The sequence below is a fragment of the Crinia signifera genome, chromosome 6 (assembly GCF_055691185.1).
Source record: "Crinia signifera chromosome 6, ASM5569118v1, whole genome shotgun sequence".
Lineage (NCBI taxonomy): Eukaryota > Metazoa > Chordata > Amphibia > Anura > Myobatrachidae > Crinia > Crinia signifera.
In genome coordinates this window covers 127,372,133-127,516,311 of record NC_139222.1, presented here as the reverse complement: position 1 = coordinate 127,516,311, position 144,179 = coordinate 127,372,133, and the positions used below count along the sequence as shown (strand labels likewise).

Below are 144,179 nucleotides of genomic sequence, written 5' to 3'. Positions count from 1 at the left end.
GAGCAGGGCGAGTGAGCGCATAGCGCTGGGTGACGGCTGGACCAGGATTAATTCGCTGGTCCAGCAGGGAGCAGACAGCCAATCAGCGCCGCTGTATACAGCGCGCGCTCTGATGAGGACGGAAGGGGCGTGCCAGTGAGTGGTCGCTTTCCAGCTGCGGTCCTCAGCGTCAGACGCCGGTGCCTGCCACGCTGCTGCCCTTGTCTGCTGTGCCTCTACAGTTCTCTAGAACAGGACAGCAGGACGCTTTCTCTCCCTCTTCAGCCTGGATATTATTGAATGCTGCGCTGGGTGAGTGGAGGGGATTTTCTCTTGTGAGACTTCCCCGCTGGAGAGATTTTCAGGTGGGCCTAATTCGTGGAAGGTGCGCTCCTCTCCCCCTATTAGTGTGGTGCTTTTGCTCTTGGTGTGGGGTCCTTGTTGTGGGCTCTCTTTGTCTAGCTTATTTCACCTCCTTCCACCTGTGTGTGTGCAAGAGGGGTGTGTGTGCAGTATGGCAACCAAGTCTCAGTCAAAAGCTTCTCCAAAGTTGTTTGTATGCACTAAGTGTGAGCAACAGTTTACGCAGCATGTAAAGGGTGTATCCTTGTGTAAGGATTGCTTTAAAGGGGATGCTGGGCAGAGTCAGGTCCCTATTCTGAACACTGAGGGAGTTACCAGTGTGTTAGCCACTCTGGCATCAGAGATGGCTGCGTCTCGCAGGGACAGGGAGTCATTGCATGTGCAACTGGCCTCCATGTCTGCTGCGGAGCCCACCTGGGCCAGAGAGCTGATTACATCAGTGAAGGCGTTGGTCCAAGCCACTGCGGTGCCTTCAGGGTCCGCAAGTGCTCCCCCTCCCCCGAGGAAAAGAGGTGTTCCTTTATTGTTACAGGGAGATACTTCAGAGGATGAACCGGGGGACCCTCTGGAAGGGGATATGTTTCAGGAGGATCCTATCGATCCTGTGGAGGACGTTCCTCAGGAGGAGGCCCAGGGTATAGAGGCCCTCATTCAGGCTATTAAATCTACCCTCAATGTTAGCGAGCAGGAGCCGCCGACGCAGGTTTCTATTTTTGGGAGGTCTGCTAAGGCAGTAGTCCCCTTCCCAGAGTCTATGGAATTGGAGAAACCTCTTCTGGATATTTGGAGGTCTCCAGAAAAAAAGTTTCAGTATCTAAGCGGTTTAAGGCTTCTTACCCATTTGCTCCGGAGGCAAGGGCAAAATGGGAGACTCCGCCGTTGGCAGACGCGTCAGTGTCAAAGCTTTCCAAGAAAGCGGCACTTCCCATTCCAGGGGCAGTGGCCCTCAAGGAGGCGCCAGATAGGCGTCTGGAAGCGGGGCTTAAGCAGATTTTTTCAACCGCAGGTGTGTCACTTCGGCCCATTCTTGTGATCTCCTGGGTCAGTAGGGCCATGGAGAAATGGGCGGAGGATTTGTCAAAGGGTCTGAATGATCAGGGTTCTTCTGAGGACTTCATTCAGTTAGCAGAACAGATGCGGGAATCTGCAATGTATATTGGAGAGGCTGCAAGGGATTCTGCGGCTCTGGTGGCAAGGATTTCTGCTCAGTCCATTACGGCCAGGAGGTCATTGTGGCTTAAGTCCTGGCAAGCGGAGGCGGACATTAAAAAGGCGGTAGAGGCTCTTCCGTTTACGGGAGAGGTCTTATTTGGGCCGGAGCTAGACAAGTTGATTTCTCTGGCCACAGGAGGCAAATCAACTTTCTTGCCTTCCGCGGCTCCTCCTCCCAAAAAGCCTTATCAAGGGCCGGCCTTTCGCTCCTTTCGGGGGGCACCTAAGTTCAGAGGTAAGTCCAGGGGATCCTTTACCGCTTCTCGTGGCAGAGGCAGAGGGTTTGGTGGCGCAACCACTTCCTCAGGACCAGCCGCTTGGCGCGCAGATGTCAAGCAAACCGAAAAGCACGCGGCATGACTCCCGGCCCTCCTACCTGGGGGATCCCAGAGTAGGGGCTCGCCTGTTGGATTTCCGGCAGGCCTGGGAGGGGTCTTGCAAGGACAAGTGGGTTCTGTCCGTCATTGCGCAGGGGTACAGACTGGAGTTTTCCGGTACTCCTCCTCACCAGTTTTTTACAATAGGGTTGCCTCACGTGGAATTGAACCGCCAGTTGCTGCTTCAAGCAGTACAGAAGCTGTTGACCGCAGGAGTTATAATGCTGGTTCCTTCCGAACAACGCACAGAGGGGTTTTACTCTCCCCTGTTTCTGGTTCCGAAACCGGACGGATCGGTTCGACCAATATTGAATTTAAAAGCTTTAAACGTATACATCACGTACCACAGATTCAAAATGGAGTCCCTTCGTTCTGTGGTTGCAGGGCTGGAGCCGGGGGAATTTTTAGCATCTTTGGATGTCAAAGATGCTTATTTGCATATTCCTATTTACGTCCCGCATCAGAAGTTCCTTCGCTTCGCGATAAAGGATCTCCATTTTCAGTTTCGGGCTCTGCCTTTTGGCCTTTCATCGGCGCCACGTCTGTTTACCAAGGTAATGGCAGTGATGGTAGAGTTGCTTCATTCTCTGGGAGTAAAGATCGTTCCTTATTTGGACGATTTACTGATCAAGGCCGAATCCAGGAGTCAGTTGACGCAGGCGATTCAGGTAACCTGCCAGACGTTATTGACCCATGGCTGGATTCTTAACTACCAGAAATCTCAACTGAATCCTGCGCGAAGGATTGTATTCCTGGGTTTGATTTTGGACACAGAGGTTCAAAAAGTTTTTCTGCCTCGGGAAAAGATGTTGTCCCTGCAGGAGTTGGTTCGGCAGGTACTTCGACCTCGGAGAGTGTCGGTGCACTTATGTATTCGATTGCTGGGCAAGATGGTGGCCTCGTTCGAGGCTCTTCAGTTCGGCCGTTTCCATTCAAGGACTTTTCAGTTAGATCTGCTCAGGAAGTGGTCGGGCTCCCACTTGCACATGTACAAGATGGTGGTTTTATCGCCTTGCAGCCGGCTCTCTCTCCAGTGGTGGCTACTGTCGGCCAATTTACTGGAGGGCCGACGTTTCGGAATCTGGGATTGGACGATAGTCACGAGCGATGCCAGTCTCCGGGGCTGGGGAGCTGTTGTGTTGGGACAGCACTTCCAGGGTCGTTGGTCGTCTCAGGAGGCGAAGTTATCTATAAACATCTTGGAGCTTCGCGCGATTCGTCTGGCCTTGTCCAATGCGGACAGGACCCTCCGGGGGAGGGCGATTCGCATTCAGTCGGACAATGCCACGGCTGTGGCTTATGTGAACCGGCAGGGCGGAACGCGCAGTCGCGGAGCCATGCAGGAGGTGCGTCCAATTCTGCAATGGGCAGAGCGGCATGCTCTGGCCTTGTCAGCGGTCTTCATTCCCGGGGTGGACAACTGGGAGGCGGACTGAGTCGCCAGGATGTTCACCCTGGGGAGTGGGCCTTGCATCCGGAGGCATTTGCCCAGATCGTCCACCGATGGGGGATGCCTCAAGTGGACATGATGGCCTCCAGGAACAATCGGAAGGTGCCCCTGTATTGTTCCAGATCTCGGGATCCAGAGGCGGTAGCGACGGACGCGCTGACCGCGAGTTGGAACTATTCCCTCATATATCTGTTCCCTCCGTTGCCCTTGATTCAGTTGGTACTCAGAAGAATCAAACGGGAGAGGTCCACGGTCATCCTGGTGGCACCGAATTGGCCTCGTCGTCCTTGGTATGCCGAGCTTCAGGGGCTCCTGATAGATCATCCATGGCAGCTACCTCTAAGGGACGATCTTCTACAGCAGGGGCCGTTCGCCTACCAAGGCTTACGGCAACTTCGTTTGACGGCATGGCTGTTGAGGCCGCACTGCTGAGCAGACGAGGAATTCCTAAGTCAGTGATTCCTACTATGATAAGAGCCAGGAAGGAGGTTACTTCACGGCATTATTATAGTATTTGGAAGGCCTATGTAGCGTGGTGCGAGTGCCGTAACTTGCCCACGGCTGTTTTTTCTTTGTCTCGGTTGTTGCAGTTTTTGCAAGCCGGGTTTAAGGCGGGTTTGCGCCTAGGGTCCCTTAAGGTACAGGTGTCTGCATTGTTAGTTTTCTTTTATCGGCGTCTTGCCGTCATTCCTGAGGTGCAGACGTTTCTGAGCGGGGTTCTCCGCCTTCAGCCCCCGGTGAGGGCTCCGGAGGAACCTTGGGATCTTTCCTTAGTTTTGGATTATCTTAAATCGAGTGTTTTTGAACCCTTGGACTCGATTGATTTGCGTTTGTTAACATGGAAAACGGTGTTACTGCTCGCGTTAGCATCGGCACGCCGGGTGTCCGACCTTAGTGCTCTTTCATGCCGGTCTCCCTACCTGGTGTTTCATCCGGACAGGGCTGAGCTTCGGACCAGGTTAGATTATCTGCCTAAGGTGGTTTCCTCTTATCACCTAAATCAGCCAATCGTGGTGCCAGCTCTTACGGGAGATTCCGCCTCGCTGAACGTGGTCCGAGCCTTGCAGGTGTATGTGAATAGGACCAAGGATCTCAGAAGGTCGGATTCACTGTTTGTCCTTTATTCTTCGGCGAAGCGGGGTTGGCCAGCGTCTAAACAGACTCTGGCTAGGTGGATTTGTCTCACCATTAAGCAGGCTTACCTTCATGCTTCACAGTCACCGCCAGTCAGGATTTCGGCCCATTCCACCCGTTCGGTGGGGCCTTCCTGGGCCGCTGCCAGGGGAGTTTCCCTGTCACAGCTATGTAGGGCAGCCACTTGGTCGGGCCCTAATACTTTCGTTAAGTTTTATAGGTTTGACACCTTTGCGGCCTCTGCCTCCAGTTTCGGCCGTGCGGTGCTTCAGGATGCCCAGTGCCTTCCCACCCGTGGGGATGGCTTTGGGACGTCCCCAGCGTAGACTTCAGTGTCCCCAAGGATGAAGGAGAAAATAGGAATTTGGTACTCACCGTTAATTCCCTTTCTCCGAATCCGTAGGGGACACTGAACACCCTCCCGGCACTGTTCATGCCTAAAGGGGGGGATTTATTTTTAGCGCATGCAGTTATGTTTGGTTATGCATGCGTCTGGGTGTTGTTGATAGCCAAAGCGAAAATAGTCACTCCTGCGCAAACCTTTACCACACAATAATATAAATGAAAACTTCAGACTGTCTGTGTATATATTAAATAAGATGCTTTTATTTATAAAATAAATATAAAACAGGTAAATGGAATTTACATACGTTGTTTAAGGAAAAAAGTTTGGTTTAAAAAGATGATGTAAGAAAAATGGGGTAGAAAAAAGGGGGGGTGATCTAATACCGGTATACGTAATTAATGCAATGACAAACAAACATAAAACATAAATAAAGTCCAGAATGTGGGTAGGCTGTAAAGCTTCTTGCACAAAGTTCAGAGGTTTAAATAGTGGCTGGGGTTGGTGGAAGAGTTCCACACTATTGCCCGCAGTCTGTATCCTGCAATAGGTATGGGTAACGTTTTTACCGTGTGTGTCCCTTTAAGAGATGGGGGTGGTGTCTGCCGGCAGACTCGTCCTTCTCCTGTGGCTGCGATGAGGTAAGGCAGTGATGCAGGAGGTCTCTGGAGATCAACGCGTTTCACCCGTCAGGCGGGCTTCGTCAGGATTTGCAGAGTGACTGGTAACCATCTCCGTCTCTCTTTTTATGCTGGGCTGGCGTGACGCGCCGTTCGCGTCATTTCCGCCCGGAATACAACTTCCGCCCTCACTCCTGTAGTGAGCTCTGTGTATGTGAGCTCCGTGGCGTGACGCGGGTGCCGCTTGCGTCATTTCCGCCCGGATGTAGCTTCCGCCCTCACTTCTGTATTGGGCTCTGTGTACGTCCGCCCTTATGGTGTTCAGCTTCATTTTGTTACTTCCGCCCTCTTTGGAAATAGCGTCCGTTTTTCACATATGGTTTAAGCGGTTGGTTTTACAAACTACATGTAACTACTAAAACATATAGGACAAGTGACAGTTAAAAAATACTAGTAATGGGTTATAGCTACGTTTTGAAAAAAGAATAAAATAAGAGTAAAAACGGAAAAAAGGAAAATTCATATGGGTGCTATGGTTAGCGCCATCTTGTGGGTAAAAGTTATATCTATATATACACACAGTCTGAAGTATTTCATTGACAGTTTTTAGAAAAAGAGGGGGTAGATTTTTTGTTATGGATACATAAAAATCATATAACATAGCTTGTTTAAATGAGTAGATATAGGGTATGGGGGTTCTATATAATAGGTATAAACAATGGTAAATAAAAAAGGCTTCCAGTATAATGCAACAAGGTGAGAGAAAATGAAATACTGTATAAGAATTATATGTATAAATTAATATAAAGTAGGATATGGGGCGTGGTTTATACAAGGTATATTTTTTAAAAAACATCTATAATAGATAGGACTAATAAAAATTATATAAACATATTCTTCTCAGGAAAGGGGGGTTAGTACATATTTGTGAAAAGGGGGGAGTAGCACGGTGGCGGGGGTTTAAAAATTAATATATATACACTATTTATATATACACATATTTTACTCGGTGAAGGGTTTAATACATTTTTGTAAAAAAAGGGGGGTAACAAGGGGGAGGGGATTTGGCTGAGGCAGTGGTGGTTCTGCTGTTCAAAAAGTTCCACATGGGTAGAGGGGAGCAGTTTCAGCTGCCCATGGTTTAGTATCCTGTTCTGTTGGTGAAATGGGCGAGGGCAGGGTGTATTTTGTTAGTCTTTGAGGAATGCTGCGATCTCGAAGTCGATGTTCAACCCATTCGGTGCAAGGGTACCCATTTTGTAAATCATTTTTGTTTCTTCTTTGGATAGCATTGTCTCGTGGTTGCCTCCTCTCCATGAAGTTTGTACTTTTTTCAGACCTATGAAGGTCAGGTCTTTGGGGTTGGCATTATGCTTTTCCGTGAAATGTACTGGTATGCTGTGGTTCTCTTTTTTATTGCTGATGTTGCACAGGTGTTCTTGGATCCTAGTATGCAGTTTTCTTTTGGTTTTTCCGACATATTGCAGTCCGCATGGGCATTGGAGAAGGTAGAGGACGCCACTGGTGTTGCAGCTTATTCTTTCCTTGATGGTGTGTGTGAAGTCATTGGTTGCGGAGTGGACTTTCTTGATCAGGCTGGTGTTTGTAAATCTGGTCTTCCTGCAAGCTGTGCACATGCCACATCTTGTGAAACCGGATCCTAGATTGGTGGTCTTTTCTTGTGTTTTGATGTGGCTTTTAACCAGAGTAGTCTTGAGTGTGGGGGCCCTTCTGAAGATCACTCGTGGTCTATTGGATATAGCATCTTTGAGGTCACTGTCTGTTCGTAGTATGTGCCAGTGTCGCCGTAGGCTCTTCTCTATCTGCAGACTTTGGGTGGAGAAATCTGTCAGGAAAAGGACTTCTTTTTTGAAGCCGTCTTCTTTTCTCTCCTGTGGTTCTAGTAGTGTCTGGCGTTCAATCTTCTCTATCTTTTTTCTTTCTTCTTCTAATTTTGGTTTATCGTAGTGTTTTTCTACGAAATTTCCCATCATCTCTTTGGATTGAGTTTCGTAGTCAGATAGTTTGGAGCAGTTGCGTCGAATTCTTCTAAACTGACCTCCAGGAATGTTCTTTACCCAAGTTCTGTGGTGGTTGCTTTTGGAGTTGAGGTAGCTGTTGCAATCTGTGGGTTTTGAGAAGGTTTTTGTTTCAATTCCGTCCCCTTCAGTGAAAATGTTTAGGTCTAGAAAGTTAATGTTCTCCTTGCTGATGGTGCTCGTGAATTCGAGGTTTAGATCGTTCTTGTTAATGTATTCGATGAACCTGATTAGGTCTTCCTGGCTTCCCTTCCATATTATAATCACGTCGTCGATATAGCGTGCCCATAACGCTATTTTATCGGAGAATTCTGTATTGGTCCAGATATACTCGTTTTCCCATTGTGCTAGGAACAGGTTAGCGTAAGATGGGGCGAAATTCGTTCCCATAGCGGTCCCCCGTTGTTGCAGGTAGTAGTTGTCTCCAAACCAGAAGTAGTTGTGGGTTAGTATGAACATCATGGAGTCCACAATGAATGTGATTTGTTTTTCATTCAGGTCAGAGTCTTCTTCAAGTCTTTTTTTCACGTTGTGACATCCTTGATGGTGGTTGATGCAAGTGTACAGTGATTTTACATCACATGTTGCTAGTAGGAAATCTTGTTCCCATGTCATGTTGTCCAGGATTCTCAGGATGTGTGTGGTGTCTTTGATGTAGCTTCTTTGTTTTATAACTGTAGGTTGTAGGAGTTCATCAACGTATTTGGACAGGTTGGATGTGAGCGATTGGATGCCTGCCACGATGGGTCTCCCTGGTGGGTTCTGGTGGTTTTTATGTACCTTTGGTAGGTGGTAGAATACTGGAGTTATTGGGTTGTTCTGGTTGAGGAAGCCATATTCTCCTTTGTTCAGGACACCTTCATTTAAGCCTTTCAGGAGGAGAGTTCCCAGTTCTTTTTTGTATTTTGTGGTAGGGTCTACCTTCAGTTCTTTGTAGGTTTCCTCATCACGTAGTTGGGAAAGGGCTTCTTTTTCGTAATTTTCGCGGTCCATTACTACGATTGCGCCGCCTTTATCGGCTGGTTTGATAACCAGCTCCTTATTGTCTTTTAATGATTTCAGTGCTTCTTTCTCTTTTATAGTAATGTTCCATGCTTTTTTATCGACCTTGTCTGTGATCCTTTCGATGTCCTGTTCGACCAGTTTTTGAAAAGTTTTTATTATTGGTCCTTTCAGGTATTGTGGGTAAAAAGAGGATTTCTCTTTTAGTTGCGTGTGTTTGAAGATGTCTGTTGGTTGTGGTTCTTCATCCTTGGATTTATTGCTGGCAAAGAATTTTTTCAGGGTTAATTTTCTTATAAATTTATGGAGGTCTATGAAGGTTTTGAATTTGTCCAGTTTACACGTTGGGGCGAATTTAAGTCCTTTTAGGAGGACCGATCTTTCTGTTTCTGTGAGTTTGTGTTTACTTAGGTTGAGTATCCCCTCTGATGTTTTTTTCTCACTTCTCTCCTCCTCTTGGTGTTTTTTTGTTTTGATACCTCCACGCTTTCCTCGCTTGTAACTGAACTTCTTATTCTTTTTGTTTTTTTGCTCTTTTTCGGGTCCATTGTTTGCGAGTTTTTTGGAATGGCTCCTTGGTTGGCTGCATTGTAGACTAGTTCTAAAAAAGTATCCATATTTTGTTCTGCTCTGTTGCTGTTTTCATTCCCATCGTCTTCTATGTTGTCATCTCTCCTGTTTTCTCTTTCATTAATTCTTCTCATTAGTGTTCTGGCTGAGGTGTTGGATTCTTCTTCTTGGTCTTTTTTACCTTGGTTGAAGCTTCTAATGAGGGTGTTGTTATCTGGGTATGTGTTGTTGTTGTCTTCTTGGTATCTGGTGTGGTTTCTGGGTCTATGGATTCTGTTATGGTCGCCATCTTGTTGGTAGTGTCTTTCTTCTCTTGGATTATTGTCGTTCCTTCTTTCATAACTTTTGAATCTTCCGTTGATGTTTATGTTGTTGGGGTTGTCTGTGTAGTTCTTTCTTTCTCCATATCGATTATTGTAGTTGGTGGGTTCTCTTTGTCTGTAATAGTTCTCCCGTGTGCGGTTCTCTTGGCGCCAGTTTCTGTAGTCTGTTTTGTAATCTTCTATGTCACGTTGGAACTTCTTTTTCTTTTGTTCTATAGTTTCTTCCTCGATTCTTCTGAGTTTGTTCTTGGTCAGTGTGTCGAGTCTTTTGAAGTCCTCATGTTGTTTGAGGGGTTCTATCTTCTTATCAATTTCTTCAATTTCTTTTGTTATTGTTTTCATTGACTGTTCTCTATCCTCTATGATGAGTCTCATGAGGTTGTTTGAGCAGTCGTCTAGGCATTTGTTCCATTGTGATGTGAAATGTTCGTTTTTTGAGAGAAAAGTTGGTTTCTTGATAATTCGGAGTCCTCTCGGGATCATTCCCTGGTCGAGGTATCTACTCATGGTGGTGCTTTCCCACCACTGTTTAATCTCCAAAGTCTCTAGTTTTTCGAGCTGGAGGTACAGGCTGCAGAAGTTGTCTTGATTAATTCTGGTGTCATCTGACCGTGTCGGCCTGCTTGGGCCGGCGAATGATTCTAGTTGTCTGTATCTTTCCTCTCTGTTAAAGGCCATGCTGTGGTTCGGTTTTGAGGTGAAGATGATAGTAGTGATGGTATTATTGTGGTCCCAGCTGCTGTAGTCGGTGTAGTCGAGATAGGAACTGTCAAAAGAGAGGGTTGACTACTGCGCTATGGGAGGGTGGTAGGTGGGAGGGGTAGGTTGCTGCTGGGTGTCTGGGGTAGAGCTACACAAATACCCAAAAGAATATACAGAAGTTAAAGCGAAAATAGTCACTCCTGCGCAAACCTTTACCACACAATAATATAAATGAAAACTTCAGACTGTCTGTGTATATATTAAATAAGATGCTTTTATTTATAAAATAAATATAAAACAGGTAAATGGAATTTACATACGTTGTTTAAGGAAAAAAGTTTGGTTTAAAAAGATGATGTAAGAAAAATGGGGTAGAAAAAAGGGGGGGTGATCTAATACCGGTATACGTAATTAATGCAATGACAAACAAACATAAAACATAAATAAAGTCCAGAATGTGGGTAGGCTGTAAAGCTTCTTGCACAAAGTTCAGAGGTTTAAATAGTGGCTGGGGTTGGTGGAAGAGTTCCACACTATTGCCCGCAGTCTGTATCCTGCAATAGGTATGGGTAACGTTTTTACCGTGTGTGTCCCTTTAAGAGATGGGGGTGGTGTCTGCCGGCAGACTCGTCCTTCTCCTGTGGCTGCGATGAGGTAAGGCAGTGATGCAGGAGGTCTCTGGAGATCAACGCGTTTCACCCGTCAGGCGGGCTTCGTCAGGATTTGCAGAGTGACTGGTAACCATCTCCGTCTCTCTTTTTATGCTGGGCTGGCGTGACGCGCCGTTCGCGTCATTTCCGCCCGGAATACAACTTCCGCCCTCACTCCTGTAGTGAGCTCTGTGTATGTGAGCTCCGTGGCGTGACGCGGGTGCCGCTTGCGTCATTTCCGCCCGGATGTAGCTTCCGCCCTCACTTCTGTATTGGGCTCTGTGTACGTCCGCCCTTATGGTGTTCAGCTTCATTTTGTTACTTCCGCCCTCTTTGGAAATAGCGTCCGTTTTTCACATATGGTTTAAGCGGTTGGTTTTACAAACTACATGTAACTACTAAAACATATAGGACAAGTGACAGTTAAAAAATACTAGTAATGGGTTATAGCTACGTTTTGAAAAAAGAATAAAATAAGAGTAAAAACGGAAAAAAGGAAAATTCATATGGGTGCTATGGTTAGCGCCATCTTGTGGGTAAAAGTTATATCTATATATACACACAGTCTGAAGTATTTCATTGACAGTTTTTAGAAAAAGAGGGGGTAGATTTTTTGTTATGGATACATAAAAATCATATAACATAGCTTGTTTAAATGAGTAGATATAGGGTATGGGGGTTCTATATAATAGGTATAAACAATGGTAAATAAAAAAGGCTTCCAGTATAATGCAACAAGGTGAGAGAAAATGAAATACTGTATAAGAATTATATGTATAAATTAATATAAAGTAGGATATGGGGCGTGGTTTATACAAGGTATATTTTTTAAAAAACATCTATAATAGATAGGACTAATAAAAATTATATAAACATATTCTTCTCAGGAAAGGGGGGTTAGTACATATTTGTGAAAAGGGGGGAGTAGCACGGTGGCGGGGGTTTAAAAATTAATATATATACACTATTTATATATACACATATTTTACTCGGTGAAGGGTTTAAATAAAAGCATCTTATTTAATATATACACAGACAGTCTGAAGTTTTCATTTATATTATTGTGTGGTAAAGGTTTGCGCAGGAGTGACTATTTTCGCTTTAACTTCTGTATATTCTTTTGGGTATTTGTGTAGCTCTACCCCAGACACCCAGCAGCAACCTACCCCTCCCACCTACCACCCTCCCATAGCGCAGTAGTCAACCCTCTCTTTTGTTGTTGATAGCCCACTGAGTAGTATGGTTGTTCGTTTTTTGTTAATGTCTCTCTATTGGGGATTCCCTGGTCTCTTTTCTCCTCTCGGGCACGGTCAACTAAGACTGAGGTCTGAGGGGGGAATAGAGGGGGAGGAGCCATACCACAGTTCAAGTTCTTAAAGTGCCGACTCCTCCGTTACACCACTCTATTCCCCAGCGTAGACTTCAGTGTCCCCTACGGATTCGGAGAAAGGGAATTAACGGTGAGTACCAAATTCCTATTTTTTCTTTGTTTGAATGTGATCATGTTTATCTGGAAAAATTTGGCTCTAGAATGCAATAAAACATTTTTATGTTCACATTGGGATTAGAAATTTGTGAATATCTACAGATCAGTCCAAAGCGCCTATGATTCACCCTCCATAATCTCTTTTTTTTTTTTTTTTTTTTCTTGCCTATATCGATTGCTAGAGGATTGAACTAGCAGGAGGTAGAAAATAGATTGCTGGAAAGGGTGCTTTTGATTTGATTACACATCCATACACATTTTCTGTCAATTGTGCTCGCCCACCGTATTCATGCAGTTCTATCACTCTATTTTGCACATTTGCTTATCAGTGATCAATTCTAAATCTGGCACATAGTTTGGTAACACACCAACTTTCTAATTCCTCAATGTACAATATGGGTGTCCCAGAATATCTCTAGAGCAGGGGAGCTCAATTATGTGGTGTATGCAATTACCCATGATCAAACAGTGGGAGCCTTGTTTTTGGTAATTTTACTTTGTCAAAACAAAATCCCTGATAAACATGTGCAGCACGTATTGCCAACAGATCTTGTTTGTGGATTTCTTGAATCGTGCACAAGCAAGGTATTTTCATTTCCTGGGTCAGTAATTATTACACCTTCCACACACATCCTTAAAACATAACCTGTTTGGAAAACTGGAGGCCAAGACCCATTACTCCTTTCATTCTCTAAGATATTTTGCAGCGCAATGTTAGACATAATGGGGGAAATTTACTAAAGGAAATTTGTAAAAAAAAAAATAGGTGTATTTGTATCCAGAAATACACTTATTTTTGACATTTACTATCCCGAAAATACGGCTATTCGTATCGATGTACTATCAATACGAATTGCTGTTTTTTCGGGATAGTAAATGTCAAAAATAAGTGTATTTCTGGATACAAATACACCTATTTTTTTTACAAATTTCCCCCATTATGCTGAAATGATTACTGATTAATGTTACTTTAATATTTTGTTGTAAACCAACCAAGAGATGGTGGTATACAAGGAGTCAAATTACTTGGTACATTTTACACCTTTTGTCCATTGCCGTTTTCAGTACAACATAACAGAATACTTATTTGAGCAGTGGATGGCACTCCTATGTTACTTTTTTTACACATTTCACCTCTAGCACATGCAGTAGCTGCTCAGATCTCTAGAACACCGTAAAGGAGCATATACACGGAGCCATTTTGTGCTATTTTCTAAGCAATCTGACACAGAATGAGAGATACTGATCACAATCTTTCATTCTGAACCACTACCAGGCCTTTTTTGCTTTAGCAAAATTATTTCGCACAAATCTCTGCATGTGTATGTGCTCCCCATGGAAGATCTGGACACCAGGAAATAGCCTACCCTAAATAGCTTAGCAAAATTGCTTAGAACACATCTCTACGTGTGTATGCCCCGTTACTCTTGTTGCAGTAGTGTGATGCTTTGTATTAAATATTTATCAGAAACCTGGTACTGAAGATATTTATTTATTAACGGTTTCTTATATACGGCAGCATATTCCGTTGCGCTTTACAAAGGTGACAATGATACAATAAACTGGGTATTTACGAACAGTCAAAGGTATGAGGGCCCTGCTCTGGTGTTAAGGTAATGAGCAATGAGGCTTGGAGGACAAATGTATTTGAAATTTTGTTTTCAAAATTCTTACTTCAGTAAGTACCATTTAGAATATTAGCCACATATTTGTACATGTGCTCATTGAAGCACTGAATGTTTTTTATTCTTCGGGAGACGTTGGGCCACAAGGCTAACAATGAATACAGAGCGCGTGAGCAAACCATTCCAGCACCAGAAAGGTTAAACCTCTTTGCTGCTCCCAGGCAGCTAGGCTCCTCTACCCCGCCTTCAGGGCCAAGCTACTTTCTGTTTAGATTGTGCTGACAGGAACCAACAGCCACAGCAGAGATGGGCTGCTGAATGCAGCCTTCTCTATTTTTTTAATTTTCCACTGCAGTGGCAGGGCAGCAGCACTGGGGGTCTTAGATAACTGTGCTGCTGTGCCATCATCCGGGTCCTGCAGCCGCACACCACTCATAGGTGTGTGACCATGGCTGACCCCTGACATCTGGGGGACTCCAGCTGCGACAGGGCACTGGGACCCATGAAGCAATGTAACATGCTCCCCACTGGGAGCACGCACATGTGGTTAGCAGACGGGTGGGCGCCAGGCTGTGCTAGCAAGTGGCTAGACCGGTCTGCCTGCCGCTGGATCCCTGCCATTTTTCTGGCGCCACATGGAGTCATCAGTCCTTGGTGGCCATTTGCTAGAAGTGGGAGTGGGCTCTCACAGGGCCCCTTCCCTGGGCACAGGAGGAAGGTGTTACCCTGCTTGCTGCACGTGCAAGGAGGGACACTGAGAGCACTAAGCCATTCCGGGGGTCCACCTCTTCACTGCTGGCCACTTGGGCAAGTCCCCCATGTACCTACTACAAGGACACAGTCATTTATGCTCCAGCCAGCCATAGCTGCTTTGCGGAGATCAGTGCTAGTTTTTTTTATTTGCAGTGTATGCCTTTGTTTATGTGCTGTGTCTCATACTTATTACTGCCTGTCAAAAGTATATTCTGTGAACTGTACCAGTTTCAGCTGCCTCTTGTACAATGTCAGAGGGCAGCGGTAGTGACAGGGGCTCCTATATTGGTGTCCTGCACATGTTGCAAAGCAGGCCCAGCTTGAGGAGGCTTTATGCCAACAGTATCAGTGTGCAGGCGCAGCCCCTGTAGCAGATTTCGCCCAGGAACCTGCTTGGGTGAAGTCTCTTACTCAAGTGATGTTGCAGTTTGTAGATAAGCTCTCATCTGCAGCCTGTAAGGCCATCCACGTCTCTGGTGTTTGCCCCTCCCCTTGCGTTGGAGCGAACACAGGAACGTGCTTAGAAAGCCTCTGTCCAGGGCATCCAGACATTCTTACAGAGTAAATCTAGAAGTCATACGGCTCCGGTCAGGGGTTGGGCCCTTCCCTCAGACCCCTCCTCCATCAGGACACTTATACAGACAGAGATGATAAGGAGGGACAACTTGTTTACGACAGGGATGATGATGCCCAAAGGGCAAAACCTCGTCCCGCATCGATGTAGAGGCCCTGGTAAACAGCAGTCAAGAGGTCTTAAATTTACAGGACACGGCTGAACCCCATCGGGACCGCCTTTTAAGCATCCCAAAAGGACTCTGCCCGTTTTCCCTAAATGGAAGGAATTAGAGGATACCCTCTCGGAGGCCTATGAGATACCTAATAGGAAGTTTGCACTCCCTAAGAGGTTTGCCACCCTTTATCCCCTCCCTCAGGAGGACAGGGTCTGCTGGGAGACAGCCCCCAGGGTGGAGGCACATGTCGCTAAGATTATGCGCTCTTCTACTCTACCCATTCCAACCGCGCCCCTTAAGAGCTCCGCTGACCGGAAGATGGAAAACTTAAGCTCATTTTATACAACTTCCGGGGTGGTGGCTTTGCCTACCCTGGTGTCTGCCTGGGTGGCTAAAGCCATGGTGGAGTGGATTACTGCCCTCACAAATACTGTTGCAGAGGGGGGTTGTGCAGATGAACTGTTGGCCGCTATTGACATCATGCATCAGATCGCACTATTTAGGGGAGGCTGCACTGGATGCAGCTACCCTAACCTGTCCGCCTTGGCTGTAGCGGTGCGACGGTCCCTGTGGCTCCACTTCTGGAAGGCGGATTCCGATTTAAAGAAAACCTTAGAGGCTCTCCCCTGTGAGGGTTCCCTCTTATTCGGGTCAGAGTTGGACAAAACCGTGGCCACGGTGGCTGCTTCCAAAAAAGCTTTGTCGCCTTCCATTACGCCACGTCCCCGTGCTGCTTAGCAGTCCTTTCGTATTCAGGGTAGGAGACAGTCTTTCAAAATATCCCAGCACACAAAGTTCTGAATCTAAGCCTGAGAACAAGCCCTCCGCATCACAGGGCAGCGCTCCTCCTGGGGGATCCAAGGGTGGGGGGTTGCCTGCTACAGTTTTCAGGCATCTAGCATGGGTTTGGGATGTGGTCTCCCAAGACTACTCCATAACCTTTCGTCCACCAAGCTCGTTCATTTCAACAAGTTCTCCAAAGGAGCTCTGGAGCAAGCCATCCAGAAGCTACAGTACTGTCGTCCGGGGTCTTAGCTCCTGTTCCTGTGTCTCCGTGAGGCACAGGTTTCTATGCCAGCCTCTTCTTGGTTTGGAAACCCAATGGTTCTTTTCGTCCCATCCTAAATGTAAAGCGGCTCAACAAATTTGTCAGGCTCCCAAAGTTCAGGATTATACCTTGTGGTATAATGGTTTGTGGCATTACAAGCGGGAGACTACATGGCATCCCTGGACATCCAGGATGCGTATCTGCATATCCCTATCAAACGTGAGCATCAACGGTTTCTGCGGTTTGCACTGTAGGACCCTAATTTCCAGCTTCAGGCTCTGCCTTTCGGCCTAACCACGGCACCCAGGGTGTTTATGAAGGGTATTTGGATACTTCCGTATCTGAGCAACCTGTTGATCCTGGCACAGTTGCCAGAGGGTTTCCAGGCCCAAGGTGTTAGGGGTCCTGGAACGTCACGGCTAGATCATCAATTGGCCCAAGTCTTCCATGCTTCCATCCCAGTGTATGACTCATCTGGGGACCAGTTGGTCACAGTCCATCAGCGTATCTACTTGTCAGAGGTACACCGCAGGGCTTTGTAGTCCTGTGTGTGGCGTCTCCTCTCCCTCAGGCATGTGTCAATCCATTTGGACGAGAGACTTAATATTGTACCTGCCAGGTAATCCCTGTAAATTGCGGTAGCTAACAAATTCTATATTTAGTATATAGGGAGGTGCTTCCCAAGGATCAAACAAATATGTCAAAAGAAAGAGAAGAAGAAAGGATTCCTACAAGGGGCACTTAAAACTACCTCTTTATACTGTTTGGCATTTATTTATATGGTACATGTGTATTATCACGGCACCCAGTACGCAACTTTCTTAGTGGGCTATTCTGCGTAGTGAAATCACATCGCATGGCACTTTTTCATGGCATGCGATGCGATCTCACTAGTTAATTTATTCACTGCACCCTGTCCACAGATCGCATCGCATTACACTAAAAAATGCATGCGATTTTCTGTTTGTTGCGATCTACCACAAAAACCCGTGTATATGTATATGTGATGCAACAAAACACAGTGTATATGTGATGCAATTGTATTTTTCACACCCCCACTATCCACATCATCCCGAAGCGTGGCGAGCGGATGCGTTACGTGTCCTCCCAACCTTTTCATACTCCCACTATCCACGTTGGCGCAGAGTTGATTTTATATAGTGTGGCGAGCGCAGCGAGCCGACGCGGATTACTATACATGTATTCCGCATCCCCTCGCGGGGCTCGCCACGCTTTTGGCTTGGTGGCTTGCTGCGCTCGCCACACTATATAAAGTCAACTCCATGCAGACGTGGATAGTGGGGGTATGAAAAAGGTCGGGAGGACACAATGCATCCACTCGACAGGCTTCGGGGTGACGTGGATAGTGGGGGTATTTTTAGGAACACATTCACACCTGCAATATCTGACATAGTAATGACGACATGTGTTAACGAATAACTGGAATTTACTTAATAAATAATAATGAAATATCATATTAAATAAATGAATCACATTAATCACAAGAAATAATGACAATAATAGCAATGAATTAAGTATAACAACATTAATGAGTAAAAATCATTTAACAAAAAAAAAAGATCATAAAACTGTCATTTTGCCTTTGGAAGCAGCGAAAGTGTGTGAAGGATGCGCTTGAATGGGTTATCAGCACCCAAAGTCTTACGCCACATGAACTCCTGCAAGTTTGATTGCAAATGGTGACGTTCTGTGCCTCTTTGGTGCTTGTTGCAGCATTTGCATGAGCCCCAAAGGCGCTCAATGTTCTGTGTGTGTACACCCGTGTCTGGGTCCACAAAGTTATACCTGTGGTTAACTCTTGCATGTTGATATCCAGCCTGGTCCAACTGCTCTGTACTGTAGGCCCGCCAGCAATAGGAAAATAAATTGTTGTGCTCGGCTCAATGTTATCATTTATGGCCACCATCAGAGTGGTGGCATCCCATTTTGGCACCACAGTAACTAAGCACTGACAACTTTCACATGAAATGCCTCCAAAGATCCATTGCTGTGGCAAAGTACGTCCGACATCTTCCCAGGGCCACTGATACGCCGCTGGGGCTGCGCCATAAGGTCCATAGTGCAGGCCTCCTGCATCCATCGATTGTAGAGGACCGCAGTTTTAGTTGATAATTGCAACAGTCACTCAAAATAATCAATTGATGTGAGCTCCTCTGCCCAGAAATAGATAAATCTAATCAAGGTGAAGAAGAATAAGCGGCACCCCAGAAACCAATGCGCCACTCTTAGGCTCACCTTCTGACGGCATGCTCAGCTATCTGCGAAATATGTATGCGCTATATAAGAAACTTAATAAATAATGAATAAATAAAATATGGCACTGCCACATGCACTCTTTCACTGTCAAGCGCACAGGGTGCCCGTTAGTACAATTCTGCGTCAGCTGCAGCAAATTATGCTGCTGAAAGAAGAAAACAGCCTCCACCTCCATCTTAGGCAAGCTGAACATATTTGTGACAGGTACAGCCATTTCGGACACTTCTCCTGCAGCTCTGAGTGATGCAGCCATTCCTGTCAGTAATTCACCTCAGAATGAGTCTGACAGGGAGCGGGAATACTACCTCTGACTGACTACGCAATTTACGTTATGTATGCTAATTCTGAAACCACAGTTACGCTAAATGCGCAACACACCAATATAGAAGTACCATAGTAACTACTAAAATTGCATCGCATGGCACTATAACGTGACATGCGATGGGATTTCAGTACTGTAGCGTACGTATGCTAATTGGGCACGTGATAATACACAAGTACCATTTATCATGTTGATTATCAATGTGGTGTTCCAAGAAATGTTTATGATAAAATGTAACTTTTATTAAATATCAAATAAAAAAAACAGCGAAATATGATAAAAAATTATTTTCTGTGAAAAAAGTGCAATGAAGTGTGTATTTAAAAAAAAAAATGAAGTTGTGTGTGTGTGGTCTTTAATGTTATTCAATATCTGTATTTTACAAGGTATAGCAGATACAGTCACCTAGCCTAAATTAATTTCTAATGTTCATATTGATTTGATAAATATATTAAATTAACTAAACATGTAGGATAAAAATACTCAAAATACCAATTTGATAAATCAGAAAATATTTTTATCATAATCTTTTCTTGGAACACCACATTGATAATCAATATGATAAATAAATGCCAAACATTATAAAGAGCCAGTTTCGAGTGCCCCTTGTGTCAATCCATGCCTGCATGAGGGTCCTTGGCTCCATGGTGTCTGCCTTCAACATGGCGGAGTATGCACAATTCCACTCTTGCCCTCGCCAAATGGTCAGTCATACACCAATCTGCGAACACCCCAGCTTGTCATCACTGGCAGTACGGATCTGCCTGTCTTGGTGGCTTCTGGATCAGAACCATTGTGGCGCAGTCACTTGTCAAAAAGTATTCAGTGGCTGTGAAATTCACCGGAATCCCTGCTGTCAATCAATGTCCTCAAACTGAGGGCAGTTCTGCGGGCTCTCCACCAGGCAAAGCCTTGGCTTCGAGGTCACCCTGTGCAAGTCCAGTCGGACAACGCGACAATAGTGGCTTAAATCAACCACCAGGAGGGCACTTGGAGTCGGGAGGCCATGGCGGAGACCTCCTGCATCTTTCGATGGGCGGAGGGCAAGATCCCGGCAATCTTTATTCCATGGGTCCTCAATTGGGAAGCGGACTTTCTCAGCCGTCAGACTCTGGATGCCGGCGAATGGTCCCTTCATCCGGAGGTATTCCAGATTTTGGACACCTCAAGAGCAGACTTGAGGTGCACTTGATGGCCTCATGCCTCAATCACCAGGTCACCCTATACGGGTCCAGGTCTGCATGGTAGATGTTTGCTTTAATATATGCCTTTCACCCATCTCGCTCCTCCTTAGGGTGCTTTGCAAGTTAAAGGCGGAAGGGGGCACGTTGATCCTGGTGGCCCATCATTGGCCCCAGAGGATTTGTTTCTCTGATCTGCAGGCCCTGTCTGTGGCCCCTCTGAACATCTGTCCACCTCTGTGGCCAGACCTGCTTTCTCAAGGTCTGTGCATACATCCGAGTCTGCAGCGGCTAGTTTTGACGGGTTGGCTGTTGAGTGCCAAAGGCTTTAATCCAAGGGTCATATCCACTATGCTCAGGGTTCTTAAGCCTTCGACTGGTTCTTGTCATCGCACCTGGCGGGCTTACTTTCCTGGTGTCGCACTCGTCATTTCAATCCCAGGACCGTTTGTCTAGGATTCTGTCCTTTCTGCAAAAGGGTTTGGAGGCTGGCCTGCACTTATCTTTTTTGAAGGTGCAGGTCTCAGCTCTCTCCATCCAATTCCGCAGGAGGTTGGCTTTGTTGCAGGATCTCCGCACTTTCTTGCAGTGGGTCTTGCAAAGCCAACCTCAGTTTGTTCCCCTGGTTGCTCCGTGGGATCTCTCTCTGGTTCTTTAGGCTCTTCAGGAAGCCCCATTTAAGACCATTGCGGTCTGTGGACCTTTGCTGGCTTACTTAGAAAACCATTTTCCTGTTGGCGATTTCTTCGGCCAGGAGGGTGTCTGACCTGTTGGCTCTGTCCTGTCAGTCTCCTTTCCTGGTCTTCCATCCTGACAGGGCGGTTCTTCGGACCATTCCTTCACACCTCCCTAAGGTGGTGTCTTTCATGTCAACCAGGAGTTTGTGGTCCCTGCCTTTCGGCGGCTGGATGCTTCTCCTGAGCAGCATTCCCTCTATGTGATCCGTGCTTTGCGCATCTATGTGCACCGCACTAAAACTCTTAGGAAATCAGACTCTCGCTTTTTCCTCTATGGATTTCAGAAGAGGGGTTGGCCTGCTACCAAGCAGACTATTGCCCAATGACTGAGGTCTGCTATCATGCAGGCTTACTTGCGAGCCTCCCTCCCGGTTCCTACGGGGGTCCGGGCTCATTCCACGAGGTCTGTGGGTGTCTCTTGGGCTGTTAGGGGCAGTACAACAGCAAGGCGGCGACTTGGTCGTCCTCTAATACTTTCTTACACTTCTATGCAGTTAACATGTTTGCCGCCCAGGAATCAGCATTTGGCCAGAGTGTACTGGCCATGGCAAAGGCGCGTCCCCACCCTTAGCTGGCTGCTGTTGGATGTCCTACTGTTAGCCCTGTGGCCCCTGACGTCTTCTGAAGAAAAAAACGAGATTTATGTATTACCTGTTAAATCTCTTTCTTCGAGGAGGTCAGGGGACACAGGATCCCTCCCTGCCGCGCCTGCTTCATTTGTATTGAATTTCATAGTTTCTCCATTGAATGAACTCAGTTAATAGTTCCTCTGTTGAGTGAACTCACACATTACAGTTATGGTTTTCTCTGTTGAAGGACCTCACTTATGTTTGAATGCGTTTCTGTATGGTGTTTCTCTTGCTTCTCTTGTCTCCTGCCTGGCTTGGCCTGGAGGTGGGGTAGAGGAGGGGAGGTGCCTGGCTTTCTGGGAGCAGCCCAGAACTTTCTGTTGCTGGAATGGTTTGCTTATCCGCTCTCTACCTACTGTTAGCCCTGTGGCCCCTGACGTCCTCGAAGAAAGAGATTTAACAGGTAAGACATAAATCTCAAAATCTGATGCAGTCTCATTCTGAATTATTAGAGGCTTACGTAGTCTTGGGTTTCAATAATATGGCTAACACTGTAGGTGATAGGCTTGCATTTCCTTTATCATCTGTCTGGGGTACATTGCAACCACCGTAGCCCACACTTTAACCCAGATGTAATGGCACAGTGTCCCCCAAATGGATTCCGAGGAAGAGATTTTACGTTAAGTAAACCTATTTTTGTGGAATGTAGATATAGCCTATAGATAGACCACATTTATATGAAGGTTTTAGAATTGCTCATCTATGTACACAATATGGTATGTGCATTTCCTCTCCGTGTGGGTGAATATAATTGTTAATCACCCCCCAATATCCTGTCTAAAGTGACAGGTGATTGCTTGGAAATTCAATTGTTGCTTTTTAGCATGCTGATTTAAGCTCATTTTGGTTGTTAAATATTACCAAGCGACCGTGTGCAATGTAAATGTTTAAATGCTGAAACTGGTCACTTAGCCTACTTCAGCTTACCACTCCCCTAGGAAAAATTTGTATTTATTGCAAATGTCAGCAAAATGTAAGTCAGTGTAGTCAGAGTAATGGCTTTGTATGTAAGGAGAAGTATTTTATATTGAATGCAGTAATATACAGGCAACCAATGGAGGGACTGACAGAGTGGATCAGCAGACGATGAACATCTAGCCATGAAGATCGGCCTCGCAGCTGCATTCAAAATAGATTCTAGTGGTGAGCGTCTTTTCTTAGGAAGACCGGTAAAGAGGCTATTGCAATAGTCAATGCGTGATATAATGAGTGCATGGATTAGAGTTTTTGCAGTGTCTTGTGTAAGGTACGGACAAATTTTGGATGTGTTTTTTTAGATGCATGTAACATGATTTAGAGACAGATTAAATGTGAGGAATAAAGGACAGTTCAGAGTTGAAGATGACCCCTAGGCAGCAAGCTTGTGGAGTAGGATTAATTGTTGTGTTCTCAACAGTGATAGAGATATCAGGTTGGTAACTACTATTGGCTGGTGGGAATATAATTTAATTCTGTTTTGTAAATGTTGAGTTTAAGGTGGTGAGATGACATCCAAGATGAAATGGCAGAAAGGCATTACTATAAAAGAATTGCAAGGTACTGTCCAAAAAACTGTCCATACTAAAAAGTAAATCCAAATTATTCATCAATTGGAAAGCTATTACTGCACAACCTATTTTTCTTTCATACCAGTGGTGGACACTGGGACAATGTGGTGTGGGTGAAGCTTCAGCTACAAGCACCAAGGATGTATGTCCCCCAGCCTGCCCCTCCTTCACTGTATGTCCCCCATTCACTGTATGTTCCCCACTTTGCACCCATTCACTCTGCCCCCAGCCTGCCCCCCTTCTCTTCATGTCCATCAGTGCCTCCATTCATTGTATGTCCCCAAGCCTGACCCTCCTTCACTGTATGGCTCCCATTCACTGTATGACCCCCATTCACTGTATGACCCCCATTCACTATGTACCCCACTCTGCCCCATTTACTGTATGTCCCCCAGCCTGCCCCTGTTCCCCTTCTCTGAATGGCCATCACTGCCTCCATTCACTGTATGTCCCCCAGCCTGACCCTCCTTCAGTGTATGTCCCCCACTCTGCCTCCTCCCTTCGCTGTATGTTTCCCAGCCCCTTGTGTGAGCCAGAGGAAGGAGAGGCAAAGCAGGCCCTGCAAGGACAGGAGATGCTTGGGCTCCCGCTGCTGCCCTCCTCCGCTCTGCATATTATGGGAGCAAGCTTCCCCCTTGCTGCCCCCCTTCCTAAACACTGCTGGCATTGTGATTGTGGAGTAGGGTGATATACGATTGCAGCAGCAGGGGTAGGATGCCAAACACATCTGACTGTGGGGGCCGGCACCTCCTCACTGCAGCAGACAGCAAGGTAAAGGCGCGCTCGTCGGGGCCCTGTCCTGTGCTTCCCACATCTGATGCTCTGCCCACTTCCAGCTGGAGGCTGCAAGCCGCTTGAAATGACAGCACGGGCCGCAATTGGCACCCGGGCCTGACTTTGGACATGCCTGCTGTAGCATAAAGACTTGGCAGTCCCCCAGGTATCTTGGGTGGGCGAATGCCTCCTGCAGTTTGCCACCAAGTGTTAAACCACGACCTCAGACAGGTAGATGACTGCCATAATATCATAAGTTTACTCACTTGTTGCTACTAACTATTCTGCAGGCACTGGAACCGGGAGATTTCATGACATCCAGGACACGTATCTCCACGTTCCAATCCACGGGGACTGTCCGTGTTTTCTTAACTTTGTGGTCTGGGATTGCCACTACCAATTCATGCCTCTGCCTTTTGGACTATCCAGGGCCCAGATAGTCTTTACCAAGTTCATGGCCATCATGGCAGCGACCCTGCGAGCTCAGGCTTTCCGTCTGTTGCCATATCTGGATGACCTCTTAATCCTGGCACAGTCTCCAGAGACTCTTCACATCCATCTTCAGCTGACCATAGACCTGCCTCAGTCACATGGCTGGCTATTAAATTGGAGGAAGTCCTGACCCAGACAATGATCCACATGGGTTCATGTCTGCCTGGACACCAATGCTTAGAGGGTCTACTTGTCAGAGGACAATATTGTAGCTATCCAGACCCTCCTGAGAACTTTTCTCAAACATCGCAGGGTCTCTGTTCACCAGGTTGGGGAGCTGTCCTCGGTACCCACTTATTTCAGGTTCAGTGGTCGAGGGAGGAAGCCCCGTTTCCCATAAAAATTCTGGAGCTCCATGCCATTTATCAAGCTTTGACCAGTGCTCGCCCCCTGTTTCTGTCCAAAGTGGTGAAGGTCCATTTGGACAATGCCTCGGTGGTGGCGTATATCAATCACCATTGTAGGACCAGGAGCGTGGAGGAGGTGCTTCTGATCTTTCACTGGGCAGAGCGACACCTGCTCACTCTATCCGTGGGTCACATCCCTGGAGTCGAAAATTGGCAGGGCAACTTTCTCAGTCGGTAGGACATCCAGTCCACAAGGATATTTCCAGTTGTTAGTGCATCGCTGGGGCCTACTACAAATAGACCTGATGGCCTTGTGTCTCAATCGCAAGCTTCAGTGATACAGGTCTTGTACCAAAGATCCAGGTGTTTCTAGTGGATGCTCTGTATGCCCCTTGGCCGTTCTCTCTGGTGTACGTATTCCCTCCAGTGGCCCTACTCCCTCATCAGAGATTTAAGCAGGACTCGAAAGTGGCCATTCTCCTTGCCTCGGAGGGTTTAGTTCACAGACCTCCTCGCCATGAAGGTGGAGCCGCCTTGGCCACTTCCCTTGCGGCAGGACCTATAATCACAGGGTCCTTGCCTGCACCCAGATCGGCTTTGACGGCGTGGCTCTAGAAACAAATCCTAAGGGCTAAGGGTTTTTCTTCTGCAGTAGTCAAGACCATGATAGCAGCAAGAAAGCCTTCCTCATCCCAAATTTATTATCGGGTGTGGCGCACTTTTTTTTTACCGTTGGTATTTAGATAGGGGCTTTGAGCCTTGAGAATTCAGTTTGGCCAGGGTGTTGGCTTTCTTGCAGTCCTGTCTGGATCTATGTTTAAGACTAGCCACCCTTAAGGTACAGGTGTCGGCCCTTTCCAACCTTTTTCTAAGGTCCCTCACTAAGCAGATGGTGATTTAGACTTTTCTCCAGGGTGTCTTAATGTAAAGCCTCCTTTTGAGCCACCTATCCAACCTTGGGACCTGACATTGGTGTCAGCACTCACCTTTGAACCCCTGGATTCTGTGGATTTTCAATGGCTCACGTGTTTTTTGTTGGCAATAGGTTCCACTCATCGGGTGTCCGACTTGTCTGCCTTATCACATGTTTTTCTTTATCTAGTTTTTCATCCAGATAGGTCGGTTCTCCGTACCCATATGGAGGTCCTACCTAAAGTTGTTTCTCTGTTTCAAATAAATCAGGAAATCATTGTTCCCACTTTTTCCCCTTCAGAGGATTGTACAGAACTTTGTAGGACATGATTTAGAGACAGATTGAATGTGAGGAATAAAGGACAGTTCAGAGTTGAAGATGACCCCTAGGCAGCAAGCTTGTGGAGTAGGATTAATTGTTGTGTTCTCAACAGTGATAGAGATATCAGGTTGGTAACTACTATTGGCTGGTGGGAATATAATTTAATTCTGTTTTGTAAATGTTGAGTTTAAGGTGGTGAGATGACATCCAAGATGAAATGGCAGAAAGGCATTACTATAAAAGAATTGCAAGGTACTGTCCAAAAAACTGTCCATACTAAAAAGTAAATCCAAATTATTCATCAATTGGAAAGCTATTACTGCACAACCTATTTTTCTTTCATACCAGTGGTGGACACTGGGACAATGTGGTGTGGGTGAAGCTTCAGCTACAAGCACCAAGGATGTATGTCCCCCAGCCTGCCCCTCCTTCACTGTATGTCCCCCATTCACTGTATGTTCCCCACTTTGCACCCATTCACTCTGCCCCCAGCCTGCCCCCCTTCTCTTCATGTCCATCAGTGCCTCCATTCATTGTATGTCCCCAAGCCTGACCCTCCTTCACTGTATGGCTCCCATTCACTGTATGACCCCCATTCACTGTATGACCCCCATTCACTATGTACCCCACTCTGCCCCATTTACTGTATGTCCCCCAGCCTGCCCCTGTTCCCCCTTCTCTGAATGGCCATCACTGCCTCCATTCACTGTATGTCCCCCAGCCTGACCCTCCTTCACTGTATGTCCCCCACTCTGCCTCCTCCCTTCGCTGTATGTTTCCCAGCCCCTTGTGTGAGCCAGAGGAAGGAGAGGCAAAGCAGGCCCTGCAAGGACAGGAGATGCTTGGGCTCCCGCTGCTGCCCTCCTCCGCTCTGCATATTACGGGAGCAAGCTTCCCCCTTGCTGCCCCCCTCCCCAAACACTGCTGTCATTGTGATTGTGGAGTACGGTGATATACGATTGCAGCAGCAGGGGTAGGATGCCAAACACATCTGACTGTGGGGGCCGGCACCTCCTCACTGCAGCAGACAGCAAGGTAAAGGCGCGCTCGTCGGGGCCCTGTCCTGTGCTTCCCACATCTGATGCTCTGCCCACTTTCAGCTGGAGGCTGCAAGCCGCTTGAAATGACAGCACGGGCCGCAATTGGCCCCCGGGCCTGACTTTGGACATGCCTGCTGTAGCATAAAGACTTGGCAGCCCCCCAGGTATCTTGGGTGGGCGAATGCCTCCTGCAGTTTGCCACCAAGTGTTAAACCACGACCTCAGACAGGTAGATGACTGCCATAATATCATAAGTTTACTCACTTGTTGCTACTAACTATTCTGCAGGCACTGGAACCGGGAGATTTCATGACATCCAGGACACGTATCTCCACGTTCCAATCCACGGGGACTGTCCGCGTTTTCTTCACTTTGTGGTCTGGGATTGCCACTACCAATTCATGCCTCTGCCTTTTGGACTATCCAGGGCCCAGATAGTCTTTACCAAGTTCATGGCCATCATGGCAGCGACCCTGCGAGCTCAGGCTTTCCGTCTGTTGCCATATCTGGATGACCTCTTAATCCTGGCACAGTCTCCAGAGACTCTTCACATCCATCTTCAGCTGACCATAGACCTGCCTCAGTCACATGGCTGGCTATTAAATTGGAGGAAGTCCTGACCCAGACAATGATCCACATGGGTTCATGTCTGCCTGGACACCAATGCTTAGAGGGTCTACTTGTCAGAGGACAATATTGTAGCTATCCAGACCCTCCTGAGAACTTTTCTCAAACATCGCAGGGTCTCTGTTCACCAGGTTGGGGAGCTGTCCTCGGTACCCACTTATTTCAGGTTCAGTGGTCGAGGGAGGAAGCCCCGTTTCCCATAAAAATTCTGGAGCTCCATGCCATTTATCAAGCTTTGACCAGTGCTCGCCCCCTGTTTCTGTCCAAAGTGGTGAAGGTCCATTCGGACAATGCCTCGGTGGTGGCGTATATCAATCACCATTGTAGGACCAGGAGCGTGGAGGAGGTGCTTCTGATCTTTCACTGGGCAGAGCGACACCTGCTCACTCTATCCGTGGGTCACATCCCTGGAGTCGAAAATTGGCAGGGCAACTTTCTCAGTCGGTAGGACATCCAGTCCACAAGGATATTTCCAGTTGTTAGTGCATCGCTGGGGCCTACTACAAATAGACCTGATGGCCTTGTTTCTCAATCGCAAGCTTCAGTGATACAGGTCTTGTACCAAAGATCCAGGTGTTTCTAGTGGATGCTCTGTATGCCCCTTGGCCGTTCTCTCTGGTGTACGTATTCCCTCCAGTGGCCCTACTCCCTCATCAGAGATTTAAGCAGGACTCGAAAGTGGCCATTCTCCTTGCCTCGGAGGGTTTAGTTCACAGACCTCCTCGCCATGACGGTGGAGCCGCCTTGGCCACTTCCCTTGCGGCAGGACCTATAATCACAGGGTCCTTGCCTGCACCCAGATCGGCTTTGACGGCGTGGCTCTAGAAACAAATCCTAAGGGCTAAGGGTTTTTCTTCTGCAGTAGTCAAGACCATGATTGCAGCAAGAAAGCCTTCCTCATCCCAAATTTATTATCGGGTGTGGCGCACCTTTTTTTTTTACCGTTGGTATTTAGATAGGGGCTTTCAGCCTTGAGAATTCAGTTTGGCCAGGGTGTTGGCTTTCTTGCAGTCCTGTCTGGATCTAGGTTTAAGACTAGCCACCCTTAAGGTACAGGTGTCGGCCCTTTCCAACCTTTTTCTAAGGTCCCTCACTAAGCAGATGGTGATTTAGAATTTTCTCCAGGGTGTCTTAATGTAAAGCCTCCTTTTGAGCCACCTATACAACCTTGGGACCTGACATTGGTGTCAGCACTCACCTTTTAACCCCTGGATTCTGTGGATTTTCAATGGCTCACGTGTTTTTTGTTGGCAATAGGTTCCACTCATCGGGTGTCCGACTTGTCTGCCTTATCACATGTTTTTCTTTATCTAGTTTTTCATCCAGATAGGTCGGTTCTCCGTACCCATATGGAGGTCCTACCTAAAGTTGTTTCTCTGTTTCAAATAAATCAGGAAATCATTGTTCCCACTTTTTCCCCTTCAGAGGATTGTACAGAACTTTGTTCTTTTAGATGTTGTTAGAGCTCTGCGGCTCTGTTAGTCGAACCAGGGACATGCATAAATCGGATGCTTTGTTTGTGCTGTACGATGCGGCCAAACGCGGTGTGCTGGCTGCTCTTAACTATTAAACAGGTGTATTTGTCCTCTAATACACCAGTTCCTTTATCTATTCGGGCCCATTCTACTCACTCTGTAGGACCCAGCTGGGCAGCTTGTTGGGGGCCTCTGGATATCAGCTGTGTTGTGTGGCCTCTTTGTCCTCTTCACATACTTTCCACTGTTTTTACCAATTTGACACATTCACCATGGCAGATTCCGCTTATGGGGGCCGTGTCCTCAGTACAGCCCAGGTGCATTCCGTCCCATAAATTGACAGCTTTGGGACATCCCTGTGTCCACCTTTGGTATGAAAGAAAATCCCTTTTTCTGAATTCGAGGTGGAAACTGGGTGCCCACCCTCACACACTCTGCTGACAATGAGGGGGGATCAGTACCCAGGCCTTTTAAAGATTTGAGCATCTTCATAGCTTGATCTGCTACAAATGTGGTACATTTGTTTACCAGGATATCTGCTTGCGTGGGAGAAATTTGTGGCAAGTGAATGCCTTCCTTAAAGGGTCCTATGCATATCTACCCAAATTGGGGCCTGGTCAGATGGAGATTGGCTATATAGAGATGGAAATAATTGGGTCTAGAGAATATATCATGAGTAGCCAAATTATAAACATAATCTAACTTGGGGTGACATTTAATGGAATGAGAGTTTTTTGCACTTTTTAAAATCGCACCATATCGCCGCAAATCACACTTTTTCCGGCATTTTTCATGTGTAAATCACATATTTAAGGGATGCGAATAAGCGGCTAAAAAGTGCGATATGGGGCGATTTGTGGCGAATTTAAGTCATGGAAATGTGCGCATTTTCAGTCATGAAAATGATCACATTTCAAAACTTGCGATTTCTGGTTAAAGAAAAAACGGCGTGGGGTCCCCCCTCCTGAGCATAACCAGCCCCGGGCTCAAAGAGCCGGTCCTGGTTTCATAAAATCACGGGGCAAAACAAATAGGGTTCCCCTGGATTTTATAAAACCAGCACCAGGCTCAAGGGCCGGTCCTGGTTTCCAAAATACGGGGGGACAAAATGAGTAGGGGTCCCCCGTATTTCACGATCCAGCATCGGGCCCAACCAGCCAGCAGGGTAATGCCACAGCCGGGGGGAGACTTTTTATACAAGTCCCCCCGGCCAAAGCATTCATCCCCCCCTCGGACTTTGAGAGGCGCAGAGATGTTTCATCTTCCGCGTCTCTCATCCGAATGATTCTATTGGCCGCCTAGCGTCCAATCAGGAGCCGAGAAACCGGACCCTGGGACCTACCGACGGGCTCAAGATAGGTAAGTATCAGTATGTATGGGCTTTGGATGTATTAAAGTTTTATTTGTAATGGGTGTCAGTGTGTGTTTAACTATTTCTTTTACTGTGGAACTACAAGTGCCAGCGGGCTCTTTAATATCCCACATGCTGGGACTTGTGGTTCTCCAAGTCCCAGCATGCGGGGGAGGCTTGCTGGGACTCATAGTTCCACGGTATAAGATAATAGTTTATCATCTATTTTTTACACAAAATATCAGCTCGATGCCCACCGCCCAGGGGCATTGAGGACAGCCCCAGACTTCAGCATGGGCAGGTAAGTTCTGGAGGGGGGGGGCCCTTCTTTGGGGGGTCCCCACTCCCCCAGGACCCCTGCCCATGCTGACCGGTCAGGGGATGAATGCTTTGGCCGGGGGGACTTGTATAAAAAGTCTCCCCCCCCCCCCGGCTGTGGCATTTCCCTGCTGGCTGGTTGGGCCCGGTGCTGGCTCTTGAAATACGGGGGACCACTACTCATTTTGTCCCCCGTATTTTGGGAACCAGGACCGGCCCTTGAGCCTGGTGCTGGTTTTATAAAATCCAGGGGAACCCTATTTGTTTTGTACAGTGATTTTATGAAACCAGGACCCACTCTTTGAGCCCGGGGCTGGTTATTCTTAGGAGGTGGGACCTCACGCTGTTTTTTTTACGTTTTTTTTTTAACTCTATTTCTACACCAGAAACATGACCAATTCGCACATCAGACCCTGGTCTGAAAAAAGTGCGATTTATATCGACCAAAAAAGTGTGATTTCCGTTTGCGCATGCCATTAAATAAGCGATTTGTATACTTTTCTGTGCGAAAACATCTGGATGCGAATTAAGTGCGATTTTTTGCGCACTTTTAGAAAATGCGATTTATCGCCAAAAAATTCGAAAAACGGGCCGTTGCGCACCCTATTAAATGTGCGATTTGGCCAAAAAATGCGAAATCGCCAAAAAAACAAACATCGACTCCTATTAAATGTCACCCTTGCTGTCTCACCCTCCATATATCTAACAGACCTAACTGAGAATAATTTAGTAGGGTGCGCGAGAGGGATTTCCGGTCTTAAACCATTGATGCAACTAAACTAAAGTCTCTACCTAACACAATTTGTGTATCTGCCAGAGGGTATAGTTTGGTAAACAAACCTACAGTATAAGAAAGAATTTGTTATAAATTATCTAGTACCATCCAATATAAAATCGTCAATAACCAAATTATCTTGTGCGTCAATAACAGTCAAATAATCTGTGTAGGGGGATGCCTTTATGGATCAATATTGCTACTCCATGTGCTTTAGAGGACTATTGCCGTGTACACACGGGGGCAATTATGTATGAAATTGCTGGCAAAATGGTCGCTCAGCGACCATATTGCCAGTGATTTCATGTAATGGCTGGGTGCGCGCTCCCGCGGCCAGCCCTTCATGGTCGCTGGTCGCAGGAGCTTGCTCCTCCAATTCTTGCTAAAAATCCCTGGTCTCTGGTGCACAAAGCACTGTGCACCAGAGACCAGTGATATCTAGCCTCCAGCGCCGGCCGGGACCCGCCCACCCGCCCTGTCATAGCCTGTCACACGCCCCCCCCCTGCTTCCTGCTTCCTCCTCCGTCCCTGCCCGCGCATACAGCACAGGAGCTGCTGCGCAAATCTCCCCCCCACTGTGCCAGCACCCACACCTCCTGCGCGCCCCACAGCCGTACTAGCCAGTAAGTGCATAGGCTGTATTTAGAGGGCATTGGTGTTGGGCAGCATGATTATGTTCATGCTGCCCATCGATGGTGATTTGCACCATCGGTGGGCAGCATGACTATTACTATGCTGCCCGACACCAATAGCATGTCAAGGCTACATAAAATAAGGGGACATTGGTGTTGGGCAGCATGATTATGTTCATGCTGGCCATCGATGGTGATTTGCACCATCGGTGGGCAGCATGAGCATTACCATGCTGCCCAACACCAATAGCATGTCAAGGCTGCATAAAATAAGGGGACATTGGTGTTGGGCAGCATGATTATGTTCATGCTGGCCATCGATGGTGATTTGCACCATCAGTGGGCAGCATGACCATTACCATGCTGCCTGACACCAATAGCATGTCAAGGCTGCATAAAATAAGGGGACTTTGGTGTTGGGCAGCATGATTATGTTCATGCTGGCCATCGATGGTGATTTGCACCATCAGTGGGCAGCATGACCATTACCATGCTGCCTGACACCAATAGCATGTCAAGGCTGTTAAAAATAAGGGGGCATTGGTGTAGGGCAGCATGATTATGTTCATGCTGCCCATCGATGGTGATTTGCACCATCGGCGGGCAGCATGAGCATTACCATGCTGCCCGACAACAATTTGGCACATCATCCATTTGGAAAAAGTGACCCAGACAGGACAGTGCTGGAATGTATTAGGCAAGTATTATTGGTGTAAAAGGGGTGCTTAATAAAATGATACTTTTCTGGGTGTCCTGTGTCATTATTTGCACATTATTTTTACATGTGAACTACGAGACCAAGCGAGCACATTAATGCCCCCCATGCTGGGTCTTGTAGTTCTCCTGTGAAAAGCAATGTTTCTTTCCATTTTGAAACACATCAGCCCGGCGTCCAACGGCCTGGGATGCCGGGGACAGCCCCGGGCTTCAGCCCTGGAAGGATGAAGCCTGAGTGGGGACCTCTTTATTGGGGGGGGTCCCCACGCCCCCAGGTACCCCGTCCAGGGCTGACCAGCCACGGTGCGCATGTGACGGCTGGGGGACCTTATGTAAAAAGTGTCCCCCTGCTGTGTCATGACACTGGCTGTTGGAGCTCGGTGTTGGTTCCAAAATATGGGGGACACCCAGTTTTAAAATCCCCATGTTTTTGGAACCAGTATCAGCTCAATGAGCGCGGGGCTGGTTATGCTTGGGAGGGGGGGGGGGACCTCACGCCATTTTTTTCATAAAATTAACACTTTTTTATGTTTTGAACCATGCACAGATCTCACTGTTCTGTGCATAGTTCAGTCAAATTCACCAGTGTAAACTTGTGGCGTGTACACACGGTACAATCCAGCATGCAATGTTTAAAATATAGTCAACATTTCATTGGGATCGCATGCAGATCGCACCGGTTTTTTACCTTTTGATCCCGTTGCGCTCTCCCAGGACAGCAGAAATCAAAACCCAGATAAGTGCAGCAATGACTATATAGTGCAGATGTGCACTATATAGTCAAAATCGCATGCATGCCGGGTGCATTGCATTACGATACGATCTATCTATGTGTACACACGGAAGCGATAGGTGCTGTAATCGCTTGCAATATGGTAGCTGGCGACCATATTGGCAGTGATGGGAGTGTCACCCGGCGATAAATTGCCGGGTGCGCGCTCCCCTTTCCAGGCCAATTATAAAATCGCTGGTCGCAGGAGCTTGCTCCTGCGACCAGCTGATTACCTCTGCGGAACCCCCACCAAAGTTTTCTTTTCATTAGCGACCATCTCTGGTCGCCGAGGAAACAGGGGTATTGAGCGATATATCGCTCGGTGATATATCAGCCGGCAATATATTGCTGGGCGATATATCGCACCGTGTGTACGCACCTAGAAGATGCGATCTGATTGCATCGAGATTTAATAGTATGCCGAATAGACCGTGTGTACACACCATTACTGTAATTGTTTTGCGGATATTGGTAACGTTTGCCAAAATTCGCAACCTATTACATATATGAAGAGTATACGGTACATGTTTCCTAGCACGGCACCACCGACTTTTATCTTATGGCATCCGGTCTATCATATCGGGTTGCATCGCATGCCACCCGATCGCATGCAATGCTATACGATCAGACATGATTTTTAATTGTACAGCGACCCTGATGAGTGATAATGCACCCCCATGTTAACGCCACCCCCACTATTAACGCCAACCCGAAGCGTGGCGAGCGGACGCCATGCTTCAGGCTCGGTGGTTCGCTGCGCTCGCCACACTATCTAAAATCCACTTCACGCCGACGTGGATAGTGGGGGTATGAAAAGGTTGGAGGACGCGTAACTCCGTCGCTCGCCACGCTTCGGGTTGGTGTTGATAGTGGCGGTGGCGTTAACAATGGGGGTGCATTTCACATATTAATTACCCATCAGAGTGAGTGTACAATTAAAAATTGGGTCTGGGGGTCCATTTAACATAGTAAAAAGCCATCAGGGTGCCTTTACAATGTAAAATCGGGTCTCATCGCATCGCATGCCATTGTAATGGCATGCGATGCGAGGCGATGTTAAAATTGTACAGCATTGTACAGAAAACTGTTAAAACCCTCATATCGGGTCAGATCAGGTCCCATCGCATAACTTAACTAATGGTTATGCGATGGTCCCGATGAGCTCCGTGCTGGAAACAAGAACCGAGTATACTTTTAGAATGTTAACACATCTGGATGGGAATTGAAGTGTGTACATTTTTTCCATGTGAAAAAGTGTCATGTTTATGGCAAAATGTGCGTATTAAATAGCAACTCACACCCTATTACATGTGCGAATTTCACTGCTCCTGTCTGTTGGAAATCACAGCCGATTACATGTCATTTAGCTGTTTTTTTTTTTCCCCTGAAATGCAAGTACACCAATCAATTTTCTCCAACTTGTGTTTTTATCAGTTATGTCTGATCGTGAATTCTGGGCTGGGTTAATTAATATCTACAGACAGAACGAGTGCCTCTGGAGAACCACCAGCAAGGATTTTTGCAACAGGCAAGTACGAAATCTGGCGTATGAACAAATGGTGGATTATGCCAAGGCCCGAAATAGCAATGCCAACATTGAGACGGTAAAGAGGAAGATCCATAACTACCGAACAGTGTTTTCTGAAAGTACAAGCAGTCGCAGCGTTCAGGAGCCGGGCCAGACGATGTCCACAAGCAAATCTCCCCCCCACTGTGCCAGCACCTACACCTAATATTGTACAATGTCATACAATTTTAAAATTGTATGATATTGTGTATGGCATACAATGCCATACAATGCGATGCGATTAAAAATTGTATAAGCACCCTAATGGGTGCTTACAATGTTAAATGCACCCCCACACCACCCCCCCACTATAAACGTGAACCCGAAGCATGGCGAGCGCAGCGAGCACGCGAGGGGTGGCGATACGCGTCCTCCGACCTTTTCATACCCCCACTATCCACGTCGGCGTGGAGTTGAGAATAGAAAGTGTGGCGAGCGCAGCGAGCCACCTAGCCCGAAGTGTGGCGAGCGCACGCGGCTACCTTCACAGGTATCGGCGTGCCCTCGCGGGCTTCACAGATATCCGGGTCCGCTCGCCATGCTTCGGGCTCGGTGGCTCGCTGCGCTCGCCACACTTTCTATTCTCAACTCCACGTCGACGTGGATAGTGGGGGTATGAAAAGATCGGAGGACGCGTACCGCAGCCCCTCGCCACGCTTCGGGTTCACGTTTATAGTGGGGGGGGGGGTGGCGTGGGGGTGCATTTAACATTGTAAGCACCCATTTGGGTGTTTAAAAGCACCCTTTAGGGTGCTTATACAATGTTTCATCGCATAGGGGGCCAAAGTCGCATCGCATGCCATCGGGTGCATGGCATGCGATGCGATATGCACATCGCGCGATGTACATCGGGGGAGCCACTATAATACACAAGTACCAAAAAATCTATACAGAATTGCTAGCAATTTGAAGGAAAAATCGCTGATCTCTCAGAAAACCTGTACACTGAGCAATATATTGCTGAGATATATTGCTTGCAAGTACACTGAGCAATATATTGCTAGCAATATATCTCCCCTGTGTGTATGTACCTTATGAGCTAGAGGCCAATACTTGGTGATGAGCGACCCCTCCCTGCTGCTGGGGAACATGTGTGTGTGTGTGTGGGGGGAGGTTAGAAGCAGTTAGGGCCTTCTCACTAGACCATACCTCCCAATATGACCCTCTCCAGGACGGACAGAATGCTCTGTTTCTGGACTTCCCTCTTAATCAGGGCAGGGCAACACCGGCCCTCCAGATGTTGATGAACTACACATCCCAGCATGCCTTGCATCAGTTTCAGCATGGCCACATAGCAAAACTGCCCTGCTCTTAATGAATGATTGCCAACACCTGTGTTGAAACTCCTTTCTCAGCAATTCACCTGTTCACCACAGGTGATGGTAATCATACATTAAGGGGGAGGTCCAGGAACAGAGCAATGTGTCCCTCCTGGAGAGGGTCATGTTGGGAGGTATGCTAGACCGCCAGGGCACAACACCAGGGCAGAAGTGCAGGATTCCTGTGGTTAAGCATCTGAGGGGGAGGGGCAGCCTCTCCCCACCCCTAGTACTTACCAGGTTATTGCAGCCTCTCCTCTCTGTTGACCCACCCAGAAAACTCTGGGCAGTCATTTTCAGAGCATATTGTGCAGGAATCCATACAGAAAGAATGGTTTTGGCATGCTGTACCTTATACCTTTCTTGGTATCCGGACTGATCATAGAATTACTCTAGGTCAAAAGGTCAACAGGGTTTAAAGGTCGATAGACAATAGGTCGAAAGTCAAAAGGGTTTACAGAAGGGTTACCACCTAGTCCCTTTAATTCCGGACACATGTTAATTACACAGGTTCTGTGGCAGTTTAAAATCAGGTGAAGTGGAGTCTTGAAGTCAGCCAGCCACAGAACCTGTGTAATTAACATGTGTCCGGAATTAAAGGGACTAGGTGGTAACCCTAGTTTACAGGTCCACAGACAAAAGGTCAACATGCATTTTTTTTTGTACTAAATTATGATCCGACATGTGCCGACAGGCGGCATTTCATGCCCTAACAGAACTAAGGCGTGGAGGGAGAATAAAATCGTGTGCCGAGCCCGAAGCATGGCGAGCGCTGCAGTACACTTAGACATTGTCTATGTTGACAGACACCCTAAAAACATTTAAAAATCATGTCAACCTTTGGACCATGTCGACCTTTAGACCCTGTCAACCTTTTGACTGTCGACCTTTGGTGGTCGACCATATGATTGTAGACCTAGACACTGTAGATGTTTTATACCATAACCACCTTTCTTTTGGTGCCAAGTTCAGCTATTCTCCTGCCTGATTTTAGATGGACGGTTGATACATTTACTTATTATTTATTTGCGCTTTGTGTTTGTGTACTTGTGGATAAGTGGGGAGATTCTGCTTTATACCACCAGTGGAGGTAATTCTCCTGCTAAGGCTCTAAGTAAGGGCTGGGCAATTGCGGCCCTCCAGATGTTGAGGAACTACACATCCCAGGATGCTTTGCATTAGTTTTGCTATGTGGCCATGCTGAAACTGATGCAAGGCATGCTGGGATGTGTAGTTCCTCAACATCTGGAAGGCCGCAATTGCCCAGCCCTGCTCTAAGTGCTCTATACTTACTTTCACTTTGCTTAAGTAAGTTTGTTGTGTGGGATTCCGCCTTACACTAGTGTTTCACTCACTCTGTAGCTATTAGGTGTGTGGTTACGGTATTGATATTATGACACCATGTCCTCCAGAGGTAAGAATGTTGTTGTCTCAAAACCGCTCTTGCTCGGGTTGTCGGGCTGCACTGATTACTTCAGAGGACCCAGAGGATGCCACGCTTTGCAGCAGATGTGCCTCAGTCCCTTCACTAGAGTCCCAGACAGAGGCTTCCTCACCGGAGCCCACATGAGTGTCCACCCTGACAAAGGTAATGGCACAGCTGGTAGATTGCTATGCAGTTTAGCCCCCTGCCCCAAAGGTTATGGTGCCTTTGGCTGCTCCGGAGGGGGCTACAGGCCTGGCAATTAACCCCCTGCCAACACTGGTGGAACCACCATGGATGCAATCTCTAGCGTAGTCAAGCCAGAGACTGACACAAATGTTGAGCTCCATTTAGCAATTTCAGCATAGGGACACCCTCGTATGTCTCTGAGGGGATTCTGCATCAATCTTTTTCTGACAGGGAGGATAGCGAATCTTTTAGATTGTATCTGGAAACTTCCTCTTCCCCTAAAGAGGCTCTTTCCTCAGAGGTAGATGCCTTTGTTAGAGAAGTGCGCTCTGTCCTTAATATTGAGGATGACATCTAGAATCCACTTTCCAAAGAACCGGTCTTTAAAAAGCAGGAGAGGGAATCTACCATTTCCATACTCAACTCAATTAGAGAACATGTTTGAAATAGTTTATCGGGTTTAGCCTACGCTTGTTCTGTAATCCAAATGCTTTGTTTCTTTGTATCATCTCCCTCCTAAGGATAGATCGTTGCTAGTCTAGTACGCTCTTCAGTGCTACTAATCTCAGATACATCTTCCCTGAAAGATCCCACTGACAGGAAATAGGAGATATTTTTTTCAACCTACAAATCTAGCCATGCTCATCTATACTACATATAGTGGTCTGATTAAAAAGCAATCTGTACTGCAGCGCAGTGAAGCATTACGCAACATGACTAGTGTGGCTTGTCGTTGAGTGTAATGCAGGGTGCCCTACTGGTGGAGGACAGCCAGTTCTGTGAGGCAGGGGGGAAGAGGCTGCCGCCGGTATGGGAAAGGGGTGGGATGAGGCGGAGCTACGGAGAAACTACCTGTTTGGGGGCATGGCCAGCACCATCATGTTATCGTGGCCAGTACAGTACAGTAATATAGTCCAAGAACTACTGTACTTTACTGTGTGTTAAATGCACTAATGTACAATATGCTTTACAGATGAGCACTGTGCCTAGGGTTCGGATCCCACTAAGAATAACCTATAGTTTGGAATTCCACTGATTATTTTCTTGGTACTGTCTATGAGGAAACCTGGAAAACAGTAACTGTTGGTAGCTCTGGAGGACTGGAGGTGGCTATTCTATTAACTTGCCTATCCTACGGCAACTACATTGCTTTCTTGGTGGTTGATGTTTAGGGCTGTTGTCCTATAAGGTAAACTACCTGCCCTACATCAGCTGTCTAGCAGAGGGAAATATGTTTTCTCCAAGAATTTGGGTGTGCTTGGCAACATCTTCCTTTAAATTCTGACCAACTGCCCAGTTCCTGCTGAAGAGAAACACCCCCACATTATAACGCTGCCACAACAATACTTTGTATTTACAAAAACATGTATTTTGGAATCGAACACTCGGCAGATTGTAAACCAGTGCCAGCCTGACTAGTAGAAGGTACTGGTTTCTTTATTACTTTGCCTATGTAAAAAAGAGAACCAAATATTTTGTGTTAAAGTGCAAATAACATTTTTTTTTCATTCTCTTAAAAATATGCAAGTAGAATACATTTCTGTTTATTCAGCTATAGGATGAAACATTTAATATAAATACTAAAAGGAGTTAAAAGGCACTCACCAGGCTGCTGGATTGTTGGAGGACAGCTCTGTTAATAGGGGCAAGTTTACTAAACCACAGAGTTTTAGACATTTTCAGCAGCACAAAACCTAGAAAAAACACCAATCCAACAACGGCAGGGCATTCAGACCTGTTAGCAAGGCTGCAAATTTTGCAGATGGACTAACCATGCTGCACTGCAGGTGGGGCAGATGTAACATGTGCAGAATAAGTTAAGCCCCGTGCACACAGGATGACTGAGCATCTGTGCTTAGCAGTGCATTTAAGCACAGACCGCTCAGCACACAGCGATGCACCAGCGAACTTCCCTGGATGAAAGATGTGGTGCATACACACTAAATGATATGGCGAACAACCTAGCTAGACTCTGTAGCTTTTTCTGAAAGATATCTGAAACTGACTTGTCTGCAGTCAACAAACAACCTTGATGAACCTATGGGCATCATATGGGCATCATATGGGCATCATCGGTCGTAGCATATTTACTGAACGATAATTTGACCAATATCTTATAGAAAGGCCAAAATGAATGATATTGATCAAAAAATCAATCATACAGTCTGTATGCACCTTAAGAATAAAGCAGCCAGCAATTTACCCTGCACAGAAACAAAATACCCCCCCCCCCTTAGATCTAATGGTGTGTATAGACTATCTGCATACAATATATACAATTTAGACTATATAGTGCAGATCTGCACTATATAGTCTATGCAGCCAAGACTTTCTGGCTGCGATACAGGAGCGCGCATCAGGATCGCATCGGGATTGTAAGGGTTAAAACCTGTGCGATCTGCATGAGATCCAGATGAGATTTTGATTATATAGTCAAAATCTCATGCACATTGTACAAGTGTGTACACACCATAAATTGGACAAGTGTGTACATACCTACATCTGCCCCACATGCAGTGCAGCATGGTTTGGTCCATCTGCAATTTTTTTTTATTGTTCTACGATGTAAACTGGCCTATTACAGCAGATAATACGGGGTCTACACACATAGGGCCTTATTCTAGTTCACTCTGACAAATTCCTTCTTAGATGGACAAAACCATGTGCACTGCAGGGGGGCAGATGTAACTTGTACAGAAAGATTTAGCTTTCGGTGAGTTGTTTTGTTTCTGTGCAGGGTAAATACTGACTGCTTTATTTTTACACTGCAATATAAAACTCACTTTGAAGTAAAACCCCCGCCCAAATCTAATTCTCTCTGCACATGTTACATCTGCCCCACCTGCAGTGCACATGGTTTTGTCCAGCTAAGAAGGAATTTGCCTCTAAAAGTGAACTAGAATAACCCCCATAGGGCCTTATTCTGGTTTACTCTTAGAGGTAAATTCCTTCTCAAATGGACAAAACCATGTGCACTGCAGGTGGGGCAGATGTAACATGTGCAGATAGAATTAGAATTTTTTCTTCAAAGTGAGATCTATATTGCAGTGTAAAAATAAAGCAGTCAGTATTTTTCCTGCACAGAAACAAAATAACTCCCCCAAATCTAACTCTCTCTGCACTTGTTACATCTGCCCCACCTGCAGTGCACATGGTTTTGTCCATTTGAGAAGGAATTTGCCTCTAAGAGTGAACCAGAATAAGGCGCATAGTGAGCATGCTGGATATTAATCACTGGTGCGATATCGACGCACAGGCCACACATCGCTATGCCCCTACACATGGAGTGATGTAGAGGCAATATTTGGAACTATGTATTGAAAACTGATATGCAACCATGTGCTTGATTTGCAGATGTTTAGTAGCCACTGACACTTGCATACAATACTGTGCAAAAGTTTTAGTCAGGTATGGAAAAGTGACTTGTTCATACTTTTCCATCCCAGTGGGCATAGAGGGAGAATAAAATAGTGCTGAAAGCATGGCAAATGCACACTGTACACTTATACGGTGTCCATGCTGGCATAAGCACCAAAGCAATGAAGAAAACTCATGTAAACCTTTTTCCATGTCGACCTTTTGACCATGTTGACCTTTTTGCTGTGTTGACCTTATGACTGTCAACCAATAGTAGTTGACCTAACATCCCATACCCGTTAAGGACTATCTTCCCCATTAAGGAGAACAAGGAGACCTGAAAGTGATGATATGGCCCTCACAGAGGGGTATGGATAGACAAGCATTAGGTCTACAGTCATTAGGTCAACATACCTGAAGGCTGACAGGGTCATTAGGTTGACATGGGGAAGGTTGACAGTCAAAAGGTTGACATGGGTTTTTTTTTTTACTTTAATGTTGGCACAGTCGACATGGACACAAAAAAATAGGTGTACTTGTTTCCAATGCCAACCCGAAGCGTGGCGAGCCGTGGCGGTACACGTCCTCCGATCTTTTTATACCCCCACTATCCATGCCGGCGTGGAGTTGATTATAGATAGTGTGGCGAGCGCAGCGAGCCACTGAACCCTAAACGCGGCAAGCCCCTCGAGGCAACGCGTACTACGAGCCTGAAGCGTGGCGAGCGGACACTAGGGTTGCCACCTCATCCCTTTAAAACTGGAGACATATTAATTACACAGGTTCTGTGGCTGATTAAAAAAATACAGTTGGAATGAAGTCTGATGGCTGTTTAAAAAAAACAAAAAAAAAACTGTTGAAATGGAGTCTTGAAGTGAGCCAGCCACAGAACCTGTGTAATTAATATGTCTCCAGTTTTAAAGGGATGAGGTGGCAAACCTAGCCGGGACACGGATTACTTTACATGTATTCCGTGTCCCCTCGCGGGGCTCGTATTCCGCTGTGCTCGCCGCGCTTCAGGCTCGCCACACTATCTAAAATCAACTCCATGCCGACGTGGATAGTGGGGGTATGAAAAGGTTGGAGGACGCGTACCGCCGCCGCTCGCCACGCTTCGGGATGGCGTGGATACTGGGGGTTACATCTCATTGTAAGCACCCATCACATCTCATGGCATGGATTCTTGTACAATGAAATATCGCATCGCATCGCATGCCATTTGCTGGAATGCGATCCTATGCAATATTTCATTGTACAAGCACTCCTGTAAATTTATTATGGAGATCGCATTGCATCACATCCTACAGCACTAATAACGGTACGCAATGCCATGCGATGGGTGCGGTGCTAGGAAACAAGTACCAAATATTGTACCACTAGGGCATGAAATACCACTTGTTGGCACAAAAAAGTGAAAAACCCCATGTCGACTTTTTGACTGGCAACCTTATGCTTGTGTTGACATAATGATCCTGTCCACCTAATCCCATGTCAACCTTCATACATGTCGACCTTCAGTGGTCTCACGCTTGTCGACCATCCCCTTGTTAACCTAGTGACCGTATCCCAGCATAACATCCTCTCAGCGAGCTCCCTGTCTCCCAGTGCTGCTGCCTGTCAGAAATCAGGATGTCTGAGCCAGTGATTCAGAGGAACTGATGTCACTGTGTCACGGGGTACTAGACTGAATGGAGAGGGAAAGAGGAGGTCTCTGGGAAGAGGAGGAGGAGGGAGCATGGTGATACAGCAGCAGCAGGACAATACCAGCCAGACCTTTCCATAACCAGAGACATGGACCAGTACGGCTAGACAGCGCAGCTTCCTGGGTACTGGTGGATGTGGAGAGTGTGCATTGCATGCAGGGTGCAGAACAGATTTCCTCCTGCATCTTCCATCTTCTCAGGTCTGCAGCAAGCCCCCCCGGCTTGCACCTTATGCAATAAGGCACCATAGAGGACCTGACCCCCCCGGACTGTCTGGCAGGATAGCTGCAGCTCTCTAGGATATGTTGTGTTGTCTGGTGCATGCAAGGAAGTTGCTGTGAGCGCTCGCATCTGCTCCATCCAAAACCCCTGAGCACCACTGTCCCTAACTTCCTGCTACGGTGGACATCCCTTATTTGTGGGATACGTCCAGAGGAACCCTGCCATCCTCACAGGGCGCCGAGTGCGGAGGGATCCACGCCACTTGGCTCCTCCCACTGCACCTGGCAATGGACTCGGTGTTTGGTGATGACATCAGCATCATTGCACAGGAGACATTGGCACAAGAGGAGGAAGAGGAGGAGGAGGACTGGGTGGACAGTCCCAACACTGACCAGTCAGGAGACATGTGCTCAGCATCACATTTTGCCTTGATAACAGCCTATGGGGATATCAAGGAGCGCCTTAGTGCCCTGGAGAGGGAGAACGCAACGCTGCGCAGGAAGCTCAAAGTCTATGAGATCAAGGTGGGCACATATATACTATATGCAGCAACCAATAACAATAGCTGCCAACCTAGAACACCCATGTAGAAAGTCCAGTTTCAAGCTAGGCTAGTTATGAGTTGCAGGCCATGCAATGTACACAGCAGGCATTTGTAGAATTAAGAGTGCCATGCAATAAAACAGATTAAAAAAAAACTAGTTATATTGTAATTTTTAAGAGTCCCGATTTTTTATTGCCGTATAAAAGAAACATGAGATACAGAGCAAACAAAAGCAGGGGTTATATAATCAGATATACAGTGTAAATCGGGCAAAGAAAGATTCAAAACTGTTCTACAATGTGTCTAAATAAAGTCAAAAAGTTCAGTGAGAGAAACAGGATGCCATACAAGCGAAAATGTAATACAGGGGTCTGAAAGGTGTTAAATGATGATGTGGATGTATACAGAAGACAGTGATTAGGGACAAGTTATGTAGATAAGTAGTGACAAAAATAATATAACAGATGCATGGCAGTAATAGGGTTTTAGGACATGTCTAAGAGCAGGTATTGCTAAGTGTCAGTTATAAGATGACACTTCATGTAATAGAGAACAGGTACAGTAGATACAAGATGATAAAACAATTAGCAATGACAAATACAGGTCAGTCATAGTATGGATGGTTTTGTAATAAGAAAAATCTGTCAGATACTGGACAATTATAGGATGTAGTGTGATGTTTATAGAACACTGGGAAATACAGATCCATCATAGCATGAAAGGTCATGTAATATAAAACTGGTAGATGCAAGTCAGTGAAATGATATGCAACGGAGCACTGGGAAATGCAGTTCAGTTAGATGATGATTTTAAGATCTCACATGTTTGGCCCTCAACTACCTTATGTCTCATGTCTGCCCCCTCTTTGTCTACCCCACTTATGCTGCAGTTTTATGTAACAGAGTGTTATATTGCTACATTCAATGTCTACCCATAGAATCTGGGTTTTATCTATACCGCAGGTCTTACTAGCGATGATTAATTTGTACTCGTTTATATATTGACTGACACAGCAGCATTTGTGATGTTATACAAATAAACAGTGGCAAGGGCACTGTTACATACAGTTCATGTCAGGCATAGAATTAAGGGTCATGTAATAGGGCACTGGTAAATACAGAGGTTTATGATAGGATGAAGGGTCCTATAATTAAACATTGGCTGATATGGATTAGTAAAAACATGTAGGGTTATATAATAGAGAAGTGGTAAATACTGACCATGGATAGTATTGACTAGTCATGTGGTGGATGTATAAAGGACAGTTACTTATTGCACATAAACGGCCGTATTCAATACGGCCGGCGAGGGGGTTAAATGGCGGGGATCGCCGAATACAAGCAAACCTCGCTGTTTAACCCCCACACCGGCCGCTCACACTATTCTATGTTCAGGGGGTATTCCTCGCTGTCACAGGATGGCAAGGATTTCTGCTAACAGCGAGGATCATGGCTAATGCAGAGAGACCACTGCGTGTAGCTGCAAGCCTCGCCGTTTTAGCGGCCGCATACGCCATTTCCCCCTCACTACAAAAATCTAGCGAGGGGGAAACGGCATGTGCAGGGGGTCAGTTGAATACTGATCCTGCTCGCTGTGACCGCAACCAGTCAGCACTGCTCACTGTCACAACCATTGAATTCACCACATAGTAGAGGTGGATAGCTACAAGTTACTGGGTCATGAAGGCAAGTAGTGATAGGTACATGGCTATTAGGATACAATGTACAAGACCAGTTACTGCTAAATGACTGTTATAAGATGAGAATCTAATAGAGCATTTGCAGATAGAAGTCAGTGATAGGGTAAAGGGTCATGTAAAATAACTGATTACTGGCTACTGATAGGCTGAAGGGTATTGTAATGGAACACTGGGGCAGATGTATCATAGCAGCGCTTATCGCGCCGCTATGATACTTCCTGCTTCGCCTCAATAGCGAGGCGAAGCAGGAAGGGACATCGACAAGATGTATTAACATCTTGTCTGCCGAAGCGGGGGAGCGTTAACTCCCCCCTTCAGCGATGTCCCTTTCTGGAGATAGCGCATCAGTTAATACTGATGCGCTATCTCCTGTCCCCCGGCCGGCCGCACTGGGCATGCGCGGGATCTCGCTGTTCACGCGAGATCCCCAGCGCAGCCCAGACCTAACAGCAGGGACAGGGCTGTCCCTGCTGTTTAGATAGGGCTTTGCCAGACTGATGCTGGCGAAGCCAAACCCGGCTTCGTGCGGAACGGTCAGCGATGCTGACCGTTCATACATTCGGCCTGCTATCATTTTGATAGCAGCGCCGATATGGACAGGGGCGCATAGCGCCTCTGTCCTGTACCGCACGCTGGCTGCTTCATACATGGGGGAGAAGCGGTATCAGCGCACATAACGTGCGCTAATACCCCTTCTCCCCCATAACGACTGTTCATACATCTGCCCCACTGGTAGTTGCAGGTTAGGGATAGGATGAAGGTGTATACAGTGGTAAATACAGGTAACAAATATGATGAAGGACCATGTACTATAGCACTGGTAAATAAAGATTAGTTATGGCAGAGGTTCCAAAACTTTTTTGAATCATGGCACCCTAGTTTGTTAGCAAGAATAAAAAATATTTTTTTTTTATGAAATAAGTTGTGCTTAAATGTCATCCTTAGGTCCAGTTATGTGGTGAGGAACACGATTCACTTCTGTTTCCCCACATATTTTATAATTGGAAGCCCCAAGCACTGATTTTGCCTTTTTCATTGGCCATAAATAACTTGAATTGGTTCTGGACCACCAACCTGAGGCACCCCTGCAAGTGCTCCAAGGCACCCCAGGGAGCCTAGGCGCACAGTTTGGGAACCACTGAGTTATGGGATGAAGAGTCATGTAATAGAGCACTAGTACATAAAAGACTAGATTTGGGGCAGCCAACCCTAGTCCTCTCGAGAGCTACCAACAGTGCATGTTTTGCAGGTCTCCTCACAGAATCACAAGTGAGCTAATTAGCTCCATCTGGGTATCTTTTAAAATGTGTCAGTGATTAATGAGTGCAGCTGTGCAGCAGCTAGGTTGTCTGGAAAATGTGAACTGTTGGTAGCTCTCGAGGGCAAGGGTTGGCTACCACTGGACTAGAATAATGGGTCATGTAATAAAGTAATGGCAGATAAAGGTCAGTGATACAATGGAGGGCAATGTTATGGTGCAGTAGCATGCATACATCATTGGTATAATGACTGGTAATGTAATAAAGTACTGTTTGATAGAGGTTAGCAATAGGATAGGGTAGTATAATAACTGAATAGTGAGTCATGTAATAGAGCAGCCCTGTTATGGTGCTGTAGTATACAATGATTGCTAGAGCTATGGGTAATGTAACAGAGCACTGATAAACAGGTCAGTTATATGATGTGTTAGAGCTGTGGTTCTCAAACTGTGGGTCCTGATCCCAAAGTGGGTTGTGACCATCTCAGCTTGGGGTCGTGAATGCACGTTGCTGATGACTTCTCTTATCTCTCAGTCAGTGATCCAAGGAGTCTAACTAGTCATTTCAATTGTGTGTTACTTCAGAATCCTGATATTGGGGGTTATTTTGGTTCACTCCTTCTGGAAAATTCCTTCTTAAATGGAAAAAAACCATGTGCACTGCAGGGGGGCAGATGTAAAATGTGCAGAGAGAATTAGATTTGGGTGAGTTATTTTTTTTCTGTGCAGGGAAAATACTGACTGCTTTATTTTTACACTGCAACATAGATCTCACTTTGAAATAAAACCCCCTGGTATAACCAGCAGATGAACGTCTTTTCCAGCGATGTTGCGGGAGCGTGCAGCAGCGCTCATCACTCATCAACAGGCCATACACACTGGGCGGCTTTGAGCTGAAAGCCACTCAAACCTGCTGTTTTGAGCAACTTTCAGCTCAAAGTTGCCCAGTGTGTATGGGCCTTAACTCTCTCTGCACAAGTAACATCTACCCCACCTGCAGTGCACATGGTTTTATCCATCTAAAGCAGCCCATGGTCCGTTTAACGGATCCGTTTGGGACTTAAATAGTACACATCGGATCGGATCGTATCCCTAGTGCATGCAGTGTGCATGCACTGCGATCCGATACGATGTGTACCTAGTACAAAAAGTATGTGCAGCACATACTTTTTGTACCGTACTATGTGATGCGCGGGAGCGCGCATCGCATAGTACAGAACAGAGCCGTACACAACGGACCATGTATGGGCTCCATTAGAAGGAATTTGCCAGAAGGAGTGAACCAAAATAACCTCCATTATTTGGTGTCTGCACAATGCTGACATGTATGTGCGGTCTGCTGATCAAACATGTGTGGCAACCGATATGTGATTACTAACTGGAGTCCTGTAACCCTTTTCATTGTCTAAAGGGGTACCAGAGCAGAATAGTTTAAGAACCCCTGTCCTAGAGCACTGGTAAATTTCTCCTGCTAGCGCTGCTGTAAAGACAGTAGCATATGGAGAGTGTCTTCTAAGGAAATGCATAGTTCTAAGTGATAGTTTGAGGGCAGAGTTGGGCATGGTATCCAAAGTACCAGAGGCCACTAGCTAGGGTCCTGGAAATGCAGGATGTAAGAATTGCTAGAGGAGAAGTCTGCACAATACAGAGATGCATCCCAGGATTTGAACCATTAGGCTTTATCGCCTTCTTGCTAAGCTGCAGGCTGATATTTATTCTCTGTAAAAATGTTGACATAGTTAAAAATATTCTTTTTACAAATATTTTAGAGGAATCTGAAACTGAAGAAGTTATTGTGTATCAAATACAGACTCACTTCATTATAAACCAATCCTCTATCACATACAATAGGAACGTTTAACAATAACTTTAACTATGGAAACACAAATAAAAATCTATATTAAAACTTCTAGTACATGATTCAGTAATGAGAATGGCTAATTTAGTTAATTTAGACGTAGGTTGCGTGGATGCACATACACGCAATTGGCTGTGTAAGTGACTGTGCACTATTATTGACCATCGGCTGCTCTGCCAATGATGGACAATAGTTCCTAACATCGGTAATAGGCAGTTGATTGTTATGGGGCCTACACACATGACGATTTTTAGCTATTTTCAAAGAGATCTGACTAGATAGCTTAGAAAATGACCCTGCATTGGTGTGTGTGTGTGTGTGTAGGGGCCAGCGATAGCGGTGCACAGCCCCGCACAGAGCTATCGCTGGTAGAATGAAGAATGAGCAGGGACCATAAATATCATGATCGCCAATGTTCTCTCACTGGAGAACACTGGCACTGACAGCTCGATCAGCACTATACATCGCTCTGCGTGTGTGCTGAGCAGTGTTGTGTGCTAAGCGATCTGAGCGATCTAGCATAGCTCTGATCACTCAGCACACTTGCTATGTGTGTAGGCCCCATTAGGCTATACACATATGCAGTCTGCGCCTGTGTATGTGCATATCTGGGCCAGGGCTCACCATCGGCTATCAGCCATTTTGTTTTTATCCTTTTATGGTACTCTATCATTGGTCAACACTCCACTTGCCATTAGACCACCATTGGTTGCTTACCATAAATTGTCAATGGGCACCTCTACCAGATGCTGCCTCTGCAATGCTACGGGCAGTTTGCTGTTCGAAATGCATTGCAAATTATATTGGATTTTTTTTTTTTTTTAATCGGTACATTTTTCATTATTATTTGGCCACTTCACTTCACATCATTTGGACTTACCTGAATATTTTTGTTCTTAAAAGGTAAAGTAAGGGTGTGTCTATGTGTAGGGTGGGACAAATCCAGTTTTTGACACACTCGGCCTGATTCGGATATGGTTGGCATATGCATTGCTGTTGCTTTCTTGGAGGCAGCAGTGATGCGCAGGTGTAGTAAAGCCCTCCTGCATGCATTTGTGGTCCGGTGACGCAGCTTTGGATCATTTGCAACACCATGGGGTCATATAAGGAGGTCACAGCAGCTTCTACCAAGATACCATGAAGTCTCTGGCTTCTGACAGAAATTCTGCAAACTGCTGAGATCGCTGCCCCCAAACAGCTGCATCCTGACAGTCTCCTGACACTTGCAGCTGTAGTATGTCTAACAAAATGTGCAGTTGTCAGTACTTTGTCTCTGCTGCCACAGATCCTTTGGAATTTGAATCAGGGCCTCTGAGCTTAAAAACATGAGCACATATAATCGTTTGTGTGGTATTAGTTTAAGTAGACTGTGTTTGTCTATTATTGTGAAGATCAGAACACATTTTATGACCAATTTATGCAGAAATCCAGGTAATTCCAAATGGTTCAAATACCTTTTCTTGCAACTGTATAAAGTAGCATGGAGAAGCATGACCTATCAGGGGGATTGTCTCTGCATGCATACCGGCATCTAGAAATGCTGTATGCATGAAAAAAATTGTCAATTTGCGGAAAGACCCGTCTTTTGTAGTTATAGGACTTCTGGGTTTTAGACTCAAAGTTGTATCTGTGCATGCATCCGGTTATACTTGCGCCGCCGGGGAGGCTGAGAGGGGTCCGATTGGATTCCGAACAGCAGGGAGCTGTTATAGAAGCCCTCCGGGTTCTACTTATCGGGGTCGGGGTGCCACTGTTATTCTTCTGCACAAAAGAAAAATAGAGTCAGACCAAACGGTCCCACAATCATATAAAGTGTTAAACTTCGTCTTACATGAAACAATCTCTGTAATGCAGGCATGTCCAAAGTCAGGCCCGGGGGCCAATTGCGTCCCGTGCTGTCATTTCAAGCGGCCCGCAGCCTCCAGCTGGAAGCGGGCAGAGCATCAGATGTGGGAAGCACAGCACAGGACACTAAAGGTGGGGGCTCGGCGAGCGCGCCTTTACCTTGCTGTCTGCTGCAGTGAGGAGGTGCCGGCCGCCACAGTCAGATGTGTTTGGCATCCTGCTGCTGCAATTGTATATCACCCTACTCCACAATCACAGTGACAGCAGTGTTTGGGGAGGGGGGCAGCAAGGGGGAAGCTTGCTCCTGTAACATGCAGAGCGGAGGAGGGCAGCAGTGAGAGCCCAAGCATCTCCTGTCCTTGCAGTTCCTGCTTTGCCTCTCCGTCCTCTGACTCACACAAGGGGCTGGGAAACATAGAGAGAAGGGAGGGGGCATAGTGGGGGACATACAGTGAAGGAGGGTCAGACTGGGGGACATACAGTGAATGGAGGCAGTGATGGCCATTCAGAGAAGGGGGAGCAGGGGCAGGCTGGGGGACATACAGTGAATGGGGGTAGAGTGGGGTACATAGTTTATGGGGGTCATACAGTGAACGCGAGTCATACAGTGAAGGAGGGTCAGGCTTGGGGACATACAATGAATGGAGGCACTGATGGACATTAAGAGAAGGGGGGCAGGCTGGGGGACAGAGTGAATGGGTGCAGAGTGGGGGACATACAGTGAAGGAGGGACATGCTAGGGTACATAGAGTGAATGGGAGCAGGCTGGGGGAAATACAGTGAAGGCGCAGGCTGGGGGACATAGAGTGAATGGGGGCAGAGTGGGGGACCATTCTGATGTGATTAATGATTCAAAGAATGTCAGGCTGAATGGTCGGCCGCCACACATTTACACTTCACCAAATCTGGCCCTCGTCGCAAAAAGTTTGGACACCCCTGCTGTAATGTAAAGAGTCCGGTCTAATCCCAAAGGAGTTTTCTGAAACAACTCAGAAAGAGAAAACATAGTGCAGATGGTGTGACACCAAATAGATTTAATTGTAGTATTACACTCGCATGCTGAATGGTATTAAAATGGCAGACAACAGACACTGAGGTCCTGCATGGATCACTCTGATCAGGTACTGTTACGACAAATCCAGTTGTACCTAAAACTATCGATTGCTTTAATCCGTTTTTTTTGTTGGGGCGGAGCTATGGTCGGGTCACCAGGCACCTGTAATGGCATTAAGTGCTGTTTTTTGCCTTGGTGCGGGCATCTGGTTTGACCTGTGTCACTGGAAACTATTGGTGAGATTACAGTCTGTTAGACCCGTCTTCCCTTCTTGCTACAGTAAAATGTTCATGCTCTTCAAACACTGTAATTTGGATGTAAAAATGTCATCCTGCGCAGGCTTCACCAGGTTTGTGCCTGTGTCTATATCAGCCACTCAGTCCTACTGCCAATACTGCTGCTTCTGGCTGCCTGAGTTAGGAGTCAAATGTAGTTCAGATGGAGAGGAGATTCTTCTGACTGACCGCATAGCGACCACTGGTCTCCTATATGTATTCCCATCACTGGCTGAAAGGCATACGATATATTGCAAAAATAAAAAAAATGTGTCTGTCTGTTAAAACACCGGCTCGCCATTCTCCTTTCCTGTGGTTGATAAAACCCTTCTACCTCAGGAGAAATTGAATAGAGTAGCTTTCTGAAAATGAACAAACAGCGGCAAATTTTGAGCACACTGTATTGTGAGCGGTTACAGTATTGTTTCAGGGCTCGCATGCTCTCTTGTCATAGACAAAAAGTTTTATATTTTATTTATTATTTTATTATATGTATGTTTTAAACCTGATTTCTTCAATAGGATAACTAGATAATATAATTTATTAGTACATACATCATATTCATTTAAAAGATTCATGATACATTAGTCCGACTTGCCCTAAGGAGGGACACACGATTAGGCACTTGATTAGCCAAGTTTTGGATATGATAAATCGCATGCGATTTATCATATGCAACTCTTGGGGAGCTGCAGGTGGAGGGAGCAGGAGGGTGGCGGACATAGAGGTGGCGGGCGGGGGACGAGGGTGAGCCGTGGCAGGGGGAGCAGTCAGTTCTGCAAGAAAAAAAAAAAAAGCCCATACAAATGAATGGGCAGCCAGTGAAGAGTGTTCCAGGTTTAATTTCTAGAGAGTTTCTTAAGGCACCCTTAAACCTATTTTAGACATCAGACCTTGGAAACTGGTAGGTCTAGCACACTGGCAAATTCACAGGTGTCAGCTCTAGTCACATGTTCTAGTGCATGACCTAACTGGTTGCATGTTCATACACAAAAATCCAGAATTTTCAAAAGGCAAAACAGTTCAGTTTTTAGTGATATCAATGCTTGCGCACAGGTGACATAATTAGTATTTTTTTATGTTCATTTCCTATCCGTGCTGAAGCCCGGTTATCCCTAAAACCTGCACTGTTAAAGTGGCCATCCACTAGTGCGATATGGCCACTTTTAATGCGATTCTGATGCATTGCTTCGAGGGATCACATGAAAAGTGACACATTGCATGTCATTTTCCTGTGTTTACGATATGAGGTGCGTTCCCGTGTGCCTCGCATCACAGACGCAGATCCTAGGGGCTGCCAAGAATATTCATGGCAGCCCATAGGCCTTGCTAGGTTTGCATAAGATACATTGTATGCAAAAGGACCACATACAATGTATCATATGCGATCCTGCCATTGGCGGGGTGATGCTTGCGAGGTACTGCATGCCCTAGTGGATGGGGGCCTTAAGTGTGTCTTGAGAATCGAGGTTACAAATGCTTGGTGTAATTGTAAGCAGCCCGAATGCTGGCAATTGTTACTTTTGGGAGCAGGAATCGCTGGTAATAATTTCTCCATAAAAAGCAGAGCATGGGGCATACTATCTAAAAGGGATTTCCTCTCTCTTTGGGCTCAGTCATACAGTGCAAATCTTCAGTCTTCCACCTGTGTATAATTTTGAAGGTTTAGAATTTGTTTCGAATGAGCATGATACCATTATAACTAAAACCTATTCTTATTTCTGAATTTGGGCTGGGTACAGTATCCAAACAATGACGTCCTAACAGATCTTGGAAAGCAATTTAATCCTAACCCACCTCTCAGACAGCCAACTCAACCAAATCTAATTCTCTCTGCACAAGTAACATCTGCCCCCCTGGCGTGCACATGGTTTTGTCCATCTAAGAAGGATTTTTTTTCAGAAAGAGTGAACTAGAATCAGGCCCTTCGTTCCAACGGACAGTGTGAGGGTTCTTCAGACAATCTATGGTGTTCTTGAGCATAAGCAACGGAATAGAGACCCTGCAGTGGGTGTTTCTGTGCAATTCCCCATAGTAGATTGCAGTCAATCAGGACCATAGTACTTCACAGCAGCAGTGTACATTTTAAAAGAAGTGACAGGACCATTATATCATATCATTACAGTATATTATCAAGCATGGATAGAGGCAACAACAAAAAAATACCCTTTGTATACTTTTAATGAAAGGTTACAAAAATATAATTCACATTACAAAAGGCAAATTGGATTTTCCAATAATATATTATTTGCAGGTACTTGTTTCGCGCCCAGATTTTCTACATACGCAAACGTAGGGAAATCGCATAGCATCGCATGGCCCATTTTTGTGCCGTGCGATGCGATTTTTTTAATGTAATTTAGTCACTGCTCTGTGTGCCCCAGGGGATCGCAACGTATCGCATCGCACCTCCCGCGAAATCGTATGCGATCGCAGGGTGTGCCATTGTATAGCCATTACATTAGCTATACAATGATATCATTTACGCACCCCCCCCCCCCCCACTATCCACGGCAGCCCCCGAAGCGTAGCAAGCGGCGGCAGAACCCGTCCTCCGACGTTTTCATACCCCCACTATCCATGTCGGCGTGAAGTTGATTGTATATAGTGTGTGTGGAGCACAGCTGCCCACCGAACCTGAAGCGTGGCGAGCAGCCTCAGATTACATTACATGTATTCCGCGTCCCCATGCCGACGTGGATAGTGGGATTATGAAAAAGTCGACGGACGCGTTCCGCTGCCCCTCGAGGGGCTAGCTGCGCTCGCTACCCTTCAGGGTGGCGTGGATAGAGAGGGGGGGTGTGCGTAAAACCTCATTTTATGACATACAATCATATTATTGTATACCTAATATTACATGAAAAAATCGCATTGCATTGCACGGCACTAAAAATGGCCCATGCGATGCGATTTACCTACGCAGAATAGCTCACTAAGCAAATAGCTTAGTGGGCGCCGTTCTAGGAAACAAGTACCTATTTGCACTTTTAACATTCAACTATTATACATTAACTTAAACATTAATAATAATAATAATAATAATAATAATCAAAATATAAAGTGGAAGTTGAATTCAGTAGACTGACTACCTGTAAAAGGATCAATAAAAACAATCACCCTAAAGTTTTCCCTCCTAGTTATAAAGAAATTGGTTGGCAAATGTGCTTGATTGTATATAACTGTGTGTTAATCCATTTATGTGGTTTTTATTTTATAGAACTGTAATGCAATTTACATACCTGACTTTTTTTCTGTTCTTGTTTGTTTTGTTTTATTTCATGATCTGTGTAACAATAACAAACAAAGATTGTTTTGTAATTGTAGAGGTTTCACTTTCACGGAGTACTTAGTGGATATATAAAGCTGCATGTGCTTACTGGAATTGCAAGTTTTAGTGATCAAAAGGCTGAAATCAAGATACATCTAGAGTCAAACCCTTTTTCACCTTTATTGTGACCTAGCAACCAATTTAATTCAAGTGAACCCCCCCCCCCCCCCAAAAAAAAGAAAACAGTAGGAAAAGTGGTGAAATACAAACGCTACAATGCCCTGGATGAATAATGCACATATACTGATCATAATGGGGATGCAGCCAATCGGGCAGGTATTCACTCACATTCAGGCAGGTATTCGAATCCTGTTTTGGATTCACCATGCGCTCGCCGTGATTCTCCGCTGTTCACGATTCGCCACCAGCCCGCCCTATTCAACTCGTCAGGGGCTCACTGCCCCTAACGGCGAAACTTATCCAATACGGCGCACACAGTCAGCCGGGGGAATGGCGGCAGGCAGGATGGCGGATGGCAGGGAGGTGGCCGTCTCCGTCATATTGTTGTCATCCCCCCTTCATTGAAATTAAAATGCGATTGGGGGGGGGGGTCATTCACAGTTTAAGTGTTCATATGTGCAGATTTCTGAAAATTGTGTAATTTATTTCATAAGTAATCTGTGCTCAAGCATGGATATCCTTAAAAACGTAAACCATAACGAATGTGTTAAACAAACTCTGTCTTATGTGTTAAACAAACTCTGTCTTATGTCCCACTGATGCCAGAGTTGATGTTTGTTGCACTTATTCTAAAAGAAACAGTTGGTGCAAATGCAATACCACTCATTACCTAAGAGTAAAACACCCATTGTGTGCCATTATGAGGGCAGCATCAATGTTTGTGGCTGCTTTTCCATCAGCTGGGACAGGAGGGAGGACATAATGAATAGTTCCCTATATGAAGATATTTTGGCACAGAGAGATGAATTTTGCCTTCACCATGATGAAGCACACATCTAGGTCACCTGAACATTGGTCTTCAGAAAAGGAAGAACAAAGTCTTGGAATTGAGCAATAAGTGCCCAGACCACCGTACCTTCCCCTTTAAAACCTGTGGAATGACTGTTCACAGAAGATATCCTTACTGTACATTATGATGGAATTGCAATTGATATAGACTTATTCAAATGGACTCACTGCTATAATAAAAATCTAAGGAACTTCCACAAAAATATTTGTCTATAGGTGAGGACACTTGTGTAAGCCAGGATGTTATTGTACTTTTGGTTTCAGGAATCTCGTCACTAAATGTAGTATGCATGAAAAAAAGTTGCCTGTACTTGCCTAAAGTTGCAAGTTGATCGATTTTGTACTCCTAATAAGAAAAAGACAGAGTGAACTCCATAAATTAGTCTGTATGAAATAAATACCTATAATTAGGTCTAAAGGTCTCCCAAATTTGACGTGGAAATCCCACATCTTGCCCACTTCCTACGCGAGTATAAGAATTGCATCATTTTGGACCCATCCCCTCTTCCTGAACCCACAGTTTGCAGTATTCCACACTCTGTTCCGCCACCATCAGTAGTCAGCGACATCTCCCTTGCAGGCCTCGGATAAGAGAAATCATTCATGGGTGAGTATGGCATAGATCATGCTTATCTACTCTCCTGGATTGCCCAAGGGACTCTTTGGATAACTCTCCCAAATCGAACTCGCTTCCTAGTGAAATAAAGAGAATGGAAAACATAATGCCGCAATTTGTGTGGCCATGAGGAGGGGTGGGTACCATATGTAGCAATTGTATGAGAATGACATCACAGTCCCATACACACTAGACACGACAGCAAAAGATGTTGCTCGGGAAGGGCCCTTCTGAGAGGAATATCTTTTATTATCTCGTCGTGTGTGCACTCAATATAGCTAACGATGCGCCTTCCGGTACATCATTAATGATCCCCTCCCTCATTTGAAAAGATCAGACATGAGGTCCTACCCCGTCGCTCCTTTCATGCTGGCTCCAGCAATTGTGTATGCACTTGTCGATGCCTGCACCTCACTGGGTTTCCACTGACACCGATCATGCATTTTACCACTGAGCCTCTTTTTAAACCACACTCCTGAAGCCACAAGCAGCAGGGCCTAATGATGATCATAGGCGAATCTAGAATTATGGTAATGGGTGGTCCCAGAACTAGACATAACAGCAGGGGGACCTTTGCGCGGCGTAGCCGCGTGGCAAAAAGGGGGCGTGGCCCATGGAAAGGAGGCGTGGCATCACAAAAAGGGGTGTGGTATTACACTTTAGACCATACACGGTAATGCCCATTACACATTTTAGCAAACTCCGTAATACCCATTACACATAATGCCACACGCCGTAATGCCAATTACACATTAGGCCACATACCATAATGCCCATTACACCTTGTGCCACACATCATGATGCCCATTACATACTATATAACAAACCGTAATGCCCATTACATATTTGCCACATAAGTGCTGCTTACCTACGTGCTCATTGCTAGGGGGTTCTTGCTTGATGGCACCATAGTACCCATTACACATGATGCCGCACACCATAGTACCCATTACACATGATGCCGCACACCATAGTACCCATTACACATGATGCCGCGCACCATAGTACCCATTACACATGATGCCACACACCATAGAACCCATTACACATGATTCCGCGCACCATAGTATCCATTACACATGATGCTGCACACACAATGTCCATTACACATGATGCTGCACACATAATGCCGCTTACACATGATGCTGCACACCGTAATGCCCCTTACACATTAAGCCACACATTATGCGTAATGCCCCCACACACTGCCGCTTGTAGCGTCCCTTAAGCAATGCCCCTAAAAGTGCCACTTACTGTAAATTTTTATATGAGCCTTCACTGCTGCTGCTGCAGGGAGAGTTGGAGAGCGGTGCAGCTGCTTCTATGGGGAGAGGAGCAGAGCGCAGCGCAGAGCACGCTCCCACTCCCCTCCTAGTGTCCCCTCTAGCTGAGTGGACATTTGAAATATTATGTACGCTGTTGTGCGTGACGTCGGGGGAGCACACCGGGCGCCGGCACCACATGATTAAAGGGGGGCGGGCTAAGGTGAAAGCGGGGAGAAGAATTGGAGCTGAAGCTGCAGGGGTGACAGTCATTGACAGCTGGGCAGAGAGCAGGGGGCTGCCCGGCTGTATTCAGAGCACTGCAGGTCACGGCTGTTTGAAATAATACCCCTTTTACAACAGAAAATGCAGGGATTTACCCGGGAATGTGGTACCAGGATCATGCAGGGACATTCCCAGGCTGACCCCTTATACACCAACCTGCATTTTCTGGTGTGAGGGGGAGAGACAAACACTCCCCTCTCCCTACCCCTTTAACCAACAAGCTATATCTTTGGAACCAACTGACCCATTTACATGAGACCAGTATCATATTGAAGAACTTTTGAGTTGGCTTCAAATGATTTTTGGTCCCGTGAAACTGGGCTGTTTAGTTCCAGAGAAATCTGCCCTCAAAGACCATAAACAGTCATGAAATGACATTTAAGAAATGAAAAAAAATAAATAAAACGGTTTAACCTCAATATCCCTGGAACCAATTAACCCATATGGATCCAGCCTGGTATCAGACTGAAGGCCCAGCGATTTGGGTTTGACTGACATCAACCTTGAGCTTCAGTGATGCAGAAGGGGGAACTGGCAGCTGTTGAACTGAGTGCGGGTCGGAATTAGCGGGTCCCATGTTATCCTATAGGGAAAACGTTCCAGCTTTGCCTGGCAGTATCTCCGGTTCCCAGGGGGCTAGAGACACGGGGCTGGGCTCGTTGGAAAGCCCCATCCCTCAGCTATAAAATGGGCTAATGGGTGGTCCTGTGCACCCCCGGACCACCCCCTAGATTCGCCTATGATGATGATGCCCCTGTCCCCATCAGCTGTATACCTGCCCCAGTCTTCTCCTGGAGGGAAGGAATCAAGGGCCTTATTCTAGTTCACTCTTTCTGAAAAAATCCTTCTTAGATGGACAAAACCATGTGCACTGCAGATGTTACTTGTGAAGAGAGAATTAGATTTGGGTGGGGTTTTACTTCAAAGTGAAATCTATATTGCAGTGTAAAAATAAAGCAGTCAGTATTTACCCTGCACAGAAACTAAATAACTCACCCAAATCTAATTCTCTCTGCACATTTTACATCTGCCCACCTGCAGTGCACATCGTTTTGTCCATCTAAAAAGGATTTTGTCAGAAAGAGTGAACTAGAATAAGGCCCCAAATGTAGGCAAGTATGGCCAAGATGCCAAGATTTTAAAAAAGTTTTATTTAAGCATTATTTATTGAGTCTCTTATATAACGCAGCAAATTATTGCATGTTATTTGTAAAATATAAGAGTAACCATGCACTTTTTTTAACCACATTGTAGCAGGGATGCAGTCAAAATCCCGACGGTCAAAATCCCGACATTTAAAATCCCGACAGGGTCAAAATCCCGACATACAGAATGTACAAGTGAAACAGTCTACATGCCTTTCGGTCGATAGGTGCGAGGTCGATATGGGTTTTTTCACTGTTTTTTTGAACCGACATGTGCCGACAGGCGGTATTTCATGCCCTACCATCCACTACGGCGTGGTGGGAGAATAAAATAGTGTGCCGAGCGCAGCAAGGCTCTGTGCCCGAAGCATCACGAGCGAAGCGAGCGTTGCGAGGGGCTGCGGTTCACTTGCAACTGTGTCCATGTCGACTGTGTCTACATACGGGTCAAAAAACAGTGAAAAAAACCATGTCGACCTCGCACCTGTCGACTGAAAGGCATGTAGCATGACAAGCGGAGCGAGCCATGCAAGGGGTTGCAGTGAACTTTTGTGGTGTCAACTGTGTTGACATTTTGGGGGGAAAAACGTGAAAATCCTGTGTCACCCTTTTGACTGTCGGCATTCCGAATGTCAATCTAATGCCTGTTTCGACCTAATTACCCTGACTACCTAAAACCATGTGGACCTAAGGACTGCCGTCCTTATTTTGGTTGACCTAATGACCCATACCCCACTAAATATGTGCAAAAAATGATTGCTTGGCATTCATATTCAGTGCCTGAGATAGGACACACACTTTTTCTGGCACAAATATAAAATATTTCTGTGTGTATTTCATGTGTGATGTGTTTATAGAACATAAATGCGTTTTATGTTCACACATGGGTCCAAAACTTTTATTATAGTTTATTAAGACCCAAAATATAGATATAATAAAGTAAATGTGCTATGTCTGCTGCAGACTAGATGAGATCAATAGGGCAGGTTTCCAGTTGGACACACATGGGTTTATGGATGAACCTCTTATATTTCAGCATATTGCTCATGTCCTGCAGAAATCCGCATTTGTACCATATGATAGCGTGGTGTGGGTGCGTAAGCCAACTTTAATAGAATTTGGATGCTGTTTGAGACCATCATTTGCACCCTGAATTCATTCTTGCCTACCTGACCCTCTCCATCATGAGGGAGAAAATGCTCTGTTCCTGGACTTCCCTGTGGTCAAACACCTTTCTTATCAATTACCTAGCTCCCCACAGGTGATGGCAATCCTACATTACCAGGGAAGGACAGGAACAGAGCATTTTCTCCCTCATGGAGAGGGTCAGGTAGGCAAGGATGCCTGAATGGAGTGGGTCCATGTCCAGTTACTAATGATGATAGACAAAGAGTGAGTGGGATAGCATTCCATGAGGTTTCAGCATACACAGGCATACTCTTTTATCAGTATAAGCTAAAATGGGGGGTTAGGGTTGGCTGCGGGGGATTGTTATGGTGTGGGACAGGAATGTCCGGCTTCAGGGGGGCTGAGGGTTAGGCTGTGGGAAATGGCAGGGAGAAGGTAAGCATGCATTTACCGGGCCTAGGTCAGCGTTCTCTCCATGGGGATGCCGCTATCGGTTTTCTGACTGCCAGCATCCCGTCCGCCGCTCGGGTATGGTATAATTTACTTACGTTTGGGATTCTGACTGTCGTTTCTCATCAGAATCCCGACTGTCAGAACCTGTCAGGGCTCGCTGCACTTGCCATCTATTCTATTCTCCCTCTATGGGGCGTTGTGGACCCCACAAAAATTGCCTGTGTATGTCGGGCTCCTGAAAGTCAGGATTCTGATGTCGGAGAAACGTCCATCAGAATCCCAACCGTCGTGAGTCATCCGGCACTCGTGCTGACATCTGTATGTCTCAGGGATCTGTGTCCGGGATCTTTTTATTTGATGTCTGTCTACCTCTTCCCTTTAGATTGTAAATTCTGATGAGCAGGGCCCTTTTCTCTCATTGGTTTGTCTACCCTGAATTCTACCCTCATCTCTTGCCCAATGCCAATAGCGGCACCAAAGGTTTGGATTTAGCTGTCGCTGCTTTTGTAGGTATTGTATACTAGGGTCTTTCACTGTAACACTAGGTACACGCTACAATGAAATCTTGACTATTTGCCATACTGTAACAACAAATTGGGAAGATTATATATAGTACCCGCAATTGCGCACTTCTGTGCATTGCACGCAACATCTGCTGAATGGCCAATCAGACAATATTGTGTGTGGCACTATGCAGTTTAATGAGGGTTCAAACGATATTATTCTATTGTTAATTACATTGTACATTGTGTAAATGAATTGTGTAATTCATTTAGACTCTGACTATTTATCCAGGAGTTATTGGGTCCCGAGACCCTGCTAATGCTGGAATCTGTTGTATGTTCTGTTTAAGGTGCTGCAGACCTTTTGCAGCATCTTATAAATAAATAATGATAATGATTATACTATACCAAAAAAATTCTCCTTTTTTTCCCTTGTTAAATCACATTTCTCTTTCAATGGTCCTGGTGACACAGCTCAACACTGGGATGTAGGAGGGTCCGAAGGAGCCAGGCACCTATCCTAAAGCTTTAGAGGGTAGGCTCCTCCCCTACTGCATCCCTGGACTCTTCAGTTCGTGTTAGGTGCCCACTGGAGTGGGTGCTATTCTAAAGGGCTGCGGGAGCAGCCGAAGAAATAGAGTAGTTAGGGAATTTTTATTGTTTTATTAACTTTCACCCTAGCTAGGTAGGCACAGTGTGAGGATTCTCATAGTGAATCCTCACACTGCTAGCGCAGCAGGAGCTGACAGAATCGCGTCCTGTGAGCTCACTGTGCACAGGGGAGACGCTGTCTGGCCTCCCTGTGCAGCGCTTTTAGCCTCTTTTAGGAGGCTGCCTGGGCTCCGGAGCATCCTGAAACCGGCTCCACGTTTAGGTGGGGATCATGGGGGACAGGCGCTCCGTGATGGCGGCGGCCATTTTATGCGGAGCTTACACGCTGAGCTCCTGATTGAGAGGACAGCAGCGCTGTGACAGGCATGTTCCAAGTGGTCCCCATTCGAGGGGGAGACACTGGAACTAGGAAATCCTACCTAAGGAGCGGCTGGCTGGGGGTGGTTGGTGCCAAAGGGTCACGGACCCCGCAGCAGCAGGGACTTTTGGTCTCTTCCTTCACTCTGACTTTGGCGCCTTTCAGAACGCTTGCAGCGGAGCTGAGCTGGCTAATTGATCCTGGCAGAGTGACTTGGATTTCCTGGGCATCGCTTCCCCGCAGTTGAAACCAACAGACAGCTAAGTGACTGGGTGCATTGCCTCTGTATAAACGCTTGTACATTGTTTGCACTGTGTATACTGATAGTTATACATTTATCGCTTACATCATGTCTGAGCATCAGGCTGTGGTTTTGGGGGAGGGAGCCCTTAGTGCACTGAGCGCATGCAATGTTTGCACACAAAAGTTTGTCCCTGAGCAGATGGCCAAGGGGGGCTTATGTATTACTTGCGCTGATGTGAGACCCATGGGCAGTGAACCCCATAGGGCTGAGCAGAGTGAACCTGCGTGGGCTAGTGCCCTAGGCAGGTCAGTAAACGCTTGGGTGCAGCTTCTAGACAGGCAGAGTGATGTGTTGGTAGAATCACAGAGACCTATGCCATCATCTCAGCAGTCTTCTGGCTCCTTGCCTCTTACCCAGGCAGATCCTGCGCTTATTCAGGTGATGCAGGATACTGCAAAGGGGATCAACAGGTTCAGTGAAATACTGGACAAAATGGATGATGTGGCAGGGACCCCTAAAAGGTCTTATGCTATGCCTACTGTGGTAGATGAGGAGGAGGGAGCGTATACTGACACCCCCTGGGATCAGGGTGATGATTTTGAAGAGACCTCTGCTGCTGGTATAGAGGATCTTATTGTAGCTGTGAAACAGGCTTTAAAACTGTCTGTGGAGGATAAGACTCCTGTTAAAGGTGTTTTCAAGCGACAGCGGAAGGAGGCTGTTACTTTTCCTTCAGATGAGGGGTTGCAGGAATTATTGGAAGGGGCTTGGAAAACCCTGGATAAGAGGCTACAGATGCCTAAGAGATTCCTTAGTCTGTACCCCATGCCAAAGTCTCATGCTGAACTCTGGGAAAAGGTGCCTGTTGTGGATGCTTCAGTGGCACGTTTATCCAAAGCTACGGTATTGCCTGTACAGGGCGGTGCAGCTTTTAAAGATTCTGTGGATAAAAAGCTGGAGGGTAACCTCAAGGCTATTTTTGAAGGGGTGGGGTTTACCCTACGCCCCCTTATTGCTTCAGCCTGGGTCTCTAAGGCCATGATAGAGTGGGCTGGTGAATTATGCACCATGCTGCAAGCTGACCCTGGTGCTTTGCTTATAGCAGAGAAGATTAAGGCTGCTGCAGAATATGCGGTGGAAGCAGAGGAGGAAGCTCTTAAAATGGCGACCAGAGTGTCCACAGTCTCTATTAATGCCAGGAGAGTGCTCTGGCTTAAGGCCTGGGAAGCGGACAATGAGTCCAAGAAGGCCCTAGAAATGTTAGCTTTCAAGGGAAAGTTGCTTTTTGGTTCTGAGCTAGAGGAAATTATAAAGCAAGCCACGGGCGGCAAGAGTACATTTCTGCCGGCCCCCTCAGCAAAGCAGACATCCAGATTCGCTGCTTTTAGGCCGTCCTTTCGGCCCTCCCCTAGAGGTGGTGCGTCCTTTCGAGGACAGTCTTTCAGGGGAAAGTTTCAGGCCTCTAGGGGCAAAACTCAAAGGTCCAAGTTTGGCTCCTTCCATAAGAAGCCTGCCTCCAAAGGAGAGGACAAACCCTCCGCATGACTGTCAGGGGATAGGCCCGACAGTGATAAAGGTGGGGGGGCGTCTCACACATTTCAGGGACGCATGGGCTTCTCTAGACCAGGATTCCTGGGTCTTAGAGATTATTACCCAGGGTTACAAAATCCCTTTCAGAGGGTTGCCTCCGAAGAGGTTCATCCCCACACCCGTGCCGAAACAGGCGCTCCTTCGCACAGCTCTTATGAGAGCGGCTCATTCCCTTTTGGAAAAAGGGGTGGTTATTCCGGTTCCCAGGGCAGAGTGGAAGAAAGGCTTTTACTCCACGCTGTTCCTGGTGCCCAAACCAGACGGGTCTTTCAGACCAATACTAAACTTGAAATCCTTAAATGTCCATCTATGGGTAGACCATTTCAAAATGGAGTCTTTAAGGTCAGTACTCCTGAGTCTGGACCAGGGAGAATTTTTGGCGTCCATGGATGTCCAGGACGCATATCTGCACGTTCCCATTCACCCGGAACATCAGACCCTGTTGAGGTTTGCTATAGGAGACCTGCATTTACAATTCCGGGCGTTACCCTTTGGGCTAGCGACCGCGCCAAGGGTATTCACAAAGATAATGTCAGTGATGGCGGCGGTGCTGAGGCTCAGAGGAATCACAGTAATACCCTATTTGGACGATCTCCTGTTCAAAGCAGGGTCAGCAGCCATGCTTCAAAGTCACTTGGCAGAGGCCATCAGTTTTTTGCAGGCTCACGGCTGGATTTTAAATTTACAAAAATCTCAGTTGGTACCATCACAGAGGCTTCAATTCTTGGGAGTCATACTGGATACCCATCTCCATCGGGTTTTTCTCCTGGAGGTAAAGGCCAGGGATCTGGTCACTCTAGTGCAGGAGATTCTCAGAGCTCAGAGCTTGACAGTATGGAGGTGCCTCAAGCTCCTGGGGAAAATGGTGGCGTCATTCGAGACGCTTCAATTTGCCAGGTTCCACTCTCGGGTGTTCCAATGGAACATTTTGTCAGCCTGGTCAGGAAACACTCTGACCATGAAGGCGGAGATGATAGTGCTGTCTTCGGACACTCGAGACTCCTTGAAATGGTGGACAGAAGTAGATTCCCTTCAGTGGGGTCGGTCATTACAGACCTGGGACTGGTTGGTAGTAACTACCGACGCCAGTCTCAGGGGCTGGGGGGCAGTAGTCCTGGATCTCAGGCTGCAGGGCCTGTGGACGGCAGAGGAATCAGTGTTACCAATCAACATCTTGGAGCTGAGAGCTGTCTGGAAAGTGATTTCCTTGGCGGGAGACAGGTTATGGAACCTCCCTTTGAGGATTCAGACCGACAATGCCACGCAGGTACACGCAGCAGATTGGCCATGTGGGAGGTGTCCAGAATCTTCCTATGGGCGGAACAGAATGTTCCTGCTGTATCGGCTATATTCATTCCAGGAGTGGAGAATATAGAAGCAGACTTCCTGAGCAGGGAGGAGCTCAAGGAAGGAGAATGGAGCTTACACCCTCAGGTGTTTCACCAGATCACTTTGATGTGGGGAACTCCGGATGTGGACCTGATGGCATCCAGGTTCAACCATCAGGTGCCCAGGTTTTATGCCAGAATGAGAGATCCGCTAGCAGAGGCAGTGGATGCCATGACTACTCAGTGGCAGGGAGATCTTCTTTATGTATTCCCTCCAGTTCCAATGTTAGCGAGACTTTTGAAGAGGATACAGGACCAGAAGGTTATGGTGATCCTTGTGGCCCCGGATTGGCCAAGGAGGTCCTGGTACTCGAGGCTTCAGAGGTTGTCTGTGGACTCATGGCGTCTACCTCTGAGACCAGATCTGCTAAGACAAGGCCCATTCAATCACCTGGATTCGGATCGATTGATTTTGACGGCCTGGCTATTGAAGCCGCCATTTTGAAAAGGAAAGGGTTTTCTGACGCAGTAGTGCAGACTATGATAAAAGCCAGGAAAGCTGTTTCGTCGGCAAATTATTATAGAGTCTGGAAGACTTACATTAGATGGTGTGAGAGGCGAAAAGCTCACACATCTCACTTCAAGTTATCAAGAATGTTGGAATTCTTACAAGATGGGTTTTCATCGGGCCTAAGCCTTCAATCATTGAAGGTGCAGATTTCGGCCTTATCCATCTATTTCCAAAAAAGAGTAGCCATTTTGCCGGAGATTCAAACTTTTTTACAAGGGGTATCCAGACTGAAACCCCCTTACAAGCAACCAGTAGCGCCTTGGGATCTGTCACTGGTTTTGGATTGCCTTCAGAAGGCACCTTTTGAACCTTTAAGGTCGGCTGACTTTAAGTTTCTCACGTGGAAGCTAGTGTTTTTGTTAGCAGTAGCATCTGCTAAAAGAGTGTCAGAGTTGGGAGCCTTGTCATGCAAATCTCCCTTCTTAATTTTTCATGATGACAGGGCTGTTCTGAGAACAGTGCCTCAATTTTTAACGAAGGTAGTCTCTGCCTTCCATTTAAATCAGGAGATAGTTCTACCTGTGTTTCAACCCCCAGAGGGTTCCAAGAAAAGGGACAAGTTGAAGACTTTGGATGTTGTGCGTGCCTTACGCATATATGTGGACAGAGTGAAGAGTGTCAGAAAGACTGACACATTATTGGTACTGTATGACGTACACAAAATTGGTTGGCCTGCTTCTAAGCAGACTATTGCTAGGTGGTTGCGATCTGTGATAGCTTTTGCATACACCAAAGTGGGTAGGCCTGTACCGGCCAGAATTAATGCGCATACCACCAGGTCAGTTGCCACCTCTTGGGCGGTTCGACATGGGGCCACAGCTGAGCAGGTTAGCAGAGCTGCCACTTGGTCATCTGTTCACACATTTGCCAAATTCTATAGGTTCCATGAGTTCGCGTCGGAGGACGCATCATTCGGGCGAGCAGTGCTGAGAGCTGCAGACCTGAGCGTACCCTCCCAAAGGACCGGCTCTGGAACGTCCCAGTGTTGAGCTGTGTCACCAGGACCATTGAAAGAGAAAAAGGGATTTTTGTAAGAACTTACCGTTCGAATCCCTTTCTCTGATATGGTCCTGGTGACACAGCGATCCCTCCCTTACGCTCAGTAAGTATGCCAGAAGTTTCATGATGTTCATGTTAAAATGGTTAAAAGTTAACAGTTTCTGTTATAAAATGTGCATATAATATGTGCAGGCGTTTGTACTGAGTTAATGTATTCCAGTGGCTTTGAAAGATTGAACTGAAGAGTCCAGGGATGCAGTAGGGGAGGAGCCTACCCTCTAAAGCTTTAGGATAGGTGCCTGGCTCCTTCGGACCCTCCTACATCCCAGTGTTGAGCTGTGTCACCAGGACCATATCAGAGAAAGGGATTCGAACGGTAAGTTCTTACAAAAATCCCTTTTATGTAAATGTGACCGTTTCTCTGCAGCGCTATTTGTCTAGTTTGACAACCTACGTGTGTTGCCAAATTGAATTCCGACAACATACGTCAGGACTTGGTGTGTCAGGAAGACTGATAAGTTTGCAGGTTTTTCAGCTTCAGCAGAAAAACATCTGTACACATGGATTCAGATCGTTGTTGTACAAACAGGGTAATATAATTCGAAAAAAACGAATAATCTGGATACTAGTACTTATTCTATTTGTATATTATATTTGTAGAAAATAAATAAGATGGTCAGTATGGTTGATTTTCATACACTCTTCTTAACTTTTTTTTTTTTGCCACTTCTTTGCAGTATCCAATTATCTCTGAATTTGAGGATGAACAAAACTTTTTACCATACGACTTGAAAGAAGACTCTCTGCTGCAGACGGAGGACCCCCAACATGATGTGAGTGGGTAACACTATTCAACAGCGCCTGGCCTAGCTCCCACCCATCCTCAAACTGTGTATATAATGTATGTATTTCTGCTGGAAGCACTACCCCGATGATTCATGTGTATATATAAAATGACATTCCACCCCCACACTCCTGACTAGAGTATCTACTTATAGTAATAATGACACCCTGCACCGTACACCCACCCTGTTTCACTCTCTCCGATGCGTGAATCTCAGGAGGAAAATATAACATGGCAGCAACAAGCTATTTAATATTGACACTCGGTGACTGCATTTTGATTCCTAACAGTGAATCACAGTACTGCACACCATTTCTATCAACATATGGTATGACACTGGATTGAATATGTAATTATTACAGATTATAAGGTCTGTGCCAGCCCCTAATGTTACTGTAGTTGAAGTACACAGTGATAGCAGTGCTTTATCTCCTGCAGTGCATGTAGGAGAAAGGCCTTAACTGTCATTATGGGCAGGAGGTGGAGGGGAGGGGTTGAATTGTGGTTAAAGTCACAGCCTAGCATCTGCAGTAGACTCTGAAAGCTGCTTCTGTGATGCGAATAAGACATTCTAGGGTAGATGTATGAAGCAGTGATAAGGAAGGAGAAGTGATGAAGTGGCTGGTACTTTATCAGCAGCCAATCAGCTCCGTACTGTCCATTTTCAATCCCAGCCTGTAATTTTTTGTCCCAACCAACCAGATTGGGTCGATGATACTAAGGCCCATACACACTGGGCGACTTTGAGCATGTTTGAGCGGCTTTCAGCTCAAAGCCGCCCAGTGTGTATGCCCCAGCGATGAGCGGTGAGTGCTGCTGCGCGCTCCCGCATCATTGCTGGGAAATCCGCTCATCTGCTCATAATACTAGCAGATGAGAGGCTTTGAGGATGGCTTTGCATAGCTCTGCGCTATGCAAAGCTGTCCTCCCCCCTCCGTTGGCGCCGGGCAGGGGGAAAGCCGCTCAGTGGGTATGCACTGAGCAGCTTTCCCCCAGCGATGAACACTATCATTGCTGTCCATACACGCTGGGCATAGTCGCCCAGTGTGTATGGACCTTAACAGTGTGTATCTAGCCTTACTTTAACTATTGGAGGTAAAGGACTTAAAAGTGAATGTTATCTTCTCTTTGGAGTTCCTATTTAAATATATACTCATACTCATGGACAGCTAACAAACCTAAATCCTCACTCAATATAATACATTTTCACACATCTAATATATGACAGCAGTTCAGCTTAGGGGGTATAGTAAAGGCTGATTTAGATCAGGGTTTAAAAATAATATAGCTCCATGAAGATGCTTTCAGACGCCATCCCACAGCATTTCCATGTACATAGTCCCAAAACCAACATGTAGCTATTTTTTTTTTTTTTTTATAAACGTTTTATTGTAGTTTTTTTGAAAATAGAGAAAACAAAACAAATAATAATAAAATACAAATACAGGTAAACTGTTACATCAGAAGAGGTCTCCGGCATGTATTGTACACAGTCTCCGGTCTGCTCATCTCGCAAACTATGAATATAAATTACTAAAGCATATCTTGTCGGTAGTAGACAATGCCACTGTAGAAAGTTTTGAGACTAATACAGGTCTAACTAGGACGGAGAGATGGAGAAGTAACTCAGGGGTGGCCACGTATGTGGTACCCTACCGCCGTTATTTCAAATTGGACTTTTCTCCCAACATAACATAACGTTGGCCATAAACCGCCAACTGAACATTTAAACAAATACGTTGTGTGGTGCTAGCAGACTAAGGATAGGATCTGTGGTGACTGGGGATGTAAAAGGTGGGGGTAAAGACTGGGCATAGAGACGGGCTTGCAGATACATAAAGAATTGGGATCGCGGGAGATGGAATTTGTCGGCCAGTTCTGTGAAAGAGAGAATCTTTCCACCTGGGTCAAAAACGTTGCAGATAGCTGCGATGCCCTTCTGACGCCACTCCAGAAATAAGTGATTATTTAGACCTGGGGCAAAGGACGGGTTGCCCCAGAACGTAGCGTGGGGGCTACTAGTTGGGTTCCTAGCAAATCTTTTATGGATGGTGATCCACATTGTGTATGTTTCTTTGAAAAGGAGGTTGTCTTTTATAACGCTTGGAAGCTTGGTGCGTGGGGTATGGAGCAAGGCTGCTGGAGCAAAAGGGTGGAAGAGGGCACGTTCCAGGTACTTATTGGTGTATAACGACTTGTTCAGAAGCCAATCTGTGGCGTATCTGAAGTGGGCGGCTTGGGAGAAGTTTTGCGCTTGGGGTAAGGCAAACAACATATTGCTATTTTTAAAAATATAGAGACCATCAATTGAATAAGAAAGCCGCAGTGAGGAGTTCATAGGCTGACTTCTGGTTCACCCCACAAAATGAATGCCTTCACAATGGGTCCATTGTATGGGCGGTATTCAATGAGCCTGATTCGCCATGTTTTTATGGCGAATTTGTGCTGTTTGGCGAATTTCTGACTAAAACGGTGAATCACCCTATTCAATGAGCAGATGGCGAATACATTTCAAGGTTTTTTTCGCCATGATTCACCGAGTAGCAATCGCTATCTTTTTATGGTGAAGTGGAATGTGAAAGTGTTTTGTTTTTTACATTTGGTGTCAAAAAATCAGGAATTTTATTCTGAGGAGGGGCATGCTATTTTTATTCATGTGCTGTAAGCACATGAATATATATTTAATAAAAAATTTTTTTTTACACAGCAGCCAGCAGGGGGCGCCGGAGCCGAGCCGCTCATTAGATATTCATATATTCACTGCACCCGATCGTTATCGGGTGTAGTGAATATACATGGTCCCCTGCTGGCACCCCCGGGGGGCAGCCTGTGCTGCCTGGCACCCGGGGAGCCCACCTCCCCCCCACAAACGTTCTGGGGCAGGCAGAGAGACTTCAATCTCTCTGCCTGCCACCGTCCTCAGGCTCCCTGCGGCGTTCGCCGCAGGAGCTCATATTCGCCGGTCAGGGGCAGCGAGCCCCTGACACGTTGAATACCGGAGCCGGCGAGGCTCCGGAACGTGGCGAATGTGCAGCGAATCCTAAACGGGATTCGCTGCACCTCGCTGGTATTCTCATTGAATACCGCCCTATGAATAATCGGAACACAGCAGAGACTAATCATGCATTTAATTGCATGCTTCATTTTTGCATATGGCTAGAAGAATGAACAATAGCTAATAATAGGGCAGATGTGATAAGATTGGTGAAGTGATCAAGTAGAAGGTGATAACATACCTGCCAATATGATCCTAAATGTAATTTTGGTACTTATGTATTATCTGGACTCCCATGTTAAATGCACCCTATTTTTTCATACCCCTACTATCCAGCTACGCATGGAGTTGATTTTATATAGTGTGGTGAGCGCAGCGAGCCACCGTGCCCGAAGCGTGGCGAGCGGACGTGGTCTCATAAGAAAAACGGGAGTCCAGATATTACATAAGTACCGTAATTTTATAGGCTGCAGTTAAAATTTTTTAATTAGGAGCTGATATGAGTGCAATAACTATATTTTTCTCTCCGTAGCTTCAAAACAGCCAAGAAAAGGAGGAGCAACTGGGAGAGATGGTGCGTGCTTGCGAAAAGATGTGCGCAGAGAGGTGTGAGCTACACGAGGAGATAAGTGAGATGGTAAGTGTGCAACATTGCATCGGTAGATAGTACTTGGGCAAAGAGCAAGGTTTCTGTTTTCAAAAAAGAAAGTCTGACAATAGTAAGGTTTGTCTATATTAGAATAAAGGAAGGCCTTGTCACGGGAGATAGGCTGGTTGGGACATCACATGTATGGGAAGGAAGAGAGGGATGGTGAGTGAGAGGGACAACGTCTGTGTGAGATGAAGGCTAGAACTTTCATTTTAATGTGAGAAAAATTTTTTTGAGGATTGATACAACAGTTTTGTTAAGTTATTTATTTAGTTACACACTTCCCATATTTCTAAGCAAACATGCATCAGGTTTTAAATTATTATTATTTTTTTTTTTTTTCTGCATTCCATTTGAAACAGTGTTGCACACAGAACACTTTTGTAATGGAGAGTTTCTGTATATGCCAGCAAATGTTCTAGCAAGACAAATCTTTATTAAAAAAATAAATAGGTCTCTTGAATGAAGTGGGTCATTCACTGGTATTGCTGATATCACTACTAATATGATATGACTACTACCCTATTCCTACATTTTCCTATTCCTAAAGCTGTATACACTCATTGCAGATCCTCTGAGTGTGCAACCTGTAGTAGGCTAGCATACCTCCCAACTTGTGGCCGGAGGAAATAGGGACACTCACGCGGCGAAGCCGCGCGAGCGCCCGAAAAGGGGGCGGAGCGTACGCAAATGAGGGCGCGGCTTATGCTAATTAGCCGCGACCTCATTTTCATACGAGAATAGACGCTGTGCGCATGCGCACAGCGTCTATTCTACTAGATTGGGGGGTCTCCCAACTGCCACCCCCCGCAGCGGGACAATGCCTGCCGCGGGTGGGACAGAGGGACAGTACCCGAAAATCGGGACTGTCCCTCTAAAATCGTGACAGTTGGGAGGTATGGGCTAGCTCAGTGTGTGCTTTCTTCAATGGCATCGGAAGGTCGTACATGGCATTTTTCAAGCAGGATATAAATCAGATCTCTTGATCCGACCATTTCAGGGGGTGTTTAAAGCCATTTATATACCCATGCAATAAACCGGCAGCTTGTTTTCATAGGTGTGTACCCACTTTTTCTCTTTCTCTTAAGCAGACCTTCCAAATTCTTAAATCTGGACCTCCATTAAATATCAAAGGTGCCCACGCACCTATAGATTTTATAACCAGTCCAATCTCTTACATTTTTCTTTTGAAATACAGAACACTCCTGGCCAAACAATATCATACACACACACACACACAGAACAATTGAGTGAATGCTCAGAGGGTTAGATGGGTCGTTTCAGGACTGCAAATCTGTTCAAGCAAAAATCCTGTGTATGTTTATTTCAAAGCTCTAATCATGTATATAGTTTAGAAATTGGTTTGTAAGATCTCACCAGTGCATTGAAACTGGGCTATATATAAAAGAGAGAAAAGGCTGTTTGTATGTCAGATAGACGATGGATTGTTTGTATAGAAGAAGGTGAAGGTGATTGTGGGAGACTGGAGCGATGATGGATAAACAAGAAAGCAGTGAGATAGGAAATGTGTGGGAGGAGAATGAAGAAAGCTTATGAGATTAAAGTTGGTGCGTATGAGCAAAGCAATAGCTCGGCTACAAAGCAAAGAATGCGGAGTATGGGAGCAGGGCAGGAAGCTGAGCCACTTACCAGCAGCTGATACAGAAGATAATGCCCAACAGGAAACAGTCCTGTGCATTGTATAGAAGAAGGTAGGAAGCTGGCATGACAGGTCATATGGAAGAACAAAATATTTCTGTGAAAAATTAGAAAGTACTGTATGTCACTGTAACAAGGATCCTCCTTAAATCACCTCTACTTCTAGCCTGGACATTATTTTATATATTGGACATATTAATAACATTTTGTTAAATTCGCTATGGTTTCAACCCACCCATAGCTGCGCACAATCTTCTCAACCCACCCATAGCCGGGCGCACAATCTTCTCAACCCACCTATAGCTCTCACTGGCATCTGGGGCGACATACACACTCATGCAATAGAGATACACCCACGCACTATCTCATAACACACTGACACATTTCCACACAGTACCCTTAACATACATAGGACAGGAAGAAATCGATTTCATGTGCCTGCCCCAGCACAAGCATTGTTTGGCTAGCTTAAAGCAAACATCCCAACAGTGCGTTGATCTGTGGCAATGACTGTGAACGGAGATTCTGTTTCACGATTCTCGTCTGTGAAAATAAAACAATATATTCAGTTGAGGCGCTTGAGAAATCAGAGGGTTAAAAAAAGATGGTGGTGCAGTGAAGAAAAGTATTATTGGCCTCAACAAATCTTTATATATATATATATATATATATATATATATATATATATATATATATATATAACTTGTTTGGCGGCCTGGCACTCGCCCAACGGGGTACAGTTGCCTGGGTGCCTTCCGGACACAGTGAATAGCAAAAAAGACTCACAACAGCGGCACTCTACAGGAACTTTTCAGCGTGTATTTCAAAAACCAAAAACCAACGTTTCGGGGCCCGTGGTGTCCCTTTGTCAAGGTGTGGGTCACACCTTGACAAAGGGACACAAGGAGACATAAGGAGACATATATGTATATGTCTCCTTATGCCGGCACTCTGATTCAACAACTGCTCCGGTGCTGGGTCCACACAATCCATACACTTCCAATAGAGAAAGCACTCGGAGACTGTATAAGTACAATACAACTGTATTTACGTGGTTAAGTACTTTCGGCAGCGTACTGCCTTCCTCAGAACCTCCTACAGCAATCACATAGAACAAACATTGCACATATATACCCCCAAGACCTTACCTGTCAGCAGCGTCTCCCGCCGCGTGCACCGTCTCCCGGAAGTCTTCTCAGCTGCACTTCCGGTCTCCGCAACAGCGTTGCCATGGTGGCAGCAAGCTTGCTTTCCACCAGCTTCCAACTGTGCGTCCCACCGCCTTAGACAGCCGAGACAGGCTGGGCAGGGTTTGGTAACCACGCACTCTGCGGGGGTCAGCATGCCACACAGGTGATCTAAGGTGCAACACAACATACAACAATGGTGTTTAATACATTAAAAAACAGCGTTTGATATAATTAAAGGAAAATAAAAAAAAAGTATAAAAACGTAAAAAAAACGTGAAAAAAACATATAAATTAGACAATAACAGAGAATCTGCCACTGGTTAATAGCCAATAATACAGGTGAGTTTATACAAGACTGTTCCAACTGATCTTGTCATTGAGGCCACCTGGCTTGGTGGTCCCTAAGCGCAAGATCCATTGGGACTCTCGTATAAGTAAAGCCTTCGCTCTGTCTCCTCCACGATTCGAGACAGGGATTTGATCTATCATAAAGTACTTCAGATCCTCAAGCACATGGCCAGCGTCCCTAAAATGTCTAGGGACAGGCTGGTCTATGTCCTTACCTCTTAGGATCATGCTGATAGAGGACCTGTGTACCCCCATCCTTTCTTTAAATTTCCTAATTGTTTGACCCACGTAGTATATGTGGCACGGACATGTGACCACATACACGACATGAGTTGAGTTACAATTAAGAACCTGACGGATATCATACATTTTGTCTAAGTGGGGATGTTTAAATGATCTCCCTGCTACAAGAAATTTGCAGGTAACACAAAGACATTTATAGCAGCCGGGGGGTTTTCTGGTCACATTAGGTAGACACACATTGTTATTGGTCACGTCTGCATGGACAAGACGATCCCTAAGGTTCCTTCCCCTCCTGTATGCCAGTAGAGGTCTGACACCTGTTAGGGAAGGCAAGTCCCGATCAGTGCCAACAATGGGCCATAATGCTTTCATGGCACGGCCTAAGATAGGGCTGGCCGTAGTGAAATCACTAACAAAAGGGATGGTTTTGCTCGGTTGTTTAATTTTAGTGGCAAAAAGTTCCTGTCTGTTTTTAGAAAGAACGGTGGCTTTTTGTTTAAGAAGGAGCTCAGTGTCATAACCCCGGGCCTCAAACTTCACAACCATCTTATCCAACTCTTCAGGAATGAGTTCCTCACGGTTAGTAATACGTGCCACCCTCATCATCTGTGATAGAGGGAGGCCTCGTTTTAAGGCTGGAGGATGGTGGCTGGTGGCCCTAAGTAACGTGTTTCGGTCAGTCTCCTTGCTATGCACACACGTTTGAAATTTGCCTGTCTCCAGCAAAATCGATACATCGAGGAAATTTGCTCGAGCCACATCATATGTGAAAGTGAATTTAATAGGAAAATCCCTATCATTAAGGTCAGCCATCAGTTTAGTAAATGACTGTACTCCCCCGGACCATAGCATGAAGATATCATCGATGTATCTCGTATACATAATAATGTTACGAGATACATCGGGATCAGAGAAGAACATATCCTGCTCTACCATGAACATGTAGACGTTCGCGTACGTGGGTGCTACGGATGACCCCATAGCACACCCACGCCGCTGGAGGTAGAAGGATCCGTCAAACAGAAAGAAATTTCTGATAAGGGTGAGTTCCAACAAAGTTAGGTACAATTGATGATCAAAAGTTCTGGAATCCAGATTTGCTTCAAGGAAAATCCTCATAGCTCGTAGTCCCCCTTCATGGGGGATGGAGGTATATAAGCTGTTGACGTCGAGGCAGCATAACAGCGTGCCTTCTGGGATGGCGGGCAGTTGGTCCAATTTCTGTAAGAATGTGGTGGTATCCTTGAGAAACGTGCTCTGTGACAGCAATAGTGGCTGGACAATGCTGTCCAGCAACCTAGATACAGGCTGCATTAACGACCCACGGGCCGAAATAATTGGCCTACCAGGGGGCTTGGAGCTGTTTTTGTGCAGTTTTGGCAACGTATATATAACGGGCACGATAGGGTGGATGACCTGTAGTGTTTGATGAACCTTAGATGGAATAAGGTTGTTATTCAAAGCATTTTGCAAAATGCTAGTGAGTTCTTTATGATACACGGGGGTGGGGTCTGACTTCAATTTGCAGTAGACATCAGCATCATTGAGCTGAGAGAGGATTTCAGATTTGTAGTCCTCAATGTTCTGGACTACGATTGCGCCCCCCTTGTCCGCAGGCCTGATGCAGATAGTTTTGTCCATCTCGAGGGATTTAAGGGCTTGTACTTCCAGCTTGGTAAGGTTTGGGCTAAGTTTGTACGGTGTCGCCAAATACCTATGAGCTGAGTCATCTAACAATCTGTTGAACGTCTTGATCAATGAATTGTTCGATATAGGGTCAAAAGACGACCTGCTGTTTTTATTTAAAAATGCATCAAAAACAGTCACCGTTCGATTGTCAGGTTTATTTTGAAAATGCTCCTTAAGCCTCAAGCGCCTGGAAAACTGATGTAGGCTCATTTTCCAGTTGAACTCATCATGGCCATTGGTGGGGACGAAACTGAGTCCTTTATTTAATACTTGTATCTCAGTGGCTGATAAGATTTTATTCGATAAATTGAAGATTAGGTCTTTGTCACCACTCCGGTTTTGAGGGCCCCTCTTGTTTTGACCCCCCCTCCGGGTGGGAGCATATTTTTGTTTGCAGCCCCCCGGGCCCTCCGACCCGAAGGGCCTGGAGCGGGTTTTCCCGGGTCGTCCACCTCCGAAAATAAAAAATCACTGTCACTACTGGTTTTGTTCTGATCACCTCTCGGTGCCCGTTGTCTGGCCTGCCAAGGCCTGCGCCTCCTTCCTTGTCCCTGGAATGGGGCAGAAGAGTCGCTCACTCCATATAGCCATGGATATACCTTATTCTCCTCATAATCATTGTCCACAGCCATTTTTTTGTTACGTTTGAAGCAAAGCAATTCAGTGCGATACTGGTTGCATTGAGTTTCCAGTTTTGTCAGCCAATTGCTATCTTTATCTTCTTGCAATATATTGATACATTCCTTCTCCAGGTTAGAGATCTTAATGCGAGTAAGCTCCAACTCTCTATTCGCCTAGTGGACTACCAGAATCATCAGATCATAGGCACATTTGTTTAGGATCGCGATCCAGCGGCGGGTGAAGTCAGGATTGCTCCTGCCTATGGTCGGTATGTTTCTAACCCTAAAGCCGCGGGGGATCTTGTGGTCGCGATAATAATTTGATAAAGAAATACTATGCAATTGATAGTCTATCTCACGTTTCTTGGCTTTGAGCAGTTGGAAATAAGCGTCCTCAGCATTATATCCCGGATCTGTATGATCCACCGTTTCCTTGGAGAGGATCCTTTCAATCTCAGCAGAAGAAAAGCTAAATGTTTCATCAACCGGTGTAGGTGTGGGTCCCAAATTGCAGCCTGCGCCCTGGGTTGGAGTAGAATCAGTGTCCAGCTCCATGCTGTACACCAGCAGCTCCCAAGGAGTATCACAGCACACAGAAAAATAGTGGTTTAAAAACAGCAAACACCATGCAGCCGACTGCTGACACAGTGAATGAAAACAGGATGTTGCTTGAAGTACAATCGCTGTGCAAAAAAGCTTGTGCTATTTTCAAAGTTCAATTTCGCAACACAAATATAGGTGCCTTGCAACTCAGTAACGCCTTGCAGCGTCTCCCATTTGCATATGTCTCCTTATGCCGGCAGTCTGATTCAACAACTGCTCCGGTGCTGGGTCCACACAATCCATACACTTCCAATAGAGAAAGCACTCGGAGACTGTATAAGTACAATACAACTGTATTTACGTGGTTAAGTACTTTCGGCAGCGTACTGCCTTCCTCAGAACCTCCTACAGCAATCACATAGAACAAACATTGCACATATATACCCCCAAGACCTTACCTGTCAGCAGCGTCTCCCGCCGCGTGCACCGTCTCCCGGAAGTCTTCTCAGCTGCACTTCCGGTCTCCGCAACAGCGTTGCCATGGTGGCAGCAAGCTTGCTTTCCACCAGCTTCCAACTGTGCGTCCCACCGCCTTAGACAGCCGAGACAGGCTGGGCAGGGTTTGGTAACCACGCACTCTGCGGGGGTCAGCATGCCACACAGGTGATCTAAGGTGCAACACAACATACAACAATGGTGTTTAATACATTAAAAAACAGCGTATGATATAATTAAAGGAAAATCAAAAAAACGTATAAAAACGTAAAAAAACGTGAAAAAAACATATAAATTAGACAATAACAGAGAATCTACCACTGCCACTGGTTAATAGCCAATAATACAGGTGAGTTTATACAAGACTGTTCCAACTGATCTTGTCATTGAGGCCACCTGGCTTGGTGGTCCCTAAGCGCAAGATCCATTGGGACTCTCGTATAAGTAAAGCCTTCGCTCTGTCTCCTCCACGATTCGAGACAGGGATTTGATCTATCATAAAGTACTTCAGATCCTCAAGCACATGGCCAGCGTCCCTAAAATGTCTAGGGACAGGCTGGTCTATGTCCTTACCTCTTAGAATCATGCTGATAGAGGACCTGTGTACCCCCATCCTTTCTTTAAATTTCCTAATTGTTTGACCCACGTAGTATATGTGGCACGGACATGTGACCACATACACGACATGAGTTGAGTTACAATTAAGAACCTGACGGATATCATACATTTTGTCTAAGTGGGGATGTTTAAATGATCTCCCTGCTACAAGAAATTTGCAGGTAACACAAAGACATTTATAGCAGCCGGGGGGTTTTCTGGTCACATTAGGTAGACACACATTGTTATTGGTCACGTCTGCATGGACAAGACGATCCCTAAGGTTCCTTCCCCTCCTGTATGCCAGTAGAGGTCTGACACCTGTTAGGGAAGGCAAGTCCCGATCAGTGCCAACAATGGGCCATAATGCTTTCATGGCACGGCCTAAGATAGGGCTGGCCGTAGTGAAATCACTAACAAAAGGGATGGTTTTGCTCGGTTGTTTAATTTTAGTGGCAAAAAGTTCCTGTCTGTTTTTAGAAAGAACGGTGGCTTTTTGTTTAAGAAGGAGCTCAGTGTCATAACCCCGGGCCTCAAACTTCACAACCATCTTATCCAACTCTTCAGGAATGAGTTCCTCACGGTTAGTAATACGTGCCACCCTCATCATCTGTGATAGAGGGAGGCCTCGTTTTAAGGCTGGAGGATGGTGGCTGGTGGCCCTAAGTAACGTGTTTCGGTCAGTCTCCTTGCTATGCACACACGTTTGAAATTTGCCTCAAATTCACACTCACCCAATCCACATAGCAGATAGCAGGCAGAAGAGGCAAAATGAGACCAGCACTCGTTTGTAGATGAAAAAAGTACTCTGTATTAAAGGAAACGCATGGTTATACAGACAGTACAGGCAGCTGACCCACTGTCTGTATAACCGTTTTTTCATCTACAAACGAGTGCTGGTCTCATTTTGCCTCTTCTGCCTGCTATCTGCTACGTGGATTGGGTGAGTGTGAATTGTATTTAACCCTTTATGGACCCTGCACCAATTGGATCACCACATAGTGAGTGCCTTCCTGCCTTTTCCTCTCTCTCTCTCTCTCTATATATATATATATATATATATATATATATATATATATATATATATATATATATATATTTATATTTATATTTATATATATATATATATATATATATATATATATATATATATATATATATATATATATATGATATCGATCAGGCGGCACTCCCGGAATTTGGTGAAAACAAATGTGGTTTTATTCTTCCAACATGTTTCGGGCTATTGCCCGTCCTCAGGGAACAACCTTATACACTCAGTGAACAAATTATATAGTTCAGTACAAGAAAAAAGCAACACCCCCTTCCGGTGCGTTCCCGCCCACAGACACTTACCCGCGGCCTCCCGGCCTGTGTATCCCCCTCCGCCATGAAGCCGCCGTGTTGCACTGTGGGGAAGCCATCCGGAGGACACCGTCTCTTCCGGCTCTGTCCTCTGACGTCATTCCCCCGTCCTGCACTGCGCTCGAGGCTTCCGGGGTACCAAGCCTCATTTTGGCTGCCGCTGTCAGAAATCTGTGTGCGTGAACCTGTAAGAAATCAAAACAATTAATAAAACGTCATATAAAATAGCACACCATGTGGAATACATATTTAAGAGGCTTAAAATAAGCCAGATAAGAGGCCAAAAAAGCTGGCCATATAAAATCGTGAACCTAATTAAAGACATACACACATCTAAAAAAAGCATGAAAAATATTAAAAAGGTACAGAATACTGGTCCTCTATTCTTATCACTAACAGTACATAATATATTAATCCTAGTACTTTTTGTGTTACATATATAGCTTAGAGGCCTGTTTATCAACTGTGCGTCTCCCAGATATTTAATTATTATTTACTTTTTATTTTAATTTTAAAGAAAACTTTGTAGGCCATGTTGTTCATTTAAGCCTCTGGGAGCAATGGTGTCAAGCCTGAAGATCCATCTAGCTTCTGCTTGTAACAGGAGCTTTCCTCTATTTCCTCCTCTCACTGTAGGTGGGATATGATCCACTATTTTCGACCTAATACTGGCTATACTGTGTTTAAACAGTGCACAGTGTCTCGCCACTGGTTGATCGCTGCTGCCAGCACTCAGTGCCTGTCTGATGGCATGGCGATGATTTGCCATTCGTTCCTTAAACTGGCACTCTGTCTTGCCCACGTAGTACAAACCACATGGGCAAGACAGGACATATACAATGAACCGAGTAGAACAGGTCACTGAGTGCTTAATGGCAATTTTACTGCCATTGTGAGGGTGACTGATTGTGCTCCCAACCAACATGGAGCTGCAGGTCGTGCACCCTACACATCTATAGCAGCCTTTAGGGCGTGTCATAAAATGTGCTGGTGCCTTCTTTTTGTTTAAATTGGTGACATCCACCTTTACCAGGATATCGGCCAGATTTTTTCCTCTTTTATACGCTGGCATTATTCTGGAATCCTTTAAACTTTTTAAATATATATATATATATATATATATATATATATATATATATATATATAATGAGAAAGCGCTCTCTAGTGTAATAGGTAAGTAAATTCACTGTGGATAGTGCTAAATATGCTTAAAATGTGTACCATGTGATGGAAGAATTTGTGAAATTTTTAGCACTTCTTTGGTTATCAGGATCTCCCCGGATGGTATCAAGGATGGACCTTCTAATCAGTCTCCAAATGGGTCCACACAGTGACAATCCAGTGTATGTGCAGTGGTATATGATAAAAGGAAAAAACTCCAATTAAAATTAATGAAGGAGATTAATAAAGTGCATATAATACATAAAAAAAAACAATATAGCTTACATGAATTAAAAGATCGTGTACAGTATCTTTTAATTAATGTAAGCTATATTTTTATTTTTTATGTATTATATGCACTTCATTAAACTCCTTCATTAATTTTAATTGGAGTTTTTTCCTTTAATCATATACCACTGTACATACACTGGATTGTCACTGTGTGGACCCATTTGGAGCCCGGTTAAAAGGTCCATCCTTGATATCATCCGGGGAGGTCCTGGTAACCAATGAAATCCTAAAAAGGTCACTTTATTTTGATGAGCCTAAATTATTACATCACATGGTAAGCATAGTAAGCACTATCCAGGGTGAATTCACTTACCTATTACACTAGAGAGCGCTGTTTCTCATTATATTTTAGTATCTTACGTCTTGAGACAACACAACAACTGCCTATAAGGAGAACAACCAGCTGCCACCTGTTACTCAGGACTGTGTTTTAGGAGAAGGAACATTCCATTTTTTTCTAAAAGAGACTGAGACTCACAAACCAGACCGACTAGGGTTGAAGAGCATGACAGTACCCCTTTTATATATATATATATATATATATATATATATATATATATATATATATATATATATATATATATATGTATATACACAGTCCCAAATTGACCGGCACTCTGATGTACAAGTCTTGATAAAAGGGCCAAAGCCCTGAAACGTTGGCTAAGGAGACGTTTGTCTGTCTTTTTTCTTCTGAGTGACATCTATTTGGGATACTGTGTATATACATATATATATATATATACACACATATATATATATATATATATATATATATATATATATATAAATAAATAAAATTTTCTACTTTTTCAAATAATTTTTGATACAACCATAAAAACAGCTTCCAACAGTCTGTCGCTATAGTCAACAGGTGTCAAGTATAAAAACGAGAAAATTCAGGCGCAGATGAATGAAGTATGTCAGGAATGTAACCGGGTTTATGAGCCCAATCACATTTATATATCTCTATTGATACTTTATGTTCATGACATAATTCATATGTGCAATATTTAGTGTCTAATCTTGATGATTCAGTTAACTCCAGCTGCTCCCAATTAGTTTACTGGAACACTAAAACAAGCAACACAACATACACAGAAAGCGCTGGGAGTAGGTACATATATGCAAGAATTTATTGCAGTTAAAAAACAAACATTAATAAAATTTCAGCTAAAAAAAGCCATCTATTTGATAATATGGTTTTGCAATCTCATAACCTGATTACCTTTAATAGGTCACAGTCCATATTCTAACAATATTGTCCTTCGTATAGGACTCCTTGATCTTTGTATTCCTGAGTGGTAGGTAGTGTCCTGTTGTTGTTGTTGTTAGATATAGTTGTATTGAACCGGCCACCAGAATTGTTTATATATTCCAAAGCCGGTAGAGCATAGAGGGGGGGGGGGACGGAGACATAGTGGGGGGGGGGACGGATACATAGACAAAGTCCTGGGACATAACAAGGGTATAATCGGGGGTAACTCTCAGGGTGCATCAGGAATGTCATGTAATAAAATGTTATGTTGTAACAGTCACGTTACCCCATTACAGTTCTTAGGTACAGATGATCTTAGTATACGGGAAGGAGGGAATGACAGAGGAAGAATTCCCGGAACTATGGAGAGGGCAGGCAGTGTGCATGGTGGGGAGGCCTGTAGAGAGTCTATTGAAGGGGAGAGGGGAAAGAGGAAGCTAGTAAAGAATTCAAATGGGTCCTGGGGTGAAACTAATCACAATATTAGAGCCATATCTAAAAATAAACATAAATTAAAATGCTTACTGGCTAATGCAAGAAGCTTAGTGAGTAAAATCGGGGAGCTTGAAACGGTGATCAGTAGGGATGACTACGACATCTTTGGTATTACAGAAACATGGTGTAATGAGTCGCATGACTGGGCATTAAACATGGAGGGATATACACTCTACAGGAAAGACAGGGAAAATAGAAGGGGCGGGGGTGTGTGCCTATATGTAAATAATAACTTAACATCATGTGAGAAAAATATGAGCACAGACCTGGAAGACGACAACTCGGAGACAGTGTGGGCAGAGATAACCGACAATAAGAAACCAAAAAACAAATTTATAATAGGGGTATGCTATAGACCACCAAATATAAATGAAAGGGAAGAGTCTCTTCTTTTAAACCAAATCAAACAAGCATCAAATCAGGGTCAGGTATTAATTATGGGGGATTTTAATTAACCCGACATTGATTGGGAAAACGAAACAGGTAAATCAGCAAGAAGCAGTGGGTTCTTAAGCTTACTTAAAGACCAGTTTATTACACAAACGGTAGAAACTCCAACTCGTGATGAGGCGCTCTTGGACTTAGTATTAACAAATAACAGACTTAGTTTCAAACACAAAAGTAATTGAACAATTAGGGAATAGTGATCACAATATGGTTTCACTGGAAATCAACTTCAGTAAATTACATCAAAAAGGATCTGCAAAAATACTAAACTTCAGAAAAGCGAACTTTGAATTATTCAGGGAAGCCCTAACAGGAATTGGGTGGGAAACGGTTATGGAGGGAAAAAATGCAGAGGAAATGTGGGATACTCTAAAAAAGGTGCTTGATTCACTAACTATTGAATACATTCCTAAAGTAACTAAAGGTAAATTCAACAAAAAAAAGCCACCATGGTTGGACAAAGAAGTAAGGTCAGCTATCAAAAATAAAACCAGAGCCTTTAAATTCTATAAAAATAACTTGAATGAGGAGGCGTTCACAAAATACAAAGAATCAAACAAAACTTGTAAAGGGGTAATCAAAGCAGCTAAAATATTATATGAAGAGTGCATAGCCACTGAAAGCAAAACCAACCCAAAGAAGTTTTTTAAATACATAAATAGTAAACGTTTAATTAAGGAAAACATAGGCCCACTAACTGATACTAGTGGAAAAAGTGTTACTGAGGACAAGGGAAAAGCAAAACTGTTAAATGAGTTCTTCTCATCAGTATTTACTAAGGGAGAGCAGACTGTGGAACGAACATTTACCACAAACGGGACAAATAAGCCAGATCTCATTGTGGATTTCACGCCGAAGGAAATAATACTGAGGCTAAGCAAACTCAAAACAAATAAGTCACCAGGGCCAGATGGGATTCATCCGAGGGTATTAATGGAATTAAGGGATGAACTAGCTACCCCCCTACATTATATCTTTAGCAAGTCACTATCGTCAGGTATAGTACCAAAAGATTGGAGAATAGCAGAGGTAGTGCCAATATTCAAAAAAGGAAAAAAGGAAGATCCCGCTAATTATAGACCCGTTAGTTTAACATCAATTGTGGGTAAACTATTTGAAGGATTTTTAAGGGATGGTATCCAGGAATATTTAGATCATCACCGTCTACTCAGTATTAACCAACATGGGTTCGTGAAAAATCGTTCATGCCAAACTAATCTACTAGGGTTCTATGAAGAGGTTAGCAAAAACCTCGATAATGGAAATGCTGTAGATGTGATTTTCCTAGATTTCGCTAAAGCATTTGATACTGTCCCACACAAGAGATTGATTAATAAAATGGAGAACCTAGGATTGGGTGAAAATATCTGCAGATGGGTAGGGAATTGGCTATGTAATAGAGAACAAAGAGTGGTTGTGAATGGTGCCGTATCAGATATGATACCGGTACTAAGTGGAGTGCCCCAGGGTTCGGTTATGGGGCCCATTTTGTTTACCATTTTTATTAACGATATTGGGATAGGGTTACTCAGCAATGTATCCATCTTTGCGGACGATACAAAACTTAGCAAAGTCATCAAATCACCAGAAGATGTCACCATGCTTCAAAATGATCTTGCAATTCTAGATGAGTGGGCAAAAAAATGGAAGATGAGGTTCAATGTAGATAAATGTAAGGTTATGCACCTTGGGAGACACAACCAGTGTGCAAGTTACAACCTTAGCGGAGAGGAACTGGGTAATTCCATACTTGAAAAGGATCTAGGAGTCCAAATAGACAGCAATCTAGGATGTAGTGCCCATTGTAATGTAGCTACAAAAAAGGCCAACAAAATTCTGGCATGTATTAAGAGGGGAATGGAAACTAGGGACTCAAGGGTAATTATGCCACTATATAAAGCATTGGTGAGACCTCACCTAGAGTACGGAGTACAGTTCTGGGCCCCACACTATAAAAAGGACATCATAGAATTAGAAAAAGTCCAAAGGCGAGCAACAAAGCTTATTAGGGGAATGGAGAATTTAAGCTACGGGGAGAGATTAAGCAATTTGGGACTATTTACATTAGAAAAGAGACGTTTAAGGGGGGACATGCTCAACATGTACAAGTATATCAAGGGCCAATATAAGGAACTGTCACACACCCTATTTTCTACTAGAAAGGAATCTAGGACGCGAGGGCATGAGTATAGATTAGAAGAAAAAAGATTTCATTCAGCTAGTAGAAAGAATTTCTTTACGGTCAGAACAGTCAAACTCTGGAACTCTCTTCCCAGAGAGGTGGTAACGGCTGGCTCATTAAATGCGTTCAAGGCAAAGTTGGACAAACATTTACTGGAGAAAAACATCCATGGGTACAAATAAGAAATATAATTTGTCTGTAAAATACCAGAACCTACCAAATCAGCAATGGATATCTATACCAGGTTGAACTAGATGGACGCAAGTCTTTTTTCAGCCTTACCTACTATGTAACTATGTAACTATGTAACTCTCACCCTCGGCCACTTGATAATTCCTCTGTGGGGACCACAGTAGCTCTGTACCGAACAGCCGCCGGACTCTCACACTGGTTATTACGTCCAGCCACCAGTGTGTCAGTCAGCCCGCTGTGTAATATACATGAACAATCCTATCAATTTCGCAATAATGCACCTGTACGTACCGCTATTGATGATGTGCTGCCCGTCCGTGCAGACCTCCTAGCCACGCGGATCCCACGTCTTGGTCACGTCAATGCGACTAGATTTATATGGTTCCAATGTTTGACAAGAGCTGACCGTCTCTCGAGGAAAGAAAAAAACAGACTGATCTGTATAGAGTGCTTATCAGGGCTGATTCCTCAAAGTGAGCTGCTGCTGTGGCGGTTAGTCAGACCCCTAATTAATGGAAAAGGAAAAATAATAACATGCAGCGCTCAATAGATAGTGTGAATGGATATTTCAATAAAAAGCATTTAATTATAACATAAAAACACAAAGCACATTAAAAGCAATAATTTGATTTATAGCATTGGGACCTGAATGGGTGTAGGTGGGGTAAACCTGCTTGGGACAGTCAGAATTCCTGGAATGGAGTCCAATTGTAATCCAAATGAGCCCAGGTGGGCCAGGGAGTCACTGTGGGTATCCCACTCAATATGGATGGATGTTGTCCAAAATGTTCCCTCTACATTGGGATATGCCAAGATGACCGCTGGAGGCTTTCCAATCCAATGGGGGGATAGATAGCCACAAGGTTTCCTCAGTCCCTGCACCAATGTGTGGAGGTACAGTCCAGGATTAGTCCAAAGATAGGGAATCCTGTGAGTGGTAACGTCCAGATTATTGGGCAGGTGAAGGGGTAAAAACAATTCAGGTCCCAGTAAGCACCAACGCGTTTCGCTGTCTCTAAGGGACAGCTTTTTCAAGGTTGAGTCTCTCGAGGAATGCTGCTTGGTATAGCAAGTGTTGAAGCCGGCCCGGGAAATGGTACAGGTGGTCGGTCTTGAACATTAGCGTGGTAAATCAGGTATAGAGACACTTTTACACATTTCTCTGCATCCAATAAATGGCGGTTTCCTCAGAAGGTGAGGTGTCAAATATATAATGAATCTAAAATAGAAACAGGTCAATCAAATATCACAATAAGTTACAAAATATAAAACAAAAAAAGGGGGGGGGTGATACAAAGTTAACATATAGAAATCGGTAAATCTTTTATATTTATAATATTAGTTGACAAATATATATTAAAGTCTCAGAAATGTATCAGTTTGGCCTTATATTGTCTGCTATATCAGATATTGAGGATGAAGTTGTGAGTTTTGTTATTTTCTAGTCAGAAAGTGTTATTTGCTAAGTATCTGTACCATCAAATCAGAAATAGTGTTGCTGGACCTACTGCAATATGTACGATCAATGTAAATAACAGATTGCTTGTCCAAAGTCATTGGACATTTGCACTTTTATTATTATATAGTACCAATTAGCAGACGAGCGCTTCAGCCCATCTTTCTGTTTGTAATTACAGATGACAGAGAACGGGTGTGGATCAGTTGGTCAATAGCAAGTTGTTAGACCGTCATTAGGTCGACAGGGTCATTAGGTCAACAGGGTCATTAGGGCGACATGGGTTAGGTCGACAGTCAAAAGGCTGACATGGGTTTTTTCACTACTTTTTGACCCGAATGTCGACATGGACACAGGTTAAAGTGCACCGTGTCCCCTCGCATGGCTTGCTGCGCTCGCTATTTTATTCTCCCACCATGCACTAGTGGATGGTAGGGCATTAAATACCACCTGTCGGCACATGTCGGCTAAAAAAAAAACAGTGAAAACCCCCATGTCGACCTTTTGACTGTCGACCTAATGACCCCGTCGACCTTCCTGCATGTCGACCTAGACACATGTTGACCTAAATGCATGTCAACCTAATGATGTTGACCTAATGACTGTCTAACAACTTGCTGGTGACGCAATGACCGTATCCCCAGAGAACAGTAGCTTGCATTTAGCTGCATGGAAAATATAAATAGAATAGCAGATATCTCACTTTCTGTTATGGCAGAGGAACGTTTACGGACACATTTGCATCAATTCTTAACCTCAATGTATAGAAAGTTGGCAACTTCCCCAATCCATGCTTCATGATCTACTTCTTATTCCACAATAGCACAGACAATGCCAGTCCAACCTATTATAACTGTAACATTTGGTGGTATGTGCTTGTTTGTGAAGGTGTTCTTTTTATATTTCAATACATCATATGTTAGTTAATGGATCTATTAAAATATCATATTCAACCACTTAAAATGCATGATGAATGGCAAACACATGATGGCTGCACTATCATATATTCAACACATTTAAGGGCCAGATGTATCAAGCTTCAAAAGTGATAACATGGAGAGTGATAAACAGCCAGCCAATCAGCTCCTACCTGCCATGTCACAGGCTGGGTTTGAAAAATAACAGGTAGGAGCTGATTGGCTGACTGTTTATCACTCTCCATGTTATCACTTTTGAAGCTTGATACATCTGGCCCATAGTGAACATTCTCCGTACCCTACCCTCCACTGCTCCGGTTGTTCTCATAGCTGCCATTTTAAGGTGGCACCTGAAATTGTTTTGGGGGTTCTGAGCCCCAGGAAAAATTGCTTAAGGCAGGTATGTCCAAACTGTGGCCCTCCAGCTGTTTTGAAACTACACATCCCAGAATGCCTTGCCATAGTTTTAGCATTCCCTAATAGCAAAACTGGGCAAGGCATGATGGGACTTGTAGTTTCACAACAGCTGGAGGGCCATAGGTTGGACATGCCTGGCTTAAGGGTGTCAATGGCGATTTAATATGACCAAAGAAACAATAAGTGAAAAGCGCGAGTTACGTATTAAGTCCGTAACCAGCGTACCCTTTATGCCTAACTACGTGCGAACAAAACGTAGCGCAGCGTAGCGTACCTTTATCGTGTATTATACACCAAAGAACCAATACCTTAATAAGAGATCCTTTCCTAGTACTTTGACTCTGATCTGCGAATATACCTTTTAAGGACAGAGTCCGTAATAAACCTTTATCGCTAAATGCGAATAACAGACACAACCACGGTATAGAAGTAAGGAGATAGGAACTCCACAAAAAGATGTATTTAAGTCCCTAATGGACAAAAGGGGGTTACAGAAATAGAAAATACAGGTATAACAAGTTATACAATAGTCTAACAAAGTATATACTATACAGGCTCTGCTAAGGGAAGAAAAACAGATACAACACACAATCAGCCAACAATACACTAAGGATAAATACCGTTAATGCAACCGTTACCGTTCTCATCAAATATGCGAAGCGCAGTCCGGTCAGAGCTCACTATCGTTCAGGGATGAACTATAGTCCGGTGGTAAGTCAGGGAAAGGTAGATGTGCCGAAGAGACTTTGGCTGCTCTGGGTCGCCTATCTTATAGGGTCAGAAAGGGGAGGTCAAAGGCCGTTCTCATTGGTCAGGGGTCGTATGTCCGGTCAGCTGTGATTGGGGGGTAAGATGATACGCCTGGTTTGGCTAGGTCCAGGGGAGTGAACTTTAGGAGTCCTTTGTTTGATGGTTTCGGCGTCAGCAGTGATAAGAACCAGTTTCATCTAGAGTCCTTTGTTACATACTTTCAACAGAAACTGTCCCTGGAATATGGATTATGTCCATAACTATCGGGCCGTGTATATTGCGAAATATTTGCAATGACCGGAATACTACGCATAAGAAACGGAACGGAACGGTACTAAACATGATACAGACAGATGTATGCAGGGCTAACTAAGCTATGTGTGGCGTTCTAAACCTTTAACTACATTTTACTTAGTGTCAGTATGTATTTATGAATTTATGTGTGATAGTATGGCTACTCTTCTGGTCCACTTTGTCACACATACTCGGGTATGTAAACTTTATTTGCGCAACTCTGCGAACCAAAATGGCGGCCATACTATCCTAAAATGGCGTGTGTGCAACTCGACTTCCATAGTCCACCCTTTAACAGTAAATATAAAACTGTTACAATACAAAACATTTTACACGACAATGCAGAAATTCATAATCCTAACAAAGAAATTGGGATACATGAATTAAACATATAAGGGGAGTAAACCATCTGCTCTCGGCCGATCCAGGATCATGGATAAACGATGGGCCGCATTTATCGAACAATCTACTCAGGGTCACGAAGGATAATGTACAATTTTGGGATAAAAATAAAAACAGGGGTGGTTACAACATATACACGTTCACAAAATATGGTTTCTTTAAAGGGAGGTGGTTTCGATTCTAGGGTCATATACCAAACCCTGGTCTTCCTCTGTATCTCTCGTTCTTACACTCAAGATTTCGGTACGTTTTGCCTTTCCCCGGGTCACCACCTTTAAACATTTGAACAATAGCACAAAGACTATGATGGCACCTCCGATACAGAGAAGGAGTTTCCCTATGTTAGCGATGATTCCTTGCGCCCATTCTCCTAAACCGGAGAACCAGTGCATTGGATTCAACCAGGAGGTCCATTCGCTAACTTTGTTACCTATTTCTGCCAGGCTGATATTATGTTCCCTTCTAAATTCCCATTTAAGCTGAAGAATCTCATCCATCCGATGATCGATGATTTCTTCTGGGTCTTCAGTATTGTTGGTGATATATGTACAACATTTCACCCCAAACTGTGTAGAGAGGGTGACACAATATCCTCCTGTCATAGCTGTCAGATAGTTCAGCACCATCCGATGTTGGACTAGCTCTCTTTTATATGCTTGCAACTCCTTCCCAGTGTATCTAAAGGTGTCATCATAAATCTCAGTGATGTTATCTACCAAGCTGGCTAATGCTTGTATATATTTAAAATTTATGACTCCTCTGGCGGTATGGGTGATATCTAATGCAATGAGGAGTTGGATACCGAATGACTCGTGTATCATTTCAGAAGCTAGGGGTTCTTTCCTGATTGTTAAATCCCTTTTATGGATTTGATCATAATGGGTATGAGTGTAAGGAGGAGGTATGCCTCTGTGTATGCTCACCATCTCATCATGTGTGAGGGTCATCACTTCAGGTAACACTCTGCCTAAATAACAAATACCAACGTAGTTCATGGAGAGCCATTTGTACGCCCTCCTACCACAGATATAATAAACATCGTCAGGGAGAAAATAAGGGACAGAGTATTTCATGATCTTGTCACACATTATCCATAAGAACATCCCCGTCCCCTGTTCCCTGACTTGTTCCTCACAGATCTCTGGCTGAAGGGTTACATTACAGTAGCCGGCTGATACTCTGCCGGCCATCATTTTACTTTTCTTCACCGTGTAAACATATTTATAATGTCTCCCACTGGTTCGGATTTTTAACAACAATTCCTTATCAATAGGCTCTCCATCTGGACGTTGGGAGTAAGTTATTGTCTGGTTATGCCATGTCACTTCCCAAGTACCAATCGCTCTGGAACTCGAGAAGTTCATACATACCAGGGATTTATCCACTTGGTATGGGTGTAATCTAAGACTAGGGGACCTGGTATACAGGTATCTCTTATCCAATGGCCTCCCCTTATTTAGTACACTTATCTCTGAAATATTAAGCGGATATGGGACTAGGCCTACATTACTCCTTTTGTGTAGCACTTGTGAACACACCAAGCATTCTGTTTGGTTTAAAACCTTACCCACTAGTGAGTGGTAATCACTCAAGGGATGTCGGCCGGTAGTTGCCTTACTTGTCGACTGACATCGCTGGATGCATTCTTCTTCCATTTTAGGTTGACAATATCTACAGACACAGTACTCACCAGACAATAACTCATCACATAGCCCTTGAACTACGTTTTCCTCATACCTTTTACCTTCTCCTGTCATGGGCAAAGTGTCAAGCTGGTTTAGGGATTCTACCTCACCCATATCTGGGTCCATTATTACACTGTCAGAACTCCGCTCCGATCGCTCTAGAATGTGGCAGCCACCGAGTATCTTTGGATGAAGAAATGAACACAGAAAGAAAACAAAGACATATATGCATAACTGTGAACCTGTTGCTTGGAGTCCTTCCATCATCTCTACCAGGGGACTTTTATTTTTCTCTGCTCTTAGACCTTTGTTCGCTCAGGTTGCTCGACCTTGGCTGCTTCTCAGTGTTCCCGAAACAATGCTTCTAGCGACGTTTCTTCTCTTTCGCTCTCTGCAAACTGGGACTCTGGGTTACTGGCTTTCTTGCAGTGGGACGAATGTATCCAAGTCTCTCTCTCTGCGACTTTAATCGATGTAGTGCTGGTCAACAAAACTTGGTACGGTCCTTCCCAACGGTCTATCAAACAACCTGAGCGTAAAAAATTTCGGATCATAACAAAGTCTCCTGGTTTAAGATTATGACAATTCTCGGTAGGCATATCAGGGTTCAGTAAATTCAGCTGCTTTTGTTGCTCCCTTAGCTGTTTGTTTAGATTTAGGATATACTGTACAGTTAGCTCATTGTTACATTTGAGATCATCCTGTGGGTCTATCATGATGTGTGGCTGCCGACCAAACAATATCTCGAAGGGGGACAAGTTGAGCGGAGTCCTGGGAGTGGTCCTAATGCTATACAACACAATAGGCAGTGCCTCTGGCCATAACAACCCTGTTTCAGCCATAACTTTACCCAATTTGTTCTTAATAGTACCATTCATTCTCTCAACTTTGGCGCTCGCCTGGGGACGATATGGAGTATGAAGTTTACTATTAATCCCCAGGAGTTTACACATGATTTGGAAGACCTCTCCTGTGAAATGAGTGCCTCTGTCACTCTCAATGACCTTTGGGATACCATATCTACAGACAAACTCCTGACATATTTTCTTTGCTGTAAATGTAGCAGTGTTGGAGGCAGCGGGGAAAGCCTCCACCCAGCTGGAAAACATGTCAACACAAACTAATACATATTTCAAATTTCTACAGGGTGGTAACTGTATGAAGTCGATTTGTATTACCTGGAAAGGGCCTTCTGTAGGAGGGATGTGGGATGGCTCTGTTGGGATGGCTTTTCCAACGTTCTTCCTCAAACAGGTGAGGCATGACATTGCCACTCTACCTGCTTGAGAAGCGAACCCTGGTGCACACCAGTAGGCCTTTACCAGCTTGCACATACCTTCCTTCCCAAGATGTGTCAGCCCATGGGCCGCCTCGGCTAGACTAGGAAGGTATGCCCTGGGGGCCACTGGTTTCCCGTGTCCATCTCTCCAAAGTCCGGTAGACTCTTGGCCACATCCCTTCGACTTCCATACTGCTCTTTCCTGTGGGGAACACAAATTCTGCATGTCTATCAGTTTGGATGTGGATACCATGTTCAGTGTACAAAGGTTGGTAGGATGGGTGAAAATATTTACAGGGCATGCGGCCCTTTTCGCTGCCTCATCAGCGCGGCTGTTACCAAGTGACACCGGGTCCTTCTCTGATGTGTGAGCTTTGCACTTGATAACAGCCACTCTGTCTGGAAGCTGAATAGCTCCCAGAAGTCTCCTAATGTATGTCGCATGCGCCACTGGTGTGCCAGCCGCCGTCATGAAATTTCGGAGGCGCCATAGGGCTCCAAAATCATGCACTACTCCGAAAGCATATCTGGAGTCGGTATATATGTTAACTGATTTTCCTTTGGCCAGTTCACATGCTCTGGTCAGTGCCACCAGTTCCGCTACTTGTGCTGAGTGAGGTGGTCCCAAGGGTTCAGCTTCCACAATACCTTCTCCATCTACTACCGCGTAGCCTGTGCACAGCTCTCCCGTCTCCGTCTGTCTATGACAGCTACCATCAGTGAATAAGGTTATGTCTACCTCACTTAATGGGCTGTCGCTTATGTCAGGACGTGCTGTAAAGGTCTGATTCAGGTAGGTCATGCAATCATGCTTGTCCTCACTCTCACTAAACTCTGCTTTACCATATTCAGCAACATTCCCATCACCCTCCACCCTTTGTGCCTTGGAGGGCACATGAGGGAGGAATGTGGCTGGGTTTAGTGTGTTGCATCTTTTAATGGTAATATTTACTGGGGCCATCAGCGCCAGTTCCCACTTGGTGAACCGTGCTGAGGACACATGACGTGTTTGGGCAGAATTTAGGAGGGCAGAGACAGCATGGGGAGCATGAACAGTTAAATCGTGTCCCAACACTACGTCCTCACTCTTACTTACTAGTTGTGCTATTGCAGCCACACTTCGTAAGCAAGTTGGGAGTGAGTGTGCTACTGTGTCCAGCTGGCCACTGTAGTACGCTATTGGTCGGTTGGCATCACCATGTTTTTGTACAAGTACTCCTGCCGCACACCCACCTGATTCAGTTCCGTACAGTTCAAAGGGTTTCCCATAATCTGGCATTCAAAGTGCTGGGGCCTTTGTTAGGCTCACCTTTAGTTCCTCGAAAGCCAGCTCAGATTCCTCAGTATGAGAGACCCGATCTGGCTTAGTTGAGGAAACCATCTCTTGTAGTGGTAATGCCAGAATAGAGAATCCTGGGATCCAATTGCGACAGTATCCACACATGCCTAGGAACGTACGGATCTGGTGCTGGGTCTGTGGCAGTACCATGTTCTGAATCGCTTGGATTCGGTCGTCGGTGAGGTGTCTCAGCCCTTGGGTAAGGCAGTGGCCCAGATACTTAACCCTGGTCTGGCATAATTGCAGCTTATCCTTTGATACTTTATGTCCTGTCTCTGAGAGATGCATCAGTAGTTGTCTAGTGTCATCCACTGATGACTCCAGTGACTCAGAACACAACAATAAGTCATCGACATATTGTATTAGTATCGAACCACTCATGGGTTGAAAGGATTGTAAACAATCATGCAAGGCCTGGGAGAAGATGCTGGGGCTGTCTATGAATCCTTGGGGGAGTCGTGTCCAGGTATATTGTACTCCTCTGTAAGTAAAGGCGAACAGATACTGGCTGTCAGGGTGCAAGGGGACGGAGAAGAACGCTGAACACAAATCAATGACTGTGAAATGAGTACAGTGAGGTGGGATTTGCATTAGGATGACAGCTGGGTTTGGCACTACGGGGAATTGGCTCTCAACTACTTTGTTTACCCCTCTTAAATCCTGCACTAGTCTGTAGCCCCTCCCCCCGCTCTTTTTCACAGGAAAGATGGGACTATTGGCTGTGCTGGAAGTTCTAACTAGGATTTCCTGTTGGAGCAATCGTTGGATCACTGGGAATATTCCTAGCTCAACTTCAGGTTTTAAAGGGTATTGCGGTATTTTTGGGGCTATCCTGCCTTCTTTTAAGCGGATCTCTACTGGAGCTACATTTGCCATCAGCCCAGCGTCCTGTCCTTCTTTAGTCCAAAGGGAACTCGGTATTTGTGCTGTAATTTCAGCTACCCTAGATGGATTTGATTCTACAACAGTGGAATACAACATTAGCCTCTGAGGACTGTCCAGCATATCTTGCACTTCTTGTGTAAGATTTCTAGGAGTGTCCAGAAATACCCCATCGGGGGTGCAATAGATGACACATCCCATTTTGCATAGTAAATCTCTACCCAGGAGGTTAGTCGGGGCCGCTGCAGCCAACAGGAAAGAATGTTTGGTATGCAAAGGCCCGATTGTAACCTCCGCTGGTTTCGTCAGTGGGTAATGTTGTATTTTTCCTGTTACCCCAATTGCTGCTACTGATTTGTCAGTGAAACCCAAGTGAAGAGGAGTGTTGAGAACAGATCTGGCCGCCCCTGTATCAACCAAGAAGGTTTGCCTTACTCCAGCTATATCAACCTTCACCTGAGGTTCCTCTCTAAGGTGTTGAGTTAATCTAACTGGCTGTAGGATACAGGTATGACCTGTTTCCTATTGCCTGACCTGGGTTGCCCTTAGCACAGTGTCAGCCATCAGATGGGGAGGAGGCATGTTGCGTGACCTGTCTGTCTCCTCCCATTGTCTAGGGGCTGGGTATCTTCGTGTCTCACCTTTGTGAGATTCCCATTCTCGCTTATGTGTCTGATAACTCCTGGGGTTTCCTGACCTACAATGAGCTGCGTAGTGACCTTCCCTATTGCAGTTGTAACAGATAATTGGCTTTCTACCTGTGTCCCTGGTGTTTCGTTGGTATGCAGCTTTGTTTGGGGCATTAGTAAGGGCTTGGATGCTAACCATCATCAGTTTGTCAGTTTGCAGTTCCCTGTGCTTTGATATGTTTTTGTCATGGGCTACGGCAGATTCCCATAGGGCATCTACTGTCATTCCTCGCCAATTTGGGAACGATGTTTGGACCCTGTTCTTCAATTTCTCTCTCAGCCCCTCCACTAACACAGAGACAACCATCTCCCTCAGGTGTGGGTTATCCTTAAGATCGGCGACACCAGTGTGTTTTGATACCGTCATCAAACCCCGGTTGAAATATTCGCTAGCTGATTCACTATCTTTTTGTTTGATAGTGAATATCTTGCTATATTCCACTGCTGCAGGAAAATACACTCCCAACTGCAAGTTGATTAGGCGTATATTTTCCTGGTTGATCTCATCATTTATCTCCTTGTCCACCTTCAATCCACTATCCTGAATGAATTTCGGGATATCGATGTGAGTGGGGAGACAGGCCCTCAACATGATTCTCCAATCCTTGTTGGTGGGCTCATCAGAGTTTCCCAGATCCCTTACAAATTTCTGACATAATGTCAGATCTTTCCTAGGATCAGGGAAATCTGAAATGATGGACCGCAGCTCTAACCGTGTCCATGGGTTTAGCATGGTCATCTTTCTGGTAGGTATCACACCCTCTCTGTCTGCCTTACCGTAGGGAACCTCCAGTGTGCGCATAGGATATGTTTGTACCACATCCGCATTACTGGGACCTGCTTGGGAGTCGTCTGTGTCTGTGCTGTGTAGTGCATCCTTACCTGAGTCCAATACTACGCTGTTGGCATCAGCCGTCTCCTCCTCCTGTGCTGGAACCTCAACAGCGGGTTGAGCTTTTCCCTCAATCATATTAATTGCATGGGAGACGGCCAGTGCCAACAGCTGCTCGTTTTCCTCTCGGGTTTCCTTATAAGGGGTTAAGACAGGGTACAAGTTAGCAACAGGTAAATTACTACTCAGGTCTCGCTTTTTAGTCATTAACCCCTTCGGCACATATGGGGGTGGGGGAGCGGTTGCGGCTACGGTTGCATTTTTATTGGGCTGATTGTATCTGGCACTGCCAGACATTTGATTCCCCATTGTTCCTGCCCTTCCTTCTGCCACAATTTAAGAATTTCTATGTGCTTCACTCTCTTCTTACGACTGGAGAGTAGACATATTTCATCCTTTACTGCAGATAAGATTTCTGGATCGAAGCTACCAACACTGGGAAATTCTAACTTGCTGCCTTGTGTCATTCTTCTCCATTTATTTTGGTAAACAACTGCGAGTTCACCGTGCTTCCTGCACATAATGAAAGCCGCCGACCCTTTGGGTCGACTAGATTCCTCCCTAACTGACTCGGTATCCCTGTGTGACCCGTTATTACCCATAATTACAGGAATAAACGTTCACAGCTAGCAGAAACCGGAGGGCCGTTTATCAGTGAGTCACTCCCAAATCACTCCTTCTCCACAAAATGGCACTATTCCGCAATCAAGCGTGAAGCCCACTATGCGAGGTAATGTACTCAATCACCAAGTCTTTCAACTAGTAGCGAACTGCTAGCCAACTTGCAAGGTGCGGCAGTTTTTCCAGGGCACAGCAAAACTTGTTTTTCCTGTACCCCCAAAAACTGGTATTTCTAAAGTAGCTAATCGGATCACTGGGTTCCGATGTATCTCTTGTACCCTCCCAGTGGATCAAAATAGGTAGTTCCACGGAAGGGGCAGTTCCTATGTGTACGTCGGCACGTACACCCTGTCCTAACTGGACTGTCCTACACTGGACTACACTGCGCTTGAGTCGTGCCGTCACACACCCGTTCGCCTCAGTTATTTTTCACACTGGGCGCTAGTTACACCTTGGTCTTATGCTTATTTTTGAAATATTTCTGTACAGAAAATCTTCCCAGGCCGGTAGCTTTTCACTAGATACTTATGCAGGTATAAATCCCTTATAATACGCTATTGGAATCTATTAAAATAATGCTTGAGTTGCTTGCTTAAAAAAAAATGAACAAAAAGAAAAACTTATTTTCTTTTATTAATCACCGCCCCATTCGCAGTATATTACTATACTGTTTAAATAAGGCTAGTGGTTTAATACTGTTCACCTTTGAGTTCCTATGTGTGCTGCATGTGCAGTACCAATGAACAGCCACGTGTGTACGTGCGCTGTTCACAGGCCGCCGATGAATCGGCCACCCACGTGTTCTATAGTGTATTTGCAAGGTTGCGCTCGGGTTTCGCTATACGCAGTAATTGCGCCTAAATGTGGAATAAATCCCTTAACTCCGTCCGAAAGTTACGTATCAAGATGCGAAATAAATCCCGCACTTAATCCGTAAATCACGTACAAAGATGCGAAAATTTCCCGATATGGGCACGTGCGCGCGCACCTTGCGTAATACACAATAGACGCTTTACGTTACTGCAAAAGGCCCAGGACTTGTCGCCACGTGGCGGAGTCCCTGTTTTTGCAGTAACTAACAATAAACAGTTATAGTTTTGCACAGAGGGGATCCTCTATGTACTATAATAAACACAGACTCCACGTGTGCGAACCTTATCGCACGTGGTACATATACTGTAATGAACAAGCAACTCAAGACACTATACCCCGTTAAACTACTTGTGGCAGGCAGAAGTACAGTTAAGTACACTTAATATATGCTTTAAAACACGTGGCTTTTACTTATTGTGCTTCGGGTTCAACGCTAGCACTTCCCGAACCCCGCACCGCCGCGGACCTGGCCTATCCAGCAATGGAAACAATAAATACTTCCACCCTTTTGCTGGTATAGGTCAGGTCGCACGCCTGGTACTGAGTTCTGGAATGTGGAGCGGACGGACGAGCCCTCAATTGTCAATGGCGATTTAATATGACCAAAGAAACAATAAGTGAAAAGCGCGAGTTACGTATTAAGTCCGTAACCAGCGTACCCTTTATGCCTAACTACGTGCGAACAAAACGTAGCGCAGCGTAGCGTACCTTTATCGTGTATTATACACCAAAGAACCAATACCTTAATAAGAGATCCTTTCCTAGTACTTTGACTCTGATCTGCGAATATACCTTTTAAGGACAGAGTCCGTAATAAACCTTTATCGCTAAATGCGAATAACAGACACAACCACGGTATAGAAGTAAGGAGATAGGAACTCCACAAAAAGATGTATTTAAGTCCCTAATGGACAAAAGGGGGTTACAGAAATAGAAAATACAGGTATAACAAGTTATACAATAGTCTAACAAAGTATATACTATACAGGCTCTGCTAAGGGAAGAAAAACAGATACAAGACACAATCAGCCAACAATACACTAAGGATAAATACCGTTAATGCAACCGTTACCGTTCTCATCAAATATGCGAAGCGCAGTCCGGTCAGAGCTCACTATCGTTCAGGGATGAACTATAGTCCGGTGGTAAGTCAGGGAAAGGTAGATGTGCCGAAGAGACTTTGGCTGCTCTGGGTCGCCTATCTTATAGGGTCAGAAAGGGGAGGTCAAAGGCCGTTCTCATTGGTCAGGGGTTGTATGTCCGGTCAGCTGTGATTGGGGGGTAAGATGATACACCTGGTTTGGCTAGGTCCAGGGGAGTGAACTTTAGGAGTCCTTTGTTTGATGGTTTCGGCGTCAGCAGTGATAAGAACCAGTTTCATCTAGAGTCCTTTGTTACATACTTTCAACAGAAACTGTCCCTGGAATATGGATTATGTCCATAACTATCGGGCCGTGTATATTGCGAAATATTCGCAATGACCGGAATACTACGCATAAGAAACGGAACGGTACTAAACATGATACAGACAGATGTATGCAGGGCTAACTAAGCTATGTGTGGCGTTCTAAACCTTTAACTACATTTTACTTAGTGTCAGTATGTATTTATGAATTTATGTGTGATAGTATGGCTACTCTTCTGGTCCACTTTGTCACACATACTCGGGTATGTAAACTTTATTTGCGCAACTCTGCGAACCAAAATGGCGGCCATACTATCCTAAAATGGCGTGTGTGCAACTCGACTTCCATAAGGGTTCTGGCTATGGGAAGAGATTGTTTAGTAAAATGCTGAATGGGCCACAGGGAGCTGGGCCAAAGCAAAAAAAAACATTTATTTTTGGATTTTAACCAGGATCTTTTGCTGGCCTAAAACTGTTCATGCAGTGTTTTGGAATGGTGTGGGAATAATGGAATCGATGAAGAGTAAATAAGTCCATAAAATGAGATGATGAATATATTACTTATACATGTCTATATTTTACAGAAGGGCCTGGTACTGACCCATGTAGCGCATATCCAATCTCTGGAGCAGCAGCTACAAATGTGCGCTGAGCCGCATCCATTCCCTGGCTCTGCTCTCTCGGATCCAGACTTACAGTATCTGTCTCTACATCATGGATCAGACATGTCGCATAGTAAGTTACAGGAACAAGAGGAATGGGATATTCTAGAAAAGGAGACTGAGATTGTACCATAGGCATGGAGAAAACAAAAGAACAGTCTAGCTCTTAGGATAGGTGTATGTTCACATGATTATTAAACAAAAACTTCCGCTCTCCAAGTGATTTACTTATGAAAAAGTAGTCCCTATTTACCTATAAAGAATTCTGCCCAGTGCTGATCAGAAATAGCAGGCTGGACATTCTGACCCCCACACTACAGGTCTCTCTGTTATAGTGTAGCATAGCAAAAGAGGTGAGGGACTTTTTAAAAAGTAATTTCTTTCTCTATATAAAATAGCAGTCATCAATAGTACATTGAGGATGACTGCTATTTACAGAAAAACATGCTTAAAATATTTTGCGTTGTATGTATCTTATGATATATGGAACACCATTTACACACATTAGGCCGCACTTTTACATTCATGTAAGTAGAAAACTGGACCTAACTCTAAGACACTATGTTCTTTTAAAGTCATGTTACCTGCTGTGACCTCATAGTGCCCACAACTAAATTGCAAAAAAACTCTATTCTGATCACATAATTTTGAATTTCTCTTCATAATCCTAATTCATGTTTATACGCAATGCTGCTGCTCAGTCCACTGAGTGATTATCAGCGTTTGATCGCACTGGGCACGTGCCAAGTTACCTTTGTGATGCCACTTGCTATTACATTTTTAACACAGTGATTGACAGGAAGGGACAATTTGAGTGGAAGTATGTGTCATGGCCGTTTTCAAGGCGTGTATCTGCCTTCAGCTGCAATTATGTATATAGAGAAACATGGTTCCTACAACACTACTGTCCCTGTCAGTCTGTGTGACCATAGACCATGGGTCTTTAAACTGTGGCCCTCCAGATGTTGTGAAACTACAAATCCCAGCATGCCTTGCCACAGTTTTAACACTCCCTTATAGCAAAACTGTGGCAAGGCATGCTGGGATTTGTAGTTTCACAACATCTGGAGGGCCACAGTTTGAAGATCCATGCCATAGACATTCTCAGGGAGACCATGTTTCTTGGTATTGTATTGGTGCTGTGTATGTGTACGCCATTGCTGAGGATGTTGTGATGGCACCTGTATTATTTTCTGGACAACAACTTCATTTGCAATGATGAGAAGGTCTATAGCCTCAACATTCGCAGCTGCGTAGGCAAGTGTGTGTGCAAACATGAATTAAACCCTTACAGTATGTGACTAAGCTCTACATCCATTCTAGTGACACAGTAATGTCAGGACACCTCACCTTATCCTCAACCAATATTTGTTTTTTCCTTAAGTTCTAGAACACTCTATGAGCTGGCAGGCTTCCCGTAGCTTGGATTTGCAGCGTGATGTGGCTGCACAGAGAAAAGATGCGGAGCTAGAGGAAGCACGGAGAGATCTGCAAAACGCACAACGCAGAGAAAAGCAGCTAAAGGACGATCTTCTGCGCCTTGAGGAAGAGCTGAAACATCTCCAGGAGACCCGGGAGCAGGTGAGAACAATAACTGCTAATTATTTCATGTGATAAAATAATTATCTCCGTGGATAAATTTGAGAAAATATGGGATCCATGGTTTGGTTACTTTGCTGCCTTTCCACCATAGGGTAAAATTTGCGGATTGACTCAAGTTTAGATTCCCTTCTGACAGCCCCTTTCCTTGCTCTACCTTATTTTCTATTGTTTGTTCTCATTTGGCTTATGTATTAGGGGGTCGCTATCCATATATTTATATATATTCCCCATTTGTGTCCTGCTGGCTATATTCTTTGATTTTGTTCTTGGGCATAGGTCTTCGGGTGATCGGTCAAAGCAGCTTTTTTTTTTTATGCATATATCATCCTGTTCGGTGCTCCTGCTTTTTTCTCTTTCTTTCTCTCTCTCTCTCTCTCTCTCTCTCTCTCTCTCTCTCTCTCTCTCTCTCTCTCTTTCCTTACACTTTCTCTCTTTTCTTTGTCCAGGTTCTTAATGTTTTTAAATTTAAGTTAAAAATGCATCTTGTCATAAGCATCTCCATCAAAACTGCACAATTGAATTCATATGGGCAGTGCCGGGTACCACAGGTGAGGCTCTGCCTCCCTTGCCTACCCTAAATGCACCTCCCTGCTGCTCATGAAGAATTCTGTTTGTTTATTTATTTGAGTTATTCATGTAATTGTGAGACAAATTGCATTACTTGTAAATCAAATACCACTCATTGTGTATATAAATATACTAATGAGCCATCTCAAAGCTAATGCTTCCAAAGCTAGTAGATGTAGTTTCTCTTGCTGCCAACAGACACTATACATATATATTATAGATACGCTGCATATATGCAAAGCCAGCATGTTAACTTCAACACTGTGCATACATTGGTCATGTTATAGCCACGTGCATGCAATAAGCATGTTATATCACGGTGTTTGTTATAAGCATGTCTGGGTACACACTAGGATGATGCATGTTCCATCTGAAGGCGTTGGTGTGAACTAGGGCATGACCTATGTTACCCGCCACATGTAGCATACCTGAAGGACAACCCCAAAAAATAAACCATGAGACATTGGGCCTTATTCTAGTTCACTCTTTCTGACAAAATCCTTCTTAGATGGACAAAACCATATGCACTGCAGGGGGGCAGATGTAAAATGTGCAGAGAGAATTAGATTTGGGTGAGTTATTTTGTTTCTGTGCAGGGTAAATACTGACTGCTTTATTTTTACACTGCAATATAGATCTCACTTTGAAGTAAAACCCCACCCAAATCTAATTCTCTCTGCACAAGTAACATCTGCCCCACCTGCAGTGCACATGGTTTTGTCCATCTAAGAATGAATTTGTCAGAAAGAGTGAACTAGAATAAGGCCCATACACACAACGTGATGATTACGATGTATCATTCTGATCTGCATTGGAACAATATATTGGATGATATAGAAACCTACTGTGTACCCAGGATTAGCGCATTATAACCCTGGGAGTGAGTTAGGTCCGGTCACAGTATTGTGAAAAAGCAATGTACTGATGATGGGTGCATGTCACACGTTTTGGACCCATACTGCACATGTGCAGTAAGGGTCCTGCTTTGTTGGGAGTAGTTTGGCTGCAAACATCAGTTGATTTGACAGTCTGCAGCTGTTGGTGGTGGTGGTGGTGGTGGTGGTGGGGGTGTGATGGCCTTATGTAAGGTACACACCAGAACGATTTGGCCTCAGAACACCCGATTTAGATACAATCTCGACTAATTGTATGTAAATTGGCTATGTTTTGGCCCATTTCTGATCCGATTCCGATGCGCAACCCTGCAGCAGGTAGGATTTCAAAACAACCCCTTCAACTGGGTACTGATCAGGATCAGGAGCAGATTGTGTGCTTCAACAGATCGCGAGATGATCGTACGATCTGCTCCCGAGTTCCTAAGGCATAAGTTGCGTCCGACGACACAGCATTGGATCACCTGCAACACTGAGTAACCCATAAGTAACCTCTCTGAGGTTACTCATGGGTTACTCAGTGTTGCAGGTGATCCGATGCTGTGTCCTCGGACACAACAAAGTATCTTACATGGAAGAGGCATCTACTTATACAAGTATATTCCTCCTGCTGCATTACCATATGTTTGATTCCAAGTAAGATGCAGTGATGCTATTTCCATCCACGTCTGATTCACCCACTCACCCAATTTATAATTTTTTTTCAATAATTAAACTTACAGGAGGTCCTCAGCTCCACTGGGCATGCAAGTTATGGAAACATAGAATAAGAACCACTAGTTCTGCCACTAAGCAGTTAAGGCCCTTATTGTTTGACCATTTACACTAAAGCGGCCTCCACACGGGGAGATTTGCTGAGCGATTCTAGATCGCCCAGCAGACATCGATGTGTCAGCGCTGCGTGATGAGCAATCTGCCAGGACCTACAATCTCTGATGAGACTGGCCCTGACCGGCAATTATGTAGATTTATCTGGCATTCTGTATATTAATCTCAAGATCTAGTGAGATCACTTAGAAAATGCCCTGAAATTGCCCTGTATGTAGCCCCATTACACACTAGGGATAATGTTTTTGTCCGTAGCCAATTAACCTATCAGTATATTTTTGGATTGTAATAGAAAACAGCAGTACCTAGAAGAAACACACAAGCACAGGGAGAATATATAAACTCCACACAGATAGCTCCATAGTGAGAATTAGACCAATGACTGCAGTAATGCTGATCATTCCACCATCCATGTGACTCCCATATATGCACATCTTTACAGGCTAGTGGAAATAATTGCTTTTTCATCGGTTCAATAAGTTACAGGTCTGTATTGATAAATACAGCTACTCTCTCTCTCTCGCTCTCGCTTGTTCTCTCTCCCCCTCCCTCCCCATTTAATTTCTTGTAGCAATTTCATATTTATGTTTCTGACATTTTTATTTGTCACTTTGGTTTAAGGAATTGGCCACTGGCCAGACCCAGCGAGAGATGGCATGGCTCAAGGAGGTGGGAGATGACCAGTAAGTGACCGATTACCTCCTACATAACATTGCATCATTATATCCGGTTATACATTATTGTAACGTAACATTTTTTTACTGTGTTGTGCATATTATTTAAATTTGCATTTCACAGTTTAGTGCACAGAAATCTATTCATCATTCTTGATGAAACAATGGACACTGTGCGTGGTTACATTCTAACTGTAATAGTGTATTGACAATACAATGTAAAGAGAAGCTTTAGTTTACTATGCAGCACTAAAGAATCAGCAGCTTTGAAAAAAAAAAAAAAGATGCCTCTGGGAAATGTGGTACAACACTGTGTATTCTCTGGACGTTTCTCTTAAAACTTTTAAACTTAACCTATTGATAGCACATACATGTATACTACAATGCCTTAGTTTCTTGTATGGCATACCTCACACATTGGGCCTGATTCAGACCTGATCGCTGCTGAGCAAATTTGCACAGCGGCCGATTATTGATAGACTGCGCAAGCGCCTGGGCAGCTGTGCAACGCCATCCAGCGATGAAATCCTGCTACTTTTCTCTTTGCTAGACATTCATTAGTTGATTGACAAGAAGCTGGCGCCTGGGGGTGGTAACCGGCTGTTTAATGGGCGTGTTAAAAAAAAATGCATGCGTGTCTAGAGAAAAGGCAGACGTGACCAAGCATTTTAGAGGCGGTTGTGTGACGGAAGCTCTGGCTATGATTTACAGTAGGCTGATTTCATCACAGCCGCTGAGGAAGTCCCTGGCTACTCGGAATCTGTGATCGTGGGGAAATCATTAGATGGTGAGCGGCTTACCAATGGATTTGGACATACTCGCTCGGCAGAAAATAGATAAGCAGGGACACATCCATTCACACTGCAAGCGTGATAATTCGCAACATGGGATTTCACTCTCGGTTTGCAGCCGTACGATCAAGTCTGCATCAGGCCCATTGTAACCTTTGTAGTGCACCCAAGATGGCTTCATCACCTGGTACACCTGTGAGTGGAATGACAAGTGCTTGGAACTGATGGTTATGTAAGGGTTCTGCTTCTAGCTTTAGTAAACTGCAACTGCCCCATCCTGTGTCATCTCTTGTAGGCATTGTGTATTCCACACAGAGTAACCTATGTAGTGCAACCAAAATGGTACTGTTCATGGGTGGGTTATGTAACCTGGGAAATGTATTGCCCATGAGTAGCTGGTGACATTAGTATTGTCTGGGGATAGATAACTATTAGAGCAATTCAGCATCGCACCTGTACACCTAATCTAACAATGAGTTATCTGCACAATCCCTAGCATTGCCACTTCGGTAGCAGAGATACTTAGCATTCGGGACTCTGCCCTGTGCACATCCATCTTCTGTGCTCACCCATGCGCACAGTCACAGAAGGCTATGGGCCAGAGTGTGGCGGAAAGGAAGCCCTGGAGCTCGAGGCTTCTTATAATGAACGCGAAAACTGGCATTTCCTGATGTAAAACAGGCCCATCCATGAATAGGACCCTTATTAAGCAAAACATAGGGCCAGACTCAGAAGCGATTAATAAAAATAAAAGAGCAGTTTGCACCTTGGTAAAACTATGTAACACTGCAGGTGGGCTGTTTTAAAATATGGAAGGGGTGTGCTGGAGCTTAATTTTCATTTTCATTGTAAAAACAAAACTGTGCAGTATTTGTTCACTAGATGCAGAAGCAGCCCATATTTTTCATGCATGCAGAAAATAGAAATGTATTTACTATCTTTGCATTGCAACTTGGTATGTTCCATGTTTTTTTTTTTTTATTGAGTAATTTTTTATTATTTTTTCCACAAAGCAAACATAACTACAACTTAAACTTGAGGGGAAAAAAAATGACAAACATTTATATGACTATCACATGATAAAAGCAAGCTGCTTTTTTTTATTTATTTTTTGTCGCATTTAGGTAAATCCTATTAGATTTGAAGGCAGCGAGTTGCAGCGGTGTGGAAATGCTCACCGCAGATTCTCTCCCCCCCCCCCCTCCCCGTGTGCACAGTCTGCAGAGCACATGCATGAGCCATCCGTGCAGGAACAGCCTGCAACCGTGCGACCGCCTGTAATCGCAGGCCATGCGCTGGCTGATTGACAGCCGACTGGTGTTTTGTAAGCGGCATCCCAGCATTTTCTTGTAGTGCCACACCGAAACGTAGGTGGGCCCGGCCATCAGCGGCCCTGATCTCCTCACGGCCATTGCAGTGGGGGTAAATTCATTTGATGGTGAATGGATTTCCCCCTCTTGCACAGCTGCAAAGCCATTTACAGGGGCGGCCCTCCTCTCAGACGGGGATCTGGTTTGAATTGGCACCTTGGCCCCAAAATCAGCGAGTCTATAGGCATCTTACTTGTCATACCGCAAGCCAATTTGCAGTTTATAGGGTTGACTATTATATGTAATAGTTATGATGAATTTAGTTCAGCAGCAGATGGCGCTGTGTGACCGGAGTTTCATATGGCAGTAGTTTTAATTACAGAAACTCCTCTCTTGGTACACATCTAGATCATAGGATAGAACCCAGGGCCTCATGCAGAGTTCAATGCAAATATATGTTGCTGTCTTTTTTTCCCTACAACGTGTGTTTTTCCAAACTGAGCGTACAGAGTAGAAACATGTAATGCATACACAGTGAGTGCTTCGATATAGACTGCACTTGCGCTAACAGAGCTGGCGTTACAGAGGATACACAGTATCGGAGGTTGCAGTAGGGATGTATGTAAGATCCTGACCTTTTCTTTTTAAAGCAGTTAGCCAGGTGTACATGTCCTACACAAGATGACAACTTATGAAAGACAGAAAACTCTGGCCAGTATCCTACTACATGCGATCATTTTTCAGACTGATGGTTTTTCGAACCCTTTTTGAGTCGAAAAATGATCTATTATTGTGCAAAAATACATGGGATCTGGGATAATCTCCCAGTCCAATGTGCTATGGCGGCTCCTAGGGTCGGCTTTTCCCAGATTATGCTTCAGGGGTCTGACAATTACCGGTTATCGAGGCTAATTGAGTAGCCTCCGGGGAACCTATATACAGCATTGGAAAATATTGGAATGGTACATGCTGACATTAGATTAAGCAGAAGACCTCTTACACCTGGAGTGTCAGTAAATAGGATATGTTGCAGCAAAGAAACTGTCTATAGAAGAAAGGTAGACGTAAACAATGCTTGCACAAGCAACTGGCACCCAGCAATAGTGAAATATACAGTGAAAGAGTCAATTCAAACCGATTAATTATAATTCAACCAGCCATAACATCTGGCTCCAAGCAACTAACGGTTACACATCACTGTTAATCATGAATCTCCCGTATACCATGTTTATACAAAATGGGCATAACATCTTTGCTCATTTCGTTTTGCACCGGTGTTGTCCTATTTTCAGGCACATTGGGTTGTACAAAATTTTTCGCAATGCATTACACTCCTTTACAAAATGTACAAGGCAGATCACACGTAACTAATGAATCACTCCTATGATTCATATGTAAGGAGCTGTACATGGCTCTCAGGGTTCCACAAAACTATAATCTGTGACCCTCTGCTAAAAGCATTTCCACAGCTTAACACAGGTTAACGCAGAGAAATCTGATTTCTTTCTTTTGTTGTCTGCCTATTTTTGGTTGATTTTGCTCAATGAGGAAAGCCACCAGCTGGCATTTCCACTTAGAGGTAAGCATAACACCATATCAGGATGGTAATGGAAATTACCCATCTGTGTTCCTGTAGAAAGTTGTACTGCATACAGACTCAGATGTTGCTATTGGGACCCTCAGTGTGTGTGCAGCCAGAACCGGGTCCTTACAGGCCAAGTACCTGACAAGCCAGTTCTTTGTCTCTGATTCCACTCACAACCAGAGCACCAAGTAGGGGGGTCATCAGGGTTTCCAAAAGATAACTACACTATATTAAATGTACATCACATTGGATATGGTTTATGAAGTAAACTTAATGTTTCTATCATCTTTGGAATTATCAATTTTTCATAGAGTCATATAGCTGGTCTATTTGCAGGTGGGTTGTGCAATATTGGCTTAAAATTGCTCAGCAATCATATTGCTCAGTGTCCAGTTTTCATCAGTGACCAGAGATGATCACTGATGAAAAGCAGACACTGCCGGGGGGAAGCCACTGGGGGTAACAGCTGATCGCCGGGAATGCAACCAGCGACCATTGCAGGGCTGATCATGGGAATGCGCTCCCGGCGACAGCCCCGCCCTTTACGCAAGGGGATATGGTCGCTCAGCTTCCATATCCCCGGCGACTCTTGCTAGATTCGCACCCTGTGTACGGGGTTTAGGAAGCATTTTTTCATGATATGAAGTATACAGTATAAGCCAATTCCACCTCAAAGTATAATCATATTTAGTGTCATTTTGTAGCTAAAATAGCAGAGAGCATAAGGTCACCTCATATACTAGAACATTACATCACAGCGGAAGTTACCTCAGGTGTGATACTTTGCTGATAGAAGGTATGCTGACATATGGTTCAGGGTCCAGACTTTGAAGAAACTGTGCTTAGGATAGATGTTTGCAACTGGTATTGGCCATTAGTAGTGTACATTCTAGCACCCGCCATCTTTGAAAACCCATGCAGTTCCTCTTCCCAGCCTGGGGTGTCGCTGTCTGCTGACACCCCAGGCAGGGAAGAGGAACTGCATGGGTTTTCAAAGATGGCGGGTGCTAGAATGAACACTACATTAGGTCGACAGTGTCTAGGTCAACATTCAAAAGGTCAACCTCTATTTTGTGTATTTTTCTGTTTTTTGTTATGAACATGTTTATGAAAAAAGGCAATACATGAAAAAAGGTCGACATGTGTTTAACACTGATTTTTAGGTGCATCCCCTCGCAAGGTGGGCTGCAATCCCAATGCTACGCTCGTCGCACTATTATGCTCTCCTTCTATGCACACTAGGATCATAAAGTATGAAGTTTTTTTTTTTTTTTTTAAATCATTAAAAATTCATGTTGTCCTTTGGACGGTCAACCTTTTAGATTGTCAAACTAATGACCACATACCGTTTGCAACCATCTCCTACTTCTGATATAGAAATGGGTGAGCAAACGACTGCGCTTGTGAGCAGCTTAAGTTTTAGGTGATAAGGAAAGGGAGAATTACACCAGCCCCCTGGAGGTAAGGTTCAGAGAAAAAAGAATCCCTACACCTATGTAAAAAGTGCTATAAAAGAATAGGTATAACTCTCCTGTTTTTGGTTGTTCCTCTCCGCAGTCTCTTCTCTTTAGGAGACTAATACATGGGGAAGAAGAGCAACAGAGGTGCAGCACACCTCGTGTAATAAATGATGGGGTGAGTAAAGGCGTATCACAGCAGGTAAAACTATGGCTTTCGGTCCAAATCATCAGGTGACACATTCACTAGGATAAATGACTGGCTTTATTTAGTAAGTTAAACAGTGTGGATAAAAAAAGGAAGTGAGTTACTCATCTTTAAGGTTTTAGGAGTCCAGCGGCTGTGTAGATGGAAAATACAGAAAACGGGGCCCCGTTTATAATCGGAGGGAGGAATGCCATTCATTTATCCTAGTGAATGTGTCACCTGATGATTTGGACCGAAAGCCATAGTTTTACCTCCTGTGATACGCCTTTACTCACCCCATCATTTATTACACGAGGTGTGCTGCACCTCTGTTGCTCTTCTTCCCCATGTATAAGTCTCCTAAAGAGAAGAGACTGCGGAGAGGAACAACCAAAAACAGGAGAGTAATACCATCTCCTACTTCTGTTTTGCCTGGAACAGATTAGCTGTGTGTAAACTGTAAATTTTGTCCTTTTGTATTTTGATAAATTTGAGTAACATTTTTTTCGATATATCTCACGTGTGTTAATTCAGGGACTCTTCCCTTTTTAAGGGCATATATTTTGCATATATTGCGCATGATACGCACTGACAGCTGAAATATGTGCCGTGCACAGTAGAAGTGATGTATTCACACGCTGCTGACATGATTAGGTAATTACGCAAATGTGCCAATTCTTATAAGGCTACAATTTTAGAACTTGCATTATATATATTAAAAAGAAAAGACAGGTGCGCAGTCACAGTGCACCATATCTTTGCGATAAATAGGAAGAATGCGTGGCTTCAGCCAAATTAATACATAACGTAGAAATAACATTGTGCACTTCTCAAGAATAGTCCAGTCAGCCTGGTTGAGGGAAGAACCAACAACCATATAAGCCTCCCAGCTCAATTATTTAATAATTCAAGTATAAATTCAAATGCTGCATCAGACAGATTATACTTGATAGGACACAGTGGGGTATCTTCAGGTACAACCGGTAAACAACGCATTTAATCATATGCTAATGCAACAAGAGGTCAAACTAAATCTCAAATCTGTGCGACTGAAAGTGAAAGCTTTTCCATCCACTGTTTGCAGATTAAACTGCCATGATTAGTACTGGCACTGGCTCCAGACGCATTCTTGGTGCAAGGATCTTTTACCCGTACACAAGACTCTTGCAGAGATGTGAATACATGCCCACTTTGATAAAAAATAATTGCCAAGTGTGTCTTGAAAGCGGCAGCGGCATTCCAGAAATGCCTATTTCACGCTGATTTCTGTTCACTCAAAATGCAGCACACACATGCTCCTACTTGTACTTGTGACTTAATTTATGCCATGCGGCATGTGCCTACACTAAGGGTTATTCTGGTTCACTCGCAAAGGCAAATTCCTTCTCAAATGGACAAAACCATGGCCTTTATTCAGATCTGATCGCAGTAAAAATTTGTTCGGAAAATGGGCAAAACCATGTACACTTCAGGTGGGGCAGAGAGTGTTAGATTTGGGTGAGTTATTTTGCTTCTGTGCAGGGTAAATACTGGCTGCTTTATTTTTACTCTGCAATTTAGATTTCAGTTTGAACACACCCCACCGAAATCTAACTCTGCACAAGTTACATCTGCCCCACCTGCAGTCCACATGATTTTGTCCATTTGAGAAGGAATTTGCTTTTGCGAGTGAATCAGAATAAGGGCCACTGGGTTTAGCATTACACACACACCTGCACAGTCTGCTCGAAAATTTCAGATTCACCCATTCAAAGAAAGCACATGGGGGATATTTGTCAAAGCTCGGCGAAAGATAACATACTTTATCTCTCACAATTCTATCTCTGTCCCTGCTTTGAAAAATAGATTTTTGTGATATGCTCAGTCTGGAAATATAATTGGGCAAAAACAGATGTTCTATGTAGTCAGATATTAAAGGGGTTATAAATTTATACAGTACATTATTTCACATGTGATACATAGCATATTACAATTGTGATATTCACGTTAGTCAACTATATTAAACTAATAATTTACTAAATAGTCATATAATCCTTTTCCGCTCAGCCTCATTCTAGTTAAGTAATTGATTATTTTCTTTTCTCACACGTCTATTATAATCTTAAACTGTAAAATAAGTAACTGGGGAGGAGAGTGTTAGAATAGGTGTGATAATGAGCCTGTGACTGCACAAAACTCTTTTATAAAATGACACTGGCAGAAAGTTGATCATCAGCTACAGACTAAAGGAGCGCAGTCCCGTGAGTACAGCCGGGGGGGGGGGGGGGGGGGGTCGTGTGCCATTGTATATGGCTGCAAGGTGTTCTGGTGAGGCCATCTTTTACTTTGTGCAATTATATATACCAAGAGTAAAGTAAAAGCTTTGAAAGCTAGTCTTCTACATTCTGTGTTTGTGCATGTGTGAGAAAGAGATGTAGTTTCACTCTCTGCCAACAGATGGCAGTGTTTCGAAGACTCACGGACACTAGTCGTATATACAGATAATGTTGAAATGTCTCTTTGCACAGAGTTCTCATTAGTTCCGTTGTGGAACTCTGTGTCCGAACATGTGCTGCAGCCGTGTGCATTTGGAGATTTGTCAGCCATACTTTTTCTTTTGATGGCTGTGGTATTTGGTTATGAGGTTGCTAGATCACACTTAGGAAGCTTTCAGCGGAAGCATACCCATTCACTACACACATTATTCTGCAGAGGAAGCACCAGCTGAAACTGAAATATGACTGTTTTCTGTCATTTCAAGGCCTATACCAGGTCTCTTCTGAGAAATATTGGCCACACTGGTCTATTTACTAATGGGAGAAACATTTCTCCAGTGCAAATGGATAATGTTGCTGAAGATAGGACGTCTCTCTATGTATTAAAGCCCCTGGCTGATCATAACTATTGTTCCATATTGGTGACGGCTTTTGCCAGGTCTCTATGTCTAAGGAAGTCTATTTAACAAAGACACTTGTGCTTCTGTTTCTACGGCTCAGTAAGGAAAATAATATAATTATAATAAAACATTTGTTCTAATATAAATATACATTTTTATGTACTTTTTTTTGTGTCTCCAGCACATATGTGAACTGGAAAATCTCCGTAACCCATGCATAAAGGCTACTGGGACTCAAGGGCATAACTACCATAGGTGCAAGGGTACAGCTGCTATGGGGCCCAGAGCTGAAGGGGGACCATCTTTACTGTCTAAAGGTGCCCACAGACGCATCAATCCCGGCGTGCGTTTTGTGCTTAACTAGCACACATAGCATCACATCGTATGCCTTGTGCATGCGATGCTATGCGATAAAAAGCTAGTACAAAAAGTATGTGCAGCACATACTTTTTGTACTGTGCGATGAGGTGCCGCGGGAGCGCGCACCCCATCGCATAGCATCGCACCGCCGGGATTGGTGCGTGTGTGGGCACCATTAGTAATATGTTTTACATACATTTATCACCATCAGTTGCTAAATAGGGGGCCTTACAAACTTTTGCTATGGGGCCGACGAATATATAGTTACGCCCCTGCTGGGACTGGCTGGCAAGGCAGCAAGAGAACTTTAATTGGGGGAGCTGAATGTTCCCAATATTATGTGCAAATTGGGTGAAGCATAGATGGTATAATAGTTGGCATTAGTACCTCTTAGTACTGAGGTCTTGTATTGAATTTCCACCAGAGTGTGTATCTTCTCCCCATGTTGTCTGTAGGTTTGCTCCAGGTTATCTGGTGTCCTCCAACACTCCATATAGATTGTACACTTCACTGGGGCAGGGACTGATGTGAGTGGGCAAATATAATCTGTAAAGCGCTGCGGCTTGTGTGCGCTATATTAAATTGATGAGATAAACGTAAGAGTATCTTTGTTAATACCCATTCTTTGCCAGTCTTTTTCAGTTTTTAGTTAAGATATAGATACCAAATATACAACAAATCAAAGAATAAAGTCTGTGCATAAGAACATATTAATATAACTGTTAACATAATGACTAATGATTGCAGAATAAGTTGTATTTAATCCCAACAGACTTTTATTAAGTTAAATGCTCTGTTTTAATTAAACCCGCAATCAGATTTTGGAATATAACTACATCTATATTACTGCCCACAATGGAACCAATCTCTTACAATAGTTAATAAGAAAAAGTTAAAAAATGTGTTAAGCACTGTAAGCGCTTGCGGCAGACGCATCTGATACTGGGGCAATGTTTAAGATATAAGTGAAATTAAGAGCACTCACTGGATAGAATTTGAAAAAGGAGAAACCTCTCTTTAGTTTAGCAGCTAAAATATAAAACTTTTGAGATTTGTTGTTAGCTTAACTATATGCTAAATAGAAAAATGTGATCTATATTATATAGGGTTTTTTTGTACTTTAAATCAAAAGCACTAGCATTACTAGAGAAAACAGGGAGCCTACATGGTACAATCGCTAAAATGTAGAACGCTCATTATAACATTTTGAATCACGTTTGCATGGGAGACAAAATGCATAGAAGCACATTCAAGACTATCAGATACTCAGTATATGTGTGTGTGTGTGTGTGTGTGTGTGTGTGTGTGTGTATATATATATATATATATATATATATATATATAATGGGGAGAGGTGATGGCGGCACTCGTAAATAAAAACACAAGCAGTCCGGTTTTAGTACCGACGTTTCAAAGCCGGGTGGCTTTTTTATCAAGGTGCTTAGAGAACCTGTTCTCTAAGCACCTTGATAAAAAAGCCACCCGGCTTTGAAACATCGGTACTAAAACCGGACTGCTTGTGTTTTTATTTACGAGTGCCGCCGTCACCTCTCCCCATTGCATGTAAGAGCAGCACTGCTCTGATCGTAGGCGGGCACCGGCTTATTATCTTGCTCCACCGAATTTGGAGTGCCATCCCAGGACCTGTATATATGTATATATATATATATATATATATATATATATATATATATATTCATTTAATTTCTTACTGATGATGTATATACATTTTTAACAAATAACACATTTACTACAATTGCATTCTGCAGTCATGCGGACCTTCTTTGTATTCCCATTTATGCTGAGAAATATTTGAGGTCTTCATTTAAAATAATTTCCCTACATTAAAAATAATTTTTACTACATAGAATTACATTAAGATGAGACACATTTTTTTATTTACACATATATATAATTTATATGTACTAGCAAAAGTACCCGGCATTTAAATCATTAAATTATCAATGTATTAGATGTAACTACAACATTTTAAAAATGATTAGCAGATATTCTAACACATTCACGAGGTGGCTGCCCAGTGTGTTTTTCTTTTACATTGCGAGATGGGTTTAAAATTTTGCTTCTGTTATCAAAGCTGCTATTCCAAGGCTACTGGGTACACAATATTTTTTTCTTCCCACCTCCCATTTCTGTCAGTTATTACAGTCCATTAAAGGTTTTTATCCAAATCCATCCAGTGAAGGCCCAGAACAGGATTCTTGTTTCAAAGTTCTGTATGGCATACACCAATACAAGGTATGACCGGGAACCTAAATCCCAGCCAGGATACTACACCTCGTGTTGGTTTCTTCTCAATCAATGCATAACATAACAAACCATCCGAATGCATAACCAGACAGACAAATATAAAAATCACTGCTCTGGAATGCTCAGCAATGTATCATGTTTTGAAATGATGCTTTGACTTAATAAAAAGTTGTTAAAAAAAAAAAATCACTGCTCTGTTTTTTTTTGTTTAGGATAGAAGCTGGGTCACCCATTATGGGTCTGATTTGTAATGTGGTGCAGTTTTTATATACCGGTATTAGCAAATTAATTGCTAAATAGACCAAAAATGCCATAGCTGTGAATATATATTTGCATACAAATTATTTAACTGAAAATATTGCAAAAGTCATAACAATGTGTGTGGCAAAAAATAACCTTTAAAAAGAAAAAATTTAACACTGATGGTTGTGTGTACAGAGAAGAGATCTAAACAACCTGCACATTCTGGGTTGTAGAACACAAATATCCCGGACACAATTCTTGATAAATGGTTTATTGATAAATGTCCATGTAGTTCTAATTTCTATGAAAACAAGTAATTCAATTATAGATTGTACTTGATGGACTAACCTCATCAACTATGTTACTATGTAAGCTCAGAAAGAGGAAATACTGTATTACATTGTAAATACTGTATTGCAACCCACAACACCATAAATAAATTACAAACTGTCAAATAAAATGCCCTTTAATCCCGCATTCCTCTTTAAAGGCCAGCATCTCTTTTGGGAGCCAGACATTAGCAGGTATATTTACTAAAAGTCGGTTTGCTCGATTGCGATCCATTTCAGGGCCTGATTCAGCAGGGATTCCAAAACCAAACTCTTTAATGTGCAAAACCATGTGCACAGCAGGTGGGGCAAATGTAACGCGCAGAGAGTGTAAAGGCCCCCATGCACTATGGGACTTTGGCCCGATTTTGGTGGATCGGGCCGAGAAACGGATTAAATCGGGCCAAATAGAAAATGGTACTTGTTTCCTAGCACGGCGCGCACAATTTTTATCTTACTGCATCTTATACATCACATCGAATACAATATACTGGCATTCGATGCGATGCGATTTTTAATTGTACAAGCACCCAGATGGGTGCTTACAATGTTAAATGCATCCCCATTGTCAACACCACCCCCACTATCAACGCAAACCCGAAACGTGTCGAGCGTATTGAGCCCGCGAGGGGCGGCGGTACTCATCCTCCGACCTTTTCATAACCCCGCTATTCAAGTAGGCGTGGAGTTGATCTTAGATAGTGTGGCGAGCCACCGAGCCCGAAGCGTGGAGAGCACCGCGAGGGGACGCGGATGACTTAACATGTATTCCGCGTCCCCCGCGGGTCACGCTGCGCTCGCCATGCTTCAGGCTCGCTGCGCTCGCCTCACTTTCTAAAATCAACTCCACGCCGACGTGGATAGTGGGGGTATCGAAAACGTCAGAGGACGCGTAACGCCACTCTCGCGGGCACGCTGCGCTCGCCACGCTTTGGGTTGGCGGTGATAGTGGGGGTGGCGTGGACAATTGGGGTGCATTTTATATTGTAAGCACCCATCAGGGTTGTACAATTAAAAATCGTATCGCATGCCATTTGCTGCCATGCGATGCTGTGCGATATTTAATTGTACAATCCGGGTCATTTACCCTATTATCGCATCGTAGCTCTCTGTAGCTCTCCAGACTTGCAATTTACCACATTTAAAAAAAAATACCACATCAAGTGCCAAATCTAGTGAGCTCAGTGGAAGATGGCTAAATGTATGAGGGCCTTTAAACTGGGTACACACCTATAGATTCTCTGATGCAGCAGTGTTTATAATATACCATGTGCTTGTCCCACACTATCTTGTACTGTAAATTGTTGCCTTGCTGATTTGTTTATGTGCTTTGTTAGATGATGAGGAACCCTCCATATATAAAAAAGATAATAATGATGTTGGATTTAGACAAGCTGGCAAGAACACCTTTAAAAATAGCTTGGCTTGCTCTGAGCTAGCAGGTTTTTCCTGGCATTTATGTAAATGTGCCTAGTTCTAGTCACACTGGTTAGACTCAGAGCATGTGGGCAAGGACATGCTCTAGCTGATGGCTGTAGAATACAATGACCAGCTATGGGCACTATACTAGTCATAAACCAAGTATTAATTATGGCACTTTATTCACTTTAGAAAGCTTGAACATCATACATATAAACATTTCATTAGGGGGAAATTTACTAAGATGGGAGTTCTAATTCAGATGGGATGTTGCTATGGGCAACCAATCAGCATCTATTTATTAACAGTTTCTTATATAGTGCAGCAGATTCCGTTGTGCTTTACAACTGTAAACAGAGATACAAAAAACTGGGTAACAACAGACAGACTTGGAGGTAAGGCGGCCCTGCTGCAAGCTTAGGGTGCCAACACACTAGAACGATTTTTTGGCTGATTGTCCGATTTTCGATTAATCGGCCGATATATCGTATGATATTTACCGATAATCGGTCGAAAATCGGCCGATATCGGTCCGATCCGCGCTCCCGTGGATCTTTAGCTGAATCTTCTGATCTTACGTGCTGCACAAAAGATCAGAAGATTTAACAAAAGATCCATAGGAATGCACACGGGATCTTAAGAGAAATCTTTGGTCCAGGGCCCACATCTTAAGATCGCAGATCTTTCTACTGTGTGGGCACCTTTACAATCTATAGGGACAAGCATCTACTTTATATTTATTTCTACAAGATGATAGATAGTATCTGATTGTTTGGCTATAGCAACATCCCATCTGAAATAGAACTCACATAAATGTCCCCCTTAGGATGCAGCTATAATACACATCATAAAAATGCACAAAATAAGCTAGTGAAGTTTAATAATAATAATAATAATAATAATGTGTCCTGTCTATAAATTGCCGTGATTAGCAGCTTTTGTCTTTTTAAAGTATGTTTCTAGAAACAGATTTTACAGCAACCTAGCCCTGCCTAAACACAAGAGATGTTTTATTTGACAATTTCATTCTCATTTTTGTTCGCATTTATCCACATCTTAATGAATGTCATTATTTCTGTGATGACGAGCATTAAACAATTATTGTTATCACAGAAAAAGATCTACATGCTACACAGAGATAGCTATCTAGACCACACAGCCCTGAGCGTACACAGGCGAATGGTATCTTTACCACATATAGCCGCTATGTCACTGGCCACTGTATATGTAAACAGCTCATGCAAACCAAAAGATTCCAGTATAATTACCAGTCACTGACACACAATCAGGCTGTGATAAAGAGATATACCATTGTTGCAGAAGTAAAAGTCCTATTGGGGCTCTGTTCAGCAGTGCAGACGCTGTAACTCCCTAACCAGATACACTAGACTATTTGCTTCACTGCCGATATCCTTAAAGATATGGCCGTGCTCCCGGATGAACAATCTTATATTGTTCGGTGATAATATAGTCCACAACTAGCTGCATGTTCAGACGTCAGTAGATATTGTTAACGATATTGAGCGCACAAACCTGACGATATGAATGATAGTGTGTGTGGGGCTTAAAGGTGTGGGTACACACTTTTACGATCACTCTGCTGCTTGGGATAATGCTTCCAATATCACAGCAGTGTTTTCCCAGCTTGACCTGTGAGCCCCTATGGGATCGGCAAGTTGTGCCGACATATTAAACAGCACATAACAGCTCCCGACCGTTGCAGGAGCTTTTTAAGCCATTTATCAGATCATGCCTCTGCAACGGTACTACATACACACCTGTACAATTGTTGGCCTGTTATAGAGTAATCGGGACATGGGTTTTATTGGGGGTACCCAGCTTAAGGGAATTTGATTTTAAATTGACCAGTTTGTTTTGTTTTTTTATGGTAGAAAACTAGTGACTTAAATGGACATCGAAACAAATGCTTCAGTAATTTGCACTATCTACTACTAGATTTCCACTATATAGTCTTGGCTGCCAAGACTATTTTTGCTATTCGATTGACACTACAGGGGAGCCCACATTGGGATCGAATCTGCATCGAATGCTGCTAAAAGCATTCAATGTGCATTCGATGTGCATTAGATTTCGATTCGATTTTGCTTCTATAAGCAAAATCAAATAGAAAAATAGTGCCTATCTCAGCCTGTATATGCTCGATCACACTGAGAAACCAGGGTGGGCTTATATTTACATTTTCACTTTATATATTAGTCGGAAATGATTTATCACATCTGCGTTAAAAATACATATAGGGGTAAATAGAACCTGTAGTGTTACAACATCTAGTCTGTTAGACAAAGCCCGACAGGACTTGCAATTCTCCGTCAGATTGTAAACCGTACAGAAACCTCAGGCAAAAGCTAAAGAGAAATTTAGTACATCCAAAGCTATCATTAAAATGATGGAAATATTGAGGGAATAAAATTGCCTCAGTCCATGTGAATTGATAAGTTTGTATATTTAGCAAATGCCAATTTAGTTTTTTATGAAATATGCATGAAATGGGAATTGCAGCTCACAAATGATTGGAAAACATAATTTGCCTATACTACTATCTGGGAAAGTACAGTTAATAAAAAGCACTCTAGTTTATCGGTATGAACCAGATTTCCTATTTACCAGATTTACCCATATGCCCAAAACAGGTATATGAATAAAAGTTTATAATTTTTTATAGCTTGTTCACATGATTGTCATCTGATATATTAACATTGTGGGCGGGATTCTCTAATAACCCCCGCAGCACATCGTCAGCACTCATATGCAGTAACATATGGGATTATTAACGCAAATGCGATAGCCGGCGATGTGCTGCGGGTCCCTCCTCCCTCCCTGAACCCTCAGCCGGCTGTGAGAGGGCTCCTCTTCCTCCTCCCTGCACTCAGAAGCGGTGCAGGCAGGAGGAGATCACTGGTCCGGGCAGCACAGCAGGAGGCTGCCCGGACAATGGTAAGGGGGATGCGGCGTGGGGCGGCGGGGGACGCAAAGGGAAGCCCATAGGCTTCCATGGGGTTACGCCATCTAGAACTGGCGTAACCCCCCGCAGCGAAGCCCCGGTGGTGGGACTTTGCTGCATATGAAAATGCGGTAAAAACCCAGAAAATGGGTGTTTTACGGCATTTTGTGTTTGGTGAATCTCACCCTATATAGCATACCTCTCGCAATTTTAGATCCTGGCTACATACACATTAGGCTGCTCTGTACTTCACCTCCAAATACTCATTCATTGCCATGCACACCAGCGTCAGGTTCATGTGGCACCTGCTTACTGCATGGGACTCGCTGCCCTTGCCCAACTCTTTGGGACAGTTTGTGGTGTGATAGTTAGCTTGAAACATAATGAGACTAATTTTATTATAAACACAGTACTGTAACTATGGCAACAGCACAGGTTGCCAACCAAAGAAAAGGCACAAAGACAGGCTGATCGGGGCCTGAGCAGATGTCACACAGCCTCGCTGAAAACTCCTGGGCACACCTGCTTCGTTTTTCTGACACTCCCAGAAAACAGTCGGTTATCACCCCCAAACAGCGTCTTTCTGTCGATCTAAGTGGAAAGGGATTGTGAAAAACAAATCACTGATTTTTGTCCCTGTTTGGCGTTGCGCATGTGCGCTAAGATGCTAACACATGCACAGACGTTTGATAATCAATCGGTTTGCGAATTCGCACAACAGCGATCAGGTCTGAATAACCCCAATTGTGACAAAGAACATTGCTATTTAATGCGAGTGATAACCGAACTCCTTTTTATTAAAATCAATATCATGTATTTAATTTAGTATAAAACCGCGGGCTAGTTGTGCACTGTAACCACACAGGCACACTTTTCAGTGTAACCCACAGATGGCAGATATAAATAACCCCACTTGTAGGAAGGGCTGCTCTGGTCACGCCCGGAGAGCAGGATGTGCCCTGTTATTTATGTACATGCGAGCCGAGCTTTATTTCTTGCTACTATTACCAGCTTCTACTGAAAAAGTTTCTTGTCCACTTTGTAATGTTAAAGGAAATGGCTTTTTATTTTGTACATTATGTTACGTTGAGCTAGTAAATAGGCAATGTATTATAAATACATAAAAAATACATACAATAATATAATAATCAGCATATTGGCCACAGAGTGTGCGATTAGCACTTTTTCAGCCAAAGAAGACACCCAGCAGCAGAGTCTCGCTGGTCTGCTGAGCCGAGGTGGCTATTTGACATTGCACAGTAGCCTCTCTGGGAAACTCTCCAAATTTGTTGTCAAACTTAATACAAAAGTGAATTCAATGTTCACCATAGAAACCACACACATACTCCTCACTGTTTTTTCCACTTAGCTGGCCATTACAAGCAATTATACCTCCAATTAGAAACTAATTAAAGGGCAACAAGTAGGTTTGAGATGATTCTTCAGCGCTCTCTGAAAAAGAAAAAAAAAAACAGAGACTGGCACTGGCAGGACCAGAGATGTTAATGCATCTACCTTAGTTTTTTTTTACAGACCGCTTCTCTTTTTTCAAGGCTGTATTGTTGAGGAATCGCAGGTACTGGTAGAGGGATATTCTCCAGATAACCTTAGGTAAACTGTTAAGCAGTTCACACCTGTGCATGAATAATATTGGTACTTTAGAATGTTCAAGGCTTCAGGTAGGTTTTACTGTAGTAGCAGATGTTTAATGTAATGCACAGCAGCGCCCATAGGAAGCATCCGGTATCTCACTAGCAACTGTAATGCTGGCCACACATCAGACCAACTTTCCTCCAACCATCAACTAGTTGGTTGGATGGAATAAAAACCTGGTACTGGATAGGAGCAAATGGAATTAAGTCATTTGTTTCACAAATCAGAAAATGGACAACATCTGTCACTCATACAATGTACTGTAGTTGGACCTATTTGATTTAAACAATATCACTGAATGTTTTTGTCCATTCTCCTGAGTTTGTGAGCAAACTGCTTATTGGCATTTGCCCCCATACAGTGCCAGATTTTCAGTCCAACCAACCAACTTGTTGGATGGTTGGAGGAAAGTTGGTCTGATGTGTGGCCAGCATAAGATACAAGGGGTAAATGTAATTTTGCTTGGGATTTTGTAAAAGAATATATGCATTTTTAAAGCGCCATTTGTTTTCATGGCAAACCCAGGTAGATTTTGCATTGTAAGCGATTGCTGCTTTAAAAATAAGGTAATTCTTTAAAGAAATTCCAGGGCCTTAGTCAACTCTAATGCTATTACTTTTCCCCAAGTACACTGTGCGGATGACTCCCCAAGCACTGCATATTTCAGGTGTTCCATGTAGCCTGACAGTTTTGCAATGTCCGATTGGAATGAGAAGTGTGACTCGTCGCAGAGGCAGTTTACATCTGTCCATTATTTTGCTGGTCACTCTGTGATGCCACATTGGCAATAATAATTTTTTTACTTTTATAAATCATTTACTGAATTTAAATAAGAGTGAGGAGACCTCCTCATCATGGATTCTAATAATTTAAGGAGAAAACATATTTCCTGCAACTGTAGCAGAAGACAAACAAGTAACATACAATTTATATGTCCCGATTTCTCCATTACTGTTGACAGCGTGACAATCTACCCTACCTCTCAAGCTCGCTGCCTAGGGGTCACCCTTGACTCTGAACTGTCCTTTTTTTTCCCCACATTCAATCTGTCTCAAAATCATGTTACATGCATCTAAAAAACATATCTAAAATACGACCCTATCTTACACAGGACACTGCAAAAACATTAATCCATGCACTAATTTTATCTCACATTGATATTTGACTTCGTCTCCTCCTTGGTCTTCCCGAGAACAGACTTCCACCACTGCAATCTATTTTAAACACTGCTGCGAGGCTGATCTTCCCAGCCAGACGTTCATCGTCTGCTGATCCACTCTGCCAGTCCCTAGATTGGTTGCCCATATTCTAATGTAGTCAATACTAAATACCTAAAAAAAAAAAGAAAGAGCGCGCACTGTGTTGATCTTTAATTTATTAATATTTTACTCAGTATATATTATATTCAAGAAATACACAATAAAATCATATCAATATAAAAATACATTCATTTAGACAGTAATAAAAATAATCAATACTTAGCATCCAACTATAACCACTTAGAGCCTGTTGGTATAACATTATGCCTTCAGAATAACCTCAATGTTCAATTGATATAGGGAGTTCAAAATACCTCTACTCACATATAAAGCTATTAACCAAACCACAATGACCTATATCTTTTCACTTATCACAAAATATCTCCCAACTCGCTCTCTCCGCTCTGCACAAGATCTGCATCTCTCTTCTGCACGGATCACTAGCTCCCACTTAGTGTTACAGGTCTTTCATAGAGCTGCACCCACCCTATGGAATGCCCTTCCACACACAATAAGACTCTCTTCTAGCCTCCAAACTTTCAAGCCTTCTCTGAAAACTCACCTCATCAGGCAAGCCTATCATATTTAGGTATCACCAACATAACCCTCTGAGGCACTTATGTATTATATAGCTTCCCTTCTGGACTTGCAACTTGACGGGACTGTTATGCTATTACTGGTGCCCAAGGCTTAAAATGGTCATGCAGAGGTGGGGGAACTCATTTCCCTATTCCACCTAATTACCCCCTCTCCCCTCCCCCTATCAGGCAGAGACAGTGCCACTGGTAGGGTTTTTGGCACCCCTTTGTAAACTAGAATGCTTTTCTGTGAGAATTACTGTGCAGAGCCAATGTGGAGGTTAAAATGTTCCACCTCACCATTAGAGGTGGTGGAAATCAGTTCCACCCCGTTCCCCCTCACTTTAACCCCTGTTGGTGCCTGTCCTTGGGTTTCCCTCCTATTTCCCTATAGATTGTAAGCTTGCAGCAGGGACCTTCAACCTCTGTCTGTCTGTTTTACCCAGTTTGTTCTTTCAGTCTACCGTCAAGAGCGACTTGCGGGGGTCGCGCATCACAATCGCTATGGGCTCTACACACACAGCACTGTATGCTTAATATCTAAACAATCTAGAGCAGGCATGTCCAACGTTGGCCCTCCAGATGTTTTGAAACTACACATCCCAGCATGCTTTGCAATAGTTTTAGCATTATCTAATAGCAAACCTGTGGCAAAGCATGCTGGGATGTGTAGTTTCACAACATCTGGAGGGCCAACGTTGGACATGCCTGATCTAGAGAAATTAAGTCAAATCGCTTAAAAAATAACTTATTATCGCTATGTGTATACAGTAGGCCCATTTAGACAGTATTTTAGACTCTTTCTCATGCCTGATTAATGACTTTGAGATACAGTAGTAATCTGTTTGTGGTTTTCTGATACTGTTAATGTGGCCTTGGCCTGACCCTAACCTGCTTGGTATCCGGATTCATGATAGATTGACTCTAGGTCGACAGTCATAAGGTCAACCACTATTGGTTGACAGGGACATGCTCAAAGGTCGACATGAGGGTTTTTTTACAAAATTTTGAGCCGATGTGTGCCGACAGGCGGTATTTCATACCCTACCATCCACTACGACATGGAGGGAGAATATAAGTGTGCTGAGCGCAGTGAGGCACTGAGCCCGAAGCATGGCAAGCATAGAGATACACTTAGACGGTGTGCATGCTGACCTATGTCGACATAGACACCAAAAAACATGAAGAACTCATGTCAACCTTTTGACTGTCGTCCTTTTCACCCTGTCGACCATATGACTCTAGACCAGGACATTGTAGATCTAATATACCATAACCAACCTGCCCAATGTACTTGCATTTGGCAGCCAGGATCCCAGCGCCAGCCTCCTAGTCATCCTGTTCTATGCATCCCATGGTGGGGTATACTTTGGGAATGTGTGTGGAGATCAGTGATTGAAGGGGGTGATATTACATTGTAGAAGATATACTTCTGGAGCAGCCCAGTATAAGTTGTGAAGAAACTTTGTGGTAGTTTATGGGGGATATTTCCTTAAAAGGATGAATGGAAATTTTTTCTTTAACTTGTCGTTACAACTGTTGTTTTTTTGTAATCATATTCTATTAAATATATCAACATTTTTTTCAAAGTTGATGAGTAAAAATGGGCACGACTTTAGTATCTTCACAATAAAATGTCTCATTTAAAGAATCCTGTATCATCCCTGCCACTGTCCTTAAATCTCCTGGAGAGCAAAATTGGAAGAAGGGTGTGACAAAAATCCCTGTGTATCACGCTATTACAGTCATGCCCCTACTGCACTGCAGAGGGCTGTGCCATGACACAACTCACACTTCACCACTTCATGGCCCCTGTACAAGTTGTTTGGTTTTTATTTTGTTAAACTTTGTAATAGCCTAAAGGCTTTATATCCACCGGCATGTTTGTAGCAAAATGCAAATTAATTACAAACAGGTTTGATATGTCCTACTGTATTGAACCTTGCTCTAAGCTTCACATGCGGTAAATGCACACAAAAAACAACCACAATGAAACACAAAGAAAAGCCAGTGAATATGGGGACACTAGAAACGATTATTTTATATGTGGTAAAAAAAACAAAAGCATGCATTTAAAAAACCTCAACATTTCCTACTGAATCTGGTCATAAGCATTTTTTGTATGTTACATTAATAGGGTTAATCTGGCCCTGGCTTACACCGAACTGACGGAGGAACTTTACCGTCTCCGTGACCTCACAACCCTCCAAAGTCAAATTCTGAGGTCGCTGCTGGAGGAGCAAACAGGTATCAAACCTTCAGCATGTTACACTTCAGTCTAAAATACTAACCATCATTTGGATGCATACCTTACAAAAGCTGGATCCTACACCTTAGGGGCTTTACTGAGTACATTGCTTCACATTTATAGGAATGCCACTATAACTGTATCCATGGTACTTTAGCAACTTATTTCTTTCTGTGTGAAGCTTCTACCTTACACCACATATTCCATACGCCCAATGTTTCAGTAGGATTATACAGTACAATCTCTAATTGCCGACTGTATTACCTTATTCATCTCACCTGTATAACTACACTTGTCACTGTGTTTTAGTGTTGTTATAAGTTTACATTTTATAGGACAAAGTTGAATTGTATATTTCTTCGGCCCATAATAGATTTTAGTGTCGTTTTGCTTTGATGACTTTGCTTGAGATTGAGTGGGTTAAGTTGCCCCATACATCAGCAATTAATTGTGACAATTTTCAGATATGGAGATGATTGCCACAATTAATTTTAGATGTGTGGGCTCCCCCTTTTGGCAATCCCAATCAAAATCGCCAATCGATTGCTTAATCAGGTTTTTAAACATGTTTAATAATCTGGTATTATCTGCAGATCTTTTTTATATGTGTGGGCATTCCCAATTCATCTTCTTCATCTATTTACATTATGAACAGCCGAAATGACAATCGATTGGGCAATTTCCAGATATGAAGATGCAATCTTTAGATGGAAAAATCTGCCGATCACTGAAATAAATCTGTAATGTGTGAGCAAAGTCAGATAGATTGTAAAATCCATTTATCTGGCCAAAAAATCCCTGTATCTGGAAATCCATAAATTGTGATTGCTGATGTATGGGGCCCATTATTCATGTTTATTCAGTCCTCCATGCATTCGCACGGAGGACCGATGTTGTGCGTCTCGCAGGCGCGTTTCTGCGCATGTGCAGACTTAGGGTGCGTGCGGGGGGTGGAAGAGGGCAGGGGGCGCCGTGCAGCCCCATTACCATATGGTGACGCCCAGCATTTCATGGGCATTCCCATGAGAATGCTGGGTGTTCTCAGGGTAATGAGGCGGTGATGCGGGTGCGGGGGGCTGGATGCTGACATCATCGGCTGTCAGCTGCCCGCCCATATCCGTCCCAGCGTACACGCATATGGAAGTGACTTTCACGTCACTTTTATATGCGTGTAGCTTTCACATCTTTCGATGGTCGGCGACCATTGAAAGATGTGGGAGGTTACCAGCAGCATGTAAATGGATGATTATGCTAAACATCCATTTGCAGCCTGTGCGGGCAACCCGTGCTGCGAGGGGGGGGGGTTATCATTCGCAGGGTGTGGTTTGGGGGAATCTTGGCAAAACATTCAGTGGGTTATTCAGGTTGAATCGCAAGGCTGCGACTTCGCAGCCTTGTGATTCAACCAGAATAACCCACTGAATGTTTTGCCAAGATATAAAATACATTACACCAATTTTTTGCCGGCTGATATAGGTGACCCGTCTGCTGCACCTGGCAGTATGCAGTCTAGCTGTGCATGTGTATCAAGTATCATGTTGACTAACTGTCATAACCTGTATAACCTATCCTTATCAAAAGAAGGGTCATTGACACGTTCAATTCACTCACACTACATGATAAATAACTGGCATGTAAGGAAATCTGTATTTCATTTTTTTACACATCTTGTGTAGGTTAACATGTTTTGGTGTTTTTTGTTTTTTTGTCTAATGCATACAATCTTGCATTAGGCACTTTTTTTACTAAGATGGGAGTTCTGGGCAACCAATCAGAATCTACTTCTTTTTTGATTGTCACCTTCTAGAAGATAATAGAATCCAATTGGTTGCCCATAGCAACATCCAATCTTCAATAGAACTCCCATCTTCGTAAAGAAACCCTTTTGTCTGAACATAGGAGCATGACAAATTTTGTTTTAAAATCAAATTGCACCCTGCCCCTGAACAAGAAACCTAGGCGTCCATGACAATATGCCCATCCACTCCCTGTTCATTTGGTTAGTAATCTTGAAGATCTGCAATTCCATCACATGATATATATATACATGAAGCAGTGAGGACAAGTGGAAACATTTCTAATAGCAACCACACTATAAGATTATAGGTGGAAGCTGTTAAAGGCAACATCTCCAATTGCCCATGTCTTCCCTCTTTACATTATTTGGTACATATACCACTGTGCTTTATACAAGAAATGCTCATGCCGAAGACCACTAGTTCACCAAATATTCTACTGAACTGTATGTCCTTGTCACTTGTAAAGTGAAGGCCAGTTTGCATGGTAAAGCTGCATTGCATGTGGGGAAAATTATATATTTGACTGCACTTTGGACCTTATTCTAGTTCACTCTTTCTGACAAAATCCTTCTTGGATGGACAAAACCATGTGCACTGCAGGGGGGCAGATGTAACATGTGCAGAGAGAATTAGATTTGGGTGAGTTATTTTGTTTCTGTGCAGGGTAAATACTGACTGCTTTATTTTTACACTGCAATATAGATCTCACTTTGAAGTAAAACCCCACCCAAATCTAACTCTCTCTGCACAAGTAACATCTGCCCCACCTGCAGTGCACATGGTTTTGCCCATCTAAGAAGGAATTTGTCAGAAAGAGTGAACCAAAATAACCCCCTTTGTTTGCAGATATGTATAAACAAGGGGATAACAAAGCACAAACAATGGTTTTGCAGAAAATACTAGTTTTGTTTTTTTATAGGATTTCTGTAAATTTCCAACAAGTCCACCTAGATAGATCATGTCAGTATGTTGTATAGTAGTATTTGGTGGGTATATAAGAATTATACTTCAATTTTCTAAATATTTTTTCTCTTTTCCAGGACAGAGACATTCTCCTCCACCTCGTCATTCCCCCTGCCCACTCCGACACTCTCCTTCTTCTCTTCGCCATTCTCCATCCTCACAGCGCCGATCCCCGGTCATACAGTGTCCATCTCCCATTTTACAGAGAAGATCGCCTGTCCCACAGTCTCCAGTACACCAGCGCCGCTCCCCAGTTCCACCATCCTCTCCCTCTCGTAGATCTCCAGCACCATCACCGTGCCCATCCCCTGCAAACAATGAGATTTCATATTCTAAGCCTTCAGCTCACCAGGCCAAAGCATCTTTCCAGGCCCGCCGAAGCTATTCTGAGATCAGTGAGCCTGCTCTGTATCCACGGTCACCCCGTTCCTTATGGATACCAGCAGGAACGTCAACCTTGCCCAAGCAACGGTCTTACAATGATGGATATGCCGGAAGCCCACCTAATGTGCCCTGCTTCCAGGAACCTTCACAGCAATCTTCTGATGAGGAGGAATGGAGTCCTCCATCTCCACCCAGTCCAGAGCCTGGAGCAGTACGCTGTGCTTCCTTTTGTGCAGGGTTCCCAATTCCTGATGTGGCAAGCAGAAGAATGTCATCATACTCCCGTACAGAACATGCACAGTCCTGGCCTTCCATCAATGTAAGAATTTGGGAGGGGATAAATGCATACGGTCAATTGTCAAGTGTAAGAGGAGGGCCTGAAGATACAGTAATGCACTTCTAACAAGTGACACACCATTTTCTAACTACACCAAATCAGACATAAATGAGACGTTGGTTAATATTCTCAAGAGAGTGCTGTTTCATTACATCATCAGGATTCTGTGTTATGTGATATCATATATAGCTCCACGGTTGGCTATTATTATTTGGATAAACTGCCATCTAGTGTAAAGTACAGTATACAGTGGTTAGAAATAACAGTGAGTTTAATGACCAGAAAAGGGTGCAGACTGCATACTTCTACACACAGGGCACATAATGCCTAGGTAATATTCTAATATTTGATTTATTATCGATTACAAATGTCTCCTATAAAGATTAGAATGTAGAATTAATTGGGGGTTATCAGTGCTGTCTATATGTCCTACAACACTGAGTACAAAATTGTCATAGTCACTGATGTACGCTGCGCATGGAAAGCTAAAAAAATATATAATCACCTGTTACTGCACATCTGGGTATCTGCAGTTAACAGTAGCAACACGCTGTTGTTGTCCATTCGTTTTACTATGCAGTCAGCACTGAGACAAAGTAACCAACTTAAAAGCAAAGTAAGCTAAAACTTGTTTGCACATGCCTTGACCCAGTGATATCACTAGACTCTTGGTTTATTCGGTGCTTAACTGATGCGATGCTGCAGTTGCTGGTTGGTTTCAGTCATAAGCTGCAAGTAAAGTGCACGCTTGGGTGGATTTATCACAGGAGATTTACTTGGCCAGTCAGACTTTCTACTTTTCCTCCTCATTAACTTCTTGGTTGCGTTTAGCACTCAGGGTAAATGCTGACTAATGAGACTGAATGCATTTTATCATACATACATACATACATAGATACCATAGGCAGACATGATGCTTCTGTACACTGCTGCTACAGTCAGGCTGGCATCCAAACATGCCCAATTCGTGCCATTGACTCCAGCATGTCCCACTTATGAAATATTATCTGCTTTGGAATAGCAGCAGTTTGTTTCTTCTTCCACACTTGCGCCTAGCCATCATTTCCTTAGGGGTTTGTAGTGGGCAGGGTTGCCAATCCCGGGGCATTTTTTCAATCCCGGAATTCGGGATTGAAAAATGACCAATCCCGGGATTGGCTTCCCTAATTAAAAAAACCCACCCTGCATATATATTTACACTTGCAGTGTAGTGCGGCTGGGGGGGTGGGTGCCGGTCAGTGAAGCTGGGAGGGTGGGCTGGGCGGCCGATCACTTAAGCCGGGCAGGGTGAGTGGGCGCCAGCAGGATCCAAGAGCCGAGCGGGCGATGCAGACTGCATCATGACCAGGACTGGGAGCTGCTGCTTGGCCTGCGCAGCATGACCTCTGGCCTCGTCACGCTGCGCAGAGCCACACTGTCAGGGAAGGGAGAAGCTGGGCAGTGTCTGAGCACATGCTCAGACGCTACCCGGCATTAGACTGCGCATGTGCAGTCTAATCCCGATCCCGGGATTGGTCACCCTAGTAGTGGGTTCAACCAGGTGTGGTATAGGGGTCCGACAGTCATTATCCCGATGTCGGGATCCCGACTGGCCGGACCCAGACAACATGGCCAGCGCAACAAAGCCCCTTGCGGGCACGGTGGCTCGCTGCGCGTCAGTGTTTTGACAGTCGGGATCCCAACGTCGGGTAAATGCCTGTCGGGATCCCGACTGTCGGCTCACAATCAGACAGATTTTATTTATTATTTGTTCTGATGAGTGTGTCTGTTGCATAATTTGATAGTTATATTAATGTGAAATACAGGATATTACAAATGATCAGATCTAATATCCTGATTTCAGTATTATAAAAAGATTTGTTGTAGTTATAATTATGCCCTTAAATAATTATGTGAACATGTAACAAGTATTTAATTGTAGTTAATTACGAGATTATGTCTCGCGGTACGCGGACAGCTGTGAAGCCCGCGAGGGGACGCGGATACCTGTGAAGGTATCCGCGTCCGCTCGCCACGCTTCGGGCTCGGTGGCTCGCTGCGCTCGCCACACTTTCTATTCTCAACTCCACGCCGACGTGGATAGTGGGGGTATGAAAAGGTCGTAGGACGCGTACCGCCGCCGCTCGCCACGCATCGGGTTGACGTTGATCGTGGGGTGGCGTTAACAATTCGGGTGGCCATTATACACTTCAGGGTGCCTATTTGGCCTCTGTGGCCCATTTAACATTGTTTCCTATGGAAAAATCGGGTCAATTGAGGCATTGAACAGGAAAATTGGGTCAATTGAGACATTTAACATTGTTCCCTATGGGAAATCTCGGGCATCTCGTCGGTTGATCGCACCCGATTTTTTAGTGCATTCAATGCCCGAGATGCCCGAGATTTTTTACTAACGATGCCCACGATCAAAATCGTGGGCGCCCTTCTAAGTAAAGAGTACCCAATACTTTTATCCCGGTGTCATTTGACATTATTGCAAATTTCATTACAATAGACCCATCACAAATATATTTACTGAGAAAAATGTTGACGTACTCAAACTTCTTTTAACCGCTGTAATGTATATATATATATATAAATATTGATATATAACTATACTTGTTAACCGTATATATTTTTATTTCCCAACTCTAATCTCTCCTTCACACCTTCCCTTTATGTCCCTCTTTCTCTTTCCTTGCAGTTACTGATGGAGACCGTAGACTCGGAGGTAAGAAGCTGTCCTCTTTGCCAGTTGGCCTTTCCTGTTGGATACCCAGATGACATTCTTATAAAACATATTGACTCCCATCTTGAAAACAGCAAGATCTAACAGCAGCTTGCAACCACTCAGTGTGGGGCTCCGGGATATAAAGATGCTACACACTATTGGTCTACAGAATATTAATCCCCAGTTTTTATGCACTGTTGATGAACACATTATGTTGTGGTGATCATGAGTATCTATATACTCCTGTATGAAATACAGTATAATCACTGGTTGTGAACACATCTTGTTATGAAGTGAGATTCACTGATCATAAACACGATGGGGTATTTAATAATTGCAAATGTTTGCACAGTATAATGATGTTAACTCTCTAGACACCACTATTGAACACATTCCACTTTATAAAACCTGTGGTTCTCCAGCACTTGTAGAACTCATATTCCAGAATGCCATGCCTAGCTGGGACCGCTAGTTCTGCAACAGCTGTAGAGCCACAAGTTGTATACCTTTAACCTAAACAATGCTAAAGGGGGCACTTAAACAAATACCCCTTTTTAATACAGGATTGAGATTTTTAGATGGTTATGGAAAATTCAGTTAATGGCTTGAGAAAGTAATGGAATCAGTTCTACAAACTTGGTGAGGTCAGGGAGAGCAGAAACCTCGTGTGGAGTAGAAAAGCTAATCATTGGCGCTCAGCCTCTTAGTCAGTGCTCTTATTTGCAACAGTGGAAGCAGCCATTTTTTGAGCTATACAACTATTCTCATGAAAATGTAGCATACTTATTATTTAACCATAATTTTCAGGACTCTTCCTGATTTTGGGAGTTCTCCAGACTGGTGAGACAGCGGTGCATACTCCCAGGTTCCACACATTTCGTCATTGAAGTTTTTGGGGCACGACTCTTGGTGAATCTCTTCATTATGCCCCTGCTGCAGTGCTTTTATGACCTGAATCACCTCACGCCTCCTGCACTTGTTACTGTCACCCTATAAGATCTCCCAGAGGGGAATCCCAACAAGTAATCCTTAAGGTTACTGTTTCTGAGTTCATAAAGTGCTTGTATCTACTGTGTGTAAATATGTGAGCATTAATGAGCTGATCTCCTCGCCTGTACCAAAACACAGACAAGAGTCAGTGACTAATTCGGTTGTAACTAATCAGTTAATGCACACAAATGTACTATCATATTAAGATGTGTATAACTGCACGTGTCTTTAATACTGCTGTGTAATTCATTCTTAGTACCCTAAGAATACTGTAATATATTTACTGTTTTTATACAATGAAAACTACACTGTACATCTAACAGGCATGTACTGGGAGATGTACTTTCATGGTGCATACTGAGAACAAGTGCTTATTAGGTGAGCATAAACCATAGCAGCTCATCAGTCTGTATTTGCTTTGGTCGTTTTGTTTTGTCTGATCACCTCACACGGGGTGTGGTCTCCCACGGGCATTGTTACACTTATCAGAGTACCATTGCTTGTAGCAGGAAGATGCCTCCCACCCAGCCTACAACTTAGTGAAAACATCCTGATCACAGAGCAGCTGGACTGTCCCTCCAGTTGGTTGTGAGATATTCAAATAGAATGCTGTCTTCACCAACAGTAGACTTTACCTGTTTTAAATGGAACCTGTCCTGGTGGTTTTGTAGGCCTCGCACTTGCTGCCTTCAACACTATTGAACGCATCTAAACCGGGAATGGAACTTACTGGTTTTAAGGACCTCCTGAGCATTTGCACATGTTCCTCTGGCAAGGAAAGGGCGATTTCCCCCCCATTTGGTTCTTTAATCAATGTCTTTTGGTAGTGTGGCCACATTTCCCAGACAACACAAATTGATTGCAAGACAATACCCTGAAATTGGGACGGTCATAAGCCATTTGGTGCTGCCTGTTCTGTTTTCAAGTGAAAACTGTGATCATCGCCACACGTCAAATGTGATTGTTTGATATGTGATGACTTTGGTGTTTGTCTTACATCATTGAGTAATCAGCCTTATCACATGGTGCATTGTGAAACACTCTAGTCTAGTATAAGGGGGATAAGCTATTAGATGCGGTAAAAAGAAATACAAAAATGCATCTTTTTCACAAACCGCTTTATCGCAGCTATCCTCATAGGCGTGCGCAGCACATTTTATTAGGGGGTGCACCGTCAAAGGGGTGTGCGTAGCTCCACCTATTGGGCGTGTCTAACACCGCCAATCAGACATGTCTTCCGTCATCTATTGGCACTCTCTACAATATAAAAGGTCTGTTAGCCACACCATAATCTCCGGCCTATTTCAGTTTTAATCAAATTACTCTGTGTAACAATACATGAAAATACAATCATAAACATATATGGATGACACAGATATGTAGTGATATGACAATGGTCTAGTACAATTAACAATGCAAACACATACTGTATAATTGATTGATGGGTGCTTCTTTAAATTGAATACAGTTCTAAAAAGTAAAAGTCTTTGGTTAAAGGTATTGCTGGTATTGCTAGCGACAGAGGTGTTTGTAAGGGTGGGCACAGCATTAGGGGGTGCCTGTGCACCCCTAACACTCAATGTGCGCACACCTATGGCTATCCTATTATTCACATGCAATAATTCTGCATAGGGTTTATCGCAAATTTCTCTTCACCTACTCTGAGCAATTAAAAAGTTGGGAAGAATCTGTATTTTGGGGTAATAATATTGGGACTTGGTTCAAAATCCCTTGACCACCCCACTTAAAGACTAATTATGCAGTTTGAAGTTAATTATTTTTAATTAGCCAATAATGAGATGTAACTTTTGGGGTAAAAATGATGGAAATGGGCTTACAAGGAATGGGACAGATTTATCGGGTGCTTTATGAGTAGAACAAGAAGTTTTCTGTTGGGAGTAATCTGTTGTTTTTGCTACATTTTTTAAAGTGTCTTTAATTGACCCAAATATATACTTATCACCATTTTCGTGTACCCTGAATTTTAGGATAGCATTTATTTGACACAAATAAGCAAGCTTTTTATCTTTTTTCAGTGATTTAAAAAAAAAAAATGCTTATTGCAGCTATAGAACACGTCAAGTCTCCAACATCTTTACTATGCCCTCCTAATATACTTCTATACTGTTGTCCTATGTTATTTTGCCATTTCCGGGGGTACAAGCTGATCTCCCTTTTTCCCCCTGTATGTTTCACTGGTTAACACGTCACAGGCCACTCACTTTCACTATTTCCAAATAGTATAGGTCGAAAAATGGGAAATCGCATACCCGTGATAAGCGGCTTTTTCATGTAAAAAGTGCAATAACTTTACCCGTGAACACAGGTCGAGTTATCTTTGCTAATAAGATATCCCCCTAAGAGTTATTTATTGAAGGAGGGAAAAAAAAACGTCATCCATTTAAAACTTAATTTTTTTGCTGGATTTCAGGTTTCATCTAATGTAGTACGTTGCAAAGGATGCAATAGTCATAGCAGTTGGTGGTCATTGCAGGAGTTATTTGCGTGAGGGCAACCTAATGTATAAAAACACTAATATGCAATAAATACTTTTATTTATATAATGGACAATAGCGATAACTGTTTCATTGGACGTCCTCCTAAGCTATTGCTGTCTCAGAATGGTGATCGCGCATGTGGTGAAAAAATCATGCTTTACTGCTTGCTTAACCCTTTGAGTGCCAAGTGAATTTGTCAAAATTTGTGTGAAAATTGCCAAGCAATTTTTTTTTTCCATCATAATGACCTGTAATGTTTACCTTATATAGGAAATATAATATATTTTTTTACACAGTATTTTTAATTTCAATTTATATAACAAATGTGAGCTACGCTGGCATTTTTTGCAGATATTTTGCGCATCTCTCACAGAGATATTGGCACTCAAAGGGTAAAATCCCTTTTTGCTTATTCTGCATTAAAATCTTTGAATTTTTACATTAATATTTTTATTTTTATTTTAATGAATCTACAACTGTAATTTCTGTTGGCCAGTATTTTTGCAGAATCCTGGTGATGATGTTTTGAAAATTAACCGTGAAAAATATTTCCGGTTACTTTGATATTTACAGTGCTTTGATAAATTGTACACTAAATGGAGTAACTCTGTCCTCCTTTTTTGAAAGGGTGAAAACCTGTAAAACCAATTGATACTGGCCTCTCAATCTCACACTGCTCCCCCTAGCTCTTCACAGAGGACATAGCACAGCTGAAGTCAGAAGATGAGCTGTTAGTTATGGTGTGTAACTGTGTACACACCTGAGATGTGCCATGTGATCCCCGATGCGATCAGATCGCATTGCATCGGATCGCACGGCATGCATGCAATGGCATACAATTTTGACTATATAGTGCAGATCTGCACTATATAGTAAAGGCAGCCCAGACTTTCTGATGTGCAATACGGGAGCGCGCATCGGGATCGCAAGGGTTAAAACCCTTGCGATCCGCGTGCAATACCGATGTGATTTTGACTATATAGTCAGAATCACAGGGTGATTGTGCAAGTGTGTACACACCACTCGGCATCTTGACAGCCTTGGCTAAATGTCAACCTACTGCCCCATCTCAAAACTCACACTGCCATCAATACCCGCTTTTTAGCCCCTCAAGTGAAAGTGTGGAGGTGGCATCTTAGAAGTTCCACAGCCTCCACCTGCATTAAGAACAACAAGGATGTCTTCCTCATAAACAGTCTTCATTTAATGACAGGCAGAATTGGTGGTAGAGTCATCCCTGGCTGTTGCCATACAGAAATGTGCACATACAGGTCCTCTCCCACAGTGATTGGGGGAACAAAGGACATTGATTTCTTGATACCTGTACAAGGCACCATATAATAAATGACATACAAAATAGGTTTTTGCCTTGGTTCTCTTTGAGTATGGATCTAGAATACTATTCTTGTGATTTATAAAAACGAGTTGCTCAGTTTGCACCATGGTAGTACAGTACATCACCCCTCCCACCTGCCTACTGACAGAGGCAGTCATTTATGGACTGGACCATCAAGATTTAATGAGTATGCAACGCATCATTTAGGGACAACTGACATCACAGAGTAAGTCTGTGAGACAAACCGATACTCAACCACGTAAAGGGCCAATATTTTCTTGTATCGCCAGCTTTGAATTCTTATGAGAGGCTGATTCTGTGCCTACTCATCTCTTCTCTATTGCAAGTTTCAGGATGGAAACGTTTCCTTCGATCCTCTGGTTAGCCTGAAGTGCTCCTAAAATCATTTGTGTGCATGATAAAATCTCTCATACCTAAACATTAAACTGGATGTAAGGTTCACAGTGGAGTCTCATCACTCACCAATGTTGCTGCCATCTTTAAAACCATGTGATAATATGAATTTTTAGAGGTAGCTGTTGTCGGATGAGACTGAAGAGTCGAAGACAGACAGTATGGCACTAAAATGAATGTGGAATTTAATGGACTAAAAGGACTAATGAATGGACTAAAAGCTCTCTGCACCTCTTAACCTTCTCACTGCCAGATCAGCCTGCAGTGCATTGCCAAGAGATATTTCCATCGCATGCAGAAATGTGTCTCTCTGGTCAGGCCCTGGCATGCAGGGAGTTAAACTCAAAGCTTCCTGGTGGGAGTTGCCTCTCCCTGACGTGTTATACCTCAGCCTCTAACTAATGTGTAATGTATACATATACATACCTATATGTTTATATGAATATATATGTTTGTATATACACTGAGTCTGCACAACAGTGTCTGTATTTCTGGCTCTGCTGGTCTAATGTCTTCCCTCATTGTCTAACCCAATGACACTGTGAGCCAGAGTGGTCTGCAGAGTGCTTGTATATTTGATGTGTGCAGTATGACCGTATTGTGTGGCAAATGCAGTGCACCGCTCATTTGTGCACTGTAGCCTGCCTACTGCCAGAATGTTCTATTATACAGAGCAATTTCACTGTGCATGTGACACTGTGGTGCCAGCAATGGAACACACCAGATCCTTAGTGGGACATAGAGCTCTGCAGTGTTTTGTGTGACAGTGATCTGCAGTACTAGTAATATGTGCTGCTGCTCTGCAGTGCTCTTTGAATGACATTCTGGTATATAGAGTAAGGTGTGGTGCATTGCTGTCTTCAGTGGAACATATTTCAGACTTGCATTGTGCAGAATGGCATACTGCTCTGCAGTGTTGGTATGGCCTCCTATTCTGCTATGTACATTGAAATCTGGTCTTCTGCAGAGCTCAATGTGTAACTGCAGTGCTCAGTGAAGGAATAAAGCTACTCTGCAGATTGCTCAGCTGCTCTCACAGTTCTTTGCATATTCCTGTCCTGTGGAAATGAATAAAAAGTGCTTTTTTTTATTAAACATGTTTATTGTTGGGTTTCTCCTAATTTGAGTATCCTATGACCAGTTCCTCTAATGCGCATTGCCCATAATGCCCATAATATCCATTGATTTGTTGAACACCAAAGTGCTTTACATATTCCTTTACAAAATGCAAAACATGCTTAACAGGGGATGTAAGTGAACTGCCTGAGTAATAGGTAAGTTCTGTGGATGCATGTACGGGAAAGTGCCGTAGATATCAGATATAGCTAGTGCAAATATTTGTTTCAATCGCAAAGTAACCCCCATAGAATGCACCAGCTGCACCATATCATTTCTTTGGTTCTCTGTATATAAAAAGCTATTTCATTCCTATTTTCTTGGCTTCTAGAACAAACATTTTTAAATCTACACATGTAAGGAAATAGGGATGGCATATGGAGCGGTTGAAGATGCGTGGTGCCATGCAGGATCTGTGTATGTGGTGGAATTTTGGGGTCTGAGTATATCCAGTTTCCCATCACTGGCTTAAACTGTACAATCTAATAGCAAAGTCCCCCTGAACTTAAGCTAATTCTAGAGGGCATATGTTCATAAGCTTCAGGTCAACAAATGTATGCACAATAAATATTTCACCAATAGACCTCTCTAGCAAGACTTCAAGTATTCCATGTTGGGGATTCATCCCTTGCTTGAGGAGATACTAGACAGGATTTACAGCCCCTCTAACTGCACGCCAGCTATCGTCATGTTTGCATTTCAACAGAAGTCTTTTTAAAGGTGAACACTACTAAAAAGCATCAATGAGGGTAGCTGGATTGCAGCCAGAAGTGAAGTGTCTTTTTCCTACTAAGCAGCATGGAAGTGGTTTCCTCTCGGGATCGATCTGTCTATTTAATTTTTTGTTCCCACTTGCAGGTTGGCACACATGCTACAATTTGCCTGGGGTGCAAATCCAATGCAGAGCATTTATATAATTCGAAGAAGGTGCACTCTCCAGTGGCATTTTCAATGAAAGAAATCTGTGTTTATTGTCCTCTTCTGGACTGACCACTCAGTGGGAACGCTGCAACATTTCTACTTAATGGTCCATCCGAAACGTCAACTTTATCTTGATATGATGTGACAATAAAAATGGATTTCTTTCATTGAACATGCCCCTGGTGAGTGCACCTTCTTCTAAATAAATAGACAGTAATATATATATATATATATATATATATATATATATATATTATATCTATTTTTATTATGGATTAAGGTGGACCAAATTTATTTTGGGGGGGGAGGTGGGTTGGGGAGGTAAGCATCTGCAAAGAAGTACTCTATTGTGGCCATGTGCATCCATCACTCAGGCGGACAGCAGTGTATATAGAAGCATACAGGGGGGATGGGGGGAGGCGAGAGAGAAAAGGACTGAAGGATGTGGGGAGAGACAGTGCCACCATCATCCAGGGATTGGGGGCAAAAAAACAGCCTGACATTGGCCTCCCAAATGCAGTATCTTGTGTTTGTTTCCAAAACTTTAAATAGGAGGAAATTAAAGTGAACAATGATTGCAAATATTATTTGCTTCCCATCTTTGGCATCCTCCTTCATTGTTTCTGGTATCCTTCATATTTCATCATTGTAAAGTCTATTATATACAATCACATCAGACCTCCCATTAAATGTCGCCAGACCTCTCCCTGCATCTCTTAAATGCCCATCAGACCATTGCACATTCTGTCAGACCTCCGTACGGGCTACTTAACTGTCATTTAGAAATCCCCACATGGCATCCCACACAACCCTTTAAATGTCCATGAGATCCTCTGTATAGCCTCAAATGTTACATGTCCCTCAGATCAGCCTCATGTGCCTCTTGCACATAAAGGCCCTTATTCAGATCTGATTGCAGTACAAATTTGTTCTCAAAACGGACAAAACCATGTGCACTGCAGGTGGGGAAGATGTAACAAATATAGAGAGAGTTATGCTGTGTACACACGGTGAGATTTGACATTCGGTTTTGACTATATAGTCAAAATCGCATGCAGATCGTTTGCTTATCGTATGCAGATCGCACAGGTTTTTTACCTTTCCATCCCGATGTGTGCTCCCGTGACAGCACAAATCGAAACCCAGATAGACAGGGCAGCAATGACTATAGAGTGCAAATCTAATGCTGGTTGTATGAATTGTATGTTAAAAGTACAGAGATAGCAAAGATTATATAGCAGTCGAATCTTAAGTTGAATAGCAAGGGAATCTCACCATTTGTACACACTGTTAGATTTGGGTGAGTTATTTTGTTTCTGTGCAGGATAAATACTGGCTGCATTATTTTTACACTGCAATTTCAGTTTCAACACACCCCACCCAAATTGAACTCTCTCTGCACGTGTTACATCTGCCCCACCTGCAGTGCACCTTTTTTTGCCCATTTTGAGAACAAATTTGTACTGTAATCAGATCTGAATAAGGGCCCAAATCCCTTAGCGCTGCTAGTAGATTAAGGCGCCCTATGTAATTTGCACAGTAGGTTTATTGTTGCTGTGTGTAGTGTGATTATTACTCAGCACAAAGCTCAAAGGACACACTGGAACTGTGGTATACAGTATAATATACAGGGACACCACTGACCGTAGCAGTGTCATACAGCAGATCTCTGTATGTTTAGTGCACAAAGCTATATAACATGTTGGTTCTAACCCTATAGACATTACGCAATGACTACACCTGCCCTTCCCGTCTGCTGTTGCCATATGGATGACAATACATAGTACCCCTGTTCTGCCTGTTCGCATCTGCTGTCAAAAGAATTGTATTATCCTGTCAGATTCTTTATTTGTCGAGGTCACAAGACTGGGAACTCAAAAAATAGAAAGTCGCTAGAGAAACCTGATGAAGCACAGGTGCATGGGAATGGTTTATATAGTGCTCACTGCACTGGGATTGGATACTGGAGTCGTGTGAGAAGTAAGTCCCAGTGACTGGCTGCATCAGCTGATCTCAGAAAAGATGGCTGCACCCATACAGCATACAGCAACTTAGATTAGTGGGAGTTATTTTGTCTCTGTGCAGGGAAAATACTGGCTGCTTTATTTTCACACTGCAATATAGATATCCGTTTTAAGTAAAAACCCAAATCTAACTCTCTCTGCACTTGTTACATCTGCTCCCCTGCAGTGTACATGGTTTTGTCCATTAGAGAGAAAATTTGCTGTTGCAAGTGAACCAGAATCAGGCCCATAGTGCAGTCCTTCCAAGCAATGTAAAATCACCTATAAGTCCAATGGACCTAAGTGCTGTGTCCGTTCCTATAGTGCTTCACTGTAAATGTTCCCAGAATGGATGCAGCTGAATGGTGATACAAAGTACCGTTAGAGGAGGATTTAGGGAGGGAGCAATCCTCCAGTAGATGGAAACCTGTAACGAACAATTGTGTGTCCTCTTAGGCAGGTGGTTATTGAAATGATTTCACAGGTTTCATGGGAAATCTTCAGAGGCTGGTCCGGTTGATATGGGTCTGTGATTATGTAGAAGAAGAACAAACTTGTCGGCGCTTGATTTGTTGTCACAAATTGATTGACAGTAATTTCTTGAGCAATCGGTGTATATGGAAAAGATGAATGAAATATAGGTCAGGGAGACTCTCTTAATGAGAAACTAATACAGATATACCCTCAGTGTTAGGGAGGAAGATCCGTACCCAACTCACAGGGTGGAGAAGAGTGATGCACCCATAAAGGTTTCTTTCAAGGATGAATCATCAATACCATCACGTGCTTTATGGGCCCAAGGATAGGCAACGTATCTACGGAGGGGTGCGTACCATACTCACTGTCATACAGAGTTGTGTCAAGCGTGTAACGGTTTCTTTAATCTTAGGGGTCACCACTAAGTGTCACAAAGAAGTTTTTCAATACCAGCTTAGGGGGGTAACACTTCCTCAGATTCCTCAGATCTGAGGAAGTGTTACCCCCTAAGCTGGTATTGAAAAACTTCTTTGTGACACTTAGTGGTGACCCCTAAGATTAAAGAAACCGTTACACGCTTGACACAACTCCGCTTGACACAACTCCGCTTGACAGTGAGTACGGTACGCACCCCTCCGTAGATACGTTGCCTATCCTTGGGCCCATAAAGCACGTGGTGGTATTGATGATTCATCCTTGAAAGAAACCTTTATGGGTGAATCACTCTTCTCCTCCCTGTGAGTTGGGTACGGATCTTCCTCCCTAACACTGAGGGTATATCTGTATTAGTTTCTCATTAAGAGAGTCTCCCTGACCTATATTTCATTCATCTTTTCCATATACACCGATTGCTGATCGAGAAATTACTGTCAATCAATTTGTGACAACAAATCAAGCGCCGACAAGTTTGTTCTTCTTCTACCAAGTCTGCCTAGTGGGGACGCCGTTTGTGGTCCCTC

The 144,179-nt window shown here is 44.1% G+C and overlaps 1 protein-coding gene across 1 annotated transcript; it reads left to right on the top strand.

The window, feature by feature from the left end:
- Window positions 1-43,191: 43,191 nt before the first annotated feature.
- TBKBP1 (TBK1 binding protein 1) lies at window positions 43,192-139,814 on the top strand. Its single transcript, XM_083147111.1, has 9 exons — window positions 43,192-43,958; window positions 68,096-68,191; window positions 71,730-71,834; window positions 101,107-101,257; window positions 102,569-102,765; window positions 105,696-105,757; window positions 127,162-127,271; window positions 130,112-130,737; window positions 133,439-139,814. The coding sequence occupies exons 1-9, from the start codon at window positions 43,722-43,724 to the stop codon at window positions 133,565-133,567; spliced, it is 1,713 nt and encodes a 570-aa protein (XP_083003237.1). The 5' UTR covers window positions 43,192-43,721; the 3' UTR covers window positions 133,568-139,814.
- The last annotated feature ends 4,365 nt before the right edge of the window (window positions 139,815-144,179 follow it).

Excerpts from the sequence above, each read along its gene's own strand:
- TBKBP1 (XM_083147111.1), top strand. The coding sequence starts at position 43,722 with ATGGACTCGGTGTTTGGTGATGACATCAGCATCATTGCACAGGAGACA. Across the intron at positions 101,258-102,568 it reads TGGATCAGACATGTCGCATA|TTCTAGAACACTCTATGAGC; the intron begins GTAAGTTACAGG and ends TTTTTCCTTAAG. Across the intron at positions 102,766-105,695 it reads TCCAGGAGACCCGGGAGCAG|GAATTGGCCACTGGCCAGAC; the intron begins GTGAGAACAATA and ends CTTTGGTTTAAG.